This window comes from Schistocerca cancellata, chromosome 1 (genome assembly GCF_023864275.1).
Source record: "Schistocerca cancellata isolate TAMUIC-IGC-003103 chromosome 1, iqSchCanc2.1, whole genome shotgun sequence".
In the NCBI taxonomy this organism is placed as follows: Eukaryota; Metazoa; Arthropoda; class Insecta; order Orthoptera; family Acrididae; genus Schistocerca; species Schistocerca cancellata.
The window spans coordinates 196,565,353-196,709,531 of NC_064626.1; the positions used below are offsets into that span (position 1 = coordinate 196,565,353).

The window sequence follows — 144,179 nt, forward strand, 5'->3', positions numbered from 1 at the left end:
CAGGCATTGTCATCTGAGTGAACATTTATTGCTGCATTTGTATCTGCTATGATTTTTGGCACTTTTGTGAAAAGTCCTGAATGAAATCCTTTACTTTCATTAACATTAATTCACAGTTAAACTGTTCCTTTTAAAGTCCCTCCAGAATAACTGTCTTAAAATGAAATGTCTCCTGTTTCTTTAACAGCTTGTGGACGAGCACTCATCAATAATTTCTTATGGTATTAAACTCATGTTCTGTTTATTGATTTGAACAAGATGAAGTGCAGATTAGTAAAAACTGAGTTTTAGAAGGTGGTTCATTTGACGAACTCTGTTCCCAAAGATGTAAAAATGGGCATCCGGTAAACGCTTAACCCACTAAATAAAATACTATCAGCTATCGCATATGTACATGTTTGACTATTAAATGCACATTCACCTGAAACCCATTACAGATTATTGATCTGATTTAATTTAATGGACTCTGCAGATAGTTCGTCCTTTACTGCAAATCTGACACTTCAATAAGACAAATTCACTAATACAATCATAACGCTAGTCTCAACGTCTATGATGTCCACATTGTTTGGCCCACTGAGACCTGCCAATAGGTCTTCGATCTTTGACAGCTGCTCTGTTGAGCACGTTGGGTACATTTATTATGCAGCCTCGCTGCTGCTTGCTGCTCGCCATGATCCTTGCTACATTTAAGCTGCAACTTCACTGCTGGTAGATAGCTGATAGCGCCGGTGTCTCACTTCTCGCCAGCAACAATTATTGTACAATTGTTCATATTGCTATTTGAACAGGTTACTTGCAATGTGCCAAGGAGAAACTATCTTCTATGTAATGTTTGAAGATAATAATAGTAAAACGTTCACAAAAAATACGGTTATTTACAATGAGACAAAAGAGCTATGGTTGCGTACACTGAATGTAGACCGCCCATTCCGTGGATAGTTTTACCTGTTCTAGCAACAACTGAAAAATTATCCAGAACACTTTTACAAACAGTTACGAATGTCGAAACAAGTATTCCAATTTTTTTCATATATAATTCAACCACAATTGTGTAAGATAAGAAGATTCAAACCAAAGCTGTTTACATAATGACTTTTAAAGGGCAATTCGTAGACCTACTCGCTTTGAGGTAATATATCGTCAGTTTTGTCTTCTTCTATTTCATGTACTACACCTGCCATTTGTAGATTTTCGTACGGATTTTCTAAAGGAGTAAATGAAAACGATAAAATATATAAAGCAGAGAAACGGATTTTCAAAAACTTTTACGCCTAATGTTATTCATCATGAAGCAATTATGATGATCTGGATGCTCCTGGTCTCAGAGGGGTATGCGTCCAAAATTGGATGAAATAAGTGCTTGTTTAAAATCTTCAGTTTCAGTTCTCACAACTTTACTGTTTGAGTATGGTGGGGTCATTGGTCGGATATTTGAAACAATCATTAATCATAGAGAGGAAATTGCTCACAAAACATTCACATGACCCATCCTACAATATAGGTCAAGAGAGTTGGGATCGTACCAAGTAACAGTATAGCAGACATTGAAAGTATACAAAGAGAGGCAGCACCATAGCTCATGTGTTTGTTTGATCATAACAGGGCATCACAGAATTGCAGGAAACCCGAGCTGGAAGGTTCTTGAAGTTCGACGTAAACCATTCCTCGAAAGAGGATTCACAACATTTCAAGTACCAGTTTTAAATGAGGGATCTAGGACTATACTTCAGTTCCGTATGCATCTGTTATTGCAGTGATCCTGACCATAAAATTAATCAAAATACAGCTTGCACAATGCTATTTAAGGAGTTATTTTTCCCACGCCTTTATATATGTTGGTATGGGAAATACCTTCTGCCATCCATTTTATAATAGTTTGGCGGGAGACTGAGATTTAGAAGTAGATGTACACTGCGCAAGAAACTGTGCAACGAGGAACATTCAAAGATGGGACTGCTAAAGTGACCTTGAAAGAGCCATTTTTTTACGGTACTGGGCAAATGACTATATTTACTTGTGGTCGTTGTAGAGATGGTGAAGATGAAGGTGTCTCTGTTTGGTGTAAGGGTCATGGTGTGTGTGAACAGGTGACCTTCATTAGTGAACGTACTGTGTATTATCACAAATAAATTAGGCAGTGACAGTATCTGTGAACAGGTGACCTTGACTGCTGATTACAATGTATGGTACTACAAAGTATGATTTAAGCCACAAATAACACAATTATTATTTTTAAAACAGTCTGCTATACTCGGTCCCTTCGGTCCAACATTCTATCTATGTGAGGTACAGTTAGAGTTCTCAAATTTCAGAACATGCGGAGACGGTCAAGGCGAGAAACACAACCTAGCTTGATATCACCTGGTGATGATCTTAGCGAACCGTCGGGGCGAGTAAAGTTTGTGCAAGTTAAATAGACCCTAACACTCAATGGGATTGTTTCACCATTTCCAGGGCATGCTGGTCAGCAGCAACGTTGCAAAATAAATGCACACTTACACAGACACTGAATTATTTCTAAGTTACACCACTGCAGATACTCGAAAATGATTTAGAAAAAAATCTGATTTACAACACGTAACAGTAACTGAATTTTGGAAGTCATTGTAGTCATATTCATAGGTACAAAAAAGAAACTTACGACATTTAAGAAGGGAAGAGATATGGCAAGGTCTGAATTAGTTAACTGCCAAAAGGATTGCAATTCAGAGCTAGACACATATTTAACAAATTTCTGCACTGTTTGTAACAGACAGCAAAAACTAAAGTGGTTTAGAACACATAGAACAGGTTTGAGAAGGAAGTGTCCTCTCACCAGAGCGGACTATAGTGTAAGGAAAGTTCACCAAGGTTTAACAGCAAATAACATAAAGAAACAGCATATGGTGACAATGTGATGATATAGGAAGACAGTGAGAAGAAATAGGCATAATTGCTAAATAACTGGCAGAGTGCATCTGAAGAAGCAGTCATGGAAATAAACTTAGTAAGACGATAGGTAATGAAAATTTGCAGTCAATATAAAAAAAATGAAGGAAGTAAGTTGTAATGGAAAATTATGATAAAAGTAGATGCTTTCTAATATCTAGGAAGTAAGCCAAACAGCAAAGTAAAAGTAAAGGAAGAAATTTTGAAGGGGATAGAAAATAACTCAAAATATATAGTTAAGAATTGCCAAGGGAATTGGTATCACGTATGGATATCACCCGGTAACCATCAAAGTTGCCAACGGAATTGCAAGTGCTGTCACGTGACGACAGCAGTCGCGCGGGACCCGGCGGACCGAATGGAGCACACCTGCTAAGCCACGCCTCCAGCGGCTCTGAACTATGAGCGGCCCCTGCCGCAGTACAGGGCGGCCGGCGGCAGCCGGACAGCCCACTCACACCTGGAGCCTCTTCGCTACATGATGCTACACAGACGCCACCTCGTCGAGGCTCCGACACCATCGTTTGTGCTTTACTTCAGAGAGCCTCTCCCTTGTTGACTCTAAGAACTGGACTGTAGCATTATTTGTAATGAGTCTTTTTGTGCTTGCAGAAGTACAAGTTTACTATCTTAACTTATTTATTCATTATCTATGTTGCTGTCCAGCTTTCCTACAACGACAGTAGCCACACCACCTCGTAACCCACCTCTTCTTAAGGTTGTGTATGAAGTCATACACAACAGACATATAATTCATTTTATCTCCAAGTTTGCACATTTCGACCAGAATGTTGGACAAGGAGAAGGAAAGGTCTGTCTTGTGGGAGAAAAGAGACTTTGAGAATGATCTGCATAAACAGAAACATCTGGAAAATAAGAATCAGTTGGTGACATGGGCAAGATCGTTAACAGTTATACATGCCAGACTAACACATTTTGAGATGGTTGTCGTGTGGCCAGAGCTTCAATTTTGGTCAGAACTGAATATAATTTGGCAGGAGATAACAGCAACGGCTCTCTCCCTCACCCTCCTTCCCCCCTCTCCCTCTCTCTCCCCAGTTGCTTGCAGATTCTACAAGACTGAATGTGGAAAAAGCATGACTGAGCTACTGCAAGTCATCAGTAGGTTTAAGAGAAGAGATTGTACGTATGTGTTTTGTGTGTGTGTGTGTGTGTGTGTGTGTGTGTGTGTGTGGTGTAGCAAGTGTGAATCTGTGTAGTGTGGGCAGTGACCAGTGATGAGACACAAATGAATAGCTTAAAAATGTTTTACTAGAGCAATTGAACCTTATTTGCAAATACGTGCAAGAAAACAGTGTAACATATCAGAATCAAGAACACAATATATTAATATAGATCTATACAAGATAATACTGCTGCAAGTGTGTGGTAGTTACTTTTTTTTAAAACTGTTTCTTTCTGCAATTATTATGACTATTGTCATTTTTAAATGATCTGTGAATGAGTAATCAACAAACTAACTATTCAAAGAAGTTCTGGGCTTATTGTCGGTCGATGTTAACTGCAACTAACTAGTGTGGTCAGTGCTTTAACACATGCGCATTATATAGGCACTATGCTAAATAAATTGTGAAATGAGGGAGTCTTCCTCAGTCTTTGATAGCTCACGCAAAGATGACTTGCAGTGACAAGTCGATATATTTTAAATAATAGTTATCAATCAGCAGCAGCCAACCAGGAACTTCATTAAACGTTCAGTTCATTGGGAAAATTTGAAAGTTCACAGTTAAATAGTGAAATAGCTTAACCATACTATGATGCCTCACATGTCATTTATTTTGCGGGAGTGAATTAGTACTTGTACAACTCAGATATCAATTAAATCTCACGAGGAAACAAAGATACATCTTTTCTTGTAAGCGAATATAATTCATGTACGTTGACTTTTACCGAACAAAAATTCATATTTGATGAAAGTTGCTTTCATAGTGCATATAATGCTGTGACCTTCAATCTGGTTTGGTACAGTTCTCCATGCTAGTGTACTGTGTGCAATATTCTTCATATCTTCAAAGTTACTGTAGTCTGCATTCGTTTGACTCAGCTTATTGCAGTGAAGCATAGGTTTCCATCTCAAATTTCATCCCTCTGTCCCTCCCTCCGTCCCCCCCCCAACCCCCACCCAAACACACAGACCCGCAAACAGACGTCCTTCCATTACCGAAGTGATAATTGCTTGATGCCTGTGGATGTGCCCAATCAACCAATCTGTATTTTTAGTTAAATTGAGCCCGATATTTCTTTTCTTCCTAATCTGATTCAGTACCTCTTACCCATCTAGTTGCCAATATTCTTCTGTAACATGACATTTCAAAAGCATCTAATCTTGTTTCTCTTCGCTACAGCGGTATAGTCAAAACGGATGCCTTCAGAACACCCAATACAGTTTTTAAATATGTATTTTATGTTAATACGTTTATCTTTTCCAGAACTGCGTTTCTCGATACTGGAAATCACTTTATATCCACTGTTTTTTGGGCATCGTCTGTTCTTTTTCTGACCAAATAACAAAAGAAATCTACTACACTTAGCATCTCGTTTCTAAGTCTTATCCCCTCAGCAGTAGCTCATTTGGGTCGATTATAATCCATTATCCTGTTTGGTTGTGTTGATGTTTATCTTAGTACCTCTTTTCAAGACCCTGCCCATTCCGTTCAACTGATCTTCCAAGCCCATTGTCGTCTCTGACTGAATTAAAATGACACCCCAAAAATAAAAGATTGTCTTCCATCTCCATGGACTTCGATGTCCAAAGTAGAATATATATAGTTGTCATAGTAACGATGGATACCATCGAGTGGGGAGATCTATTATTGAAGTTCTGTCCAAATGTCCGTGTAAAGTGGGTCTGAATTTTCCAACTGGCAAGGACAGCGCGAGGTTTCCTCGGTTTCACGAAATAGCTTCAGACGAATGCTACTGAGTTCACTTTGAGAAGGTCATTGTCGATATTGTTCCGCACCCTTATGAGTTTAATTTTCGCTGTCTGCCCGTAATGACTTCGCCGTCGATTGGTCGTCAACCCTTAATTTTCATCATATGACGTCATTGAACTTGTGCGTTGTTAAGAATATCATTAAAATGGCAGGAGGGACGTCATTTGGCTGGATTTTAAATCGAAATCGCTATCTGATGTTGAGCTTACTGCTAAGGTACAGGCGTCAGGTATCAGATAAAGCACAGCGCACGCGCGCGCGCACACACACACACACACACACACACACACACACACATATATATATATATATATATATATATATATGTATATATATATATAACTGCAAATTCCATCACTGCCACAATGAACGTACCATTGTATTTTATCTTACAAAATTTGATAAAACTGATGGCCATCAATCTCAATGCAACTATGACATCACGAAGAAGGTTCTTATGTATCCTGACAAATATCCCTGGTGTGTTTCGAGTCACATCACCGGTAGCTATAATTCTGGCAACAAATTTCATCTCTGTATCCGCTGGGCGCCCATACACAAGCGGCTTTAGATATCGCCATAGGAAATAATCAAGAGGATCCAGGTCAGGTGACTTCGCAGGCCATGGAATAGGACCTCTCTTTCCAATCCAGTGACCAGTGTGTGGTATCAGGTACCATAAGTCAGTGATTTATCTGATACGTGACACTCTTAACAGTCAGCTTATATATACAACAGAGGGTGTTTCTGTAAGAGCGTGCAAAAATGTAACAGGAAATAAAGAATGTTCCACTGAACAATCTGAGGTGGGGAACATGGAGTCGGAGATGCCTGCTTAAGGAGATATAGAAGTAAATTTGTCTACCGCTTTGTCTAGCATTAGTTTTCCAGATCATTTACTACTAACATGCATATAATTTTACTCATACTGTGCTCTTTGTTTACATTTACATTCATTATTTCCTGCAAGGAAACGAGCCTGATTACCAGGAAGTATTTCGTGGTCACTGAATTGGAAAGGGAGGCCCTATTCCATTGCCTGTGAGGTCACTTGACCTGGATTATCTTGATTATTTCCTATGGGGATCTCTAAAGCCACTTGTGTATGTGAGCCCAGCTGATACAGAGATGAAATTACTTGCCAGAATTGTAGCTACCTGTAATGTGACTCGAAACACGCCAGGAATATTTGTCAGGATACATCAGAATCTTGTTCGTGATGTCATACTTGCACTGAGATTGATGGCCATCAGTTTCATCACATTTTGGAAGATAAAATACAATGGTACGTTCATTGTGGTAGTGATGGAATTTGCAGTTAGCTGTAACTGATCTGGTGGAGGGCAGCTCGTAGAATGAAGATAGCGGTCCGTAGTCGTGGGGTTTATAGGATGAACCATGTCCCAAGGTACCAGTTTCTTTTTTGTGTACTAGAACATCCAAAACAAGGTAATTTTCCCTCTTTTTCAATTTCCATTGAAAATTTAATGTGTATATGAAGACAGCTAAAAAATCTAAAAACCGATTAAGAGCTTCCATTCCACGTGGCCGAACAATGAAAATATCATCCACGCATATCCAAAAACCTGTAGATTGAAGAGAAGTAGTCCTCACTGCGATATCTTCAAAAGCTTCCATAAAAAATTGAACCATCGAGAAACCCTAGTCGAACACTAGTAAATCAGTTGCTTTTCTACCCTTTGCTGTAAGTATTTCTTCAAAAGTTTCTAGAATTCTCAGGAAATATAATATTAAAGGTTTATTTTTGCCGTTGGCCAAGACTAGAGTCGTGTTTGGATCTGTTAGAGATGATTTGGGATTGAGAAGGCCTGGAGTTTGTAAAATTCTCGGCCATTGTGGAAAGGCCTATATTGGACAGACAGTTCGCACTGTTCCTGACCGATGTGTGGAACATCAGCGTCACATACGTTTGTTCCACCCTGAAAAATCTGCCGTCACCGAACATTGTCTCAATGAAGGGCATAACATGTCGTTTAAACAGACGCAAATCATTGTTCCGTCTTCTCGTTACTGGGACTGTGTGCTCAAGGAATGCATCGAAATGCGATTATCTAATGACATTATTAACAGAGATGAAGGTTTTCCTTTAAGCAGGATATGGAACTATTTTATCGACTATTAAACAAGAATGGTGTGGTTTTCGACCCGCTACATCTTAATATGCGATTTATCACTTTCGCCAGTTTCTACTACTGACGGCGCTGCTCTTCCGCTTCTCGCGCAGACGCAGTGGTTTGGACCCGGGGTATTAACAAGCCGCCGTTCCTAACATTCATTCACTTCCGGCATGATTATGTACTAAGCGATCGCACCTGAAAATGGCGGCCAGATGGATCGCCGAAATACCGTGTAGTGAAGACGATCATATCTGGCAGCTAGAGTTGGGCAACACGATTCTTTTTCCCGATTCGATTCCTACGATTCAATCTCACATTGCGAATCGATTCCTACGATTCGTTCACGATTCTTCCAAGATTCATTGTAGTCTGCGATGGCACGATTCTTATGGAATGCAAAAAGTTCTACATCTTACTCACAGATGGCAGGACATGTCTGAAATTGTCAATGGGTTTAGAATGGAACTGTGTCATGATAAGATATGCCAGAAATAGTTTATTTATGAGTAAACAAACATATCACTTTACAAGTGTGATTCTCGATTTATACGTGTAATGCCTTAATTGACGAAAGGTAACGTTTGATTTGATTGCATCTATTGTTTTATTTCAGTTAGGGCCATGTTCGAGATACGCGAAATATAATACATAATCTAAGTGCTATTGCTCATGTGCAAAGAAAGTGTGTGTGTGTTTTGCATTGCATCTGCAACAAATAAGAGGTACGATTTATTCGTCGTATTTGGATTTCTCGATTTTAATCGTGGGTGTTGGGAGCTGTCTACTCGCTGTATATCGTTTCTGTCATCACTAGTTCGTGTATTACTCGCGCAAACTAAGCTGACGTCGGCGCGGTGGCTGATGGTAGCGATAGTAAATGGGAAGTGCCTTTACGCTCGTTCCCGTCAGCCACCGCCAAGTGTCAGCTTGGTTTTCACGAGTAATATTACGGCCCACGAACTTCGTTTGTTCGTTCCGAGCTTCCTTTGTTCACACGCATTCCACTTGACTGCCATCTGGCGGTCGTAATCATTCGGCACGACTCGGCATGATTCGGAAGTTGCCTTCGAAGCATAGCGTACTAAGAATAGATGAATCGTTGGAACTTCGAATCGTCACGACTCGGAAACACGCAATCGTTCTTACGATTCTTTTGAACGACGATTCGTCCGCGTCACGATTCGATTCTTACCATTCTTTATTTAGAGTCGTTCAAATGAACGACTCATTCACGAATCGCCACAAATCTACTGGCAGCATACCTCCGAAGAGCTTAAAAGAAGCACTCCCGTTTATTGATAATTGCAATAGTTCCACTTCAGCAATTGCAGTAAAGCAATTCGTACCACTTTATACCACAGCTCAAAGTCAGTTACGTCACAAAGGAATCATTGACAGACAAATATGGCTTAGGACAGTTCCGGCAAATAATAAAATGTTGATAAACGGAAACAGTACACTACTATAACTTCCTTTACAACTTACTGAATAAGTTGTGTGAATCGTGAACTGTCAGTCTACTATTGACTGTCGGGTAAAATCAACGAGAATCTAAACGCCTCGTTGGAGTTGGGTAGAGTTCAGTTTGAAGGAATCGTTTAGTTTTTGGACAACCTTCTTGCGCCTGTAAGTTTTCTCTGTGAAACGAAAGAGAAACTGTACTTACTTGTGAGACGAGTTTCCTCTTCTTAACCGCTCCTGTGTCAACGGTGACGCTGCTACTCTACCTCAACTGAGGCTTCTGACATTACGTGCAACATGTGGGAAGTAGTGAAGTCAGAGTCCAAGATATCCTGATGGGAGGAAAATGGAGATCATTGCCGTCTCTCGGAATTAGAGAGTGTCAGTCTTAATTTACAGTTACTTTTATTTCGTAAGAACGTTCAACATTACGAGCTCCTCAGGTCAAAACGTACAAAGCCAGAATCAGGGACTGGCATCGAAATGCAGCGTAGTCTCAAGAAGGAGCTGAAGCCTCTAGCTAATTAGTATCGTGATAAATGAAAATCATACCAATAGCAACGTTTAATTGTGATATAGTGTGAGAACATAAAGGTTACAATTTTTGTACGAGGGTGCATCACACATTCACAGTTAATCCCTCCTACATAACCATGCGAGACACGATCTAGAAGCACAAAAGTTTTAGAATGGTAAATTCTACTAAACTTTAAGAGATTCTGTTCCCTACATGGGCCACATGTGGTAAAGTAATTTCAAGGTTGATAAAGAAAATTTGAACTCCTAACATTCTGAAGTATACAGTTACATCTCGTATAATAAATGTTATACAAGTATTCAATGGAATATTTATCAGGAAGGCTGCAGGGTTATTCATAAGTAACTCCAGGGTTCCAGAAGATGACTGCGTGGAAACAACAAGGCATAGAGAAAACAAAATAATATCAGCGTAGCACCTCTACAACTTCTTAACTCATATTGCATGTACTGAATACGAACAATATTTGTGACATAATATAGCCGAGCGGTCTAAGGCACTGCAGTCATAGGCTGTGCGGCTGGTCCCGGCGGAGGTTCGAGTCCTCCCTCGGGCATGAGTGTGTGTGTTTGTCTTTAGGATAATTCAGGTTAAGAAGTGTGTAAGCTTAGGGACCTTAGCAGTTAAGTCCCATAAGATTTCACACACATTTGGACATTTTATGTGACATAGTAAACATAAATGCTATAGCCAAACTCATGAAATACAAGACCCCACACGACATTGTCGACGAGAAACCCACATAACAATCCTTCCTTGCAGCTCTTCCAGATTAAGTGGCAATGGAGGCAGGAACATTCGATTTCTGACATAACCCCATAAGAAGAAACCGCTTGAAGTCAGCTGACCGTGGGAGACACAAAACTTGATACAAGGGTCACGGTAGGAAGCTTGTTCAGTCCAGTGCTGAGGCAGATCGTTATTAATGTAGTCACAAACGTCTGAAACTGTGTGTGCTGAATCACTGTCTTGCTGCAAAATGAAATATCCACTGTCTTCCTGTAACTGTGACATAACCCATTACCACAGCAAGTTCTGGTACATGAAAACATTTAGTTTCTCCAGAAAGAAAAATGGCTCATAAACTTTGAAAAGGACATGGTACAGAAGATGTGGACTTTACACGAATCACGTATGTGCTACAGAAACTCGTCTGGATCTTCTGTGACTCAAACACGTTCATTATTATGATTCGCCTTTTCAGGCAAATGAAATACGGCTTCTTCATTGAAAAGGAACTTGCCTGAAAAACCGTCTTCCTCCAGTACTCGCTATAAGTTATTGCATAAGTCAGAACGAAACTCGTTTACCCGAGCAGTCAGCACACGTAGCAACTGTAACCAACATGGTCTTAGATCTACACATTTGTGTAGAATGTAACTCAGGGATCCTTGATTTCTACACACTCGTGACCAGTTTGTTACCCCATATGCTCCAGTTTCTCCGCTGATGATCCCAGCAGACCAGATTTCTTAACAGCGAGTAGGCAAGCAGTTATAAGAAATGTGTTCTAGCATCTGTGGACCGGGTGTTGGAGCTTTTATCTGGTATCTGGTACAAAATCGTTGCTAAAGTATCACAACTGATTCATATTTTTAGCGAATTTATGGATGTAAAACACATACATCACTTTATTATACGCCATGCCGTGGCGCGGTCTGCAACACCGCCAACAATCTTAACTCGGAGAGACGCCCTATACAGGCTGTAATGGGTATAAGCGCTGATATGTGTTACCTGGTAAGTAAAACAGCAGTGTACTGGTCGTTTTCCCTCTGCATCGAATAGTCTTCCCACAGATATGGCACAGCCCTTAAGACATGATTTTTTCTGCATGTCCATAATGGCTTCACTATGTGGACTAGCCTGTTGGTATACATTACCCATTTTGCATCCATGCGTCTAAACATCAACACCTGACCTGTTGCTGAGGGGAAAATAAGAATTAGTGGCTTTCTCTTGCCAAATGTAGTTGAAAGTGCTAATCAACTCAAAAATATACTACTTCTAATAGCCATAATTATTATTCTGCCAATGAAGTAAATACTGATGTGATGTTTTCAGTACACTGTCCTTAGCCATCAATAGAAATATCTGCACGTAGACTCAAACACTCACAAGGGAACATCCCCATCGCACCCCCCTCAGATTTAGTTATAAGTTGGCACAATGGATAGGCCTTGAAAAACTGAACACAGATCAATCGAGAAAACAGGAAGAAGTTGTGTGGAACTATGAAAAAATAAGCAAAATATACAAACTGGGTCGTCCATGCGTAAGATAGGTAATATTAAGGGCAATACGAGCCGCGGAGCGCCGTGGTCCCGTGGTTAGCGTAAACAGCTGCGGAATGAGAGGTCCTTGGTTCAAATCTGCCCTCCACTGAAAATTTTGCTTTCTTTATTTTCGCAAAGTTATGAACTGTCCGTTCGTTCATTGACGTCTCTGTTCACTGTAATAAGTTTAGTGTCTGTGTTTTGCGACCGCACCGCAAAACCGTGTGATTAGTTGACGAAAGGACGTGCCTCTCCAATGGGAACCGAAAACATTTGATCGCAAGGTCATAGGTCAACCGATTCCTCCACAGGAAAACACGTCTGATATTTTGTATACGACACTGGTGACAGCATGTGCGCCACATGACAGGAATATGTTGTCGACCCACCTAACTAGTACACTTGTTTCTTCTACCTTGCCCGATTTAGGTTTTCTTGTGGATGTAATAATCACTCCAAAAAAAGTGATGAAAACATAAGAGTTTTTCACATAAACTGAAAATAAAAAGATAAAATTTTCGGTCGAGGGAAGATTTGAACCAAAGACATCTAATTCCGCAACTGTTCACGCTAACCACGGGACCACGGAGCTCCTAGCCTCACATTCCCCTTAATATAGCATATCTTACGCATGGACGACCCAGTTTGTATATTTTGCTTATTTTTTCATAGTTCCACACAACTTCTTCCTGTTTTCTAGATCGATCTGTGTTCAGTTTTTCAAGGCCTATCCACTGTGCCAACTTATAACTAAATCTGAGGGGGGTGCGATGGAGATGTTCCCTTGTCAGTAAAATGATATGCATCATCATCTCGTATCTCTTTTAGTATTCACGCAGTGATCTTCTGCAACCCCAGGGGTACTTATAAATAGACCAGTATACCCTTACATTCTCTCAAGCAGAACTCACATCATATATCCTGTAATAAGATTCATTGCTTTGACGTATGTCCCAGAAAATGTTTGGAATGAGTTGTCACTCAATAAATTTGCGACTATTGTTGTATCAAGTGAAATGTGTGTGTACATAACTGCCACACCGTTCATACACATATTAAAAATAAGCTTCTGTAAATCAACACCTGGCCCCAAGTGTATATATGAATTAGTTCTCTGGTTGAAAGACCAAATGATTATACTGTCATCCTCTGAAAAAGACTTGTAAAAGTGATAACCTTTTAGCTGACAAATTCTCTATTTTACTGAACTGATATGAGACGCAACTATCTATCAAAGTGTTGGACGTTAAACATTCCATATCAAGTCTGAAATTACGTTATTGTAGTTACATTCATAAAACACTAAACACATTATTTACCCAAGAATTGAAAGACTAGTAGAAGCCGAGCTTAGGGTACATCTGTTGGTACACATGAATTTGGGAACGTGTGAGACTTTAGTGACTTTCGTATTTGATCTAGAAGATAGCATGAAGAAAGGCTGTTGCACATCTGTAGCAAAGGTAGCTGTAGAGAGAGCGTTTGATAGAGATAAATTCTGAAACTAACATAAGATCTGCAACTTTGTATAGACATGACTACAGTCAGAAGAGTTGAAGCACATGGTAGAGAGACAGTAGTTAAGAAGAATATGGACAAAATTGTGGTTTCTCTCTCAAGCTATTCAATCTACAAATTTAGCAGATCGTAAAGAAAATAGAAGATAAATTGGAAAAAAGGATTAAATTACTAGGAGAAGAGTTTTCAAGTTTGCTTCAGAAGCAAGCCGATGGTTAGCCAGGTGATTAGTGATCAAGTGTTGAATTGAGTAAGATATTGAAAGAAATTTGTGGCATACTTTGATAACTTGAAGAGACAGGTTAATAGGACACATAATGACACAAAAAACTATTATTTAGGAAATGGAGAACAGTGTGCGTGGGTCTAGGGGTTTGTGGGAAGTACTGTAGTGGGATAACAAGGCTTAACTAAATTAAGCAGAAACAGGTGCATGTGGGTTGCATTGCACAAGTCATGCAAAGATTAAAAGACCTGTACAGGATAGACCATAGCGCGGAAATGGATCAAACTAGAATAAATGCTATAGTAGTCCCACGGACGACATGTTTGAAATCATAGTGTATAATTTCCAGAAATACAACTCGTTATAGTGATTCATAATTTTCAGAAATACGTTTTGTTAAGCGAGTGTGTTACTGAAGACGAAAAAGACTTAGCGTTTAGGATAAGTATCCATTTTAGCAGTTCCTTCATTGCAAACCCGCTAAGTACAGTGTGAAAAAATTTATTTTAGGTGATGCTGATACAACGAACAGTAAATTCAGGAACCTGTGTTGGTTCACTGCCCAACGGACCTTATATAACAAAACAATAGTCAGAGTGATTACGTAACAAGAATAGTAGAGCCACTTGAGTGCACTGATGTACTCTTTCTAGGGGCTCAATTGATAAGCTATTAGCCGGCCGGTGTGGCCGTGCGGTTAAAGGCGCTTCAGTCTGGAACCGCGTGACCGCTACGGTCGCAGGTTAGAATCCTGCCTCGGGCATGGATGTGTGTGATGTCCTTAGGTTAGATAGGTTTAATTAGTTCTAAGTTCTAGGCGACTGATGACCTCAGAAGTTAAGTCGCATAGTGCTCAGAGCCATTTGAACCATTTTTTGATAAGCTATTCTCCAAACCTACATATGAGAATCCGGCAGAACTACCGCCGTAGTATCAATACGGGACCTCGGAGCTGAGGAGAGCAAGTCAGCAACGGTCTCTACCCAATAGGCCCAACATTTCAGACAGACCGAGCTACCGACATCAGTCGTGGCTAGGCGGATTACCAAATAGAAGCTCTAGCACTACCTTAAATATAATTAAATAGAGCACTTAAATGCCACGGGGACTAAACTCCTTAACACAAGAATATATACACGATGATAACGACTAAAATTAAACATGCCTACGTACTAAAACACAACAGATATTGGCGCGAACATTAAAATAATCTGCATTTCAGACATCCATAAAATTAATTGACTCTATCTCTCCGCCAGACAGTACAAGGTTAACATTTTACGCCGTCCATGGGAAATGGCTTGCAGAATGTCCACAGTCAATTTTCTTTTCTTTTCTCTCTCTCTTTTTTTTTTTTTTTTTTTTTTACGACGCGCGCCTTAAGTCAGCATGGCGTTCAAATGGATATCATGCAAGGCGGCAGTAACACACACGCAAGGCAATTTCCGGTCACAAACTCAAAGCAGAGAGACGTTGCCATACAGTTATTAATAGCTCCCACAACACCGGACAATTGGCCTCGCCAGACGACGACCGTTGCACTAACTAGATGAAAAATCTTACTTTCAGTGACGACACCACATTCTGGAGGTTATTGGCAGCCGCAGACGGACTTCATAGCTTCCCTAGCCCGTGAACGGAAACCAAACGTTTTCCTCAGATTTACGGCTTCCTGTGTCCTCACGCCCCGGGTTTTCGGGCCCATCCAGAGTTAGCATAGAGGGACCGAGCGTCTCGCAGCAAAATGGTAGTCCAGGGCCAAACACTCGTCCCAACTGCCTCGTCTGCCCCCGGCACGGCATGCAGCACCTCCTTCCATCGGGCGCACTCGCACAGGCTCCGCAACGCCCTCTAGGAAAGCGCGGAAACTCCAAACAGGAGTAAACCAGGGGAGAAAAAGGAACCGTGGCAAACGACACAGTTCATGCACTAAGAGAAATGTGACCTCCGATAACAGGTTTTCGACATATTCTTTTACTTCAAGTATCAAAGGTAGGAGCCCTACTTACGTGGGGACACTTTGTCGAAATAAAAGCTAAGTATTTTCGGGGTTCCTTCCAAATAAACACGGAACCAAAAAAATCTTCAAATTTCGATCTTCCAAAGACCAAAACTCTTGTGTTATACTGTCCCAAGAAGAATAAAGTCGTCCTCGTACTTTCTACAAAGAACCTTGACGATGTTATCGACAGACACACAAAGCCTGAAATCATAACATTTTACAACATCACAAATGTTATCGAGTATCTGGTTAAGCACCAATCACAAATTACGATGTGGGTCGAAATTAAAGGGACTAGCCTATGAAATGTTCGACAGTCTACAAAGCATATAGCTGCAGTAAATGGATTTAGCATTTACAGATTCAATAAAAATGAAGATAAAGCAGAAGAAAAAACTACTTTCGTGCACAGACCTGTGTGGGAATTTATAAAGCCGCAAATAGGAAGGAGATGTCAAGCACTACACGTTCCTAAGGTGACCAGGAGGAGTGGACTTTCACTACATGGAATGGAAGAGACTGTAAACAGGCCGCAAGGGGAATGAAGGAATAAAAGAGCGTGGCGAAACAAGCACGCCCACTTGTGCCCAGCCGCCACCCCCCATCCCCACACCTCTGAAGCTAGCGCAGTAGGCGATACTCGACGCCATCCTCACCTCCACAGCAGCTGCCGCGGCCTGCATTACATCGCGACGCGTCGCATCACGTTTGCCGGTACACCGCACCGCCATCATTCGTCGAGGTCCAGCATTTGAGTTAAGAACATATAAAGGATTTCTTGGTTGCTGCTAATACGCTATTAAAAACTGAAAATATTGATGAGAGTAATGTGAAGCTGGAATCACTCTCCGACGATGAATCCTTAGAATCAGAAACTGATATTAATGAGAATAGTTCCGTAAAAAATCGAAAATCGGAGTGTGATGTTTCAAAAGTAGAATGTTGTTGTTGTTGTGGTCTTCAGTCCAGAGACTGGTTTGATGCAGCTCTCCATGCTACTCTATCCTCTGCAAGCTTCTTCATCTCCCAGTACCTACTGCAACCTACATTCTTCTGAATCTGTTTAGTGTACTCCTCTCTAGGTCTCCCTCTACGATTTTTACCCTCCACGCTGCCCTCCAATACTAAATTGGTGATACCTTGATGCCTCAGTATATGCCCTACCAACCGATCCCTTCTTCTAGTCAAGCTGTGCCACAAACTCCTCTTCTCCCCAATTCTATTCAATACCTCCTCATTAGTTATGTGATCTACCCATCTAATTTTCAGCATTTTTCTGTAGCACAACATTTCGAAAGCTTCTATTATCTTCTGGTCCAAACTATTTATCGTCCATGTTTCACTTCCATACATGGCTACACGCCATACAAATACTTTCAGAAACGACTTCCTGACACTTAAATCTATACTCGAGGGTAACAAATTTCTCTTCTTCACAAAACGCTTTACTTGCCATTGCCAGTCTACATTTTATATCCTTTCTACTTCGACCATCATCACTTATTTTGCTCCCCAAATAGCAAAACTCCTTTACTACTTTAAGCGTCTCATTTCCTAGTCTAATTCCCGCAGCATCAGCCGATTTAATTCGACTACATTCCATTATTCTCGTTTTGCTTTTGTTGATGTTCGTCTTATATCATCTTTTCGAGACACTGCCCCGTACTTTTGCCTTTCCTTAATCTATTTTCTAAGATAAGTCGTAGGGTCAGTATTGTCTCACGTGTTCCAACATTTCTACGGAATCCAAACTGATCTTCCACGAGGTCGGCTTCTACAAGTTTTTTCATTCGTCTACAAAGAATTCGTGTTAGTATTTTGCAGCCATGGCTTATTAAACTGGTAGTTCGGTAATTTTCACATCTGTCAACACCTGCTTTCTTCGCGATTGGAATTATTAAAAGTATAATATGAATTAAATTTCAATGGTACTGCAAAGTTAGAACCATTTTCTGATGACGAGGTAATTGAAGTTGAGGTCTAAAAGGAAAAGGAAGTATTAATAGTTTTCAGGACATTAAACTGACCTCAGTATGTCTGAAATTCAACCAAGTCAGGGAATGCTAGAAACTCCTTTAAAATCGGTGGAAGTGACAGTCGGTAATGTAGAGGCACCTCACTGGATGACATTACTGTTTACTAAACTTAAATCTGATCATAAAGAACAGCAAGATGGAATCCAATGGCAAATATTTAAATAATATTGAGTCTAGTAATAAAGAACTGAAGAATGGTAATAAAGCATTAAAGGATGAAATGTCTTTAAAAATGAATAGTTTAAATTATAAAACTGATGCTAACCATCATGATTTGCAAGTCAAAGTAGGGCAACAGCTAAATAAATTGCATAGTATTTTCAAAAGCGAAATTAGCGAAGTTCGGCAAGATTTCAAGGAAGGAGATGAAGTTATGGAAGGGAGTTTGTCAGAATAGGCAACGACTCCAAACTTTGCTCTTATCCATTTGAAGAAGTAAATACTTGTCAATCAGATATTAAGAAAGTGAAATATTATTGCCTGAAATTTTGTGAAGATGTCGAGAAAACATTTTCTGACAAGGTAGAAACAGTAGAATTACTAGCTGAAGTTAGTATTAATAACATAGAAAATATAGTAACCTCTGGTAATACCTGTAATACTACTATTCAGCATGTTGCTTTAATTGACGCCGCTTTCATAGGGATGTCGTCAGTTTGTACGTTTTGATTCAGACAGACAAATTCACCCATTAGAGTTCTGGAATGATTTTGAGGATGTTTTGCCTAATGCATGGTCAGAGCGAGAGAAAATCCGTTTCATAAGAAATCATTTGTCAGGAAATGCTTTGCGATGGTCAGCTGACGAAAAAACTCTTTCTATATTATGAAACTGCATTTCTTAACACAACAAACAAAACGATGTTTTAAGAGAGTTTTGGAGTGGTAAAAAGTTTTCTCCAGGTCTTAGTAAAAGAGTTCTCTAGAAAGTGAGCTTCACGGCTGTCACACCTCGCAGGAAAGAGGAATCCGGAAATGATTATCATGGGACTAGAAGATAAGCTGCCTTGGTACTGGCAGAAGAGAAACATATCCGAACCTAGAGATAATGTGGATAGGTTCACTGAATATTAAGAGCGGGTAGAAAGAGTGGCTGCCGCTGAGGAGCAGATGCAGAATAATAATAAGTCTTCTAACCATATCGTAGACAACAGAAATACTGAAAGTGGGAACGTGAATGCTAGAAGTATGGAAGTTCAGAATACAAGATCTGACTATCGTTGTCAAGTACGTGGTAGAGGATGAAGGGGTAAACAGCCATCACGCTTTCGCAACAGTTATTATGATGAAACCAAAAATGTAAATAAGGTGCCGTTGAGACAAGACGGAGAGTGAAATGTTACCCTATCCGATTCTGTATAGAATGAACGTAACAGGCCGCATGTGGGAAACTAAATCCCGACTATGATGAAACTGGTGCTCACAAGGCGGAAACAGTAACACAGCCAGCAACAGGAACACGAATCACAGTCAGTCAGCACACGCAAACAGGTAACAGGGACGATGAAATAGGAACAGACCGCACCAGTCATGTGTTAAACCACTCTCATAACATGGTTGACAGTATTTTGGACACTTTAGAAAAATACATCAATGAAGAGAAAGAAAACGATATAGGTAATAGGGATGAAGAAATTAACGGGTTCGAATCTGATAGGGACGAAGATGAAATAAAGGCTTACATATTCTACGATAATGGCAATCTGAAGACTATACTTGCGGTAGAGGAAGTAAAGCCAGTTTTGCAAGGCTTTGAAGAAGAGGAATTTATAGATGAATGGCGTAGCAATAATAATGAGCTTAAGGAACATGTTAGCTGTATTGACTTGCCACAAACTGCAAAAGCCGACGACAGTATTATAGATGGCAATGTTCCGCAGGGATGCAGTTGCTCAGAGGTAGATAATGTGCTGCAAATGGAAGTACAGGAAGTCGTCAAGTGCTTTGATCTAAAACTTGTGGAAAAGCTTTAAAAGGCAGCTAAGAATATAGAGATTGAATACCCTGTGAACCAAAGTGTGGACGTACTTGCGACTGAACAAAACTACTTTAACTGGAAACAGATTAAAAACGATTTATTATGAGGAACCTGTTGAAATTGTAATAACCCACCCTTTGATAGAAATTGACCTGTCAGAAGCAATAAAGCGTTGTCTTCTTGACAGTCCCAGTGAAGCCAGCGCCTTGTCCCAAGCAGTCTTCGATGTTATTCCTAATCAGAATGAACTAACTGGCATGAAAGACAGTGGTTTAAGAATAGTAGGTGCTAATGGAAAGTTTTCTGGACCATACAGCACAAGGCTTTGATTCCAGTTGATATAGGTAACATAGCAATCGATCAAATTTCTGATAAAGAGGGAGGCAGTAAAAATAAAGCATGTGAAATGCCTATTAGAGTAACTAGGAATAAGGGATACTCGCAGGAAGATACTAAATTCGGTAGTAAGGAGCAAGATGCTGATGCGGAAAACAACTATATACTAGGAGAGACAGAGGCAAAGGTACGGCCAATAACTCAAATTTCTGATAAAAGAGCCTTGAGCAGAAAAAGAATACATGACGGAAAGCTTCCCCAACTAGTTTTAGCATTGGTGAACTATTGTTAGTCAAAACTACAGAAAAATCTAAGAAAATATCTCCAGAAACAAATTAGTTTATGCATGGGTGTCAAAGACCATTCTGGATAATAAGTAAGCCTCATACAAACGCGTGCCGCTTCGAATACCCCAAAAGTAAGAGAGAACTAGGTCTCCGAAAGATTGTAAATCTGAAGAAATTTAAAAGCAACAGTAACTACTTTCTGTAGGGAATCTGCCACTCTTTGGCAGATACACGCTTTGATGTACAGTGCTTTCCCAGCTGGATGAAACATTATTTGCCTTTCAGGTTTCATTTCCTTCTTCTGTCCTATCATAGTAAGTAAGGATGTATTCATGTTGTATATAAGCTTTTAGTTTGTAATGTCTTTCTAGTGAATAAGAATGAGTCCCGAAAATGACTCTACCAAAATGATGACTTACAAAAAAATGTGAGAGGTAGTTTGCAATAATAAATTCTAAATGTAAAAATGACAATGGGTAACTTTAGAGCACCAACGGTAGAAAAAGGGTTAGTAACTACGAAATACAGAACACTTTGGGTTAAGAGAAGTTATTGAAGCTAGAAATTGCTAATACCTGAAATAAAAGACTCTGTAAAAATTAATCATTTTTAGTTGGGAACAAGGTGGTCTGAAGGGTAATAATATGGTGCCTCTAGAGGCAAGCCAAAGCGTTTGATATTAATGAGAGGAGATGGGTGTAAGTGGTTCAAGGATCACACCAAAGATATAGGTAAATAATGAGATCAGTAGGCTGATGAAGAGGAAGTGGAGAAAGAAGCGTCGAAATGTATGTATAACTGAAAATGGGGAGAAACAGGAGAAATGAAGTCAGTGGGCCCATGTACATGGTTAAAAGATGGGAAACTGATGAGTAATTTTCGCATGTCTCGTAAAAACGTTCGAAAAATGCATAATCTTGCTTAAGGCAGATCGTTAATCAGCAGTTAAATACAGACGAAAAGAATATAAATAAGCGAATGTGTTAAGAAATGCAGATTGTAAAGTATTGCTATGTTATACTAAAAACAGCTTTCTAATGATGTGTGTAAGAAAGCAAAGTAAGTGCGATCGAACAAATGAATTTTTTTTGCATACTAATTTTTATGATAAGTGAGGCAAATGAAAGAAAACCTTACAAATGTTACTCAATTTTCTCAGTTAAAGCAACATCTAAAGTAATAAAGTAAACTGCGAAGCAGCCCAAAAATCACTATTTAAGAACATACATTGACCTTCAGTGCATAATAGCTATAGTTTAATGTAAAAGAAAAGGGAACTACAAAGTTTGTTATCGACACTTAGTAATTAAGCGAAATGTTACGGTTTAATGATGTAATGTATTGCCAGTAGTCATTCTGAAAAAATTAATAACAATTTCCTAGATCTAAAATAAATAAAGAAAGACAAGAAATTATTTCTGGTAACTTCTCAATTACTTATTTGAACTATGGAAAGAAAATAGAATACAAAATGAGATTTGTCTTCCCTTAGATGTAAGTTGAGAACGTAAACTTAGGCCATGTTATCTGTTTCTCATAGACATGGAGGTTTCATAAAAGGCAACCTATAAGCTGTAGGGGAGAAGGAAGAGAGGACATCATGGTCTACAGTGAACCCTTTCATTTTTGTAATAAAATATAATGGAGAAGTAATTTCCCACCCCCTAGCTCTAATGATTTAGTGAAAGTATCGTACGGACGCTCACAGTGGCGCCTACGACTGTGACTAAACAAGTGAGTATCGAAAAATGACAAATTTTGATTTTCTATTCAGGAAATCACTGAAAAAAATTATACAAAAGTTTTCTTGTAATAATCGTAACTTTTATTTCGTGTTTCTATGTAATTTATGTACATGATTTGTAAGAGACCCTTATGTCAGTTTTTATCCATATATATATATATATATATATATATATATATATATATATATATATATAGACAAATATATATAGTTATTTTGCGAGTGTAGCGTTAGGGAATTCTGCTAAAATCAATTTCATTTAAAAGACATCAGCTATAGTAATATCCATTGTTCTTACTATTTAATTTCGTTCAAAAATAATTTTTTTCAGAAATGCAAGAGATACAGAGGAGAGCGAGTGAGCCGGAACTTGCCCCAGTTCACTGCTACTGGAGCCACATCATCATAATGCGCCTGTGAGTAGCTTGCAAGTATCGCATCATAATCGAAGCATGAAATTGAAATTTAAATAAGCTTTTTCAAACTTTGTCAACATATGCTTCAGCACATTAATATTTAAATTGTTAGATCTTAGAGTGGTCAGATGAATATATTTCCCTAAATACATGGTTTTAAATAAAAAACAAGTGGTGCTAAATAATTAAGCAGGAAAAGCCACAAATTGGTCAGAATGTGCAAATGTATGTCAAAATCAACTGCTACAAGTTTAAACTTGATCAGAACAATATTTTGATCAATATTGGAGATTTTACAAAAAAATAGAAGGCGCTAAATATTAGACTTATAAAAATGAAAATTCTTATGAAGCGTTAGTTTGATATAAAAACGTTAACTGTGTAACCCCATTGAGTTACCTCTAATAGTTTTTGAGTAATTCACAGAGACTAAATTTGGAACAAAAACGTCCTTATCTGTAGTATATTAAGTACCATTTATATTAATGATTAGAAGTGTTGAATACAGTACCTGATGAATCCATCAAATAATAGAGCTATAAAAAGTTTCAACACTGTCATGTAAATAACAACCAATACAAGGTTCTTTAAAGTTGTGGTTCAAAGGTTATGTTTTAATGTAAGTTCCGTTCTAAAAATTCTAGACACCAAAGTTTAAAAGGAGGTGAGCTAAACCTTTTTCTGTGATTAGAGGCAACTTCATATTAGTTATACAAAAATTACGAAGATTCTAAATCAATACACAACAGTGTTGTAAAAGGATATATGTCCGAGAAAGCGGCCATTTAGATGCTGCTGCTTGGGTATAGAACGGATGGTGGCAGGTGTGTCCTTCAGCCGCTTAGTGCGCACATATATAAATACAGCCTGAGAGACAGTGACTTCACTTCACGATGATGATGATGATGATGTTTGGTTTGTGGGGCGCTCAACTGCGTGGTTATCAGCGCCCGTACAATTACACAATCTTTGCTCAGTCCAATTTCGCCACTTTCTTGGATGATGATGAAATGATGAGGACAACACAAACACCCAGTCATCTCGAGGCAGGTGAAAATCCCTGACCCCACCGGGAATCGAACCCGGGACCCCGTGCTCGGGAAGCGAGAACGCTACCGCGAGACCATGAGCGGCGGACGACTTCACTTCACTTCGCACTCAGCTACCATATGGTCCGTGTCGGTCAAACGCCGGCATACGCGCTGGCTCGGGTGACGTCACAGCCAGGATGCGAATAAATGCATGTTTTTGGCATGGATAGGAAGTGAACTCGCGAGGACAGTAGATCTCACGGAAGTACCTGTTTGTGTGCCGCCCGTAATATTAACAAAACCATGTGGTTAGTAGTGAGATTATTTTCCGCTACTGTGGCGAGCAGTTAACTTAGATTATAATCTAAGTTAATAATTATTAAAAGTGTGGAAGAAAGACCATTTGTTGGGAACTTATCTTAAAGTTCGCATCTGTACTGCTCATAGTGCTGTTTATGATATAGACATTATTATTATTATCAGGAATATTACTATGTTGTGCGTGTGAAAATTTATCAAATGTATCAGTCAGTTAGAGCTTACAGCTTTCATTTATCATCATAGTTCCTGATCGCACTGAGCAAACGGAGAGTAGAAAAATTTCTTCTGGGGCACAAAAGAAGAATGTGAACTTGTAGACCGGAAACTATGGTCAGTATGTTCTCTGTTGCTTTCTGGTAGACCACGAAAATAGTTTTCAGGAGCTCGTAGAAGACGGCGGACATCTCTTATTTATTATTATTAACCCGCCGCCCCCAAAGTGGAAGATGTTACGAGTGTGGCAGATCACAGGGGAAAGCGACCAGGAGTTAGTGTATTAGGTGCGATAGGTGGAACTGCCCTGATCGTTTGAAGGAAGATTATTTCAATTGCTTGGACAACGCAGACTGAAATAGTACATGTGCCTGAAAGTAATTTTGGTAATATTGGATTAATTATTTATTAATTAATCTTTTATACAAATATTGCAGTGTATGGTTCACAAACTACACTTATTATTCAATTTTACGGCAATACAAGAACATCCCCTTAGCTCCGTGGTCTGACTGCCATGTACTGGGCCCAGGTTCGATTTTCAGATGGTGTGGAGATGTTCTCTGCTCAGGGAATTGGTGTTGTGGTGCTCTCATCATCATTTCATCATCATGACATGCAAGACTCTCAGTCTGGCATTAACTGAAAGGGCTTGCAACTTGGCGTGGACTCCTGGCCATCAGTGCCATATGATCATTACATCTCTTCATTTTGCAGCAGTGTAAGTTTACTTTTGTTTGTTTTTGTTAAAATGGGTTATGTGTGGATAGCGTAACACATGCAGCTCGGTCAAGTGAGGAGTTGAGTAATTAACTGAATCCTATGTTATTACAAAAGTATATATCCTTTTGTGTCTCATCATTGTTAAAATAAAATTGAAAACAATGATGGATGACAGATGTCACTGACAAAACCAGTATTGTAACATAAATTCATGCGATTACTGCAGAGATAAGAACAGCACTCTACAATAAAAACTACAGAAACAGTTGCTAATTTTACGAAATTGTTCAACACAACAGTGAACAAATATATTCGAATTTTTAATAAAAGTGGAAGGAAAATAATTCCGTATAAGTAATGAGTTAGCAAAGAAAAAGTTAATACATAAAGTAACTTCACTTGCTTATTGGTGGTTTCACATGTAATGTGAGACAACAATATACTTTTTTTAAGGTTATCACTTGATAATGAAATTCTGATTGAGATAAAACGAAGTTTAATAATATGAAGTAATGTAGCAAATCCAATGATAGAAACTACAGAAAATGGAACAGAGTATACTTTTGCATATGATACTAATCTTTTCATTTGTTTCTTTTGTTTAATATTTTTAATTTTATATCAGTGTCATTTACTGAGGTATAGATGAAAGAGTCCAAGTTACAAAAGAAACTATACAAACATAATAAACTTTACTTAACTAAATCTATCGCAAATTTCTCACAGTCATTTTTACTTAGTAATGTCTTTTGTTACATAATTAATTAGCATGAAACTACTGAAATTTTCATAGACATGTTACAGAAACACAGCTGTTACACGTATTTGTAGTATTGAAAGGTGTTAGTGACTTATATTTCAATTGAGAGAAAGATACATACAGAAAATGAAATCTTACATAGCACACATATGTGCAGATTTTTCTCCAAATCACTGAAAAATTGCCAGCAGAGGGAATGTTGGCCATACTCAGGTGTACAATGATAGGTTCCATTATATAAATTCTGGGATCACCTACAAACTTGATATCCACGAAAAAGAAATTTAAGTAGTTTTTAAATAATGAAATGCAGTTTATACACGGATGCCTATTAACAATGACAGTTAAAAATTTATCTGTAGGCTTCTAATTCGTTAACTAGGGAACAGAGCCTCTATTAATCACTTTTCATACAAATTCCTAGTTAGTAACCTACTGTCACTAATAATATCAGTTCCTGTGATGATTATTCAAACTCAGCAAGGCTAAACAAATGCAAAAAATTAGTCTGGAGAAGAAGACGGCTGATGTCAAATGAGGACCATGCTGCTAGACAAGAATCCGTAATCACAAAGCTCACTATGCGATTATTATTCTAGTAGTGCCACAAGGATTGTTAGTGATAGCTTGTTTCTCACAAGCCACAGAATTCAGAAATTTGTCGAATATTTTCCAGAAAAAAATTGGGTTACTGTATGTCTATAGGGCTGAATTATTTTGTGAACAGCTACTGGCTACCAATAGGAAAGGCCAGAAATATAAATATGATGTAATTGTCTACATTTCATTGTTCAGCAGTTAGTTGGAACTGTAGTACTCCAATGTCTCAAGCTTTGTTTCCAAAATTTATTAGAAAATACACTTTTCTTTAGCATTAATAACTTATACTACAGATTATGTTTCAGTTTCAGTCAGTCTAAAAGCAATGAGACTCCAATCTCATTATAAATGAATTTCTGAACAGAACTGAGCTGTAACTCAATCAAACAAAGTATTAACTGGGACATGGAAAGTCGAATGTTTTATTATTTCTCTGTACTAGGGATTTCTGTGTACATGTAGGTATGTTGTTAACTGATAAAGCTTCCAATTATTAGAGAATAATAGAAATGTCAACTTGCTAACGAAATGTAAACTATATCATATTGTGAACATCGATAGTACTAACTCACACAAACAGGCTGTGGAATGATGTCCATCCAATGCAGCTGACATAATTTTATTCTGCCAATGGATTATTGATCTCCTATTTTGAAGTTTATAATTTCCTTTTTGTTAAACATTCCGCAAATTTTCAAGCAGTACTGTCATATTAGTATGAGGCCTATGATGAGAAAATAAATATTTACAGTGGGAAAACAAGGTGGTTAATTTTGTATACTTTGCAGTTTTCCTAGTTATTACACAAGGCTGCATTGTCCAGCTGGACCTGCATCTTCATCGAAGAAATAAAGCACAGAAATATTAAGCAAATCCGCAAGGCAGTAAAAATTATCGATTGAAATGAATTATGAAGAGTACTGAGACAGCTGCAACAATTTTGGTTGGATGTTTCTCCAGAATAAAGGAATACTTCTGAACAATTATGTGCGCAAGTATTCTGTTTAAAACGTGCAAATATGGCTAAATAATTTACACTTCATAACAGGTGCAGCTAAATTTTGAAAGGTGATTCACACAAAATCTTAAGGTAAGCTCTGGCTTCTTGAATGTGCAATACTACCTCCCTGGATTCAAAAAAATACTTACGATGGTGAGATCTGTTTAAGGACTGCTAAGTACGCTAAGGAAGCGGCTACGACGGATCCTAAGCTATGAAAGTCTAAATCAAAACACCCAGAAGCAGAAAATCTCAGCTTTTCCAAAGGGAGATCGAATACATCCATTGCATTGCACCTTTTCAACAACAGCCGCACCCTCACCAGTGTGTGTCCTGTCTCGGCAGATCGTTCTACTGTAGAAGAACACGCCCAGCACAGCATGAGCAAATGGCCAAAGGCCAGTGCCAGAAGGAAACACAAATACGAAAGTGTCACAACCTTAGTGTCTGTTGAAGATTCAAACTTTTCGTTTACCACTGTGATCTCGTACATCAGAAAGACTATCATGACACCGTTGTACATGATGGACAACAGCAAACCAAGGCCAAAGTGGCGTGAACAGAGAAGTCCCACTCTATGCAGCAGCATCCTGGCCCGCTGTAGCTTCCGCAAGCTGTCACCAGCTGACGCTGATAGTATCGGTGGCACTGCTCGTGTCAATGTCACATCCAGGTCTGCGTCACCTGCGATCGGCGGCTCGACAACCCTCAACATCAGCGCTCTGACGGTACCCAGCCTGTGACTCACTGTCAACACTACTCCGAGGAACTGTGTGTGCCACAGCAAGGAGTAGGCTGTCAGCCCATAGAAGGCCACAGCATGTGGGGGCTCAAGCAGTCCAACTACACTGCACATTATAGGAACGACAGCAACAAGCAGAATGATTCCCAGGAACACAAGTACCAGGATCCGTGTTCGACCATGTACTCCTCTCATGCAGAGGTCATCATGCCGTAATAGTAAAAGGTCCACTGACGCCAAGTAATCAACAATTTCATTTAGGTACCTGATCCCTGTCATTATTGAAGTAAACAACATTGTAACTGGTTCCAGCCAATTGAGATACATTATTAATCTTAGCAAGTGGTAGGTTGCTGGCAGTTCACGTAACATGGGATGTACACATTTTTCTCCGTAGCTGCATAATGTGCCAAGTCCTGCAATCCCGACTAGCCACAATACCGATAAAATGAAACTAATTATCTTTCGGTGTTGTGTTTTGGAGAGACGTTGTGCAGATACTGTGCTATGAAACGTAAGTGGAGCTATGCCACATATTTGGCTCGCTACATACAGTGGCTTGATGGCATGTCTGAAGTCCCAATCTTTCTGTATAATGCAGATGTCAGACATTTTCTTCAGAGGTGCTTTCACACAACAGTTAACATCAAACGTTTCTTACTTCATCGTAGCAATGTAGCAGGAAAGCAGCAGCCCTGCCTCTACAGTTTGTTACCTATCACTAAAATCTGGTGCCGCTCTCTCTGAGTTTTCTAGTGCCACATTCTAGAACAAATAAGGCTGCAAAATGTTTAAAATACGAGTCCAACGTTATAACGGTTTAATTTAACATTACTAGGTACAGAATATCGCCTCTGAAGCTCATATCAGCGGAACTGGAGTACTGCGCAACTTTTGTAAATGGACATTCTGTTTAATGGAGTAACGATCGTTAGGACGCTATTTCAGTTAAGAGAATTAGCTGTCACTCTCCAGTGAACATTGACGTCACTCAAAGCTTCAAACGTAATTTACGGTTTGAGTTAGTGGAAGAGCTACCAATTTATCATTTACTTGTTTCTTCAGTCGACCTGTTTTATTATAATAACTCCAAGTTCAAATTCCTCTTCCTTCTTTGACAGATTATTGTACGCACAGCAGTTTCTAAAACAGCTGCATTTTAACAATAATTCATGAACACCTATACCTGACGTTCGACTGGTGTTGAATTACGATTGGGGTGGGGGGTTAGTCAACCATTAACCTCAGTTAGGAAGAAGAGTTAGACTGTCTTTAATGAGACTGCAATGGACCAGTGAGAGTAAGTTATCCAGATTATTATTTGTATTGTTTTCCTTGAAATATGTAAACAAATATTTAGTATGCTGTGCCGACTCTGGTACACTTTTCACTGAAATGCAGTATTGAACTATGCAATATCACTGATATGACAATGCAAAACGACGGTCACTTAGTAATCATAGTGAATCATGTGCTCCCAGTGATATCACAAACAAGACAGTAATGAGCGGAAATTTAAGAAATGCAAAGATGATGACTGTGTGAAAGTTTAAAAAACTGCTAGATGACACTGGTGGGATATTTAAAATTTTCTGTGAGCAGCCAATAAAATAAAAAAAGTCAATCAGAGCTCAGTGTTTTACTGTGAGCCATTAAAATGAAACAGCCTCTCAGTGTATAGCCTGCATGCTCAAACGTATCTGAATGTTTTTGCACCATGTTGAAAAGTATTCAATGTTTCCAAAAAATTCCATAACCACACACAGCATTACGTTGCATATCGATATTTTATCTTTCTCTTTCACTCCCTCTCGCACTCTGCTCTCTGTTTCTCTACTTGACTATAAAAATGTGCATGTCAAATATTGTACCACCTTGGCATTAAATAACAGCTCACATATTAAACACAGTTCTTCCACATACATTTCATTGTCAGTAAACTCATTTCTCTGTGTTTTATACTGCCTCATTAGTAAGTTTATCTCTCTCCCTCTAATGATAGCATAAATGAGGCGCCGGCCGCTGGTGGCCGAGCGCTTCTAGGCGCTTCAGTCTGGAACCACGCGATGCCTCGGGAATGGATGTGTGTGACGTCCTTAGGTTAGTTAGGTTTAAGTTGTTCTAAGTTCTAGGGGACTGATGACCTGAGATGTTAAGTCCCATAGTGCTCAGAGCCATTTGAACCATAAATGAGGCATCAGCAATATAGTATATTACAGAATGGAATGGAAAAATCAAACAATAATACTCTAGTTATAAACCCATACATACTATAAAAATGCATGTATGTATGTGTGTGTGTGTATGTGTGTACCACATCTCCTCCTAAACCACTGGACCAATTTCAACCAAACTTGGTAAACATACACCTTAATATCAGGCAACAATCGTTGTGTGGGTAAGAACCACCTACCTATCAAAGCGATTGGGGTGGTGTGGGCGTGAGAAAGATGTGCTGCCAGTGATGCGTAAATTCCCAGACTTTATTCACCCAGTATTTGATAATCAGAGCAAGCAACAAATGTAATTACAAATCTATAAGAAACATTTCTCGCTGACAAATCTAGGAATTAACGAAAGGAAAAATCAATATGGCCTACTACTTTTCTGCGGTTCTTGCAATAAAAGGACAATGTGAGGCATGACATTATAATGTATTACTTCTCTTCTAGCTGTATTCATGACACATTTTGCGGACAGTATGCACATATAGGACTGAATTTAACTGAAAAATTATATAATAGTACGACAGCTAATTCTCTGAATTTACATACAATATTATATAATTTTACAACATATAGTGCAGGAGATATGGCGTCATGAACAGTGAGATTGGTGAAAAACTGCAGCATCGTGCTTGATGTTTGAATTCATTACTTCGTTGCTACTAATTCCATTTGAAAACCTTCTTGACACGAAGCATCCACATTTTCCGCTGAAAGTTCCTACAAAATTATATCATCGTACAACCCATAGTTCAGGACATATGACATCATAAACGTTAAGCTCAAGACTAGACGCTGCGTTGTATAGGTGTGGTCTCACTATTATAAATAAATACCTGGGCAACGCTGTGTTTCTCTATTAGTTTTGTTGTAAAAAAGATTATATTCCAAAGAAAAATTAGATCGTTGACTGCTACAGTTAAAGTGAATCCTGATGTAATAGAATTACAGACACTATACGCTATAACCTACTGTGTATATTGTCGCCATGATGAAGGATATCCAATATTTAAATTGTACCAAGTGTATATATTTTCACACAAACACTAAATTCAGCTACAAATCACATTTAACGTTTTTATACACACATTAAAAAAAGTTTTCCATCACCTAGTTTCCGAGAGTTCCGGGAACTATACAGAAAATTGGAGTAGAGATCAACATAAACAACATTCCCCCCCCCTTTTTATTGCTCATGAAAACCACACATTACATGTTGTACTACCATACAGTGAGACTTTCAGAGGTGGTGGTCCCGATTGCTGTGCACACCGTTACCTCTAATACCCAGTAGCATGTCCTCTTGCATTGATGCATGCCTGTATTCGTCGTGGCATACCATCCACAAGTTCAGCAAGGCACTGTTGGTCCAGATTGTCCCACACCTCGGCGACGATTAGGCGTAGAACCATCAGACTAGTTCGTGCGTCACGTTGTCTATAAACAGGCCTCTTCAATCTACCCAGGCACGTTCGATAGGGTTTATGTCTGGAGAATATACTGACCACTCTAGTCGAGCGATGTCGTTATCCTGAAGGAAGTCATTCACAAGATGTGCACGATGGAAGCGCGAATTGTCGTCCATGAAGACGAATGCCTCGCAAACATGCTGCCAATATGGTTGCACTATCGGTCGGAGGGTGGCATTCACGTATCATACAGCAGTTACGGCGCCTTCAATAATCACCAGTGGCGTAAGTCGGCCCCACATAATGACACCCCAAAACAGCAGGGAACGACCACCTTGCTGCAGTCGCTGGACAGTGTGTCTAGGGCGTTGAGCTTGACCAGGTTGCCTCCAAACACGTTTGCGACTATTGTCTGAAGGCATATGCGACACTCATCGGTGAAGAGAATGTGATGCCACTCCTGAGCGGATAATTCGGTATGTTGTTGGGCCCATCTGTACCGCGCTGCATGGTGTTGTGGTTGCCATGGAAGTCGGAGCGAAGTTGTACATCATGCAGCCTATTGCACACAGTTTGAGTCGTAACACGACGTCCTGTGGCTGCACGAAAAACATTATTCAACATGGTGGCGTTGCTGTCAGGGTTCCTCCGAGCTATAATCCGTAGAGACCGGTCATCCACTACAATAATAGCCCTTGGGTGGCCAGAGGAGGCATGTCATCGACAGTTCCTGTCTCGAACAACATCGCTTTGTTTCACTCTGAGACGCCTGGACACTCTCCTTGTTCAGAGCCCTTGCTGGCACAAAGTAACAATGCGGACGCGATCGAACCGCGCTATTGAACGTCTAGGCATGGCTGAATTACGGACAACACGAGCCATGTACCTCCTTCCTGGTGGAATGACTCGAACTGAGCGGCTGTTGGACCCCCTCCGCCTATTAGGCGTTGCTCATGCATGGTTGTTTACATCTTTGGCCGAATTTAGTGACAGCTCTGTACAGTCAAAGGGACTGTGTCTGTGATACAATATCCACAGTAAACTTCTATCTTCAGAAGTTCTGGGAAGCGGAATGCTGCAAAACTTTTTTTGATGTGTGTATTTTTAGATCGTGATGAGTGATTCACATCAGTTACATTTTTAAAACATCTGCAGTAATATCACACTGAATGTTTTTACATTTTTCAAGCAGTGGTGACCTTAGGTTGAGGTATTCAAATTCATTATAATTCTTATCAGTTAAATATCTCACATATATATTTAAATATAGAGATTACATATTTTCACGTTTTTCAGGCAGCAGCGTCCCAAAGGTAACGTATCCACACCTGTTATAGGACACTAATATAGGATGTGTCCAGCCTTTACATTTATGATGGCTTCAGTGCTACTCAGGACACTTTGAATGATGTTTCTGAATGTTTGTGGTGGAATGGAAGCCCATTCTACCTCAGGAGAGAAGGTAGTCATGTTGGACACTGTGATCTGGAGCAAACTCGACGTTCTAACTTACCCCAACTGTGTTTCATTGAGTTCACGTCTTATATTCGGACACGCTAGCCCATTTTTTGAGTATCATTGACCACTAATCGCCAGTTACCACAAAAACTAACCGCATTCCAGAACACCACTTCCTTCACATTTCGCTAGTGACAGTGACAGGTAACGTTACACTGGAAGTCGCCAAACACAAACCCTCCCATCGGATTGCCACAAGATAAAGAGTGATTAGTCACTGCAAATCACTCACGCACTGTCCAGTGATGTCGTTCTCTACACCATTTCAAGCGTCGCTTAGCAATAAAAACAGAAAAATGTTGCTTGAGAGCAGCTGCTCGAGATTTGTTTCCCATTCTTTTTAACGCCTTACTAGCAGTCATTTTACTAGGTGGACTGCTGATAGCAAATTGAAACTCACCAGCGATTGCAACCATTGTTTTTGTAAACAATTTTGCAACCACTCTCCGCATTGTTCGACGGTTGCTATCCATCGGTACCTCTTCTTGATTTAACTATGACTGTTCTCCCACGATTCCACTTTGCAGTCAGATCACCAAGAATCGAGTTGGGCATCCTTAAAAGAATTTTGCACAGAGCATAACTTAATCATAGCTAACACTTGGTTCAAGAATCATGAAAGAAGGTTGTATACATGGAAGAATCCTGGAGATACTAAAAGGTATCAGATATATTATATAATGGTAAGACAGAGATTTAGGAACCAGGTTTTAAATTGTAAGACATTTCCGGGGGCAGATGTGGACAGTGACCACAATCTATTGGTTATGAACTGTAGATTAAAACTGAAGAAGCTGCAAAAAGGTGGGAATTTAAGGAGATGGGACCTGGATAAACTGACTAAACCAGAGGTTGTACAGAGTTTCAGGGAGAGCATAAGGGAACAATTGACAGGAATGGGGGAAAGAAATACAGTAGAAGAAGAATGGGTAGCTTTGAGGGATGAAGTAGTGAAGGGAGCAGAGGATCAAGTAGGTAAAAAGACGAAGGCTAGTAGAAATCCTTGGGTAACAGAAGAAATATTGAATTTAATTGATGAAAGGAGAAAATATAAAAATGCAGTAAATGAAACAGGCAAAAAGGAATACAAACGTCTCAAAAATGAGATCGACAGGAAGTGCAAAATGGCTAAGCAGGGATGGCTAGAGGACAAATGTGAGGATGTAGAGGCTTATCTCACTAGGGGTAAGATAGATACTGCCTACAGGAAAATTAAAGAGACCTTTGGAGATAAGAGAACTACTTGTATGAACATCAAGAGCTCAGATGGAAACCCAGTTCTAAGCAAAGAAGGGAAAGCAGAAAGGTAGAAGGAGTATATAGAGGGTCTATACAGGGGCAATGTTCTTGAGGACAGTGTTATGGAAATGGAAGTGGTGGTAGATGAAGATGACATGGGAGATATGATACTACGTGAAGAAATTGACAGAGCGCTGAAATACCTAAGTAGAAACAAGGCCTCGGGAGTAGACAACATTCCATTAGAACTACTGACAGCCTTGGGAGAGCCAGTCCTGACAAAACTCTACCATCTGGTGAGCAAGATGTATGAGACAGGCGAAATTCCCTCAGACTTCAAGAAGAATATAATAATTCCAATCCCAAAGAAAGCAGGTGTTAACAGATGTGAAAATTACCGAACTATCAGTTTAATAAGTCACAGCTGCAAAATACTAACGGGAATTCTTTACAGACAAATGGCAAGACTGGTAGAAGCTGACCTCGGGGAAGACCAGTTTGGATTCCGTAGAAATGTTGGAACACGTGAGGCAACACTGACCCTACGACATATCTTAGAAGAAAGATTAAGGAAAGGCAAGCCTACGTTTATAGCATTTGTAGACGTAGAGAAAACTTTTGACAATGTTGACTGGAATACTCTCTTTTAAATTCTGAAGGTGGCAGGGGTAAAATACAGGGAGCGAAAGGCTATTTACAATTTGTACAGAACCCAGGGGGCAGTTATAGGAGTCGAGGGACACGAAAGGGAATCAGTGGTTTGGAAGGGAGTGAGACAGGGTTGTAGCCTCTCCCCGATGTTATTCAATCTGTATATTGAGCAAGCAGTGAAGGAAACAAAAGAAAAGTTCGGAGTAGGTATTAAAATCCATGGAGAAGAAATAAAAACTTTGAGGTTCGCCGATGACATTGTAATTCTGTCAGAGACAGCAAAGGACTTGGAAGAGCAGTTGAACGGAATGGACAGTGTCTTGAAAGGAGGGTATTAGATGAACCTCAAGAAAAGCAAAAAGCAGATAATGGAATGTAGTCGAATTAAGTCGGGTGATGCTGAGGGAATTACATTAGGAAATGAGACAGTTAAAGTAGTAAAGGAGTTTTGCTATTTGGGGAGCAAAATAACTGATGATGGTCGAAGTAGAGAGGATAAAAAGTGTAGACTGGCAATGGCAAGGAAAGGGTTTCTGGAGAAGAGAAATTTGTTAACATCGAGTATTGATTTAAGTGTCAGGAAGTCGTTTCTGAAAGTATTTGTATGGAATGTACCCATGTATGGAAGTGAAACATGGACGATAAATGCTGAAGATTAGATGGGTAGATCACATAACTAATGAGGAGGTATTGAACAGAAGTGGGGAGAAGAGAAGTTTGTGGCACAACTTGACCAGAGGAAGGGATCGGATGGTAGGACTTGTTCTGAGGCATCACGGGATCACCAATTTAATACTGTAGGGCAGCGTGGAGGGTAAAACTCGTAGAGGGAGACCAAGAGATGAATACACTAAGCAGATTCAGAAGGATGTAGGCTGCAGAAGGTACTAGGAGATGAAGAAGCTTGCAGAGGATAGAGTAGCATGGAGAGCTGCATCAAACCAGTCTCAGGACTGAAGACCAGAACAACAACCCTTAAAAGGGTTCAAACGTCCCTGGTAGATTTGTTGCTCAGATGACGTCCAATGATTAGTCCGCATTCAAAGTCACTGAGCTTTCGTAATCGACGCATTCTGGTGTTACAGCTCTTTTACTGACAACGCAGTGCTATCTGCCTCCTTTCGTATTGGAGAGTCCGCCACTCATGACTTCCAGTGGTCGCTTCCGCATTTCACAGAGGTGTCTGGATTGTTTTGATTGGTTACTGTAAGTTACAACATAAAGGTAGCTAACATTCGGTTGCTGGAATTTCAAATTTTAGAGATTGGCAGGGTTTTCAACCACAGAAAAGAGTTTGGAGGAACCTTCCTATTAGAGTTAAAGAAATATACATGAATGACCTTGTTTCATCTCTCACGAATCTAAATTTAGAAAGTTCATACTTTTACTTTCACATTTATGTAAACTGCACAGATTTAATTAAAACTGTAATTCTTACCAAAGTCATAGGGCCTACCGAATGATCACACAACACCATAAAATGAGATTTTAATCATTGTTCTTCGTACCCAAACCAGTAGGCACATGTCAAAATTTTTTAAAAAAGAAAAACGTATAGATGTAGCATATGAGGAAATCATGTGATTATAATGTCCAGTCATACTAATGTGACCACCAATCAAGAGCTTCAATTACACAGTGAGATGTGCAGGAAGAGTCAGTGGGGTTCTGAAAGGTATCAGCAGGGATGGGGAGCTATGCCGATTCCAGTGCAGTGGGCAACTGCACTAGGCTTCTTGGTTGAGGATCCATGACTCGAACAGCCCATTCGAGATGGTCCCACAATTCTCGGTTGGTTTTAAACCCAGCTAGTTTAGTGCCCAGGGGAGTATGGTAAGCACACCCTGCTGCTCTTGGAACCATGCAATGTATGCCGTGAGCTGTGTGATATGTTGAAATGTCGTACTGGTAGATGAAATAGTACCAAAGAAAAACAAACAGCATATAGGGATGTACACGGTCCCCAAGGGTACATGCAAGCTTGTGTTGATCCACTGGCGACGTCAGAATGACGAGGTCATACAGGGAATGCCACAAAAAATTCGCAAGACCATATCGCTTCCTCCTCTGACCTGGATCCTTCCGAAGATTGTTGTGTGTTGACCGTCTGTCCACTGGAGCATAAAACGTGATTCATCTGAAGGGCCACCTACCGCCACCAGCAGGACGTCCAGTTGCCATACTAGCGTGAAAATTCCAGCCTTCATTACTGATGAACAACAGTCAACCCTGCGTACGTGAATCAGGTTCCACCTGTGGAGGTCCATATGCAGGAAAATTCACTGAATAGTTGTTGAGGAAACATCGTTGGCAGTCCTTTAACTCATATGGGAATTTCGTTGCTCTACAGTTGTACATCTACTGGCCAATACACATCTCTGCTGCTGCCGATCAGCCGGCCGTGGTGGCCGATCGGTTGTAGGTTTAAGTAGTTCTTAGTTCTAGGGGACTGATGACCTCAGATGTTAAGTCCCGTAGAGCTCAGAGCCATTTCCTGCTGCCGATCACCCCTGTCGTCTGTGGCCCACGGTGCACCACAGTCGCCTGGTCGCCAGTGTAGAATGGGGCCATTTTGCCGTGCACTGTTTATTTGAACTAGAATTGCACACGAACAGTCTATGGGCTTAGCCATTTTGGATATTTTAAACCCTTGGCCCGAATATAAATAATCTCGCACTTTTAGATGCCAGATAAATCACTTTATTTCTGCATTTCGATGACAACTGCAGTCTTTTCCCCATCCCTCCAAACACGCTTTATGTACCCTCCGCTGGTAGTCTTGCCGCATATCGTCTGTAAGTGGTTATGGCACGTTGACGTCGAACATAAGCGGTGGTCACATTAATGTGGATTGACCATGTATTGTGAATTAGGGCGGCAGTATGCTACACATTATAAGAGGTGGCTAACCACTGGGTGCTGGACAAAGACGATACCGTCTACTCCTTGATGTGGCTTCTTATCAAGTATTTTGATGTGCAGCTACAATTCTGAGAGGAAAAGTATGTCATGGGGACGTTGAGAAAAACTCTAATAGCTTTTATCATATTAGATGGAGCGAAGTTCCTACCTTTAGAGATACTCTGTCACGAAGTGATTTGAATTATACTGTACGTGTTGTCTGCGCCACATAAACTACAGTGTAGAATGGGGCCATTTTGCCGTGCACTGTTTATTTTAACTAGAATTGCACACGAACAGTCTATGGGCTTAGCCATTTTGGAAATTTTAAGTTCAACTCTAACCTTTCTCCGTGATTTCGCACGAAGGTTGGTTCTCTGAAGTAGTACAGCTTGTCTGTTTGTATATGCCTATATGACGAGAACCACTGCTGGGATAAATAACAGGTGTGGTATCGGTATTGATACCATTCTACAGGCGTCACAGTTGGCAATGGAATTCCAGTTTTCCGTCAGGCGCTTATAGCGACCGGGCGGGATCTGGTATATCCAGTGATGCGTGCCCGTTGAACCACTCCTCCAGCAGCTCCAGACTACGGGCGCCCTCTGTTGCTGCAATACAGGATAGCCGGCGGCAGCCGTTCAGTCCACTTGCGCTTGGAGCCTCTTCTCTAAAACGCCATTGCTCCTGCTTACTTTAGGGAGACTCATCCTTGTGCACGTCGTGATAGCTAGATTATACTTCTTGCTGCAGTGTAGTAAGTAGTAACTCACATGCACTAGTACACTTGTCCAGTCTCGGAAACTGACATCCGACCGGGAGAGCGGTGTGTTGACCACATGCTCCTCCATATCCGCATCCAGTGATGTCTGTGGACTGAGGATGACACGGCGGCCGGTCGGTACCGTTGGGCGTTCAGGGCCTTTTCGCAAAGAGTTTAGCTTTTTTTCCCTTCATACACTTGGAGAAATACAAGTTAAGAAATTTTCTGCTTGTGTTAACTTTTTTTCTAATAATTTCTGCTCTTGTCCACCTTTCCTAAAATGACAGTTTGATTCGTTTATTTTTATGTGTAAATAAATTTAAGTCCCGAAACTAAAATAATTTATGTAAACTTACGGAAGAACCGGTGTATTTATCTAATTATTCCGTGTATTGTCTTTAAATTGTCTCATAATGTAAAATTGTATTTAATAGAATTGCAGGAAACACTGTTAGAAATGTGAGAAAATAAGGTTGTAACCCCGGAGGGGTTAACACCCCTCTTTTTCCCCCATCTCCCTCCCACCCCCAACACTTGCTGACGCCTATGCCTCCCACATTTTCAGTATAATACTGGCACTTGAAAGGTTTCAGTCCTTTGGTTCTTATTCCAATTTTAAACTGCCACGTCCCGCACATAGCCATATGTCTGAATACTCCCTCTTAATTCTTTTACATCAAATTGAAAGGCTGGGCGTTCATCGTTTTTTAAAATCTACACTATTGTATTTAGTAATTCTCATTTAAAATGTTATTCTCACTATAAAAATGTTTTTGCAGTGAAGCAATCCACCATCTCCCTCAACACAGTAACCACATAATACACAAATTTCAATATAATTACAAATATATCTCTGTTCTGTGTGCTCCATACTTTGCTTTCGTCATTTATTTTAATTATAAGATGTATACTTTCTACTTTTCAGATTCACGGGATATCTTAAAATTTCTGCTTCAGCTATTATGTGATGCCATTAGTTTTTCTTATTTTGTTCCAGCCCGAATCATGGTTTTATAATTTATCTTAAAACTTTGAACTATCAAATCAAAATTAGCTTCCACATTTTTTCCTTCTTAATTTTCATCTGCGAATTAGTTGTAGTGTGTGCATAATTTATTTTCGAATTTTGGAATGAGGCATTACCTTGTACGTTCTTCAGAACGAGACACCTGTGAAATTTTCCGATTATTTTGTCACAGCAGTAATTAAAACAAGTAGTCCTATACTTCCAAACTTCTTCAAACTTCAGTGTAGCATTTATCGCAGGAAACACAATTTTCATAACTTATGTACTACCGAGAATGTCCATATCGAAGTCTGCTGTGTTTTCACTAAATTTTCATCCGCTTAGTAATGTCTTAGGTATTTAGTAAGGTGTAAGACACATTTTAGCTTAGAAGCCATATAACCTGCGACTGATGAATACTCGTTGTTTATAGCAATGTCTGGAGATAAAGTCTTTTCTTGACAACAGTTACACAGAAATTGGTTAGCACTATTTCTCACTGCAACAATACGAACGTATGAATTGTCAAAGGTGTCTAATAGCTGTTAGGTGTCTCTAAAGCGTAGAAGTGGTTCAAACCATGACAGATAATTTATACTGTAAAAGTTTATTACTATCTACACGTACCTCTATTTCTTTAGTTTCCTTGCTATTAAATATATATTAGCAGATTATTTATCGAAGAGCACTTTCTCAATTTCAATTATTCATTTTTTATTGTTTGTTGACATATCTCATTTCAGTATCATACTACGAACATAAGGTGCTTTAGTGTTACTTACACTAGGCGTCTTCGAAAACTAAGGTCCGCTGACCAGTATCTATCTGATAAAAGGCCTGACTTCAGAGCTGCCTTCCGGCCCCTTAGAAAACTACTGCAGTGTTGGTTTGATTCAGTGGTCGTTTGCCAGTCGGTGAGAAGAGCTCACGATAATCGAGGCAATAGTAAGTCCCGCCAGTTGTGAAGTGCGAGGTGCGATTACATTTTTATTGGCAAAAGGACCTTCAGCTGCTGAAATCCATCATGAGTTATGGCTAGAGTATGGACCTGAAATTCTGAGTAACAAAAAATTTCGAAAATGGTGTCCGGAGGTTCAATATGCCCGCCCATATTTGCACAATGAACAGCGGACGATAGGCCCAGCATTCAGACTGACGACATCATTGATCAAGTCAACCAGAAACTTGGAAGTGATCGGCGATTGACGATTATTTGTGTAACTAATGAATTCAAAAATGTTTCTCGAACCTCATTTTACTGGGCTGTCACTGAACAGCGTGGACATCACAGACTGTATGCAAGATAGGTTTCAAAAATGCTCACTGAAAGCAAAGAATGGATAGTGCAAGACAGTTTTGTAAGCACTATAGACAAGAGGGCGACGAATTGTTTTCCCACATTGTTACGGGCGACGAGACGTGGATGTCGTACACCAACACAGATTCAGAACAGCAGTCAACGCAGTTAACCAAACCAAAACCTTTTAAGCTAATTCCATTCTCGAATCGAAAAATGATTGCTACCTTATTTTTGCGACTAAAAGACGTCCTCCTGATTTATTTCGTGGAACTTGGGTTAACAATTACACCTGATGTACACTGTGATACGCTAACCAAACTAAGAGGGACGATCCAAAATTTACGTCGTGGGAAACTCGTCTGGCATAATCCTCCTTCATGACAATGCACGCCCACACAATGCTGTCAAAATCAAGACGAACATTCAAGATATTCGTTGAGAACTTTCGAGCACCCTCCGTACTGTCCCGACCTTGCAACAAGCGACTATTTCCGCTTTTTATAATTGAAGAAGTTGCTGGGTGGACAATCATTTCAAAACGACGATGAACTCAAGACTGGCGTTACCGGCTGGTCCAATTCCCATGCGTCAGACTTGCATGCGGATGAGTTGAATAAGCTGGTGCAGAGTGTATAGACGTGGACGGCGATTATGTGGAAAAGGAAAGTAAATATATAGTAAAATATTACTGTCAGTAGCAATCTTTTCTCATTAGCTTAATTTTTTATGACCAAACGAGCCTTGGTTTTGGTACACGCATCGTATGTAAGTTATTAATTACAGTGGTTACAGGCATGTCTGAAAGAACAGACACTATTGAGAATTCACTGCTGTATAAAATGCTTCGGAATTACTTCGCTGACTACGAATTTATTGATATTAGCAGTATTAGGAAAACATATAGTACCGAATACTAACGTATGGAAGCTTGTGCTGGACTGGGACTTGAAACCGGATTTCCCACTTATAATTAGCGGTCTCTTTAACCACTTCATCTGTCAGTGGAGGTCTTCCGGTCTGACGCTTATGTTAACCTTGTGATGCCACTGTTGACTGAATCACAGTATGACCGATTGTCAGTTACCGATACCGAGGTACACAATACTAAATAATACAAAAGTAATATCAAACTCCTAATACTCTAAGTGGAAGGAAGACTGTTAATTGAAACAGACCCCTTTCACAACCCACGCATTCGATTTTAGTTAATCCTTAGGAAGTGGCTTATGTACTCGTCACACAGTAAAACATGGAAAAGTAGCCATTTTAATGGAAAATATCCACGGGAACGATTGAATGACAAGGTAGGAATAGGGATACTTGCCAGCTAAAAGTAAACTTACCAATATACCATTCTCAACACTCAAGTATACTCAGGGAGAAGTACACTCACTGTCACTCACACTTAAAATGGTGCAAATAAATTGAAGACAGGCAGTCGCACTTCTTGTATGGGCATTTGGTCCACGGGAACATGACACTCTTCCAGAAACAATAATCATAAAAAATTAGTTGTCAGCTAGCAACACATTCACTCCTAGCACCTTATGATACAATTTGTATACGTTTTGCAAGAGGCCTAGATCTCCTGCCCTCTAACTTTACAACATTGCCAAAACTAAATTGTCTGACAATGAAACAGTTAACACTGGAACAGTACAACATTCTAACATAATAGATACAAAAATGAGTATTAATGAAGCTGTATTATTATGTGAATTATGTTACAAGTTTGCAAGTATGATCAATGTTAAAAAAAATTTATTACCATAAAAAGTGTCACATAACCACATAGAACAGAAACTGTGTGCATGTAAGTGAACAAAATAGGTAAATCATAGCACTGAAACACGATAAACACAAGCAAGTGTGTGTATATACATGGTGAGTCACCTAACATTACCGCTGGATATATTTCGTAAACCACATCAAATACTGACGAATCGATTCCACAGACCGAACATGAGGAGAGGGGCTAGTGTAATTGGTTAATACAAACCACAAAAAATTGCACTGAAGTATGTTTTTTAACACAAACCTACGTTTTTTTAAATGGAACCCCGTTAGTTTTGTTTGCACATCTGAACATATAAACAAATACGTAATCAGTGCCGTTTGTTGCATTGTACAATGTTAATTACATCCGGAGATATTGTAACCTAAAGTTGACGCTTGAGTACCACTCCTCCGCTGTTCGATCGTGTGTATCGTAGAGAGCACCGAATTACGTAAGGATCCAAAGGGAATGGTGATGGACCTTAGGTACAGAAGAGACTGGAACAGTACATTACGTCCACATGCTAACACATTTTTATTGGTCTTTTTCACTGATGCACATGTACATTACCATGAGGGGTGAGGTACACGTACACACGTGGTTTCCGTTTTCAATTACGGAGTGGAACAGAGTGTGTCCCGACATGTCAGGCCAATAGATGTTCAATGTGGTGGCCATCATTTGCTGCACACAACTGCAATCTCTGGCGTAATGAATGTCGTACACGCCGCAGTACATCTGGTGTAATGTCGCCGCAGGCTGCCACAATAGGTTGTTTCATATCCTCTGGGGTTGTAGGCACATCACGGTACACATTCTCCTTCAACGTACCCCCCAGAAAGAAGACCAGAGGTGTAAGATCAGGAGAACGGGCTGGCCAATTTATGCGTCCTCCACGTCCTATGAAACGCCCGTCGAACATCCTGTCAAGGGGCAGCCTAGTGTTAATTGCGGAATGTGCAGGTGCACCATCATGCTGATACCACATACGTCGACGCCTTTCCAGTGGGACATTTTCGAGCAACGTTAGCAGATCATTCTGTAGAAACGCGATGTATGTTGCAGCTGTTTGGGCCCCTGCAATGAAGTGAGGACCAATGAGGTGGTCGCCAATGACTCCACACCATACATTTACAGTCCACGGTCGCTGTCGCTCAACCTGTCTGAGCCGCGAGGATTGTCCACTGACCAGTAATGCATGTTCCGTAGATTCACTGCCCCGTGGTTTGTGAAACCCGCTTCATCGGTAAACAGGTAGAACTGCAACGCATTCTCTGTTAATGCCCATTGACAGAATTGCACTCGATGATTAAAGTCATCACCATGTAATTGCTGATGTAGCGACACATGAAACGGGTGACAGCGGTGACGATGCAGTATGCGCATGACACTACTTTGACTCAGTCCACCGACTCTCGCAATGTCCCGTGTACTCATGTGTGGGTTCATGGCAACAGCAGCTAACACACCAACTGCACCCGCTTCTCCTGTGACGGGCCTGTTACGGACCCGTTTGCGTGCTGCGACCATACCTGTTGCATACAGTTGGCGGTAGATGTTTTGCAATGTGCGGCAGGTTGGATGCTCTCTGTCCGGGTACCGTTCTGCATACACCCTGCAGGCTCCAGCTGCATTTCGTCGACACTCGCCATAGATGAGTATCATCTCCGCCTTTTCAGAGTTCGAATACACCATGGTCACAGTTCCTACAACACTACACTATCACAGACGTCTGGTAACACGGTGTACTACAGTTGGTCTGCGTGCGGAGACGAATGCAGAATAACAATAGCAGCAAGCGCTACATGAGGACACTGCGACAGCTAGACAAAACCACAACAGTGCACTACAGCCACACTCGTAAACACGGTCGTCATCGTCAACATGTCCCTGCAGATGCTGCTTGCCGACCGTGGCCCGTGTTTGTTACAACACGCAACTGAACGTCGGAGGTTTCAAGCGTCAACTTTAGGTTAAAATATCTCCGGATGTAATTAACATTTTACAATGCAACAAACGGCACTGATTACGTATTTGTTTATATGTTCAGATGTGCTACCAAAACTAACGTGGTTCCATTTAAAAAAACCTAGGTTTGTGTTAAAAAACATACTTTCGTGCATTTTGGTATGGTTTGTATTAAACAATTACACTAGCCCCTCTCCTCACGTTCGGTCTGTGGAATCGGTTCGTCAGTATTTGATGTGGTTTACGAAATATATCCAGCGGTAACGTTAGGTGACTCACCCGGTATATATATATATATATATATATATATATATATATATATATATATATATGCCTGTGTCTGTGTGTATGTATATACACATATGTCCTTGTTGTCAAATTAATATTGTAGGCAGATGTGTAACTGTTAAATACATTTTCATGTACACAGTAGTGTGTAGCAAATAATTGGTTGCAGTTAGATTTGTGTTGGGATACATGATCATTTAAGCAACAAATATGAAGAAAATGGTGTTAACTGTAAGAAAAAACGAACTTAAGCGATTAAATCAATTAATGTGGCCAAAATGGGATATAAAAAGATTAGAAAATAGCCCTATCCTTAGTTAACATGGTGAAAAATGTAGGATACATATTCGGAACGTCTTTACACAAACAATAAAAAACATAATAAGAAAAAAACACAACATAAAACACTTTGAGTGTCAAATGGGAGCAACAAGGTGGTGCAGATCACTGGGGTCCGGTGCTGGTGATCTGGGCCTAAGTAGCTCGAGGACCAAGTCCTGGGGATGACTGCAACATCGTTCATACAGGAATACTGGATGGCAAACCAGCCAGGCCACCATTGAATAAATGGCTCTCCACTGCCGACTGAGTGAGCTGGGCTGGTCTCGCCGATGCAAGAGATGGAGTGGCGATTTGTACAGAACACAATCTGAGTCTCCTCTAGATGGTCTCCTTGTTAATATGGCAGAGTAAGGTTTGATTGAACTCAAATTATTGGATATTGCTTTCTTCTGCAATAAACAGATGGGAAGAAGTTGTGTTCCACTGTGTTCAGAGAAAACTGAGAATTCACATTTGAATTGCAAGCTGCCATCCAATAGAAAAGTAGGAAATACTAATCTGTTTGCGACTTCTTTCTCCAGAGATCATGGACTCTGGAATTTTAGACATGTTATTTTCATGATCGACCCTAGCGATTTCAAAGGACTGTTGACATACAGCCTGCACTCAAATTATAGTTATGTGCAGCACTCAGTTGGCCTGCTGGGAAGTTTGCACAAATAATTGTTACAGGACTACCATGCGAGGGAACCCATTCTACTGAGTCATACAGTTCGGAAATACTGAGAAGAAAGATATCTCCTATGATGTTTATTAAAAACAGAAACATATCAAGGCAGAACCTACTCTCTTTTACCTGTAGTACGACTCCTCCGACACCGCTGTGTTTCTGTCAATTGGGGGGGGGGGGGGCGGGGGGGACCAGAAGGCACCACGTGTTCCTCTCCCTCTCCACAGAGTCTGGTCCCTGGGGAGGGATTCTCGTTCCACTTTCACTTGTCTACACACTTGCTGGGTTAATCCCCACGCTGGTAGGCGCCGCACTGTCAGGCGTGGTGTACCTCCACCATTGGGAGAAGAGGCCCCTCTGACACCTGGCGAAGTGACCGTGCCACTTAGCTGGACCGACCCACGTCACGCCACGCTCTGCTCCACATGCTCCCTGCTGTGTCCTACTCACTGCTAGCTGTGCTCACGACAGTGATATGCAGTGTAAACTACTTGTTAGTTGTTAGACTCAGTTACCAGAATAGCATCCTGATCCTTGTGTGTACACATACAAATTAGATGTATATTATGTACGTTTTCACTTCATAAGCCCATTAATTATAGCATATCATGGAAAGAAATTAATCATGCTCCTTTATCCATAAGAATAACATCAGCCATGCAACAAATGTCTTTCATGCAAATTACGTGCAAAGATAGCAACGAGTCGATGTGGAATGGCTTATTCATCCTTGTCATACAAACCAGCTCTGCTGATGACCCTTAAGGTTTCATCTTCCATCATCTCTCATGTAATCTCTAAATATAAAATGCAATGTCGTGACAGACTGGCTGACTGCTCATCATCGCCAAGCCAAAACAGCTGATGACAGAAACATGAAGTTTGGAGAAGGAGTGGATCTTATACTGTAAGCATCGTTTAAGAAATGATTTTTCGAAATTCCAACTTTCTGCGGGACCTGACCATCATTTTGTAGGACAATGCTCAAGCACGTACAGTGCAAGCTGTTACTGATTTGTTTGACTGATGGGGCTGCTAAGCGCTGTACCACATACTGCACTCCCCTTACTTAAGCCCCTGTGAGGTCAACTCGATTTCTAAACTGAAGGAAACACTCCACGGCATTCGCTTCAGAACTGCTACAAATTCGTCGGGCGATAGACCGAGCCGCTCGAACAGACAACACAACTGGCACTGCTAAGAGTATCCTACGACTTCCACATCGCTGGAAATGGGTTATACACAGTGCTGGTGACTACTTTGAGGGTCAATAAAACTTTGAAACACGTATCTATTTTGTACGAGCTGTAAATAAATAGTTGCCGTTAGTAAAGTTCCAACCCTCGTATATATAATCAGCCAACATACGTCTTCATAGTCCGCAGCTCGTGGTCGTGCGGTAGCGTTCTCGCTTCCCGCGCCCGGGTTCCCGGGTTCGATTCCCGGCGGGATCAGGAATTTTCTCTGCCTCGTGATGACTGGGTGTTGTGTGCTGTCCTTAGGTTAGTTAGGTTTAAGTAGTTCCAAGTTCTAGGGGACTGATGACCATAGCTGTTAAGTCCCATAGTGCTCAGAGCCATACGTCTTCATAGTCCAATAAGATAAGCTTATTCGCATCAGTCCGATCGGGCGGGCGGGCGATTTTCGAACCGTGTTTCCGCCAGTTGTACGGTCGCTGTTGCTGTTTATATTTCCGCTCTTCTGCTCTGTCGTAGGGTTCGGTCCTCGAATTTCTACTATTTCCACCTGACCGTTCTCTGGTGTGCGTTGTGTACAAATTGAGTTGAACTGCCGGCGTTCGTTGTTACGTCCGTTCATAATGTTATTTCCGAAACTATTGCATCTTTCGTACTGCTCCCCATTAAATTGAAGCCGGTAGCTCCCAAAGCCGCTGTCTCCCTTATTACGTCCGTTATTTCCACGTCTGTCGAAACTTCTATTGTTTTGCAGGGGTTATGCATTACTTGATTGCACTTGTCTCGATTTTCTACTGTGGACTCTCATAGGCGAAATCTAATTTTCTCAGCATGCTTTTAAAAGCGTCTATGTAGTTGCCTGTGTGCTCAACCAAGACGTGTTGGTAATGAAATTGGGACTTCATGTAGCCAAAATGGATAGTTTCCCATGCATTATATGTTTCGTCCAGAACTCGATCCTTTTGTGACACGAATTCAAATAGTTTCAGTGGGCTTCCGAAACCCGATGATTCTAAATCCCGACGCGTCATAATTTCCTGATTGGTCTAGTCCTGCATCTCCCGCGACTAATAGGTGCTCAAAAATGCATCCCTGATATTTTTGTAGCTACGGCAGGACGGTGCTATGACCCTCATCTTTTCCGCTGCCGAATCTTCGATGCGCCTGACTAATAAATTCAATGTAAATATAATATAATAAAGTATAAGTATTTAATCTAGTGACCACTCATCAGTTAGCAGTTCACCCTGCGGAAGGCGTCGTGTAATAGTCACCGAAACGTCGGAATTTTATTATTGATAATGCCGTCCCAAATCCAGGGGAATTTTATTGACTGAAAGAAATTCAAGTTTATACACTAGTGGCCAAACTGGAGGCAATAACCAGTCAAATTGGGCGATGAAACTTTTGGAATGTAAAGTACTGCCTGAATCTTTATATTCTGAATGTTATGAACGGAAAGCAAGTGCTTGTGATCAAAGGGCGGCGCAGGTCGAACGGCACACGCCCCTCTACATCCAAAATTGCGATTATCTTCCCTTTTCCCCGGATCTGCGCTGCACCTTTTCCTCGTGCTGCCTGTAGAACTAACCTCCTGTTCAATCGAAGATGACGCAGAGGTGTAGCAACTGTGCTCTCAATGTCGGGACCAAGCTGTTCACTCACTACTCACTCACAGGTTCTGCCGGCAAAAACATTAGCAGCAGGCACAGCGTCGGTCCTCCATACAAATGATGCAACTTCTACATTGCTCACCGAAGCCTCTGGCACACGACTGCGATTACGCTGTACGTCATAACAATCTCTTTCTTCAATAACAGTTGCCTGATGCCGCATTTCCTTGACGTCATGGGGGATGTGCTTTGTTGCCCAATAATGTCCTCAGTTAAATTATCAGTTACATGTTTCAAATCTGCTCTGTCCTGTTTCGAAGTTTCTTTGCGAATTGTTCGCTATTTTATGTTCGGCTTCCGTATCAAACTGTCTGTCCTATCCTTCCGGTATGTCCAGTACACTTTTCGCCTTGGTCACAGTTCTTCGAACGACTTTTACATGTTTTTTCTGTTAGAGAAGCACGCTTTTGTGCCTGTATCGCATATAACCCTGCTGCAAGAGCGTCTTTCTTCGTTTAGATGGAGATAGTAACGATTATCTCTCGAATATCCGTCGTAAACTTTTCGATTTGTTTCCTACCCATCTGCTTTCCTAATGCCTTTCTTATTCTTTCTCTTTTCTTCCTCTCATCAAGCCTGTTCTTTTCTCTCTGTGTATTGCTTTTTCTTTCCTTCGCCTTTTATATCTCTCTCTGCATTTCTCGTCATTGATTCTCTATTTCTTTTCCTCCTTTCGAGCCTCATCTAAGGCGCTAAACATTTTTAAAATCGTGACTGTTTTGGAGTAAGCTTACGTCGTGGGTTTAGGTGACGGCCGTCGTAAATTACCCTCATGATTAGGAGGTGGTGAGACTGATCCATCTCTTACACCACGTGAAAAATTTTTTGTGTGCACTACCGCTTTAACTTGCCTATGAAAAATGACATAATCGTGGATACTGTTATCTACAGAATCGACTTACTCATTTCTGCGTGAAACTGTTTCACTGGGGGTGTTTCCACAACTGCTGTCACTCCGGACAGAAATTAATCTGGTCCTGCAATGTATCAAGTCTACCTTCCCTCTGTGATTCCATCTTTTCCACGGGGTTCTGGACGAGCCTATCACGCTTATCCTTTGCCCTGCTTCTCGTTAACATAAAGAAAAGATACACACAAAGTTCGTCAGAAAATCATATCCCTTGAAATCTAACATGAATGAACATGCACACAAAATAATATCAATTCAACCCTCCAAAAAACACAAAGCTGTAGACAACGCAGTTGTAGCAATCGCAGAGTGGTGCAGGAATCACAAAACGTATAAAATTAGCTCAAATAAATCACATTGTTAGTATAGTTGCGCCAGTGATACACTTCTGCTATAATGAAGTCGCAATTACTTGAAATCAAAGCCTGTTTGTAATAAGAAAGACTGTAAAAAAGGATTCATGGACCATTCTCGCACTGCTGACACTGAATTTTGCGCCAAAACTGAACACGGTGTGAACTGTTTCACTGTGGAACTGAAAATACCAGTTCACAGTCCAAATTAGTGTCCGTAACTTAGTAGCTTTGGACACAATGCTTTGTGACTGTATCACAGACGAACCGACAGTTCGTGATCACTGTTAAGGGTTCCCAAAAATTAAAGACTTCGTTGTTTTGCCAAATATGTGGTTACAGCAGCAGCTAACTCACCAGTTATCCGACTCGAGATCGACATCTTCGATTATTTCTCCAAAGCAAGGTGCCATCTTGCCAAGAGCTCGTCTGGTGGAAAGTGCAGTGCAGTGTCGTAAATGGCCATGGTTTCCAGGAAAAATTAAAAAAATCCAAAAATAACTGCATAGGGGATATTTTAGAATACGCCAACCGAACGTGTAACGAATTTACATTTATTTTCCTTGAATGGTAAAAGTCACACAAAATACTGATTAAAAATAAACTTACTTGTCAAAAAGGTATATTAAGTTGGCAAGTCAGGGAAGAAGGAAAAGAAACGCCTTGTCTTACCCATAAAAAAATTACAAAGTAGCTCGAAAAATAAATTTAGATCAAATCCATCTGACACAAACGAGACGTTGCACTAAACTGATCTGCCTGAATGAAACGGAATCCTACAGAGAACCTGCAGCAAGTTAGTACTCCGGAGTTCCTAAGCGCAAAAGCGCCAAGTTATCTCAACAAAAACTGTAGTCTGTAGCTGGCAGGCAACAGTCTCACGGCTGCTTCGAAGCACTGGGTGGGCGCCGCTGGGCGAGTCTGCAAAGACGTGCCCGGCTGCCACACAGCAAGACGATCGTCGTAACGAAACCTCCAAGTGGAATTTCTCACCACGACGGTCAACATCTACATCTTCATTTATACTCCGCAAGCCACCCAACGGTGTGTGGCGGAGGGCACTTTACGTGCCACTGTCATTGCCTCCCTTTCCTGTTCCAGTCGCATGTGGTTCGTGGGAAGAACGACTGCCGGAAAGCCTCCGTGCGCGCTCGAATCTCTCTAATTTTACATTCGTGATCTCCACGGCAGCTATAAGTAGGGAGAAGCAATATATTCGATACCTCATCCAGAAGCGCACCCTCTCGAAACCTGGACAGCAAGCTACACCGCGATGCAGAGCGCCTCTGTAGCAGAGTCTGCCACTTGAGTTTGCTAAACATCTCCGTAACGCTATCACGCTTACCAAATAACCCTGTGACGAAATGCGCCGCACTTCTTTGGATCTTCTCTATCTCCTCTGTCAACCCGACCTGGTACGGATCCCACACTGATGAGCAGTACTCAAGTATAGGTCGAACGGGTGTTCTGTAAGCCACCTCCTTTGTTGATGGACTACATTCTGTAAGGACTCTTCCAATGAATCTCAACCTGGCACCCGCCTTATCAACAATTAATTTTATATGATCATTCCACTTCAAATCGTTCCGTAATACTGCCAGATATTTTACAGGAGTAACTGCTACCAGTGTTTGTTCCGCTATCATATAATCACACAATAAAGGATCCTTTTTTCTATGTATTCGCACTACATTACATTTGTCTATATTAATGGTCAGTTGCCACTCCCTGCACCAAGTGCCTATCCGCTGCAGATCTTCCTGCATTTCGATGCAATTTTCTAATGCTGCAACTTCACTGTATACTACAGCATCATCAGCGAAAAGCCGCATGGAACTTCCGACACTATCTACTAGGTCATTTATATATATTGTGAAAAGCTGTGGTGCCATAACACTCCCCTGTGGCATGCCAGAGGTTACTTTAACGTCTGTAGACGTCTCTCCATTGAGAACAACATGCTGTGTTCTGTTTGCTAAAAATTCTTCAATCCAGCCACACAACTGGTCTGATATTCCGTGGGCTCTTACTTTGTTTATCAGGCGACAGTGCGGAACTGTATCGAACGCCTTCCGGAAGTCAAGGGAAATAGCATCCACCTGGAAGTCTGTATCTAATATTTTCTGGGTCTCATGAACAAATAAAGCGAGTTGGGTCTCACACGATCGTTGTTTCCGGAATCCATGTTGATTCCTACAGAGTAGATTCTGGGTTTCCCCTTCTGACTCAAACTACTGCTGTCGCTGCCTGAATTACACTCCTCGGCACGGCGGTCGCAGCTCGAACGTCCTGCCCACTCTGCTGCCACAACACTTCTGTGTTTCGCGCCACAACCAAAAAAACTGTCCAGTGCTCAAGGAGAGAGCGAAGGCGGCACCGATGAGAAATCTTCTCCTTAAGACGCAAAATGCTGCCGACATGGCTCTAATACACTGGAGCCAATAAAACCTTTGTTCACTACAGCTGCAGGGAAACGTGCTCAGTGACGCTGATGTCTCAACGTGTCCGTCCAGTCGAAACTTACACTCCACCAAAACTAGCCCTAAACCTCATCCGATAAAAAAAAAACTAAAGAGGTGGAGATTAGGCGTTTATTCTCGGCGCCAGCCATGGGCCGATCAACATCAAAACCTTCTGGCCCCGCCGTTCCCACAGCTATCAGCGGAACTATTTAGCAAGTGAGTTCCAGATAACGGCTCGCGACCCGAGCATCCGTTTGAAACCAGCCGGCCTCTACAGCGTCGGCTGGGGGCCAGCCTTGGCGAGTCCGTACCCCGTCCATTGGCCACAGTAGCCCTAGAGTCCAGAATTGTTCGAAAGCCTCTGCGACTGCTCCCCCTCCGGGTTTTATAACAGAAGCGCAACCCGCAAACACCCGCAGTGTGGGAGCCCGGCGGCCGCCTCCCACCGCGGTTGAAAGCCACTTCTACACTCAGAACGAATCCTCTATTAGCAAATCTACATGTTTCCGAATAATCTTATCCTTGTGATACCACTGTTGATTTAAGTCACACTAATGACCAATTGTCAGTTACTGATACCAAGGTACAAAACACTAAATGATACAAAAATAATATCTAACTCTTAATAAAATAATCTGGGTGAAAGCAAGACTATTAAATAAAACAGAACCTTTTGAGACATGTGTTATAATAATTATTGGAAGAAAAATTAACATAAGACGCCAAATATATTTACGTACATGCAAGCCCTGAAATACTGCATATTGTTTTATGGTAAAACTAGTATTTTATAATTTCGTAGCACCTCTAAAAATTCTGCACTCAGGGCATTAGCTCCAATGGTCCTACCCACAGTATCCCAATGACGTCCAGTGAAAACTAATGTCATCTCAGTGACGCCCAGTGAAAACTTTGATTTTCTGCAGTTTATGAGAATATTCCTTACATTCCATGTTGCGTATCGGTGGATGATTTTAAGTTACGCAGATGAAATCTTATGTGTTAACTTTCACCTCTAGCCAACATTATGACCAACACGGTTGTACTACCATACAACTAATAGTGAGCAGAATTCCCATTATGTCTGGAGCCGACCGTTTGCATGTGGCATTACCGACTGCTTAGCCGATCAGCAGCGCCAATAGAGCTTAATGTGAAGGCCGCTGTTGTTGTGGTCTTCAGTCGAGAGGTTGGTTTGATGCAGCCCTCCATGCTACTCTATCCTGTGCAAGCTTCTTCATTTCCAAGTAACTACTGCACCCTACACCCTTCTGAAGCTGCTTAGTGTATTCATCTCTTGGTCCCCCTCTACGATTTTTACCCTCCACGCCGCCCTCCAAAACTAAATCGGTGATCCACTGATGCCTGTCCGTAGCTAGTGGTCGTGCGGTAGCGTTCTCGCTTCCCGCGCCCGGGTTCGCAGGTTCGATTCCCGACGGGATCAGGGATTTTCTCTGCCTCGTGATGACTGGGTGTTGTGTGATGTCCTTAGGTTAGTTAGGTTTAAGTAGTTCTAAGTTCTAGGGGTCCTATGACCATTGCTGTTAAGTCCCATAGTGTTCAGAGCCATTTTCCCCTTGATGACTCATAACATGTCCAACCGTTCCCTTCTTCTAGTCATGTTGTGCCACACATTTCTCTTCTCCCCAATTCTGTTCAGTACCTCCTCATTAGTTACGTGATCTACCCATCTAATCTTCAGCATTCTTCTGTAGCACCACATTTCGAAATCTATACTCGAGGGTAAGAAATTTCTCTTCTTCAGAATCGCTTTTCTTGCCATTGCCAGTCTACATTTTACATCCTCCCTACTTCGACCATTATCAGTTATTTTGCTCCCCAAATAGCAAAACTCGTCTACTACTTTGTGTCTAATTTCTTAATCCAATTCAGTCAGCATCACCTGATTTAATTTGACTACATTCCACGATCCTCGTTTTTCTTTTTTTATGTTCATCTTATATCCTCCTTTCAAGACATTGTCCATTCCGTTAAACTTCTGACAGAATAACAATGTCATCGGCAAATCTCGAAGTTTTTATTTCTTCTCTATGGATTTTAATTCCTACTCCGATTTTTTCTTTTGTTTCCTTTACTGCTTGCTCAGTTTATAGACTGAATAACATTAGGGATAGGCTACAATCCTGTTCACTCCCTTCCCAACCACTGCTTTCCTTTCATGCTTCTAGACTCTTATAACTGCCATCTAGTTTCTGTACAAACTGTAAATAGACTTTCGCTCCCTGTATTTGATGCGATGAGTATAGTGCAGAAAATGAAACACTAAATTACAATAAGAAGCTACAAGTCGATGCAACAGAAATTGAAAATGTGGTATTCGCAGAGGAAAACGATCTACGGAAAACGCAAGGTAATTTGTGAAAAGTATGATTAATAAATTTGTGAAGTGGCTCAATGAAAAGGTTGTGAAAGTGATAGAACTTGGTGCACGTTTGAAAGTTTTTAAACACATCCAGAATTTAGTGATAATGATTGCAGAGAACTGTGCTTGATGTTCTGCATTCTCTTAAATCCGTTGCTCGTAATAAATGAGAAGATTGGTCCTCTGATGTAGCTTCTTCTGTCTTCAGGGCCTACATCGGCTATGAAGCACCGAGGACATCCCCTGAACGTATGCTGTAAATTCTCATTTCCACTTCTAGTGTAGAAAGGACACTCAGCACAATGAATAAGGTGATAGAAAAGTTAAGAAATTGGATGGGTCAGGATACGCGTCAGGCTTGATTGAAGGTGTCAACAGAAGGAGCGAGGAATGCTGGGAAACCTTAACTGGTAATACCAAAACGGATACGCTGTAAAAGAAAGGCTATTTGCTGTAAATGTAAGTTATCGGATACAATGATGTTATTTTGTCTGGTCTCATATTCTTTAAGGGGATTAACAAATGCTACACATACTAAGTACTTATACAGAAATCTGTTAACAGAAATTAAGGGAAATTTTTAAACATTAATACCGTTGCTATATTTAAGTGTGGTGTGCCTAAAATTTAAACCTAAAACAATCCCTTCCCACCCCATCAAGCTAGTTGTCCGAAAGAACAGACACCACCTTCATACAGATAAGGCTTACTGGCCAATGATCTTCTTCAGTGCAGATTCGCTCACAATGCTGAAACTTTTACTGGAATCGGTTGATTGACTGCCACGACTAATGAGTATAGTGTGCAGGGGCACTACAAATGTAGTGTGTGGACAGTAAGTTGGAAAACTGGGTCTCACGGGGATCATGCCGGTGATAAGACTCTGCAGTCGCTCTATCCTCTGTGTCCTCGATACCACAGTCGGTTACAGCGTCTGCCATGTACGCAGGAAATCCCGGGTTTGAGTCCGATCAGGGCACAAATTTTCAAATGCCCCCGTTGATATTTATCAACGCCTGTAAGCAGCTAATGGTTTGGATTTCACTGTAATTTCATAATGGGCTGTGATTTCCTGTTTTTTGAGAGTTATTAATATGTGTGGTAGAAGGGGATCCCCTGAACAGAGCGAACATCGCAGCACGAAAGTAAAATTTAAATTCACATTGTACTGACCGGTTGTGTGAAAGACGTCGGTTAATAATCCCTCCAAGTACGAGCCACGTCGTGTGATCCGCTTCCTTCTTGCAGAAGTAACGACACGTACGGAAATTTTTTTACCAAATTGAAATTGCTTACAGCGAAGGTATTATGAACAGGACGAGTGTGTTTAAGTAGTCTAGGGACTTTAGTGGAGGCAGAACAAACGTCCCTGATGAACAGAGGAGTGTCAGACCTTCCACTTTTAGTGGTGAGTTGGTGCAGAAAATCGAGGACCGCCGATTTACACTTTCCAGAACTCTCACATACAGGGCACTGACAGAAACAGTTGGATACCGGAAACTTCGGGCAACATGGATTCCAAAACAGCTGACAGAGCATTACGAGAGAAACCGGGTCAATACTGCCGAGGAGTCTCTCGAGCTACTTGAAATGGAAGGTGATGATCTTCTGAGTTCTGTTGTGACTGGAGGTGAAATGTGGGTGATTCATTACATGCCTGAGAAAAAATAGATTCTTCATACTAGCACCACACCAATTCCACATGTGTAAAAAAATTGAAAAGCACAATTTCAGGCAAAAAATCATGGCTTCGGTGTCTGGGGGCTGTAAAGGCATCATTTTGGTAGAATGTCTGCCTCTGGGAGACCATCAACGCACAACGATATCGTGAGGCCCTAAAAACCTCTAAAGGAGTATTCAGTACAAAAAAATGTCGTGCATGTTGACGAGAGGAGTGTACTTGCTGCAGTACGACACAGCCTTAGCCACCAAGGCGTTCTCATTTGGTTGACATATTTCGAACCCCCCTCCCCTCTCAACCCCCACTCCCTCTTTCCCCCCCCCCCCCCCCCCCCGGCCCCGTATTCCCCTGACTTGACGCTTTTAACTCCATGGAGGCACACATGAGTGGAATTACGTTTTCAACTGACGAGCAGGTGGAGAAAGAGGTTCTCAAGTGGGGAGAGGAGCTGATGGGAGAGTTCTCAGAGGAGGACATGCAAAACCGTGTGCCACAGATCACTAGATGCACTAAACGAGATGACTATTATGTGGAAAAATAGTCAACAAGTGTATCGACTATATCCAGTAATTTTTTCAAGTATACTTTTTCTGAAATAAACATAAAAACATTACTTTCTAGACATGTCTCGTATATTGGTTATCACTTAGATTCATGTGAAATTAGCCGGTTTACGTAATATGGCTGCGCTTTTGGCGCTTTTCTCCAGTCAAGATGGATGCGAACCTTTACGGAACAGTGCCGCTATAATATCTCTACCACTTTTCGGTTGCTCTTTGTTCAACCCTTTACCGTGCTGCAGACTGGAGACGGTCTAACAGCCTGGCGCGCGGATGTTATCGCCAGATCCCTAAATGTGACAAACATGGCAGCAATATATTTGCGTCATCCGTTCCCGATTCTCCTAAGGACCCCATTACTGCACAGCGGAATAACAACAGTAATTTACCATTTGTCTGTGGACAAGGTTACCCACGGTGGCTTACTGATTCTACATTTAGTTTTACACCCCAGAGTCACATCTTGCGCTACAGTCGGAAGAAGGCAATCAGTGGATCTAAACAAATTTGCACAAAAAGACTACATTTTCTATGTTGAAAGAGAGGCAAAAAGCAGTTTAAAGGTCAGAAAATATGTTCTTCAGGATTGGGACCTCCTCGAAGTTAATGACTGCTTCATGGTACCACACCCAGTCACAGATCTATGAATTCGGCATTGCGTTTTGCATGGCAGCACAATAGCGTGACAAACTGGAGAGATGAGCCCCATGCTGCTAAGAGTTGCGTGACTATGAGGATGGTTTGGAAGGTTTCGCAAGTTCATCCGGTCGTATATTGTCCTTAGGCTATATTTTACCTAAACAACTCTACAATACACTACTGGCCATTAAAATTGCTACACCAAGAAGAAATGCAGATGATAAACGGGTATTCATTGGACAAATATATTATACTAGAACTAACATGTAATTTCATTTTCACGCAATTTGGGTGCATAGATCCTGAGAAATCAGTACCCAGAAAAGCCACCTCTGGCCGTAATAATGGCTTTGATATGACTGGGCATTGAGTCAAACAGAGCTCGGATGGCGTGTACAGGTACAGCTGCTCATGCAGCTTCAACACGATACCACAGTTCATCAAGAGTAGTGACTGGCGTATCGTGACGAGCCAGTTGCCCGCCCACCATTGACCAGACGTTTTCAATTGGTGAGAGATATGGAGAATGTGCTGGCGAGGGCAGCAGTCGAACATTTTCTGTATCCAGAAAGACCCGTGTAGGACCTGCAACATGCGGTCGTGCATTATCCTGCTGAAATGTAGGGTTTCGCAGGGATCGAATGAAGGGTAGAGCCACGGGTCGTAACACATCTGAAATGTAACGTCCACTGTTCAAAGTGCCGTCAGTGCGAACAAGAGGAGATCGAGACGTGTAACCATTGCCACCCCATACCATCACGCCGGGTGATACGCCAATATGGCGATGACGAATACACGCTTCCAATGTGCGTTCACCGTGATGTCGCCAAACACGGATGCGACAATCATGATGCTATAAACAGAACCTGGATTCATCCGAAAAAATGACGTTTTGCTATTCGATCGCAGGCGCTGCTGTCTGTGATTCAACGTCAAGGGTAACCGCAGCCGTGGTCTCCGAGCTGATAGTCCATGCTGCTGCAAACGTCGTCGAATTGTTCGTGCGGATGGTAGTTGTCTTGAAAACGTCCCCATTTGTTGGCTCAGGGACTGAGTAAGAGTAAGAAAAGAGTAAGAAATGTGGCATTCATATTTACAAAAAAAGATGTACTTTGCATGTGCCAATGAAATATGCCAGCTACCCAGGAATCAAAGTAAAGATCTGTTGACATGTCATTTAACACACAAGTTCGTAAAGTGTCTTCAGAACTGTATGTATCTATATCTCGAATAAAACTGTGCAACACACAGCAAGTTTTAATAATATCTTCAGCAAATTCTGTAGATACATTCGAATGCCGATCAAAAATCCTGCACTCTTTAGTATGGATTCTGAAAATATATTCCACATATCTTCTAGCACTACAGAGGCTGCATCTGATAACTCTTTGGAAAGGAATTGTCTCTATATAAACGCGGTAAGAAAAATTACCTACCGAAAACTTAATAACCAACAGTTACAAGAAGGAAGTAATCACAGTCTTCATACAACTGCCTGCTTCGTGGAAATTTAGTTTCATTGTCAGTTAACTTCTTACGAAGCGGTCAATTCTTAAACGCAGATCAATATGACGATCTTCTATTTGCTCTAAGGCCAATGAGTGTAAATCTGTGATGGGGAGCACACACGGCCAGCAGCAGTAACGAGAAAATCTTTTTGGTGTCGTAAAAAAGAACCCACTATCAGTTGCCTTGATGAAACGTTTACGTTTACCATTCGTAACAACCACAAAGTTGGGTAAATTGGTTACCTTTTTAGAAAACATTTAACTATTCATCCTTCAAGAAATAGTGACACAAGAACAAACTTTCAAACTGCCTATTTTTGATTTTGTTATTGAGTAAGGGAAGTAACAGAGAGGCTTGCTGCTCATCAGACTCCACGATGGAACCGAAACATGGAGCCGCGACGGCAGTGGCGGATCATTGGCGCCGTATTAACGGTGTGTGAGCCGGAGAGGAGTGCTTTCTGGTGGCTTCCTGTGAAGGCAGCTTTAGTTATGTCGGTCGACATAGAAGCAGGATGTAATTTCAGATCGTTGAGTAAGAAAATTGGCATTCATATTTATAAAAAGAGGTGTACTTTGCATGTGCCATTGAAATATGCCAACCACCCAGGAATCAAAGTAATCTGTTTTAAAAATGCAAAGCAGATTACTGTCGATCTCTTGAGATACAAAATGTTTTGTGTTGGCCTACGTCTTGTCACATTTACTTATAGTGGCACGAAACGTTTTAGAAATAATCAGTCACTTGGATAAAAAAATAACAATTTGCAATCTTGCTCCTTCTGGCAAAAATTTCCACGGACGACCAAGATCAAGGAAAAACTGACATTAGTTACCTTCCCCTCTACCTCAGTTCCTGGATAAAGTCTTGCATAGTGGAATCAGGCAGAGCAAGAGAGCCCTTTGAACATCCTACTGGACGATCACGGATATAGGCAGTCGTGACAACCGTTTAAATTACCTCATAAAGAAAATTGCGTGCCACTCCAAAACAAGCTAGAGTTGGATGTCGCCATGATGTAGTGGCGTTGCTTTGACAGGCGAATAATATTTAGCAAATCAGTGAACTGCAGGCAATTACAGATATAATTCGCACTTACGATTTTTAGTTGCAAAATGGTTCAAATGGCTCTGAGCACTATGGGACTTAACATCTGTGGTCACCAGTCTCCTAGAACTTAGAACTACTTAAGCCTAACTAACCTAAAGACATCACACACATCCATGCTCGAGGCAGGATTCGAACCTGCAACCGTAGCGGTCACGCGGTTCCAGACTGAAGCGCCTAGAACCGCACGGCCACACCGGCCGGCCTTTTAGTTATACATCAGTTCTGATTTTGTCAGACTTAAACTGCCTGTGGCTAAAACAACCTGTATGTTTCGAGCCACGTGCTTGTCGCGTAGATCGGACAGGTAGGAAAGACTGGGAAAACGCCGAGGTTTGAAAGTGAGTTCCAAACGAGAAATCTGTAGGCTCGCGGAGTTTCATAACATATTATGACACAACGGAATAGCAGGAAGAGAGAAAACTACTGGTTTAAGGATAGTAACAAAACTCACCCTGTGGGAAGGTTACAGCGTCCAGTGAAGCTGATATGCAGAGCCCGCGGCCGCGCCTGTCTTGTGCCGTGGAGGCCTCGTGGAGACTGTTGCCGGGCAACGGCCCCACTGTCGCAGTCTTGTGTCTCCAACCGAGAGCGCATTATTACTATAAGTAATGACAAAACCTCTACGGAAGAAAAACGTGGACGATAATGTGTTGAAACAATAAAAGAACAGAAGCTCCTAAAATATGGTGCTCCGGAAGGACATAGTAGATTAGACGGGAAGATCTAACGAGTAGGTACCAAATCGAAATGGAGAGAAAAGAAAGTTGTGGTATAAATTAACTGAAAGGATCGGTTCACAGGACATCTCCAAAGTCATCAATAAAGAGTCAGTCTGCTAATGGAGTAAAGTGAGGGATGTAAAAGTCTCAGAGGGAGGCCAACGGATGCATAGATCAGGCAGCTTAAAATAAACGTTAGTTGCAGCAGTTATTCAGAGATGAAGCCGCTTGCGCAGCATAGACTAGCGTGGAGAGTTGCATCAGACCCGTCTTCAGACTAAAGACCACAACAGCAACAAAAACAAAATGTCTAAAAGATCACGATTTTTAAAACAACATGCAAACGGGATTCCTAACATCATTTGTGCCAGTATTGGAAGCTGACTTAAACTACACTGCTCGTCATTAAAACTGCAACAGCAGGAAGAATAGAAAATAAAAATATTTACTTATTATGAGTGTAAGTATTTCGGAAGCCATAAGTGATTAAAGTTGTAAGTGATTTGCAAAATTTATCTTACAAAGCCACCACCTCCGACAGCAACAACAGCCCTAAGCGCCCTGTATATCGAGTCGATTAAAGCTTGGATGACAGACACTGCTACGTCATTCCATGCTACTCCACCTCTGTGTCGGATACCATGAATCGTAAAAATAACAATTAGTAGTTTTGAAGTGAAAACGATGGTGTGGTTTAGGATTAAGCACGCATGATTGTGCAGTATTCTTAAAGCGCTGGGGATACGGTTTCATGATAAATCAGTAGAATCTAAAAGCCGTAAATTCAACTAAATACCTAAGTATTACAATTACGAACAATTTAAATTGTAAGGAACACATACATAACTTTGTGGGGAAGGCTAACCAAAGACTGCGTTTTATTTGCAGGACACCTAGAAAATGTAACAGACCTACTAAGGAGATTGCCTACACTAAGCTTGTCCGTCCTCTTTTAGAATAGTGCTACGCGGTGAGGGATCCTTACCAGATAGGACTGACGGAGTACATCGAAAAAGTTCAAAGAAAGGCAGCACGTTTTGTATTATGCGAAATAGGGGAGAGAGTGTCACAGAAATGATACAGGGTTTGGGCTGGTCATCACTAAAAGAAAGGCGTTTTTCGTTGCGACGGAATCTTCTCACGAAATTCCAATCACCAACTTTCTCCTCCGAATGCGAAAATATTTTGTTGACAGCGTCCTACATAGGGAGGAACGATCACCACAATAAAATAGGGGAAATCGGAGCTCGTACGGAAAGATATAAGTGTTCATTCTTGTCTCGCGCAATACGAGATTGGAATAATACAGAATTGTGAAGGTGGTTCGATCAACCCTCTGGCAGGCACTTAAATGTGATTTTCCGAGTATCCATGCAGATGTAGATGTAGATATATCACTGATGTAAAGATATTCTGAAACGTCCCCTTAGAAAAATTATAAATTACTGTGCTTAAACTGACACACAATATTTTTAGCGCAACGCAATCTAACTTTCAAAAATCCCTACAAAAGAATGGCCCTGACTAACAATAACCTATACCTTTCATGAATGACTTACCTCACAAAAATCTTCGTTACTCAAACAACTGCAATACAGCGTGCGCCAATACTGCCAGCTGAATAAAAGATTCTAACTACTGAAGGCACTAACTACTGATAGGCATAGTTAGCAAATGAAAGATTTTGATAGAGAACAAACAATGTATTTACCTTATAATAGTGTTCAAAAGTCATATATATATATATATATATATATATATATATATCAATTCAAGACATCCATTCTTACAAATTTACTGTCTCTGATGGACACACTTCCAGATCATCCGCCTACAATTCTCCGCCATCTCTCTCCCCACATCCACCACTGCTGGCGGCTCAACTCCAAGTGCGCAACGCTACGTGCTGTTAACATCCAACTGCCCAACGCTACAACAGCACATTCCAACAATGCAAACAAGCCACAGACTGCACACAGCACAGTCAGTGATTTTCATACAGAGCGCTACGTGGCGTTACCAACATAGAAACCTAAACAGCGTACTTACAAATCTTTTCTCGAACATTTGAAGAGTGAAATCATCGTGATAAAACCACATTTTACGCATACCGCCTGGTTCAAGAGTCTTGTATACATATACACTGAGATGACAAAAGTCGTGGGATAGCGACATCCACATATACGGATGGCGCTAGTATGCGTACCCAAGGTATAAACGGGTAGTGAACTGGCGGAACTGTAGTTTGTACTCAGATAATTCATTTGAAAACGTTTCCGACGTGATTATATCTCCACTACGGGGAATTAACAACTCTGAACACGGAATGATGATCGGAGATAGACGCATGGGACACTACGTTTCGGAAATCTTTAGGGAATTCACTATTCCGTGATCGGCAGTATCAAGAGTGTGCCGAGGATACCAAATATCAGGCGTTTACTCTCACCACGGATCAAACAGTGGCCCACGGAGGTCACTTAACCACCAAGAGTAGTGGAATTTGCCAGTGCTAACAGACAAGCAACACTTCGTGAAATAACGCAGATATCAACGTTGAACGTACGACGAACCTAGCAGTTAGGACTGTGCGAGAAATTTGGCGGTAATGGGCTGTATCAGCAGACGACGGACGCGAGTGCCGTTGTTAACAGGACGACATCGCTGATGCGCCTCTCCTGGGCTCGTGACCAAAACGGTTGGACCACAAACCAGTGGAAAACCGTGGCCAGGTCGGGTAAGTCCTGATGCAGTTGGTAAGAGCTAACGGTAGGGTTCGAGAGCGGCTCAGGCTCCAAGAAGTAATAGACCCATGTTGTCAATAAGGCACTGTGCAAGCTGATGGAGGCTCCACAATGGTGTGGGCTGTGTTTACGTGTAACGGACTGGATCCTCTAGTCCAGTTGAACCGATCATCGACTGGAAGTGGTTATATTCGGCTACTTCGAGACCATTTGCAGCCGTTGATAGACTTAATGTTCCCAACAACGATGGAATTTTTATGGATGACAGTGCGCCTTGTCACCGGCCCACAGTCATTCACTTTTGCTTTGAAGAACATTCTCGACAATTCAAGCGAATGATTTGCTCTCCCAGATCGCCCGACATGATGCACGGAAAAACTATGTGACATAATCGAGAAGTCAGTGCGTACCCAAAATTCTGCACCGGCAACAGTTTAGCAATTGTGTAGGCTATAAAGGCTACATGACTCAATATTTCTTGCTTGTTTGCAATTTTATGATTTCATGCTACACTACTGGCCACTAAAATTGCTACACCAAGCTGAAATGAAGATGATAAACGGGTAATGGACAAAAATATTATACTACAACTGACATGTGATTACATTTTCACGCAATTTGGGCACATAGACCCTAAGAAATTAGTACCCAGAACAACCACCTCTGGCCGCAATAACGGCCTTGATACGCCTGGGCATTGAGTCAAACAGAGCTTGGATGGCGTGTACAGGTACAGCTGCCCATGCAGCTTCAACACGATACCACAGTTCATCAAGAGTAGTGACTGTCGTATTGTGACGAGCCAGTTGCTCGGCCACCATTGACCAGATGTTTTCAATTGGTTAGATATCTGGAGAATGTGCTGACCAGGGCAGCAGTCGAAAATTCTCTGTAACCATAAAGGCCCGTACAGGACCTGCAACATGCGGTCGTACATTATCCTGCTGAAATGTAGGGTTTCGCAGGGATCGAATGAAGGGTAGAGCCACGGGTCGTAACACATCTGAAATGTAACGTCCATTGTTCAAAGTGCCGTCAATGCGAACAAGAGGTGACCGAGACGTGTAGCCAATGGCACCCCACACCATCACGCCGCGTGATACACCAGTATGGCGGTGACGAATACACGCTTCCAATGTGCGTTGACCGCGATGTCGCCAGACACGGATGCGATCATCATGATGCTGTAAACAGAACCTGGATTCATGCGAAAAAGGACGATTTTCCGTTCGTGCACTCAGGTTCGTCGTTGAGTACACCAACGCAGGCGCTCCTGTCTGTGATGCAGCATCAAGGGTAACTGCACCCATGGTCTCCGAGCTGATAGTCCATGCTGCTGCAAATGTCGTCGAACTGTTGGTGCAAATGGTTGTTGTCTTGCAAACGTCCCCATCTGTTGACTCAGGGATCGAGACGTGGCTGAACGATCCGTTACAGCCATGCGGATATGATGCCTATCATCTCGACTGCTAGTGGGACGAGGCCGTTGCGATCCAGCACAGCGTTCCGTATTACCCTCCTGAACCCACCGATTTGATATTCTGCTAACAGTCAATGGATCTCGACCAACGCTAGCAGCAATGTCGCGATACGATAAACCGCAATCGCGATGGGCTACAATCCGACGTTTATCAACGTCAGAAACGTTATGGTACACATTTCTCGTCCATACACGAGGCATCACAACAACATTTCACCAGGCAACACCGGTCAACTGCTGTTTGTGTATGAGAAATCTGTTGGAAACTTTCCTTATGTCAGCACGTTGAAGGTGTCACCACCGGCGCCAACCATGCCTGAATGCTCTGAAAAGCTAATCATTTGCATACCACAGCATCTTCTTCCTATCGGTTAAATTTCGCGTCCGTAGCTCGTCATCTTCGTAGTGTAGCAATTTTAATGTCCAGTAGTGTACTTCGAGCGGCGCACTACGCCGGGAAATGGAGGTCCATGACTTCTGCCACGTCCGTGTATTGCTCCGATTACTTAGGATGCTATGCAATGTTAAGAACTTGCCCCACAATTTGTTCGACTGATATTATTCGTTTTGCATTGTAAACAAATTTCGCTTGGAAGTCATTTGTTGGTACACCTTGGCACCAAAAAATTTAGACCGCTAAGTGAAGCAAGACAGTATATTCCGAAAGTCTAGTAAGCTACTCATGTGAATTAACGTTAGTGTCAATATGGCCCTAATACTGCTGTTCCTACGATCCTGGTTTACATTCGTTCCAATAATGTTAAGTTCGGCCACAGTAACTATACCATTGTACAAAGCATTTCTGTGAAATTACCACCCACGTTTTAATCTTTAGCTCGTTCAGATACACCAGTGCGCTGATTCTTTCCTGCCAAAGTCACAGTATTAGGTTTCACACCTCCACCACGTACTTCAACGGAAATTAGGCTTTTCCAAGTTGTATGTCGCAGTATTTTACTGCGTTTCTTAGTCGTATGAGTGTGCTGCGAAATCTTGTTTTATCCAGAGGTATAATCATTAAATTTAAATTACGTTTAATTTAAATTTATAACTTGAGCTGTAATAATATAGAGCCACTTTCCAGACATTCTGAATTTGAAAGATTTGGAAACTGTCGGTTAAGCTTGGCAGCTATTCTAGTGATGGTTAAAACCTACAACAGTAATTGTCTTAGCCATTTAACTTGATGACAATGGTTGTAAATAACACCTAGGTCACTATTAGCGTATGCACAACATCACTAGGTAGTGGTCTAAAAATTTTACTTCTGTTTTAGGATGGAAACAAGTCTTAAAAAGGCTCATTAAATAAACTTTTTTGCACTTGTAACAGCGACAAGCCAACCGCAAATAATGTGAGAGGATTTTGTGGTTCTCTTTATCACTTACGGGAACATGATGTGTATCGTAAATGCTATGCTGAATATTTGGAATACGATTACAATGAGATCATTTAAATCTTTCGGCAGGAGTAGGAGTCGAAATAGGTTCGTTTACTTTTCAGGTGTGTCCGCTCATATTTATTCTAAAAGTCTGGAATCTTATTGACTGGTGTTGAATTGTCTTCACTCATGAGTCGCTCTTCGAACTGAGCCTCCATGACCTACGAAGATGTGTCTGGAGGCGCTCCAGGCAGCGGAAGGGTTCCTACCCGACTGCCGCCCCTACACGACCCGACAACCAGGAGTGTGGTCTGGGGTGCCTTTCTTTTCATAACAAGGCCCCTTTTGGTTGTCATCAGTGACACCCTTACACCACAGCATTACGCCGACGATATTTTACGGCTAGGTTTGTTGCCCTTCATGGCAAGCCATGCTGGGCATGTATTTCATCGAGAGCAGATGCGGAGAGTCACCATTGCTTGTCTTCGTGCTTACTGAACCCTTCATTGGCCAGGAGGGTCTTCGAATCTCTCTTCAGTTGGGACCGTTCAGTACATTATGGGCAGGGCCCTCCAACCAGTCTGGGGTTTTTACAATCTAATGCGCCAGTTGGCCAGAATATGGCACGATATCTGTCCGGAGGACATGCAACAGCTCTGACAATGAATGACATACTGAATTATTGCTTGCATAAGGGGCAGAGGTTGAGCAACGTTTTATTGACTTGCTCAATTACTGAAGCTGTTTCTCTTGAATAAATCAACTACACTTCTGGAAATTGAAATAAGAACACCGTGAATTCATTGTCCCAGGAAGGGGAAACTTTATTGACACATTCCTGGGGTCAGATACATCACATGATCACACTGACAGAACCACAGGCACATAGACACAGGCAACAGAGCATGCACAATGTCGGCACTAGTACAGTGTATATCCACCTTTCGCAGCAATGCAGGCTGCTATTCTCCCATGGGGACGATCGTAGAGATGCTGGATGTAGTCCTGTGGAACGGCTTGCCATGCCATTTCCACCTGGCGCCTCAGTTGGACCAGCGTTCGTGCTGGACGTGCAGACCGCGTGAGACGACGCTTCATCCAGTCCCAAACATGCTCAATGGGGGACAGATCCGGAGATCTTGCTGGTCAGGGTAGTTGACTTACACCTTTTAGAGCACGTTGGGTGGCACGGGATACATGCGGACGTGCATTGTCCTGTTGGAACAGCAAGTTCCCTTGCCGGTCTAGGAATGGTAGAACGATGGGTTCGATGACGGTTTGGATGTACCGTGCACTATTCAGTGTCCTCTCGACGATCACCAGTGGTGTACGGCCAGTGTAGGAGGTCGCTCCCCACACCATGATGCCGGGTGTTGGCCCTGTGTGCCTCGGTCGTATGCAGTCCTGATTGTGGCGCTCACCTGCACGGCGCCAAACACGCATACGACCATCATTGGCACCAAGGCAGAAGCGCCTCTCATCGCTGAAGACGACACGTCTCCATTCGTCCCTCCATTCACGCCTGCCGCGACACCACTGGAGGCGGGCTGCACGATGTTGGGGCGTGAGCGGAAGACGGCCTAACGGTGTGCGGGACCGTAGCCCAGCTTCATGGAGACGGTTGCGAATGGTCCTCGCCGATACCCCAGGAGCAACAGTGTCCCTAATTTGCTGGGAAGTGGCGGTGCGGTCCCCTACGGCACTGCGTAGGATCCTACGGTCTTGGCGTGCATCCGTGCGTCGCTGCGGTCCGGTCCCAGGTCGACGGGCACGTGCACCTTCCGCCGACCACTGGCGACAACATCGATGTACTGTGGAGACCACACGCCCTCGTGTTGAGCAATTCGGCGGTACGTCCACCCGGCCTCCCGCATGCCCACTATACGCCCTCGCTCAAAGTCCGTCAACTGCACATACGGTTCACGTCCACGCTGTCGCGGCATGCTACCAGTGTTAAAGACTGTGATGGAGCTCCGTATGCCACGGCAAACTGGCTGACACTGACGGCGGCGGTGCACAAATGCTGCGCAGCTAGCGCCATTCGACGGCCAACACCGCGGTTCCTGGTGTGTCCGCTGTGCCGTGCGTGTGATCATTGCTTGTACAGCCCTCTCGCAGTGTCCGGAGCAAGTATGGTGGGTCTGACACACCGGTGTCAATGTGTTCTTTTTTCCATTTCCAGGAGTGTAGTTTCTCCGAAACTCTAATTATTTGTTTGCTTGTACATGAACATAACATCTACCGATTCCCCGATTTACGTCGCGTTCGGGTAATTCTTTTCGTGGTGTGTCCTTTTCTTTTTTCTCTTTTTAGAGTGTATATCTGCGTATTATCTAATGTGAGCACGGTTTTATATATTCATCGTTTGTGTGTAAAGCGTGACAAAGGAGGAAATGTTTACCTATCCCAGCAATACCTAGACCAGTGAAAACGACACTGTGACTGGCCAGCAGAAACGAACTGGAACACCCTGACGTCGAATAGAGACAGCACTGAACTACACTTTCTGACAGTCTTGGTAAGTTAATGCAAGGGAGCCTCAGCAGGTTTAAACTCTTCTGATTAGGAAAGGACACAAAACTCAGTGGTGAGAGTTCACAACTTACTTGTCTTAACAGTTGTTTCTGCTTACCATCAAAACAGTCAACTATATCAGTCAGCTTTAGTACACGGACGAACGTTTTTTTACGTTGCCGGACAATAGTTCAAAAATCGAAGAGCGTAATGTCTGTAGCTGCACAGAGTAGTGAAATTAAATTATATGAGACAGAACATTTGCATATTATATAGAAATAATATAATAATTTATAAATAGGAATATTGCCGAAGAGGGGCTTAGAAGCTACATGCCCCGAGCGTCCTTAAAGCGAATCTGTCCATTGTCAGACTTTTTCAGTAAGTGAGAGAATTGGAAAACATACTGACCAAAGCCGCAGTACAACGCTGTCTATATCGATGTAGGTCAGAACGGTACAAGAAACACATGGTTTTGGGAAAATTGGAAATTTGTGGAAAGAACTATGGGACTAAAGTGTTGAGGTCATCGGTCCCTATGCTAACGCACCTCTTAATCTAACTTACTTAAGCTAAGTACAACACACATACCCATGGCCGAGGGAGGACTCGAACCTCCGACGAAGTGAGCCGCGCGAACCGTGACAAGGCGCCCTAGACCGCACGGCTACCCCGCGCGGCATATGGTTTTCCATTATCCTGTTAATGATAACTTCATGGGAGTATCGAACATATAGAGCACAGTAACCGACTTTAATCCGTCATAGCCGGCCGGAGTGGCCGAGCGGTTCTAGGCGCTACAGTCTGGAACAGCGCGACCGCTACAGTCGCAGGTTCGAATCCTGCCTCGTGCATGGATGTGTGTGATGTCCTTAGGTTAGTTAGGTTTAAGTAGTTCTAAGTCTATGGGACTGATGACCTCAGAAGTTAAGTCCCATAGTACTTAGAGCCATTTGAACCATTTAATCCGTCACAAAGGCAACTCCTGATGTCCGAATTACCGATTACGTGAACCAGAAGTGATCTTGATGTACACCAGTTGGCATCTCATATCACAATGCTAGATACTGGGCTACATGACTATGACGAATGCAGTCTGGCAATGTTCGTTCTACTCGGAGACTCTACAAGGGTAATGCTCACCGTGATGATGGGCCCAGAACGGGGACTCTTCTGAAAAGAAGACGTGGTGCCCCTCCTGTGTGCAGTGCTGTCTGTGGCTCAAAAATGTGGCGTTCCTCTCACAGCTGCTGCACCAAGCGAAGTCATAGTCTAATGGTAGCCGTGCTGACAGTCCGTGGCTCGCCGGACGTCGTAGTACTGACCGTGTGGATACCTGTGTTGCTGTAACGAAGCCATTTTCCTGACTCAGGCTATATTACCTTTCTTAACTGAGTGAACCACGCTTGCTCTCTCTGTTACTAGTCACTGATCATGTGGGGCGTCTGAGATCGTGCATGACACTGAGTATGGTCCTGCTGAGCCAATAGATTTCATATTCGTGTGACAGTCGTGGAATCCCCATCGACATGTGCAACGTATCGCCGAACAATGAACCGCCGTCTCGATAAGCTACTTTCTTGGTGCTGCTGAATTCTGTCAAGAGCTGGTAGACGTTTGTCCTTATACGCGACATAACCCAGTTTTCTCAAAAACTACCAAACATTCAAATGCGATTTATGAATGAGCAACCTATTGCGTAATCTTCTTTTGTGTACATAACGTATACCTGCTATGTGCCACTGCTCTGAAATACAAAGTTTTGCACCTCATGTTAATAAGGTCAGCACTGTAACAGGCACAGACCACACGAAACCTTCTTTTTAGCATCGTTTAACTGTGGTCCTACCGGATATATCTTAGAAAGTAGCAGTTGCATCCAGTCGTTTAATGCAGGCACTGAGGTGACTATGCTTGTTGTGTTTTGGGTATAACTTTTGAACTCTACACTTTTTACTGTCGTATAATTTGTAAGGTTGCGGTATTACTTTTTAAATACATTCAAAATAACTAAGCTGTCTGTGTGATATTTCTTTTGTTTGTCTTTTTTAGAGGAGAAAAATAGGCTATTCGGGGGGATGCTTCAGGAATGTAAATGCTCGAATTCAACGAAAGTTTTTAAATAATTTTATATTAACTTTGCCACACTTTTTTACACTCGAGGAAATATCAAATTCTCATGAAGCAAATGTGTCCTGTATTGTCTGAATAATTCATATTGATTAAACGGTCTTGCAATCCTAATAGAATCAATGAAGATTATTTTTGTAATAGCGAGGAGATGAATCAAACAACAGCATGTACTTAACACATTCCTCAAGGTGGAAAGGGACAAGAGAGGTGAGATAGATCTGAGAGTCAGACATTACACTGTGCTCACAACAGACAGAAATTAAGGTAACTCGGAAACTTGTTTGTGAAAGGTTTTAAAAGGTTCCATTCGCTCTACCTTAAAAGCGCCACAACCCAATGCGTATTTTGAACCCAATGAGCACTGCCAGTTTTTTGATTAAAACAGGTACCATGAACATAAGCGGTGAATGCATATTTCATCAAAGTGCAGTGTCATAAAATGTACGAAAAATGTTAGTATTACGTCACTACTATGAATTAGGAGGGATTATTAAGAGTTCCTGTGAAGATACTCTTCATGGAGTAGAATGAGTTCTCCAACAGAATAGTCTTTAATTCAGCCTTAAATTCCAGTGGATTAAAGCGAAGCAGTTGTTACACTGTGGCAGGCTGTTGAACACATGTGTACCCCTGTATGCGTTTTATTTCTGTTTCAGTGTTAATCACTTCAGGTCTTCGTAGGAATTCTTTTATCCTAGTACTATTTTTAAGTTTTGTATTACTACAGGGAACATCATTGGGTGCAAAGTTGAATGCTGCGTAACTACTTCAGCTTGGCATGTGAACTCGTTAGTTTTGAATCAGGTACTGCAGATATTGTTATCTGTCTATTCGTTGCTAACCTTAGCGACAAATAAGTGTGTTTCATTTAATCCATGTCTCTCTTCTTTCTTCATAGACGCTCGGTGTAGTGAGCAAAATGCAGCTATGGTTAGTGAACTCTATCAGAGAAGCAGCACTTTGTTCCTCCGCACTGTCTCCTTCTCCGTGGCACTCTGAATGCTCGACGGAAGCCGTTCCTCGAACCACAACCGAAATCACTGATGTGCGCACTCAGCATTTACACGGCGTGCTGCTAGTGCCTGAGAGCCGGGCCAATGATAACAGTTCTACGAAACAACGCTTTTGCGTGTGCGAAGCTGAGGATGTGGCCCATTATGCGGTGCATTTATCACTTGTGAAACGGCTTGCCTCTAGGTTTGCTTTATCGAAGCAACTGTCAGCTCTTTTCAGAGTAAGTTTAGTCAGCGAACTCGCGCAACCACGTCTTATACAGGAAAGAAGTAATCTTCCATAATTATTTCGCAGTAAGTATTTGTACACGCCAGTAGATTCCTAGAAACTTCCTCTGAAAGTGGTTACTAGAGTGTCAGTTGAGAGACGATGACATTTTCGAACAGCGCTCTACGTATCACACTATTCCTGGAAGATGAAAATCGAATTCCGGTTCCGTTTTTCGCTACCATGTATACACGTTAGTCCTGAGTCAAATTGACTAGCCCGATTAAATACTGGCTTTCCAAGCGCCATTTTTTTACATGAATGGTGTATGCAATTAACTATCGAATTTCGTTCTGCGCGAAAAAAGTGAAGTTGTAGGAAAATCTGTAACATTTTTAATAAAAAAAAAAAAAACAGAACGATTTCGTGAATTCGTAAGGAGGACGAGATCGTATAAGAAGAGATATTTAAAGACCTTATCCACGACAATTAATTTATTCGAAACCGTTTTATTAACCCTCCAAAATTACGAACGTCGCGGGAAAATGTGCGAAGTGATTACTGATGGAGATTGTTCTGCTCCAGTGTTTTGAAAACTTGGAATGGCTAGAGAACTTTTAAATGAGTAGAAAGTCATTAACATTCCTGCGCACAGAATTAACGAATGTTTTGCCACTAGACATTGTGTACGAGACCTTTTGCCTCTAAAAGAGAGAGTGGATGTAGCAGTTAGCTAATTAAGCTGTTATGCTGAAATACGGTTGGTGCCAGTCAGCTGGATTTTTCTCTTGCAGCACATGTATAATCATTTGTGTATCTCCTTCCTTGTAGTAAGGACGCGCTTTTCTTCGGTTACGTAAAAGAAGTGATTAGCTTTCTGCTCAGTCAAATACTTGCTCTTTTTCACTCAGTTCATAAGAAATCATTTCGTTCACATCCGCCAACTCTTTTAAAACCATTTATGAAGCCAACAAGCCAAGTTTAAAAAAAACCGTTACACGTTATTATTGCAACTAAAATCAGTAGCTTGAAAGGAAATTCGGCAGCTAGAATCGCAAGGACATCCTACATTACACTTGTCCGTCCTCTGCTGGAATATTGCTGCGCGGTATGGGATCCTTACCAGGTAGGGCTGACGGAGGACAACGAAAAAGTGCAAAGAAGAGTAGCTCGTTTCGTGTTATCGCACAATAGGTGTGAGAGTGTCACTGATACGACACGCGAGTTGGGGTGGCATTTTTCTTTGCGGCGAGATCTATTTACGAAATTTCAATCACCAACTTTCTCTTCCGAATGTGAAAATGTTTTGTTGACACCCATCTCCGCTGGGAGAAACGATTATCATAATAAAATAAGAGAAATCAGAGCTTGAACGGAAATGTGTAGGTGTTCCTTTTTCCCACGCGCCATTCAAGAGTGGAATGGTAGAGAAGTAGTAGGAAAATAGTTCGATGAACCCTCTGCCAGGCACTTAAGTGCGAATTGCAGAGTAACCATTTAGATATAGATGTAGATGTAGATCTCCAGAATCAGTATTGGAAGGTTTACATGCCCGAATCGGTATTAAGAAATAGGTTACAGAAACTGTATTTGGGAGTACGTAGCAATGGACAGTTCAGAAAACAGTCCGAACCACGAGAAACGTACTTCATCAAGAACTTTTAATTTTTTTACAGAACAAAAAATGGCATCGTATCAGTGGGCAACTCACCGTTGATTTTATGATAATCTTACTCTATAGAAATACATATAATTTTGAGATTGTGATGGTTGAATGAAAAGTGTATTTCGTTGGAAATGTGTCTGAAGCATCATGATACCGAGGTCCTAATATGGAACGTGCAGTTTAGAGGCCTCCTTTTGCCTGCACTGTTTATTGCAGTTACCTTGGTCAGTAGAGGAAGCATGTGTGGGAAGTACAACATTTGCCTTCCCGACCGAGGTGGCCTATCGGTTCTAGGCGCTACAGTCTGGAACCGCGCGACCGCTCCGGTCGCAGGTTCGAATCCTGCCTCGGGCATGGATGTGTGTGATGTCCTTAGTTAGGTTTAAGCAGTTCTAAGTTCTAGGGGACTGATGACCACAGCAGGTAAGTCCCATAGTGTTCAGAGCCATTTTCTTTTTTGCCTTCCTTATGCAATACATACAGTATGTCCTTCATAAGCAGTTATCCCGGAATTAAAAATAACACATCCGCAATGGATTCTTGAGTGCGTTGGGACGAATGTAGCGCCTGAGAAGCATCAAGAATTACTTCACCACTCTTTTCCAGACAAACAAACCGATAACACAAAAAGTCATTCCATACACTGGCTGACAGGGTGGGGAACAATATGCAGTTCTTTTGTGATGATGCCGTGGTTTACCGTAAGGTGTCGAAATTGAGTGAAAGTAGGAAGATACAAGACGACTTAGAAATAAATTTCCAGTTGGTGTGATGAATGGCAGCTAGTGTGGGGAAAATGTAAGATAATGCGGATGAGTAGGAAGATCAAACCTCTAATGCGCTGATAGAGAATTACTAGTGTCCTGCTCGCAACATTTACGTCGTTTGAATATCAGGGCATAATGTAGCAAAGCGGCATGGGATAGAATGATCATGTGAGAACTGTATTAGGGAAGGCGAATGGTCGACTTCGGTTTATTGGGAGAATTTTAGGAAAGAGTGGTTCACCTGTAAAGGAGACAGCATATAAGACGCTGGTGCGACCTGTTCTTGAAGACTGCTCGAGTTCTTGGGTTCCATGCCAGTTCGGACTGAAGTAAGACATCGAAACAAATCAGAGGCGGGCTGCTGGAACCTCATAAAACATTGTTGTTGTTGTGGTCTTCAGTCCTGAGACTGGTTTGATGGAGCTCTCCATGCTACTCTATCCTCTGCAAGCTTCTTCATCTCCCAGTAACTACTGCAGCCTACATCCTTCTGAATCTGCTTAGTGTATTCATCTCTTGGTCTCCCTCTATGATTTTTACCCTCCACACTGCCCTCCAGTACTAAATTGGTGATCCCTTGACGCCTCAGAACACGTCCTACCAACCGATCCCTTCTTCTAGTCAAGTTGCGCCACAAAGTCCTCTTCTCCCCAATTCTGTTTAATACCTCCTCATTAGTTATGTGATCTACCCATCTAATCTTCAGCATTCTTCTGTAGCACCACATTTCGAAAGCTTCTATTCTCTTCTTGTCTAAACTAGTTATCGTCCATGTTTCACTTCCATACATGGCTATACTCCATACAAAAACTTTCAGAAACGACTTCCTGGCACTTAAATCAATAATCGATGTTAACAAATTTCTCTTCTTCAGAAACGCTTTCCTTGCCATTGGCAGTCTACATTTTATATCCTCTCTACTTCGACCATCGTCAGTTATTTTTCTCCCCAAATAGCAAAACTCCTTTACTACTTTAAGTGTCTCATTTCCCAATCTAATTCCCTCAGCATCACCCGACTTAATTCGACTATAACCCATTATCCTCGTTTTGCTTTTGTTGATGTTCATCTTATATCCTCCTTTCAAGACACTATCCATTCCGTTCAACTGCTCTTCCAAGTCCTTTATTGTCTCTAACAGAATTACAATGTCATCGGCGAACCTCAAAGTTTTTATTTCTTCTCCATGGATTTTAATACCTACTCCGAACTTTTCTTTTGTTTCCTTTACTGCTTGCTCAATATACAGATTGAATAACATCGGGAAGAGGCTACAACCCTGTCTCACTCCCTTCCTATCCACTGATTCCCTTTCGTCCCCTCGACTCCTATAACTGCCCTCTGGTTTCTGTACAAATTGTAAATAGCCTTTCGTTCCCTGTACTTTACCCCTGCCATCTTCAGAATTTGAAAGAGAGTATTCCAGTCAACATTGTCAAAAGCTTTCTCTACGTCTACAAATGCTATAAACGTAGGTTTGCCTTTCCTTAATCTTTCTTCTAAGATAAGTCGTAGGGTCAGTATTGCCTCACGTGTTCCAGCATTTCTACAGAATCCAAACTTATCTTCCCCGAGGTAGGCTTCTACCATTTTTTCCACTCGTCTGTAAAGAATTCACATTAGTATTTTGCAGCTGTGACTTATTAAACTGATAGGAGTTTTCACATCTGCAACACCTGCTTTCTTTGGGATTGGAATTATTATATTCTTCTTGAAGTCTGAGGGAATGTCACCTGTCTCATACATCTTGCTCACCAGATGGTAGAGTTTTGTCAGGACTGGCTCTCCCAAGGCTGTCAGTAGTTCTAATGGAATGTTGTCTACTCCCGGGGCCTTGTTTCGACTTAGGCCTTTCAGTGCTCTGACAAACTCTTCACGCAGTATAATATGTCCCATTTCATCTACGTAGTGCTGGGAATACGATTGTCAATTATTAACATACTGTGCGTGAGGCTGTTACATCAATTGATGAATAAAAAAAATTATAATAATGATCTTTACATGTCTCTGTTGTTTTTAATGCCATTATACACTTAAGAAAGAGAGAACACTGTGTCTAAAACTCACTGCAAACTGATCAATTGCATTTGTACGTAATTTGTTAACCAATTGAATAACAATGTAGTTGGCCTAACAGCTACGCAGCTGGAGGCTAAATAAACACATTTAGAAAAAAATAAAATAAAAGTGACTTATGGCCTGTCTGCAGACTTGGCGAATGATTAACTAAAGGTAGTCTCACCTGCCACATTTGCAAAAATTAGTACATTCATTCGTTAAACATTCTGTTTGATCAACACTGAAATGGTAAGCTTGTTACGTATGATGTGGAAGTTGTTGGTGTTCTTAACACGGTAAGTCCTTTTCTGTAATGCAGGCCCATACCAGAATGATTTGGGGAAATAGCGATGAATGTGAGCAGAGTGGTCACTTCCATGTCTTGACGTCTCAAACAGTCTGTCGGATAAATTACTGCAACATGTGGTACACAGCCTAGTACCTCTCACTTCAGTAGCCTTTACGTCTACATCTACATCTAAAAACAGAAACTCCTCAAGCCACCGTACGGTGCTTGGCGGAGGGTACCCTGTACAACTACTTGTCATTTCCTTTCCTGTTCCACTCGCTAACAAAGCGAGGGAAAAACGGCTGTGTGTATGCCTCAGTGTGACCCCTAATTTCTATTATCTTATCATCTTGATCCTCACGTGCAATATATATCGGCGGTAGTAAAATCACTCGGCAGATTAATGGCCAATAGAGGTTTGGATTAAATCTATGAACAAATAACCATTTATGAGAATAACTGCACACGATTTCTTGTTGTATCATCCGTTGGTTGCTGCACACCTGTGTACTAGGGGAAGTAATGCAACTCTTATGGCACGGTATCTTCACGTCTTGTAATTTTAAGTGGGACAGAGGTCAGTAAGATGCTACCACATTGTTCAATATTCTAATTGGATCGTGTTTTGCACTACTGTAATCACGGCTCAGCCTTCACTTTCCTGTTCTTGTTTTATGCACAACAGCGTATGTTGGAATGCAGACGCAAACGGACCTGGACATTTTGCACGAGTACAGTAGTGAGATAAAAGATGAAATTATGTGGCCACGGCTACTGGATGGTTCGACATCAAAAACACGTCAAGGACATGGACAGACCTTGGATAGCATTACGACTAACAGAGTTTTCATTTACATAATTATATGCAGTTTTAATTGCAGTTTGTATCCCAAATTTGCTATAAATATCACAGATGAATTAATAAATTCAATGGACATTGTACAACGGTTCCTCACTTATCTCTCATCAAACATCTATTTCGATTACTGCAACTAACGAACATTTCTTACGAATGTGTTGGGGCTCACAACGCGCTTCAGTGAAAAGTATGTTGTTTGTAGCTAATGGTAGTTCTTCTGCCAGTCATCTTGGAAAGCTGAAGTTTGATTTTCAGATAATCTGTAGGAAAAGTTTTTGAGATTGCAAGTGGGGCTAATGGTGTGAAACCTGTGGTGAGTGTGAGACTGTAGATTGCTATTATTGTAAAGATTCGCCTAATGAACATATCCTTCATTGAAAACTGTTGTACGGCGTACAGTTTTTAATCATTGGTACAGCTATATGGCACACTTTTCCCAGAACTTAGCTGTTACGAAGCACCTACCTCTTTCTTAAAATAGTTATCGGTGCGGCCGTAATTTTGTTAGAAAAGTTTGCTTATGTAGTGACTGAAAATACTATAGTTATTATAAAGAGAGGTACAAAAGGCCAATAGTAATATTCTGTGTGCGATTACTGTCCCTTACTCTCCCTTACCGATATCCTAGATTAGTTAGTAGTTATCAATGCTTTTATAATACATCATGGTTATAATTATACTTTCGCTAATTGATATGGCCCCCATGAAAAACGATTGTCTTAAGACGATGAAACTAGGTGTAGACAGTTTTAAGATATGCGGAAGAGATATAACGAATAAACCATATAAAGAAACACATTTTAAGTTCCATAAGAGAATGTGACATTTGTTAACCACGTACCACGTTTACGTTTCAAGCTTCAAACGTTGCACAGTAAGACGACCATTTGCATCGACGACAACATGGATACCATTTCAATTTGTTCGCAACACTTTTCGATTGGAATGTTCACCTTTCGTGACACAACTCGTGCAGTGCTCGAAGATCGCACACTGCGTCCAGAACTCTCAGCCGTGGTAACAGTAATTTTTTCAACAATTTATTTGCAGTTGGCAATCGGCCTCCCCCAGGAGCAGTTCCCAAATCGCCAGTAAATTCTAACTTCGGAATAATGTTTTCCAGCCCAGGTACAGAAAGAGTACCTCTTCGAATTTCTTTAATGCATCGATAGTCGCGAAGAGCTGCAGCACTACTGCTGTTTTGATAAAACAGTTTTACGAGTAAGGTCCTTTGGTAAGACAGTTTTACGAGTAACGCCTTTCGATAAAGCAGTTTTACGAGTAAGACCCTCCCCACCTTGTCTAGGCCAATATTAGCTGCCTGCATCTGTAATGCACACCCATGCTCTCGTTTCAGCCCTACTTCGATGTACCAGTACTGGCGCATAAAAACAAGTCATGATACTAACAGTAATAATAGCGCAAATACCGCTGCGCATAATCCTAACTTCATTCATATTATGTGGGGTATGCATACGGTAAATCGTTTTCCTTCTATACTGGCTCAAGTAGGGAAAGCTTAGTTATAAATAATCTGTAAATCTGTGAATCCTACACCTCACAGAAACTTACCACTTAGCAACCTAGTGTCTTGACCTGCAGCTACCCCTCCCCCTGTTCATCTCAATACATTCCGCATCCGTCTTACTCATTTAGTTCTAGTATACAGCCCATAACATCTGTTATATTCCATGTTCCTTAACTTTCGTCAAGCCCTATCCCAGAAGCAATAATTGTGAAGAACGCTGTTCATTCATTGATGTGAGTGATGGTGGCAACATACCAGAGGGCGCGTTCTGGCTCAGCGAAGCAGAACAGGCCTCACTCTGTTGACCCTGCTTAATACTGACGTGTGGATGACAGCTTCCACCCTAGTGAGAGAACGCTGTATACTTGTAGACTCTTTTCATTGCTGAGAGCAGACCTGTGGATGGACAGTGGCCTCTGTAGACGACGGCTGTGACGTTATCAGCTCAGTACTTCTCCGTTGGCGATGGTGCCTGGAGAAGACTCTCCACACCATATGTTAACCGTGGCGGCACGTGAAGAGTGCTGTGCACGGGACTCGGCCCACTGCGCCCTGGCAGAAGTCAAAGGGTAGCTGCCGCTGATTCACTAAGACCTGTGGGGAAGTCAGTGCAGCAAACAGCACGAACGGACGGCAGATTAACGGTGCTGTGGCACAAACTCCCTTGAGGAACTCAATATCAGAGGCGACAGGCACAACCCAGTCCTAAACCAATGGCTGCTGCTGAATGCCCAATCATCCTGTTGTCCAGCTTAATGGTGGTGCTGCTGGTCTCCAGCTAAAGCAATGCCTCTGCTTCAAAATTCAGACACATTTATATCGCTCCGAGCCACATTTGTTTCCCTTAAACCTGATACCTAGTCACGTCCCCCATATCGAGAGATTTCCCCTGTTTGTGGTGACACCAAAGTGTTACCACTGCATGGTGGTGTTTTCTGGTAGTTAACCGCAGTGTCTTGCAATCTCCTTACGTGCATGTTTTTCTGACCCCCACGTTACCATAATGTGGTTACCAGCCAGTAGCTGATACTGCAATAATTCACAGTGGCTTTCTCACCACTTCTTATTACTTTTGCTAAACCTGTCGACAGTGGAAATACAATTGAATCCAGCCTCTGTAACACATCTTAGATTCTAAATATCTACAAGACCCTCATATCACACATCCTGTCACCTTCTACCACACACTGTCGTTCATGCAGTACAATCACGTAGAGAATGACTGGAAACTTTAGCCAACGTGTCCTAACGTAGCCTCGGAAATGCAATAACTAAGTGCAATATCGGACTGAGCTACGAAATTTACAAGACCACAAACATTCCTGGATTTAAATGGTCACTGCATTCGTCCTGTTCCGCAGAATGTAAGACAATTGTCAATTATAGTAAAATGTAACGATTGTTTGCGAATCAGATAATGACATCTTTCAATTGACTGTCTATACACGATATCCTGTTGTTATTTCTGTTTAGAAATGTAATTTCTTTTGTTGACATTACTGATTTAAGTTACAGAATATTGTGGACACTAATTAATGTTGTAACTTGCTACTTATATGGCGTATGGGGCGGAATGATTGTGGAAATCGGTTTTGTGACTCAAATAAACTACGATCCTGAATTATCCATCACAGGTGGAGATAAATGAGCGAATTTAAATTTAAAATCTTTGTGCGCGCAAGAATATCTTCAAACACGAAAATTTTAGTGGCAGTTCATGGATCATCTGCGCCGCAGATGTTCTGAAATCTTTTATAGGCAGTAATTGAAGCAACATCTGCATTTTAAAATTTGTGGTTAAAAATCCTGCACCAGAATCACAAGAATTCCTTTACTGGTAAATAAACAGTAGACTAATGAGCCATCTTCAGATCTAAAATAAAGAAAGTCGCAAATGAGAGGTGAACAATAACAAAATACAATTGATATTTAATCTTGCATTGTACGATACATACCGTTAAAATTTATTATTTAATCCAGTGTGTCGGCCACCACGTGTTACACACCGTCATAATCTGTTAAGCTGAATCCCTAATGTTGTCATACACACATTGAAAAGTATAAGAGACTGTGACAAAAATAAATATACACGAAAGTATATTTGGTAACAGGATCAGAGCTACACTCCTGGAAATGGAAAAAAGAACACATTGACACCGGTGTGTCAGACCCACCATACTTGCTCCGGACACTGCGAGAGGGCTGTACAAGCAATGATCACACGCACGGCACAGCGGACACACCAGGAACCGCGGTGTTGGCCGTCGAATGGCGCTAGCTGCGCAGCATTTGTGCACCGCCGCCGTCAGTGTCAGCCAGTTTGCCGTGGCATACGGAGCTCCATCGCAGTCTTTAACACTGGTAGCATGCCGCGACAGCGTGGACGTGAACCGTATGTGCAGTTGACGGACTTTGAGCGAGGGCGTATAGTGGGCATGCGGGAGGCCGGGTGGACGTACCGCCGAATTGCTCAACACGTGGGGTGTGAGGTCTCCACAGTACATCGATGTTGTCGCCAGTGGTCGGCGGAAGGTGCACGTGCCCGTCGACCTGGGACCGGACCGCAGCGACGCACGGATGCACGCCAAGACCGTAGGATCCTACGCAATGCCGTAGGGGACCGCACCGCCACTTCCCAGCAAATTAGGGACACTGTTGCTCCTGGGGTATCGGCGAGGACCATTCGCAACCGTCTCCATGAAGCTGGGCTACGGTCCCGCACACCGTTAGGCCGTCTTCCGCTCACGCCCCAACATCGTGCAGCCCGCCTCCAGTGGTGTCGCGACAGGCGTGAATGGAGGGACGAATGGAGACGTGTCGTCTTCAGCGATGATAGTCGCTTCTGCCTTGGTGCCAATGATGGTCGTATGCGTGTTTGGCGCCGTGCAGGTGAGCGCCACAATCAGGACTGCATACGACCGAGGCACACAGGGCCAACACCCGGCATCATGTTGTGGGGAGCGATCTCCTACACTGGCCGTACACCACTGGTGATCGTCGAGGGAACACTGAATAGTGCACGGTACATCCAAACCGTCATCGAACCCATCGTTCTACCATTCCTAGACCGGCAAGGGAACTTGCTGTTCCAACAGGACAATGCACGTCCGCATGTATCCCGTGCCACCCAACGTGCTCTAAAAGGTGTAAGTCAACTACCCTGGCCAGCAAGATCTCCGGATCTGTCCCCCATTGAGCATGTTTGGGACTGGATGAAGCGTCGTCTCACGCGGTCTGCACGTCCAGCACGAACGCTGGTCCAACTGAGGCGCCAGGTGGAAATGGCGTGGCAAGCCGTTCCACAGGACTACATCCAGCATCTCTACGATCGTCTCCATGGGAGAATAGCAGCCTGCATTGCTGCGAAAGGTGGATATACACTGTACTAGTGCCGACATTGTGCATGCTCTGTTGCCTGTGTCTATGTGCCTGTGGTTCTGTCAGTGTGCTCATGTGATGTATCTGACCCCAGGAATGTGTCAATAAAGTTTCCCCTTCCTGGGACAATGAATTCACGGTGTTCTTATTTCAATTTCCAGGAGTGTATAATCTTACATAGTAGAAGGTCGTCATGCTTTTTATAATTTACGATGTCTGTTTATCATATGTATCCAGTGGTCATATTATCACATTTGTGTTTTAGTATAGTAGTGGAAGTCATTATAAAGGCTAGGTTCCACGAAAGTAACAGTACAATATCTGAAGCGTACATGTACCGTATTTACTCTGGAAGTAGTAGATGCATATAAAGTATAAACAATCATGACGGAAGTACAAAGTTTCTTTCATAACACACCTAACAAAACAAGGCATTTGCATTTCCTAGATGGAAACTGGTATAAAGGCTCTCTCTGTCCTGTTTTGCTATTGCATTGTTAATAATTTGTACAACCTCAGATCTTCCTAATTACTTCAGAAATTAGTTAGGGTTTTGTAGTTCTTGCAATGAAATTGCCGCCCATTTTTCCCGCATTGCTCTTTTCATCTCACGTACGGCTTCAATTTGCCGTCCATTGTGATAAACACGCCTCCAAATATCCCATAAAAATTTTCCACGCGCTTCAGATCCGGGTATTATCGATATCTTCATCTTTAAACCACTTTAGGTTCTGGAAGAATTATACACAAATACAACATCTTATTGAAGCATTAAACTTTCTTCACCTATGTCCTCATACACTCTAATCAATTCTGTTTTCAGCATATCAGTGTACTTGTTAGAGTTCATTGTAGTGCTCAGCCAAGCAGTGCGTGATTTACCTGTAGCACTGAAGGCTGCCCAAATCATAACACTTCCACCACCAAAATTTCTCCTCATTCTTACCTGCTACTCTCTCCTCATATTATGTCAATAATACTGAAATCGATTCTGTCCATCTAAGGTAAACTCATCACTGAAGATCACTGTATCCCATTCTGAAAACGTCGACACATATTTTTCGGTGTGTTCCAATCTAGCATCTTTATGATTGGGTGTTAATGCTGGTTTCTACAATGAAAGAGGTTTGTCATGTCACAAAATTTGCGTACACGTCTGGAAATTATGGTAACTGTAAATCAGCTACAGCTTCAGACGAATTGTGGCCCTTGCTTTGCACAAAAGTAACTCCTTCTGTTCCTCAGATAATTTTCCATTATGTCCATATTTTCAGTTCTGTCCACTTCTAACCAAATTATCAATCACTGTACTTCGATAGTTCATCTTCTTGGCAATTCGACGATTATAAAGTCTCATATCCTTGTGGGTACCGATTTTTCGTTTTTCATTACATGGTAACTGTTTTCCGCGTGGTATACTCGCAATCGCGATTTACTTACACAATATCCGCTGTCACTAATAGTGTCTGCTTATTATAAAACCAAATTATTCTAAAAGAGAAGAAAATTAATGTGGTCACAGTCGAAAGTAGTACAGTAATTTAAGATATAGGGAAGTATGTACAGCGCCAAAGGTAGAAAAATTAGAAATCCGAATCCTACATGCATTTGTACCCAATTTCCATCTTTTCTACATTATGTATAATTATGTAACCACTTTCTTTCGAAAATCATCGAACACGCAGATTTTGAAAAATGACTCAACGACTCCACCGTGTATTTGTGCAGTCTCATCAACACTGATATGGTCCATAACAAATTGACTTCCAAAATGAAAGAAGAATAGCACTGGCGTATCGTACCAAATAGTTAAAATGGCTCTGAGCACTATGGGACTTGACTGCTGAGGTCATCAGTCCCCTAGAACCTGTAACTACTTAAACCTAACTAACCTAAGGACATCACACACATCCATGCCCGAGACAGGATTCGAACCTGCGAGCGTAGCGGTCACGCGGTTCCAGACTATAGCGCCTAGAACCGCTCGTCCGCTCCGGCTGGCGCGTATCGTACCAAAATGACACTGGATTTATGGTAAAAGACCTAATGACAATATTTGCTATCGGTACATTATTTTAAATTTTGGTGGATGGAGTGCCTTCCACGACAAGTAATAACAACGGCTAAAATTTTCTTAAGCACCTGTCATTATACAACGCGCGCCGCTGACAAACAATTTCAATTGTTTGAATTTTAACAGTTCTCGGGACGTTGTACTGACATATTCAACAAATTGATTCATCCAGTGCTTGTCATATTTCCTAGTTAGTACAGTTATATTTAATGCTGATGACATTTAGGGTCCACTAAAACTTACAGATAAAGATGATAGACTGCAGCATATTCTTCATTATCCAGACTGTATCTCAGAGAAATAAACGACGTGTCACATCACTGGTCAAGAAGGGAGGGGCGGATTTTTTTTTTTGTTTTCATCTGATTAGATAAATCCAACTAGAAAGCTTATCCTCAAGGAATAACAGTTTAGGTGTTGTAGTTTCAGTCAGCTGGCATCTTACTGTGGTAAGGTTCTTTGTACACCTGATATACACTTCTTCCCATCTCTGTTCTCACAATGCTTTCATATGTGTTATGTGTTGCTACTAGCACCTCGAAATTTTACAGAATCCTTGGTCCAGCTGTGTCACCAGTTGGTTCACCCGCGTGAGTTCACGGCGTGCCTTCTGCCGCCTTCAGAGGGAGCCGCCGAGAAGCGCTTCCCTGCGGCGCACCGAGCCTCAACACGGCGCTGCTGGAAACAGAAGCGGCTCCTTTGTCGCCGCTTTGGTCTGCCGCTGCTGCCGAGCCGCCGTGTTTCCGTCCCGCCACGGAGTCTGATGGGCAGGATGCCTCACTTTTACCACTTTTACTGGCTAAAAAAATCAAACAGAGGTAATTCAAAAGTTAATCCTGGGTGCCAATATTTTTCAAAGGAAGAGTAGAGAAAGATTCACTAAATTGGTAGGCAATTACAAATTGTAAACATACGCGTGTCATTAAGGCCCCTTTATTACGACTGCAAAAACATTTTCTCGATACTGTTGCTGCCCATGTGTGATTCCCACCACAGACTCATGTTCATTGACATTAGTGCAAGCAAAAGGTCGCCAGATTGATCTGCGTTTCAGAACTGATTGCTTCATAAGAATTAATTGAATGAAACTAACTTTACTCGAAGCAGCCAGTTGTATGAAGACTGTGATTACTTTCATCTTGGAACTGTTGGTGATTAAGGTTTCAGTATGTCATCTCACTAACTATCTTACTATGCAGGAAATATCTTTTCGAAGACTTTCTAGATACAGTCTGTGTAGTGCTATAATATGTGTTGAATGTATTTTTAGCGTTCTTGCTAGATAATGTTTGATCGGGCTTCGATAGTATCTCTAGAATTAGTGGAAAATATTATAAAAACTTCGTGATCGAGACAGATATATATTTGAAGGCACTTTGAGTACATGTGTCTTACATGACGTGTTAACAGACTCATCACAAGCGGGAAGAACTCAAGACGATCACCAATCGTCATCTTTCCTGAAGAACGTTTACCTCCAAAGTTCATTAAAAACTTTCATCTTATACGGTGTATCTGAATATTCCTCAGCCTGTCAATGGATGTTCTTCAGCCTCACAGATGAAATCTTCTGTATTGACTTCCGAGTCTAGCCAACAGTATGACCTACAGCACGGTGCTGCCAAAGTGAGCAGTGGTCGAATCAAGGCTTGTTATGCGCATCTGCGTCACGCATTGTCCGACAGCCAATGAGCATCCTGAGGGCTCTGTTGTGATGTCGTAGCCAATGATATCGTTGAACGTTATTGTACCGTGTTATTTAGTGAGCTTTATTCCATTTGTCGTGAGTTTTCACCGCTGATGGTGGTGTTAATCGACAAATTCTACACAAGCAAAAGAGAGATAATTTCCAGGATACACGCTTTCTTCGAGCGAAAAGCATGCCGCGACTGCGGCTTGGAATCGGCAACAGTGCAATCGCAGCCTGTGCCTCGACACGCGCGAACCCCCATCTTTCGTGAATCGGACTACAGCCGAAAAAAAATGGCTCTGAGCACTATGGGACTTAACATCTATGGTCATCAGTCCCCTAGAACTTAGAACTACTTAAACCTAACCAACCTAAGGACATCACACAACACCCAGTCATCACGAGGCAGAGAAAATACCTGACCCCGCCGGGAATCGAACCCGGGAACCCGGACGCGGGAAGCGCTACCGCACGATCACGAGCTGCGGACACTACAGCCGACTGTTAACGTGCGGTGTTATAGTGCGCGCAGAATAAGGTGGCCGGTAGATGCACAATTAGCAGGGAATGTGTGGGTTGAGCAGTAATGGTGAGGGTTATGGGGAGGCGCTGTAGAGGAAATGCCAAACGCTGAAGGGGCAGTGCTGTTCTAAACTGAAGCCAACGCTCATATATTTTGTAAATATTAATTAGAGCCCCTCCAGACCCACACTTGCGTGATGATAATTCAAAACGACCTACCGTCACCTCTTCGGTTAGTCTCTAAAAAAAAATTCCGCTGAAAATACAAAAAAGCTTCGGCTCATTTTCGTCTTCCTGGTAACCATTTACGACTCTCAGAGAAGCGTCATAAGTGGCGAATTTAGAATAAAACCTACATTTCTCTTGTCGCCTTGTTAAAATTTTCTTCTTTTGCCAAAACACAGCAGAGCTTACACGATGTCACCACTCTAACATATTTTGCATGTGCAAATACGAGAAAATTTGGAAACAGTGGTTTATTAAGCCTACTAAGTGAGGAACTGAGGAAAAGTAAGGTCAAAAATAGCTTATGAAAAAGTTCTTCTTCAGTGCAAAAACGAACGCGTAATGTCTTTACTTTTGTTATTCCGAAACCCACAGCATTTCTCGTTTCGTCGCTATCGATGTCACTTAAAAATTACATTCTTTCATTGAAAAAGAGTGTACTTGGTAGTATAACACGGTAGACAACGAAGTATTGCATAATAACGATGAGGAAAAATACTCTCTTCTTTGTATGTTATCATTTGCCAAAATCTCATTTCGACATCTCAAACTATTTATGAAATATTGGGAATGTTGTGGGTATTTCATTATGACTTTATCGCTAGCCCGCGTGATCACAAATGAGAGTGCTGCTCCAGATCAATTTCTCCGTGATGCGACAGATAGAGACATCCACACAGCTTCAAAACAACTTCAACATTTTAGCTAAATTTCACAGGCAGCAACATCCTATGTAACATTCAACAAACGCGAAATCATAGTAACCTCTCTTTTTCATTGCGAACTCTTTCGACTTTAGCGCAGTGTCTTACTTTAATGCAGATATCACAATAAATGTGGCCATTAAGGAAATGATGGGCTTGTCATTATGAAGCTTACATATACAGCTATAAGGAACAGAAAAACGACCTTTTTTTACCGAAGAGTTTCTGTAAAATCGTGTTAGAAGTATTGTTGGCCTGCTCATCGATTGCGCCATCGCAGCGCATCGCTTTCAGGCCGAAAACGGGCAAACAACATCTGCCTTCTCTTCCGAACAGACGAATTAACTCGACCAGCGCTCTGGGCAAAAAATAGTCACTGCGCATCGGCCACCACATCCTGTGAGTTCCCTGCCTGCTGCTTGGCCGGTAAGCATCGTTACAGAGTGGCGTCGTGTGAAGGTCGCTGTTGTAAAAGATGTTCTGCCGACAGCAGTCCGTCACTGAGCGACAAAGAAGCGCGGCGCGGTGGCACTGCACGTCTGAAGGTGGCAACGCTTTGTCAGCGGACGCGTCACTGGAAAGCGCTCCTCAGTCACTCTGCGCGAAGGCGGTCTTTTGCTGCTACCTCTTGCACTGCGGGATTTCAGTGGATTCTCTTCCCTACATTTATATCGCAGCTGGATGCTGAAAGGAGCTGGTTGTGATTTGTAATAAGGATTTGTTCTATTCATCTGCATCCTTGAGCTGTGTTGCATATGTACTCGTATAAGAGTTTTCTTGCTTACACGTTAAGGTTAAAATATCTTTTGTCAGCTATTCTGAATGTGCTTTGCGGGCACAAATATAAATTGTTTTAATTCGTATGAATTACATGCATTTTCTCATATTTTCAACTGGAACTACCTCTGTTGTTCGTTACCATATTTCTATTACAATACTTCATCTCTCAGAGTACTATTCGATTATACAGAAATTGAAACACATCATACTTAATGAGTGACAATACCCAAACTACGCAGTCAACCCTCGGTAAATGTTAATTGCACAGCGCGCGATAGATATGTGCCATCCTTTATGTATTTTCTCTACAATGATATTGCTGCGAGTACCAACTATTTACCTCACGCATTCTGGAGTATTATTGTAGAAGACAAGTTTTCCACTTTTATTTCAGGAATTTGTTGTATTCTCATTTACTGATCTGGTACGCCAAGTACAGTTGTGTATCTGTCAAAAAACAAACTTATCATTAATCTGAAAAAAATATATCTTTCTTTCAAGAAAAGGAGGCGCATGTGCGTACTTCTCGTTGAAGCAAGATTCGAACAGGTACCTCGGTTTAATGTTTAGGTTCTATCATAGACAGTTAGTTTAAATAGAGGAAAACATTAACTTTATGGTTAGTTACGTCAAGCTCATTAATATTTTTGATGAAAAGCTGGCTTAGTATTACATCAATATATCTTGTGCACAGTGCATTACCATATTACCGTCTTTTTCACTGTAGAATGTAATATTGAGCTACAGTGTGGTGAAATTCTAATAATACACTAATGAAAGCAATGTTAATGCCACAACAAAATCAATCCGTTTGGATCATAATGGAAAAGAGATAGTAAGAAATTTGCAAAACTTGCTTTAAGTATGTTAATATGTCAACTTTTGTATCATTATATATATTAAAGAGCATCTTAACTGTATTACACGATCCTGCAAAGCTAGATACCTATGAGACAACTCATATTCACAAAGCAAAACAGAAAACAACTGATGTGCTCTCGACACAGGTCGCAAAAAGTATGCTGATATTCCGGTATTAAATTATACAGGAAGTGCCAAGAAACGTGTAGAGTCTCAAAACTGATACTTCCATGCAACTCTGAAAAAAATATTTCGTAAGGAAAGAATTCTAAACAGTGGCATACTATACAGACAAACAGTAAGCATCTTGTGACCATTGACTCTATAGACGTCACATTAACAGAAATTCGAATATTGTTCTTGTGTTATATCATTCATGTAAGGTTAAGAGTATTAATGTACGTTGTAGCACCATATTTTTAACCTTTTTGGTAATTCTCTTACCGGAGTGTACACTGTCTACATAGGTCACATAATGTAAATCACTGTGTGCTGTAAGACTTCGTATGTTACATCTAAAATAATATGCATACTTTGTGAACTACTGTTTGTATATGTTGTCTACCCTACAGGCATAATGACTTGCCATTTTTCTGATTGCATGAATGTACACAGTGTAATTTATGGGACGAATAAAGTCTCAGTCATAGAAAAAGATACATAACAGCGTCTAAACATTTTTTTTTGCTTTGCTTATCGAGTAATAGCCATTACTACAATTGGTTAATGAGCTTCAGCTTATAGTAATAGAGTTTGAAAATTGTCTTGTGATCATCTCTAGAACATTATATATGAAAATATCACATTTACTTCACTGAGAAAATTTTCGTTCATGGTCTTTTAAGGAAGTATGTTCCATGTTCTTATTATGCATTTATGCAGAGAAAAAACTGATTTTCCTGCCTACATATTTTCTAATTTAGAAAACAATGTATAATCTCAGCTCTAACACATGGATAGTTTCTGTATTTATGTGTTGTCATCCATAGAGTTACAGTGGGAGAAGTTTTTATGTTGTATTCTAAAGCCACATCTCATTTATTATATAATAGCTGCTTTACGAGTGTTAAAGTATAATTGTTGACTTATGTTCCTTTTTGGTTGATGACTAGCATTGGCTGTCACACTTTGCTAAGGTGCCAGCAAATAGAACAAGTTTATAAATTAGTTTTACAAGGTTTTCAGCTTAGGATTACACATAATCCTCCTCAATGAACTTGCAGATACATATTATGTCAAATGACTAATTCAGCAGTGTTTGTGTTAGAAGGATTCAGTTATAATACGAACTGTCACACTGGTACCTTGGGAACATTAATAAGTGCCGATTTATGTAAGCACCAATAGTCACATGTTTCTCATTCACTGTATTACCTGAAGAATAAACAGTTATTCAGTAATTAAAACAATAAAACGATACCATAATGAAGGTGAGACAGAGAGACAAGTTTAGTGAGGTAAATAAAGAGGCAAGATACAAATTATGTGGGTAAGAATTTTAATGAAAGCAAAAATAGAGTACAAATAGTAAAAAGTAACTAATAGTCATATAGATTAAATGAAATTTAAGAAATTGCAACAATGCCGTCTTGTCAATAACTACCCTAAAGTCTACATATATTTGCAGCTTCATGTACAACGTTGTTTGTTTTGTAACGTCCCCATAGCACAATACTGTCAGTCGTCTTGTCGACCCACTGCAAATTTTATAACTTCGACCTGCAAGAAAGCAGAGATTTCTCGGCGAACTACAATCCATATTGGAACACTGCTCCTACAATAGGAAAATTAACTGGAGGAAGGCACTTCAAGAGGGATGCTTTAACAACACTCATGTTTAATTAGCACTCGTTAACTGAACTTGTAACTATAGACAGAAAGTGAATCAGAAATATTTAAATGTTTTTCTGTTTATAATTCCGATACCAAGTAACGGATAGAATGGACCTGTATATTTACATAAAACATACATAGTTACCCATTCAGCACAAGAAGGTAATTTTATAGGCAATTTTATACTTGAATGAGAATGTACCAGGTGTTACTATCAGGCTTAACAAGCTATAAGTCCAATTAATGACATTTGTACCACATGAAAAAAGTAAATATACTATTGATAGAGATAAAATGATTATTCGACTAGCTCTGCTATAAAAGCAAAAGTACACAGCTGCGCGTTCTGGCCCTGGTGTGCTAGTCGGGACAGACCGACAACTATCTCATCCTCGCTCAGTGGTCAGTGGTATCACTGGATGCCATACGGAAGAGTGTGGGGTCAACACACTGCTCTCCCGATCGTTGTCGGTTTTCTTGATCTCGTAACAACTATTTCTCACGTAAATAGCTCCTCAGTTACCATCCCAAGATTTAATGAATCGAGCCTTGACCCTCCACACAGCAGCCAGAAAGCTGAACACCGAGCTGTGAAGGCGGACAGCTGTAGTAAAGCAAAACAAATACTCTGTCATGAAATTCATATTGGTGTGTCAGAAATAAAACAAATTGTGGCTTTCCTTCGCCAGAGATACACAGGAGAAACATGTAGGTAAGATTGCACTGAGTCTAAACATAATATTCCGTACGTTCAATTATATATAAACTCATCGGACAAAAATTAGACACCGTTAGAACAATCACAACATTCATCATTTAACACTGCAGAATTCCGCCCCGTGTCTTCACAACCTCCTGGATTCGGCTAGGGAGTGAATCCGCAAGGTTGTGCAGGAACTTCGCAGCCAGGTTAAGCCACTCGCTAAGGATTTGAGCTCGTATTTACACCGAATTTCGAGGAAGCTGAAGTCAGTGTTTTATCCGCTGCTCCAAAACGTGCCACAGATTTTCTACTGGGTTCAAGCCAGGTGAATTTGCAGGCCAGTCGAGATGCAGTAGTGTGTGGGATGTTCAGAAAACCAATCATCCCGATGAAGTTCGCTGTTTTTACGTGCCTGTGTGAGCAACGGCCTCTTAAGAGGTTACCGCAATTTTCTCTCGTTAACAGATGAGGGTGGACCTCCATTCACAGCCTGCGAAACTGTAGTCGGGTTTGGAAACATTTTGATTCACAAGCCGTGAAACGTGTCTCCAGTCCCTCTCAGTCAGGATATTTTTGCGACCACAATCCTCACGTGGCCACAAGTCTTACACCATTGCTTGCAGCCATGTTGAACGTTCTGCCTCTAAACGCCGAGAAATCCAGCAAATTCACACATCATATGGCTATGGGCATGGTCACACACGCCTGCCTCACTTTATCGCGTCCTTATATTTACCCATGTTTCCATACAATGTCTCCTCGAAACATAAATATCTGAATTACTGCGGCTGGCTTATGCTTGCGAAGAAGCAGTGCGCCTGCTGTTGAACATGTGGCTCGATCGCTGTTCCAACTCTAAAGGCGTAACGATTCGTCTGTCAGTGTGTACTCGGGTGGCTAGTTCTTTTGTCTGGTGAGCTTACGTATCTAACTGAGCTTGCATAATTTCGATCGACGACTGTAAAATGAGTACAATTATAAGCAAGTGAATGAACTCAGTGTATAGACAACGTTTCTGAAATTAATGTTTCGAACGAATAGTTTAGTGTCTGCAAATACAGATCTACTGATGCCTGATTAATGACAAGTATTTAACTTACATGTGTACGGCACGGCCGTTCACTGTGTGGATCCGTCCCTTGGCTCGTCGCCACTGGAAGACCCGTCCCCTGCCGAGCAGCTGCAGTCCATCCACTCGCCTGACGTCTGTCTGTCTGGAGAGAGACTTGGAGAATCTTCTGATGGTTTCCCTTCTAAATCATGGTCGTCCCCTAACAATGTTATGGAGCTGTACCGAGTCTCATCATCTGTTACGAGTTGCTCTAGAGGTGAACAAAGCGAACCGCCCGAGAGCTCTCCCTCATCGGAACCATCTTCTCCTGAGCTTCCCATCGGAGAAAGGCCTCCTGTCCACTCATCTGACAAGCCGTCCAACGCAATCTCGGCCTCCCAGTCGCTGTCGCTGCAGTCCCCGTCTTCGTCGCCAGTGTCGCTCTCCTGACGGAGCCTCTGGGCTTCCAGGTCTCCCACCGGGACGAACTCGTCTGCGCTGTCGCAGCCAGAGTCGCTGGCGCCGTCGTGGCCGTCCAGTAGCTGGTGCTCCCCCGCCCTCCGTGTCTCCCTGCGGTGGGCGGCCATCTCCAGCAATCCCAGGCGCTCTCCCTCCAACTGAGCGCTGCGGGGCTGCGTCTGCTTAAGGATCTGCTCCCTCGTCCACTGCTCCATTACTTCCTATGAAAAGTGACAGACTTACCAATTGACCAAAAGAAGGTTATCTACATATGGACGGGTGCACTTTGGTTAGAAGTACCTTAACTGAGTGAAACTGATACGATGTTTCAGTGGAATGCTTCTGATACAAAAACACGCAGTACTAAATGCAGCCAACTACAAAATACGAATTATAAAATGGCTCTGAGCACTATGGGACTTAAGTTCTGAGGTCATCAGTCCCCTAGAACTTATAACAACTTAAACCTAACTAACCTAAAGACATCACATACATCCATGCCCGAGGCAGGATTCGAACCTGCGACCGTAGCGGTCGCGCGGTTTCAGACTGTAGTGCCTAGAACCGCTCGGCCACCACGGCCGGCAACGAATTATAAGCGAAACCACACACTCAGATAATCAGTACAAACTACCTATGTGCACTCGAGCGAATAGTAGCGGCTTTGGTCAAGAATACCATCATAACGACCGGGAGAGCGGTGTGCTGACCCCACGCCCCTCCTATCCGCATCCTCCTCTGCGAGTGACACGGCGGTCGGATGGTCCCGGTAGGCCACTCGTGGCCTGACGACGGAGTGCTAACTACCTACGTGCGCAACTTGACAGAGCGGGAGATACACTGCCGGAAAAGCAATTAGTACACTTGGAATGAAGACGTCGATTTTGATCCGATGCATATGCAACATGGGGGGTAATAGACGTGGTGATTATGGTTTCAAGGTCATCTGCCAATAGATAGCGTCCTGTCACAGTTACCAGAGCGTCATCTCTCTCTACCAGAATGCTCGCAACGAGAAGGCTCAGTATGGAGCAAACGTGTGAAGCAAGGGCGCAACTGTACCGCAGAGACGCACTCGTGACTTCAATTGTCCACTGAGCGAGTTTGAAACGGTCAAATTATGGCCTGCTGAGCGGGGGGATAGTCCTTTCGCAGAATTGCTACACAATCCTGAAGTTCTGCTCCAGTCGTTGATCGACGCTGGTATCAGTGATCACGTGAACGTTCTCTCACCTGTAGACTAGGTTCTGACCGTCCACGCAGCACAGGCGCCCGCCAGGTTCGTCGTGAGAGCAGTGGCAGATCGGTCAGATACCACAGCACAGCCGGCCCGGGTGGCCGAGCGGTTCTAGCCGCTAGAGTCTGGAACCGCGAGACCGCTACAGTCGCAGGTTCGAATCCTGCCACGAGCATGGATGTGTGTGATGTCCTTAGGTTAGCTACGTATAAGTAGTTCTGAGTTCTAGGGGACTGATGACCTCAGAAGTTGAGTCCCACAGTGCTCAGAGCCATTTGAACCATTTTTTTTACCACAGCGCAGATAAGAGGGCTTGTGATCCCAGACGTGTCAACACGAACAGTTGCGAGCCGATTTTCAATAGTGAGAGTGCTGGCACGCACACTTCTAGTCCGTCTTCAAATGGTTCAAATGGCTCTGAGAACTATGGGACTTAACATCTGAAATCATCACAACTACTTAAACCTAACTAACCGAAGGACATCACAAACATTCATGCCCGAGGCAGGATTCGAACCTGCGTCCGTAGCAGCAGCGTGGTTCCGGACTGAAGTAGCCCGTCTTCCACTCAGTGCACATCATTGGCATGTATGGCTTGAATGGTGCCCTCAGAGGATCGCTTGGATGATGGAACGACACGCCGTGATCTTCAGTGAGGAAAACAGGTTCTGCCTGCACGCAAGTGATGTTCGTTAGTGTGCTCGACGTAGACCCGATTAGCGCTGTCTCGTAGAGTGCAATCATCCAAAACACACTGACCCCACTCCATACCTCATGGTTTGGGGAGTGAAAAGCTACAACCGACGTTCATGTTTGTTGTTTCTGAAAGGGACGCTAACCAGCGCTCGGTACACGCATAATGTTGTTACATATTTTTTTCCGTTTAGAAGGTAATGTGTTGTTACAACAGAATAATGTTCACCCAAATACTGCCCGTGAAACTCAACGTCCTCTGCAAGATGGACAGCAATATGCATGGCCAGCACGTTCTCCAGATATGTCTCCAATCACGAAAGTGTGGGATATGATGGGATAAGAACTCATTCGTGCGACTTGTCGACCAACTACTCCCACAGAACTACGTGAACAGGTCGAGCACGTGTGGAATAACGTAGCCCAGGACAGTATTCGCCGTCTGTACGATCGACTGAATGCCAGACTCAGTGCCTTCACTGCCGCCCGGAGAGGCAACACCACGTACTAATGTGAGTGTTTCAGCATGGTGCGATACCTAGTACCTTGCAGCCGCTTGTGCTATTGATCTGCGAATGTAATCATTTCGTGTACTCGATATGCACTGTTGCAACAATAAATCTTGAGTGAACTGGAAGCCTCTAAAGATGCGTAACAATTTTTTCCGGCAGTGAATAACACTAATGAAGATACGAAAAACACAGAAAGAACCTCAAAACATACAATTTAGGTGTAATAACCGACAGAGATACACTATCTCCTCGCCAGAAACGTCGCGTTTACACTGCGATCTTACTCGGCAATACCCCTGGGAAGATTTTATTGCACTGGCACGCCTCGGGAATTTACATAGAGACAATTTAGATGGAACATATGGTGTGAAACGCAGCAGGAGCGCAATTAAAAGCGTCACAGCAACCTCTAATCACAGTATGTAAGTAATTATCGTATTGACCTTTTTCCTGTACACAATTCAAAAAAAATGTAGAGATAATAGACGATGAACTAACTACAAAAAAATGGTTCAAATGGATCTGAGCACTATGGGACTTAACTGCTGAGGTCATCAGTCTCCTAGAACTTAGAACTACTTAAACCTAATTAACCTAAGAACATCACACACATCCATGCCTGAGGCAGGATTCGAACCTGCGACCGTAGCGGTCGTGCGGTTCCAGACTGTAGCGCCTAACTAACTACACCGACAGGCATCTTCTACAACACTGACGTTAATGAACGACAGAGCATCGTGCAACTGCAAAAGTTTGAATGAAGGGAGACAGATATAGATGCAAAATATTCCAAAAAATTGTGAAGTGTCATTGGCCAAGTCATTTCGTGATAAGATGAATACATAAAAAGAACTTTACAAAAAATATCTAGGACACCGACAGTCATCAGAACGTTGGTGAGGTTACCTTAAAATTGTATGAAAGTAACGAACAAAATCCTAGTAAATTGTTTGGGAGTACTGTTAGTGATGAGAACGTACAACACAATACGTTACGGTAGTATAAACTTACAGGGCAACACGATACGTACGAGATTACGGCTTGGAGATCGTACGAAGCCATTCTGCCCACGTTATTAACAGACATTTAGTCAATGGCTATCCATAACTGTAACTTTTAAAAAAGCACTCCGTCTTTAGGCCACGAGTGGCCTACCGGGATCATCCGACTACCGTGTCATCCTCAGTGGAGGATGCGGATAGGAGGGGTGTGGGGTCAGCACAGTGCTCTCCTGGTCGTTATGATGGTATTCTTGACCGAAGCCGCTACTATTCGGTCGAGTAGGTCCTCAATTGGCATCACGAGGCTGAGTGCACCCCGAAAAATGGCAACAGCGCATGGCGGCCTGAATGGTCACCCATCCAAGAGCCGACCACGCCCGACAGCGCTTAACATCGCTGATCTCACAGGGACCGGTGTATCCACTGCGGCAAGGCCATTGCCCACTGTAAGTTTTAGGTTGGGAAAAATTATTTTAGTTGTAATACCCGCCTTCTCCTCTCCACCTACGACTTATCCTCTTGCAACACACAGTCACTTCTTCACAATAAACTGTTACACCTCATTTCATTTCTTTACACAAACTGAAACTGACAGGATAATATTGCTACATAATGTGTTCAAATGTGTAAATTACATACGTATCAACAGAAGTAGAATGTCACGACAGATTTGTGTCTAACAATTACGAGTAATCATCTCAAATCATATGCAATACATGCAAGAATGAATTCACAATATTTAAGAGCCAGTACACTGAATAATTATATTGCATTTTATCTGGTGTGTAAACGATGCCAACATGACCCTTTTGCTGCTTTATTACATCCTAGAACGACAAACTACAATGTGTAGTTAGAGCACTGAAGTACAGTCATTTGTGAGACGTTAAATGCGAATGTGGAAGTTTTTCACTGACGCAGAAGACAAACACTTCGTGGCAGAATAAGTGAGGTAGTCATTATTAATAGTTTTTAATAGGTTTTTCTCTAGATAAATTAAGTAAAATGTAATGCCCATAAAAGGTAGTCCTTAATAGTTCGCAAATTAGTTACTTGCTCCAAAGATGAAGTTCACGTTAAAAGTTGTGATGTGGATTGTGTCAACAGAACAAACACAGAACACTTATATGTAACTTACTACTAAAAAATAAATGAAAGTTCATATTTACATGTTGGCCATTTACATAATTTTTAATGATTAACTATTTCTACTCAAGGATTCCCTTGCGCAACGGAAGGATGTCAAGGAGAAACATCTTTAATGGTTCAAATGGCTCTGAGCACTATGGCACTTCACTTCTGAGGTCATCAGTCCCCTTGAACTTAGAACTACTTAAACCTAACTAACCTAAGGACAGCACACACTTCCATGCCCGAGGCAGGATTCGAACCTGCGACTGTAGCGCCAAGAACCGCTCAGAAACATATTTAATTCACATTTTAAAACAGCGTGGGTAGAAAGGAGTTGCAGCTCCAAAATCAGTTAGCGGGAGAAAAAAAGAATATTGCAACTGAACACACTGTATAACCGATATAAAAATGGCGAGTACACAATACTGAGTGGAGGAGGAAGGGTTCCACTTATAAGAATGAGAATACATTGGCTTGCCCCTAAGCAAGGCACTTCAGTTTTTCATTCCATGAACGAACAGTAGTTCGTTCATGGAAAGAAAAACTGATGCGACAATAGCTAAAACACGATTATATTTGGGAAATTCGGTACGAAAGTATAAACAGTGGTACTAGAAATCACCATCGTAGTGTGCTGTTTGGGAGCAAAAGCCGGCCGTTGTGGCCGTGCGGTTCCAGGTGCTTCAGTCCGGAACCGCGCGACTGCTATGGTCGCAGGTTCGAATCCTGCCTCGGGCATGGATGTGTGTGATGTCCTTAGGTTAGTTAGGTTTAGGTAGTTCTAAGTTCTAGGGGACTGATGACCTCAGATGTTGAGTCCCATAGTGCTCAGGGCCATTTGAACCATTTGGTAGCAAAAAATATTTCTAAAAATTCTGCTTCTCAACAAAAAGTATTACACTATCAGTAGAATATTTGAGTGAGTCAGACTGTATGAGAGACAAGAAGCACCTGCTTACCTCAACTGCCTGTCACCTCGCTGCGGTCTGAGCTGCTGCTGTCGTGCGACGTCCGCCGTGCCCACAGCCTGAGTGAGGCAAGACTCGACGCGAGTGAAGGACGGGGGCAGGGGTGGGGGTAGCACCTTCCACCCCTCCCGCTCATTCCCCTCCTATACTAACATTCTTATCTTCGGATACTCAACGTAGTTGCCGAACTGCTTCATTTGTATGGTGCTTTATCATGAAAGCAAGAAAACAATTAAACCTCGACTTTTCAGTAAGAGAGCTACGATAACATTTGATTCTCTTTTGATAAACTTTCAATACTTTTCGTCGTGAATGGTTATTATCAAATTTACGTATGTTTTTGGACATTTCAGGCACCCATTCTGGCCATCCTTCTGGTCGGTGCACTGTACACCCCTTCTGCTATGTCTTGGGAAACTAATATTTTAATTATTTTCACAGCAGGCTGCAACTTGGCAGAAACGTTACCGTTGATCAATCGAAATGTTTCCCAAATACAGCCCAACTAGTCTGTTTGCTTTATTAGTTTTGTTATCATTTCGAACATTACATTTAGCACTACCGACTACCAGCGTAATACCAAGTAGTCACTGAAACTGATACAGCGATGTGGACTATGGTATTTCCAATATCGACGCTCTAGTCTACATCATCTGTTGCACTCAACGCTGTTGAAACACAAAGTGTACTCATGATCCAGGGTGTATCGGAAAGAACAATTAGATTTAAAAAAATGGTTCAAACGGCTCTAAGCATTATGGGACTTAACATCTGAGGTCATCAGTACCCTAGACATAGAACTACCTAAACATAACTAACCTAAGGACATCACACACATCCATGTCCGAGGCGGGGTTCGAACCTGCGACGGCAGCAGCAGCGCGGTTCCGGACTGAAGCGCCTAGAACCGCTCAGCCACAGCGGCCGGCAATCCGATTAAAAAAAAAAAACTGTTATGTTATTTGTGATAAGTGCGTGAACAACGTACTGTTGGAAAGAGCAAACTCTCGAGTTTTACATGGTTCCCGCTAGGTAGCAGCTGTGTGCGCTCACTTCAGTTAAAGTAAACATGGTTTCGGGACGACAGAAAGCGTTTTGTGTTCTACGTTTTGCGCATTGTGAAGTAAAGGATCTATCTTTCAAAAGCAAGGTCAGATTTATGACAGGGCTCTTTCGAAGAATAGTGAGGCCTTGACTAACATTAGCTGTAACATGGATACAGTGGTTGAGTAAATAGTAAATCTTGCCAGTCATATTCATGTACAGAAGGCCATACTAGACTCACTGAGAAAACAGGCTGGAGAAATGAACCCTAATTTCTGGTCTCACTGAGCTGCTGTGCGCTATCGAAACCAGAGTTAACTCAATTGACTGACATTTAGAAGAGTTCAAAGCAGGTGAAGATAGTAAGAATACTGCACAGTACTTAGAATTAGAGAAAGGACTAGCCCGTGCCTAAACCAAATCGGTGCAGTCATATCGCTATCGGTGGAGGCATGGACAGGGTCCCTTGCCTGAGAAGTCCCTGCAAGTGGCCCTCTCGAGGCCAGGGCGGCATGTCTGAAGAGGTGGCGCCACATTTACTTCCTGTGGAGTTCGCTGCGTCGTGCGCTAAGCGCTGCGACCTTTGATAATAGAGGCGCGTTTGAATTTGGGTTTGCATCTGCTTGTAGCCCTTGAGGTAGAAAGTGAACCAAATATTAGATGCATAAGTCATCATCATCATTTAAGACTCATTATGCGTTTCAGAGTTCAGTCTGGAGCGTAGACCCCCTTATAAAATTCCTCCATGATCCAATATTCAGCGCTAACATTGGTGCCTCTTCTGATGTTAAGCCTGTTACTTCAAAATCATTCTTAACCGAATCCAGGTACTTTCTCCTTGGTCTACCCAGACTCCTCCTATCCTCTACTGCTGAACCCATGAGTCTCTTGGGTAACCTTGCTTCTCCCATGCGTGTAACATGACCCCACCATCTAAGCCTGTTCGCCCTGACTGCTACATCTATAGAGTTCATTCCCAGTTTTTCTTTGATTTCCTCATTGTGGGCACCCTCCTGCCATTGTTCCCATCTACTAGTACCTGCAATCATCCTAACTACTTTCATATCCGTAACCTCAACCTTATTGATAAGGTTACCTGAATCCACCCAGCTTTCGCTCCCATACAACAAAGTTGGTCGAAAGATTGAACGGTGCACAGATAACTTAGTCTTGGTACTGACTTCCTTCTTGCAGAAGAGAGTAGATCGTAGCTGAGCGCTCATTGCATTAGCTTTGCTACACCTCGCTTCCAGTCCTTTCATTATGTTGCCATCCTGTGAGAATATGCATCCTAAGTACTTGAAACCGTCCACCTGTTCTAACTTTTTTCCTCCTATTTGGCACTCAATCCGTTTATATCTCTTTCCCACTGACATTAATTTCGTTTTGGAGATGCTAATCTTCGTACCATAGTCCTTACATTTCTGATCTGGCTGTGAAATAATACTTTGCAAACTTTCAATCGAATATGTCATCACAACTAAATCATCCTCGTATGCGAGACTGCTTATTTTGTGTTCACATATCTCAATCTCACCCAGCCAGTCTGTTGTTTTCAACATATGATCCATAAATAATCTGAATATAAGTTTGTAGCGTTTTTCTATAAGTTTAAGAAACACAACAGACACACATAATAGAGACATTAGCCATAAGTAATATATTTTCCATCACTATTTACAACGAGCCAACGGCCTTGCCGCAGTGGTAACACCGGTACCCGTCAGATCACTGAAGTTAAGCGCTGTCTGGCTGGGCTAGCAATGGGATGGGTGACCATCCGGTCTGCCGAGCGCTGTTGGCAAGCGGTGTGCAGTCATCCCTTGTAAGGCAAAATGAGGAGCGACTCCGGTTTCGGAAACTGACATACGGCCAAGAGAGCGTTGTGCTGACCACATGTCACTCCATATCCGCAGCCATTGATGGCTATGGGCTGGGGCTGGCAAGGTGGCCGGTCGGTACCATTGGGCCTTCAAGGCCTGTTCGGGAGGAGTTTAGTTTTTATAATGATCTGCCAAGGCTGGGGTAACTTTTAGATTCCGTAACTGTAGAAGTCACGTGGTTTTGAGCCGAAAAACTCGTCGAACCATGTTCGGAGAGCATTTTCATCCGGAAAGGAAGTTCCTTGAAGATTGTTCGATTGACAGCAGAAAAGGTGAAAATTTGAGGGCGTAAGATCAGGCGAATGAGGTGGATATGAATGACTTTCCAACTCAACTCCTGTATAGCGCTTTTTCTCGGTCTGGCAGAAGGCGTGCGTATGTTATCGTGGAATAACAACACATCACGTAGTTTCCTGACCGTTGTTCAGGACGTCTCAGTTGTCGATAATAAATGTCAGCAGTGCTGGTTACACCTCGTAGAAGCAATTCGTATTACATCCAACCGACTCTGTTCCATGATATGTACAAACTATCTCTTGTAGACGCGCACAGGTCTTTTTACTGGGAGATGCTACTTTTTTGGGCTTGGAGATTTCTTACGTTAGTGCAAAGACACCATTTCTCGTCCCCAGTAACGATACAGGATAGGAATGGTCGGCGCTGTTGACGAGCCAATTCATGATGACCAAGCAGAGATGCACATTTGCCAACCCGCTGATATTTGTGATTTTAGCTTAGAGCTTATAGTTGCCATACACCCAATTTTTTAACGTTCCTAATTGCAAGAAAATGTCGCACGATGGTGCAATGATCACAGTTCATCACATTTGCCAGTTCTCGAGTACACTGACATGAATCATTGTGGATTAATGCGTTTAAACGACATTCATCAAACCCCACAGGTCGCTATGAACTTGGAGAGACACTAACGTCAAAACAATCGTCCTTAAAACGAGAAGACAATTCTACTGCCGTATTTAACTGTACAATGACATTATCTCCATACATGGTGCAAATGTTTCTGGAGGAGTCGGCGGTTGTTACCCCTCCATTGACGTCAAACAGAAGAACATGTTAGAAATGTTCCCATTGCTCAATTTGGAATTTCATTTTCTAAAAATTGTTCAAATGGCTCTATCACTATGATACTTAAAATATGAGGTCATGGGTCCACAAGACTTAGAACTACTTAAACCTAAATAACCTAAGGACACATACATCCATGCCCGAGACAGGATTCGAACTTGCGACCGTAGCAGCAGCGTGGTTCCGGACTTAAGCGCCTAGAACCTCTCGGTCACAGCGGCCGGCCTCATTTTCTACCGTACATAGCTCCACCCACTATCTCCAAATGACGAAATGACAGTATCTAAACTCAAATAGCAACACTGGACTACAAAATAAATATGAAAATCGGTGAATAAACACATAGCAACCGGAATAACAAAATGTAAACCGGAAACACTACGAACTTATGCACCAACTTAATATCTTTCACATCGACGGAGGCGGCAACGATGGCTCCAGCAGGTTAGAACACCCAAAATTCGTCCCATAAGGTTATGTCACGATCCAGCTAAATAACTGACTTCCGTTTTTGTCACTTGACTGTTCCGTTTGCCCCTCCAAACTGGGAACAGTTTAGTGGGGTGTCCTCAAAAATACGCCAGATTGATTTAGTATGGAATTTCAGCTACTAATTCGATACATTCTGCAATAGTCCCAGTTCCTCCTGAGTTTGTTTGGTCAGCGCCCAAGTTGGGAAGCAAGTGTTTGATGACAGATTACTGTGTGGCTATGTTCTGACTTGCGCAGTTGAGCAGAGAGTTTGTACCCCAATACTGGTGCTGGGCGAGTCAGAAGAGAGACAGATGATATTTAATAACAGGCCCAGTGTCCAATCCGAGTATCGGAACTCTCAGAGAGTTTTGCTTAGTGAATTTGCGACTATGTGTTCCCATGTGAAATTCACCCCGAATTTAACTGCCACTTTCTAAAAAGTCTACATAATACCAAAACTATGTACCCAAAAGCTCCTATCCAATTTATAGTCGTGTGCTACAATTTGACTAAGCAGAACTTAATTTGAACTGAACTGTAACTGGTCTGATAGAAAAATTTCTTTACATTTAAACGCGCAATTGAAGTGAAAAATGTATCTGCCACCAATCAAAATTTCCACTTACCTCGGATCTTGACAACATTTCACTAATTTCTCGAAAGCACAACGGTAAACAACAAACAGGCAGTGGCTAAGCTAGATTTGTCTTCTGAAATTCAATTTCCAAACAATATCAGAACTGTTGCATACGATAAGGTACAATGTGGTAATGAATGAAGTTAAACCTTCCTTAAACAGTGGCCGCGTGGGGTAGCCGTGCGGTCTAGGGCGCCTTGTCACGGCTACCCCGTCGGAAATTCGAGTCCTCCGTCGGGCATGGGCGTGTGTGTGTTGTCCTTAGCGTACGTTAGTTTAAGTTGGATTAAGTAGTATGTAAGCTTAGGTACCGATGACCTCAGCAGTTTGGTCCCATAAGACCTTACCACAGATTTCCAAATTTTTTTCCCTTAAACATTAGGATGGGAGAATAACTGGCCTTATTGCTGTGGCCACCCACTTCATACATCGTAGCGCCTAGTGCACCGGTATCCCTCTTTACATCTAACCAACACGGGATGCCTGCATCACAGGGCGTATATTCAGCAGGAAAACCTATGTCGTCTGTGTTGTCAAAATAAATACATACCGGCGGCCACAACACAACATAACATCAGGTCTCCACCAGCGGCCGCCACGGACCGCTACCCGTTCGCAGAGCCTGCAGAACAACTTCAAAAGAGGTCGCAGTTATCTCAGGAACTATTTTCATACGTCAGGCACGTGATCGCAAATAGTTCCGGCAGATACCTTCGCCAACTGGCTTTATAAGGCGGCGCACTGCCGAGAAAAGCCGTCGCTCCGCAATCTTCCTCTCCCTGGACCTCGAACGAGCTTATGACCGTGTATGGCATTCCGGTCTCTTCTTCAAGCTCCAAACCTTCGCCCTTCCCATCAACTACGTCCGTCTGATCGGCTCCTTTCTCTCCCGCCGTGCTTCCTATATCACCATCCATAACACAGATTCCTACACCTTTTTCCCCTCTGCCGGTGTGCCCCAAGGCTCCGTCCTCTCCCCCCTTCTGTATCTTTTGTACATGGCGGACATGCCGCAACCGTCACCCCCCATCCACCTTCTCCAGTTTGCCGATGACACCGCCTTCCTTGCCCTTGCCCCCACCCTGCAGCGCTCCCAACACCTTCTCCAATACCATCTTGACCGGTTCACCGCTTGGTGCAACCAGTGGTTGCTCAAGGTCAATCCCTCCAAAACCCAGGCGATCATTGTAGGCAAAACCACCCCTTCCTTCCACCTCCTTGAATACTATCTCACCATCTATGGCCGTCCTATTGCCCTCACTCCCACCCTTAAGTACATTGGCGTCACCCTCGACCGTCGCCTCTCCTGGACTCCCCACCTCCGGACAATCCAAGCCAAGGCACGCTCCTGCCTCAGTCTCCTCAAGTTCCTCTCCGGCCATACGTGGGGTCTGGACCCCTCCACCGTCCTCCACACCTATAAATCCCTCATCCGCCCTATCCTTTGTTATGCCCATCCGGCTTGAATCACCGCCCCCCGTACCTTTTACAAATCCCTCCAAATCCTTGAACGCCATGCTCTCCGCCTCGCCTATCGCATCCGTCTCCCCTCCCCCACGCGGATCCTCTACGATCTCATCCCCTTCTCCCACCTTCTCCTTTTCCTTGAAAGGATACGGATCCTGTACACCTCCCGTAAACTCGATTCTCCTCACCCGCTCGTCTCCCCGATCCTCTCCCACCACCGCCTGCTGCCGCGCCTGTATTCCCACATCCCACCCGGTCTCCATCTCTCCACCCTCCTTACCCTCTCCCAAGGTGGCTCCTCCTCCCCTCCATCTACCCCTCCTATCAACTTTGACCCTGCCCCACCCCCCACTTCCGGTGTCCTTTCCTTTCGGCACCCTCCCTTCTCTTTCCTTCCCTTCTCTTTCCTTTTCCCCCGTCCCCTCCCTCCACCCCTCTTCCCCCGGGCTTCTCCTCCCCCTTCCTCCCTTCCCCCTATCTCCCCTGCCCGTGGCATCTCTGCTCTCCCCTCTCGCTCTCCCACTCCCCTTCCTCCTCCACCTCTCTTGGCAGATCCCCGGACTCGCACACGCATGGTGAACATTCGCGCGCCGGAGATCATCGCCATCAGTGTCTCGTGTGTGTGCTTCGTTTTGTGTTTCGCGTTCTTTCGCAGTTACTACTCCACTGTTCGCATGTGCCGTCGCCGTCCTCCGTGTTCTGTGCGCCGTGTCAACAAGTGTTAGTGTTTTTATCGTCCAGCGTGAACGGCTTCATGTTTATTGTTTTTTGTCTCTACTTTTTTTGCCCGCCATTTTAATTGTATTGTCTATGTCGCCTCTTTGTCGCATGATTGTACCACTTAAGGCTGAAGAGCGGCGTACTATGCTGCTGACAGCCCGCCTGTATGAGGTGCTAAAATTACAATAAAGAAAAAAAAAAGCCGAGAAAAGGCAATTCGACGCGCAGCTTGGAAGGATACTGAACTGCCGCCCCGGCAGCCACGGCCAGACGCCTCTTCTAGCTGGCCGATCTCTTGTAGATGGACTTGGTATAGCCGACGAACCTCTTGTTACTGTATAATTGCTTGCTGTGTTCGCTCCCTGTGAAGAGTCGGTCTTTCCTATTGTTATTTGTTATCTTATATTTGTGTCGATCCGCAGTTGGGATCCAGTCTGTTATTATTTTGGAGACTTTATTATTGATTCGATTTGGCGAGTCCAATAAATTGTTTTCCACATTTCTATTCTGTTAGCGCAGATACTTCACCTATGAAATGATAATCCAAGACAAAGATTTTAGAATGAACTGTGTATTCAAAAAGAGTAAAACTTCGCGTGACTTTCGCACTTAGCATTGATCTAAGCAACACTATGCTTAACAAAGTGAGTAATAATTTTAAAAATGTGTAACGTTAACAGAGAATTTGTACGAAAATCAAACAACTTAAGCAGTTGGTATGTTACTGCACGACTCAGGGAAGTGGAATGGTCTTTCTCTCAGCTTCGAGGAAGTGAACAAAGTTAACTATCTGACAACAATCACTTCGACAAAGTAGCTGCGTAGTGCTGCAGTCTTAAGGTAAATCTTCTTCTCTTTAAATGAACTAACATTACTCAAAATTTACATTGTTTACGCCACTCAGTAAGTACATTACAGTCATCTTGCCGTCCGTTACAGTACATATTTCTTCATCACACAGACACAATCACAAGCCAACACAGTACTTCTGAATACGTCCGTCATCCACTGCACTTCAACTAAGAATGCATCAGACTCCGCAGGGGCAAAGACTGTGCTACAAAGAGACCAAAGATTGTTTAACAGTAACCTGACTTGCTCTCTCTCCCACGTGCACATCGATAACTTACAAAAATCAAAATGATACCCCCACCTTACATCACTTGTGAGGTAACAGCAGTTCACCACATGGCCTTCTTACAGACACAAAGGAAATGATTCAATAGATATGCCAGAGGATGCCAGAATGGACACGGAGGCATCTTTGCCCATTGTCAGCGTACAACAGTCTTTAGAAATCCTCTTCATCTTGTATTATTGGCAAGAAGAGCGAAATCGCTGAAATTTCTTTAGTGAATGTCACGGTCGTTCCCCTAACCACTGACAAGCCTCAAATATTCAGGGCCAAAACAGGTCTGGGCAGGCATACAGTAAGTCGGGATATAACTGAAAGAGTAATTATCGCCCAAGTAACCCAAACTACAGGAACGTCACGTCATTATATTTTGTAAATTCGCGAGAACTAAAGCATAAGTAAACATCAGTAGCGTGCACCTCTACGCAAGGTGCAGCAGAGTGCCCCATCTGTGGTGATGGTTTTCATTACCAAAGTCACGTCGGAAAACCGGAAACCATAACACAGTTACTACCACTTGCTGTTTGTAGTGACCTGAGAAGGCAAATGTATTGACCGTTGAATCCTTCAGAAGATCCATGCCTTGTCAAACTATGATCCTTAGTCAATCTCTTGGGCCTGGATCACTGAGATGCAACAGCCGGAGGTTACGATAAACAGGACGAGTATCTGTCATGTGGCAGCTAATCCGATTGAAAGATGCTTCAGAGAACTAGCGACGCTGTCAGGAAATTCACTGGTGCACGATACCCTCTAAATGGGTAGAATATATTGCTCAGATCTAATAAAATAACCAGTAATCTGATCTACCACACTTTTCGTTATTCCACAGCCGAGTTGATGTTATATGGGCCCTTAATCACTCCAGTAAGAAAGATATCGAGACTATCCTCTTCCCTTGGAAACCAAATTAGCAGTAGGATTGAGGAGAAACAGAAGAAAGAAAACTTTGATAAAATAATGGCACGACCACACTTGCAATCAAAGATAGTCTCCTAGTACTGGTCCAGAACCACCTTCGATCAAGTTTGGTTGAGAGCAAAATATCCAAGTTTTATCTTTTGTACAATGGCCTTAATTCTGTAAAGAAGAACCCAAATGACCACTGATATGAATTTGTAGACTCTAATAACTGGTTTAGAGAAGGAATACAAAACACTGGAAACATTAAGCCTTTATTAGTTAAATGCTGCTTTTAATATTTGTGTTGACATACACTGAAAAGCTATAACTTTATGATCACCGACCTATCATCGATATAAACACGTTCAGGCGATAGGATCATCACCTGGCGAGGAATGGCTGCTAGTCAGACACACTCACAGTGCAGGTAGAATCAGTGAGTGTGCTGTCCGTGCGTAGAATGTGGAGAAGAATGGGGAAGGTGTGCAATGAGAGTTTGTCCAAGAGCAGATTGTGAATGCTTGGAGGCTCGGAGTGAGCATTTCGGAAACTGTACGACTTTTCGGGCGTTTGAGTAGTGCTGCGGTGAGTGTCGTTAAGACGTGGTGAAACCAAGGTGAATCCACTTCCAGACGTCGTGCGGTTGGGCAGCCACTTCTTATTACAGTTGTGGGGCATCGTGTGCTTGGCAGACTTGTAAAACACTGAAGGCTGCGAACTGTTGAGGGACTGACATCAGACTTTAATGCTGGACAGAGTACAAGTGTTGTCGGAAGAAACTGTGCTCCAAAAATCCTATTGGTGGGCCTTCGCAACCGACTACCCAGGCTTGTGTTTATGTTGACACCACAACAACGAGAATTATGACTGAAATGGGAAAATTACCATCGACGCTGGACGTTGGCGCAGTGGCGGAGCGTTTCATCGTCTGATGAATTCCGATAGCTCCTTCATCGTACCGATGGCAGGGCACAAATCCATCGCCTTACCAGGGAACAGGTCCTTGAAACCTATAAGGCGGGTTGGAGAAAAGGTGACGCCAGCTCCATTCTGCTCTCGGGAACATTAATGTGGACTTCCATGGGTATGTTGGAGCTCGTGCAAGGCTCCATGATGGCCAAGGAGCGTCTTCGACTGGTTGCAGACAACGTACACCCCTTCATGACTATCATGTTTCTCGACGGCAGTTACATTTTTCGACGAGAAAATGCGTCATGTCACAAGGCCAGGAGTGTGATGGACTGGTTCGCGGAACACAGTGACAAGTTCCAGTTGATGTACTGGCACCCCAACTCCCAAGATCGTGATCCAATCGGACATATCTCCGCGGAATTTACGGGAATTAGGCCACTTGTGTATGCAGATGTGATGACAACTCCCTTCAGCTACTTATCAAGGCCTCGCTGCTTTCATACCACGACGCGTAGCCACTGCTATCCATGCTATCCATACTGGCTATTAGGTAGGTATCTACAATCTTCTTGCTGATCAGGCATGTATATAATTATAAGTTATTGCACGCAGATGACTCTGCGCAATGATAAGGCTGCCACTGTGCGCTGTCAATCTAGTTTTCTTATGGTTTGGGTGTAGTATGCGTACTGCGTTCTGTTTGGTTAAGATTGAAGTTCTTAAATTCCTGTACAACCACTGTCAGTTTCACTAGGATGAACAAAGAGGAAGGAGAGAGCGAATGCCCCTGTGAATGACGCGTTGTCTAAATTCCTAAAAGGGCGCACGTTGGGAGAGAGAGAGAGAGAGAGAGAGTACCCGGAGTATGGGCAAATGGCCCTGCGAAGGCTGGGTAACTAGGGAGGGTGGAAACATCATGGGAACTTTTCCTCTCTCAGCAGATGACTCTCTTGAGTCGACTGCCATGAGTGACTTGGTGTAACCACTGCACTTACGAAATACTCCTCCCTCACCTCAGATACTTGAAGAATTCATACAGGATCAGATGACAGATCTGTGATTGAACTCCTCTTCATTCATTTAATCAATAGGCCGGCCGGGTGGCCGAGCGGTTCTAGATGCTACAGTCTGGAACCGCGTGACCGCTACGGTCGCAGGTTCGAATCCTGCCTTGGGCACGGATGTATGTGATGTCCTTAGGTTTGCTAGGTTTAAGTAGTTGTAAGTTCTAGTGGACTGATGACCATAGAAGTTAAGTCCCACAGTGCTCAGAGCCATTTGAACCATTTAATCAATAGACAGCAAACGTGACACCCACACAGACATCGCTGATATGCACTAAGTACAACTACGTAAAATTGTGTTTGTTCACTGCATAAAAATAGCTTCATGCACGAAAAATGGAGACTCCAAATATAAGGAATGCGAATTAAAATTTTATGGAAGGACACATAAATCAACCAGAATGTGTGAGTTATAAAAGGTACGAAGGCAGATGCTTATGGAATAACCAGGAACCAGTAAGAAAGCAGCAGGTCCAAGCAGACTTTGAAAGAAGAAGCGAAATGAATGTTGGTTATCAACATGAAGGAACGATTCACAGCAAGCTCGACGACAGATCGACAGCCCAATGGATGGCATCTGGTTTCTCTTTCATTTCAGCCAGCGACTCCCACGATTATAGGAAAGGATAGTTTGCAGAGAAAGGAAAGGCAGTTCCCTTAGTCTCTGAGAGACGTTCTATCTGAGAGCTCCTGCTTGAGTAGCACAATGTAAGAAGAGACATTTACTAATCAGTGTCAGAAAGAGAAGAAGGATGGAAACTGAAAAAACTAATTCAACAGTGTTTGTCTGATTGTCAACACGAGGGGTAAAACCCAGGAAAGCAATTAATTAAGCGTTAATGTTTGAAAAGAGGTAAAAGGAAACGATATTGTCTTTAAAATGGGTTGTACGAATGACACAAAACTGAAAGAGATCAAAATGCTCAAGAATTATGAAAGACACTGCTGAGAAAGAAAGGCAGTCTCATGAAGCGTTAGATTATCGTTCCGTATGTATTATAATGTCTAATTTAGTCAATGTACATATATACTACCTCTGGCCGTAATAACGGCCTTGATACGCCTGGGCATTGAGTCAAACACAGCTTGCAAGGCGTGTACAGGTACAGCTGCCCATGCAGCTTCAACACGATACCACAGTTCATCAAGAGTAGTGACTGGTGTATTGTGACGAGGCAGTTGCTCGGCCACCATTGACCAGACGTTTTCAATTGGTGAGAGATCCGGAGAATGTGCTGGCCAAGGCAGCAGTCTTACGAAACCCGTGGTCTAGGGGTAGCGTCTTTGACTCATAATCAAAACGTCTTCGGTCTCGGGTTCGATCCCCGCCACTGCCTAAATTTGGCGGCCGAAGACTTCCGGCATAAGAAATCAGCCTCATTCTGCCAACGGCCTTGTCAAAGAGGGCGGAGGAGCGGATAGAGGTTCAGGGCACTCTCTTGTTCTAGAGGTGGGAAATTGCCCCTAAAGGTGGAAGAATCAGCAATGATCAACGACATGAGGATGCAGAAGGCAATGGAAATCAATGCATTAAAGACACGTAACGTGTATCCACAGGACATGTGGCCTGTAATTGAAGAAGTGTCATGATGATCTCTCCATTAGCAAAATATTCCGGAATGGTCCCCCATTCGGGAGGGGACTGCCAAGGGGGAGGTTACCATGAGAAAAAGATTGAATAATCTACGAAAGGATAACGTTCTCTGAGTCGGGGCGTGGAATGTCAGAAGCTTGAACATGATAGGGAAACTAGAAAATCTGAAAATGGTAATGCAAAGGCTCAATCTAGATATAGTAGGGGTCAGTGAAGCGAAGTGGAAGGAAGACAAAGATTTCTGGTCAGATGAGTATCGGGTAATATCAACAGCAGCAGAAAATGGTATAACAGGTGTAGGATTCGTTATTAATAGGAAGGTAGGGCAGAAGGTGTGTTACTATGAACAGTTCAGTGACCGGGTTGTTCTAATCAGAATCGACAGCAGACCAACACCGACAACGATAGTTCAGGTATACATGCCGACGTCGCAAGATGAAGATGAACAGATAGAGAAAGTGTAGGAGGATATTGCAAGGGTAATGCAGTATGTAAAGGGGGACGAAAATCTAATAGTCATGGGCGACTAGAATGCAGTTGTAAGGGAAGGAGTAGAAGAAAAGGTTACAGGGGAATATGGGCTTGGGACAAGGAATGAGAGAGGAGAAAGACTAATTGAGTTCTGTAACAAGTTTCAGCTAGTAATAGCGAATACCCTGTTCAAGAATCACAAGAGGAGGTATACTTGGAAAAGGCCGGGAGATACGGGAAGATTTCAATTAGATTACATCATGGTCAGACAGAGATTCCTAAATCAGATACTGGATTGTAAGGCGTACCCAGGAGCAGATATAGACTCAGATCACAATATAGTAGTGATGAAGAGTAGGCTGAAGTTCAAGACATTAGTCAGGAAGAATCTATATGCAAGGAAGTGGGATACGGAAGTACTAAGGAATGACGAGATACGTTTGAAATTCTCTAACGCTATAGATACAGCAATAAGGAATAGCGCAGTAGCCAGTACAGTTGAAGAGGAATGGACATCTCTAAAAAGGGCCATCACAGAAGTTGGGAAGGAAAACATTGGTACAAAGAAGGTAGCTGCGAAGAAACCATGGGTAACAGAAGAAATACTTCAGTTGATTGATGAAAGGAGGAAGTACAAACATGTTCCGGGAATTTCAGGAATACAGAAATACAAGTCGCTGAGGAATGAAATAAATAGGAAGTGCAGGGAAGCTAAGACGAAATGGCTGCAGGAAAAATGTGAAGACATTGAAAAAGATATGATTGTCGGAAGGACAGACTCAGCATACAGGAAAGTCAAAACAAACTTTGGTGACATTAAAAGCAACGGTGGTAACATTAAGAGTGCAACGGGGGTTCCAATGTTAAATGCAGAGAAGAGAGCAGATAGGTGGAAAGAATACATTGAAAGCCTCTTTGAGGGTGAAGATTTGTCTGATGTGATAGAAGAAGAAACAGGAGTCAATTTAGAAGAGATAGGGGATCCAGTATTAGAATCGGAATTTAAAAGAGCTCTGGAGGACTTACGGTCAAATAAGGCAGAAGGGATAGATAACATTCCATCAGAATTTCTAAAATCATTGGGGGAAGTGGCAACAAAACGACTATTCACGTTGGTGTGTAGAATATATGAGTCTGGCGATATACCATCTGACATTCGGAAAAGCATCATCCACACAATTCCGAAGACGGCAAGAGCTGACAAGTGCGAGAATTATCGCACAATCAGCTTAACAGCTCATGCATCGAAGCTGCTTACAAGAATAATATACAGAAGAATGGAAAAGAAAATTGAGAATGCGCTAGGTGACGATCAGTTTGGCTTTAGGAAAAGTAAAGGGACGAGAGAGGCAATTCTGACGTTACAGCTAATAATGGAAGCAAGGCTAAAGAAGAATCAAGACACTTTCATAGGATTTGTCGACCTGGAAAAAGCGATCGACAATATAAAATGGTGCAAGCTGTTCGAGATTCTGCAAAAAGTAAGATAAGATATAGGGAGAGACGGGTCATATACAATATGTACAACAACCAAGAGGGAATAATAAGAGTGGACGATCAAGAACGAAGTGCTCGTATTAAGAAGGGTGTAAGACAAGGCTGTAGCCTTTCGCCCCTACTCTTCAATTTGTACATCGAGGAAGCAATGATGGAAATAAGAGAAAGGTTCAGGAGTAGAATTAAAATACAAGGTGAAAGGATATCAATGATAGGATTCGCTGATGACATTGCTATCCTGAGTGAAAGTGAAGAAGAATTAAATGGTCTGCTGAACGGAATGAACAGTCTAATGAGTACACAGTATGGTTTGAGAATAAATCGGAGAAAGACGAAGGTAATGAGAAGAGTAGAAATGAGAACAGCGAGAAACTTAGCATCAGGATTGATGGTCACGAAGTCAATGGAGTTAAGGAATTCTGCTACCTAGGCAGTAAAATAACCAATGGCGGACGGAGCAAGGAGGACATCAAAAGCAGACTCGCTATGTCAAAAAAGGCATTTCTGGCCAAGAGAAGTCTACTAATATCAAATACCGGCCTTAATTTGAGGAAGAAATTTCTGAGGATGTACGTCTGGAGTACAGCATTGTATGGTAGTGAAAGATGGACTGTGGGAAAACCGGAACAGAAGAGAATCGAAGCGTTTGAGATGTGGTGCTATAGACGAATGTTGAAAATTGGGTGGACTGATAAGGTAAGGAATGAGGAGGTTCTACGCACAATCGGAGAGGAAAGGAATATGTGGAAAACACTGATAAGGAGAAGGGACAGGATGATAGGACATCTGCTAAGACATGAGTGAATGACTTCCATGATACTAGAGAGAGCTGTAGAGGGCAAAAACTTTACAGGAAGACAGAGATTGGAATACGTCAAGCAAATAATTGAGGACGTAGGTTGCAAGTGCTACTCTGAGATGAAGAGGTTAGCACAGGAAAGGAATTTGTGGCGGACCGCATCAAACCAGTCAGTAGACTGATGACCAGTCGAACATTTTCTGCACCCAGAAAGGCCCGTAGAGGACCTGCTGAAATGTAAGGTTTCGCAGGGAGCGAATGAAGGGTAGAGCCACGGGTCGTAACATGTGACGTCCACTCTTCTAAGTGCCGTCAATGCGAACAAGAGGTGACCGAGAGGTGTAACCAATGGCACCGGATACCATCACGCCGGGTGATACGCCAGTAAAGCGATGACGAATACACGCTTCCAATGTGCGTTCACCGCGATGTCGCCAAACACGGATGCGACCATCATGATACTGTAAACAGAACCTGGATTCATCAGAGAAAATGACGTTTTGCCATTCGTGCACCCAGATTCGTGGTTGAGTACACCATTGCAGGCGCTTTTGTCTGTGATGCAGCGTCAAGGGTAACTGCAGCCATGGTCTCCGAGCTGGTTGTCCATGCTGCTGCAAATGTCGTCGAACTGTTCTTACATATGGTTGTGGTCTTGCAAACGTCCCCATCTGTTGACTCAGGGATCGAGGCGTGGCTGCACGATCCATTACAGCCATGCGGATAAGATGCCTGTCATCTCGACTGCTAGTGGTACGAGGCCGTTGGGATCCAGCACAGCGTTCCGTATTAGCCTCCTGAACCCACCGATTCCATATACTGCTAACAGTCATTGGATCTCCACCAACGCGGGCAGAAATGTCGCAATACGATAAACCGCAATCGCGATAGGCTACAATCCGACCTTTCTCAAAGTCTGAAACGTGTTGGTACGCATTTCTCCTCTTTACACGAGACATCACAACAATGTTTCGCCAGGCAACACCGGTCAACTGCTGTTAGTGTATGAGAAATCGGTTGGAAACTTTCCTCATGTGAGCACGTTGTAGTTGTCGGCACCTGCGCAACCTTGTGTGAATGCTCTGAAAAGCTAATCAGTTGCATATCACAGCATCGTCTTCCTGTCGGTTGAATTTCGCGTCTGTAGCACGTCATCTTCGTGGCGAAGCAATTTTAAAGTCCAGTAATGTATGAAAAGCATGAGTCTGAGAGAGGTCTGCTTCAAAGTGAGCCACCACAGATTTTTCGTCCCTGGCAGCTCCGACAAGAGTGCGAGAGTGGCAGTGAAACTGTTCCGGCGTAAAATCAAGCACCGGACGGCAGGCGGGAACGTTAGAGGAGAGAGGGCTGTGAAGAAGACGTCAGCCAATTGCACGCGGACCGATTCCTCTCTAGGACGACAACCCGACGGCAGCGCCCTCGATACGAAGATACTGCACCGCCTGGCCGCAGACCAGTTGAAGAGTAGTAGGTCGCCGACTTCGACAGCGCGATCACTAATAGGCACTTGTATAGCAGCGACTTAGGAACGGTATTACTTCTCTAGTGCTTGCAACACATAATTGTAAAAGTTATTAAAGTTAAGAATTGTCATTTATTTGCTGCAAGTGAAATTCATTAATACGATTTGCTTGAATTGTTGTCTAGCGATCCGAGAAAGCAGGTTTCCTAGGCACCCTATATTCGTTGAGTAGACAGGATACAAAATAAACTAGTGATAGAAGCAGAGGGCTACCACGAACTGTTCAGAGTGGAAATAGCTTGGTGTGAGGTGGATGCTTCTCAGGGCCCAAGTAGTGTATGGACAGGTGACTGAGGGACTGGGGTGGTGCTACATTTACTTTTTTTGCGGACAAGGCTCAAAGAGAAGCCAGCTGCGACCAGTTGACTGCATGACGGGCCACTGCTCACCCTCAACCCCATCCCCGCCATCATCTATACACACGAGCCAGCGTTCCTCAGAAGTTGTCGATTTGGTCACACATTCACTCACCAGATTTGCTGCACTCCCCCCTCCCCCTCCTCACGTGACACCACAGCGGGTTGCGCTCTACACTTTTCCATAACCAGTGAGGCCACTGAAAGTGATTGTCTTTAGGCAAATAGGAAAGGTTACTGGCAAATATTTTCCAATCACTAAGTGACCATACTGCCTACAGGAAAATTAAAGAGACATTTGGAGATAAGAGAACCACTTGTATGAACATCAAGAGCTCAGATGGAAACCCAGTTCTAAGCAAAGAAGGGAAAGCAGAAAGGTGGAAGGAGTATATAGAGGGTCTATACAAGGGCGATGTACTTGACGACAATATTATGGAAATGGAAGAGGATGTAGATGAAGATGAAATGGGAGATACGATACTGCATGAAGAGTTTGACAGAGCACTGAAAGACCTGACTCGAAACAAGGCCCCCGGAGTAGACAACATTCCATTGGAACTACTGACGGCCTTGGGAGAGCCAGTCCTGACAAAACTCTACCATCTGGTGAGCAAGATGTATGAAACAGGCGAAATACCCTCAGACTTCAAGAAGAATAGAATAATTCCAATCCCAAAGAAAGCAGGTGTTGACAGATGTGAAAATTATCGAACAATCAGTTTAATGAGCCACAGCTGCAAAATACTAACACGAATTCTTTACAGACGAATGGAAAAACTAGTAGAAGCCGACCTCGAGGAAGATCAGTTTGGATTCCACAGAAATGTTGCAACACGTGAGGCAATACTGACGTTACGACTTATCTTAGAAGAAAGATTAAGGAAAGGCAAACCTACGTTTCTAGCATTTGTAGACTTAGAGAAAGCTTTTGACAATGTTGACTGGAATACTCTCTTTCAAATTCTAAAGGTGGCAGGGGTAAAATACAGGGAGCGGAAGCCTATTTACAATTTGTACAGAAACCAGATGGCAGTTATAAGAGTCGAGGGCCATGAAAGGGAAGCAGTGGTTGGGAAGGGAGAAAGACAGGGTTGTAGCCTCTCCCCGATGTTATTCAATCTGTATATTGAGCAAGCAGTAAAGGAAACAAAGGAAAAATTCGGAGTAGGTATGAAATAAAAACTTTGAGGTTCGCCGATGACATTGTAATTCTGTCAGAGACAGCAAAGGACTTGGAAGAGCAGTTGAACGGAATGGATGGTGTCTTGAAGGGAGGATATAAGATGAACATCAACAAAAGCAAAACGGGGATAATGGAATGTAGTCGAATTAAGTCGGGTGGTGTTGAGGGTAATAGATTAGGAAATGAGACACTTAAAGTAGTAAAGGAGTTTTGCTATTTGGGGAGCAAAATGACTGATGATGGTCGAAGTAGAGAGGGTATAAAACGTAGACTGGCAATGGCAAGGAAAGCGTTTCTGAAGAAGAGAAATTTGTTAACATCGAGTATAGATTTAAGTGTCAGGAAGTCATTTCTGAAAGTATTTGTATGGAGTGTAGCCATGTATGGAAGTGAGACATGGACGGTAAATAGTTTGGACAAGAAGAAAATAGAAGCTTTCGAAATGTGGTGCTACAGAATAATGCTGAAGATTAGATGGGTAGATCACATAACTAATGAGGAGGTATTGAATAGAACTGGGGAGAAGTTTGTGGCACAACTTGACTAGAAGAAGGGATCGGTTGGCAGGGCTTGTTCTGAGGCATCACGGGATCACCAATTTAATACTGTAGGGCAGCGTGGAGGGTAAAAATCGTAGGGGGAGACCAAGAGATGAATACACTAAGCAGATTCATAGGGATGTAGGTTGCAGTAGGTACTGGGAGATGAAGAAGCTTGGACAGGCTAGAGTAGCATGGAGAGCTGCATCAAACCAGTCTCAGGACTGAAGACCACAACGACAACAACAAGTGACCATATGAGTAAATCTGTAGTGCAAGTGAAAACTCATTAGCATAACGCTAGGTGTTCGATAAGTTTGCAGGAAAATATAACGTTCTTTTTGTGTGTATTAATCCCTATGTAACATTGTTGCTCTCTTGAAGGACCTTCTTGGATGAATACCCCTAGTGTACTGACAGTAATCAGAATTTGAAATGACACTCTTTCAGTCTTAATGAAAGTGTTTAAATAACGTGTCATGACATTTTCCCTCCAAAAATTAAATTTTAGTTTTTAAACTGGAAATTCCAAAGCAGTATTTAGGCTAGTTCTTTTTCTTTCATGCTTGTATAACTGTTGTTTCTTATTTGCGTGTGTTCTGTATAAATACGCTTTTAAGATTTGGTTTCAGTTTGTGTCTGATGGATAGGGGGAAATTTCATTTCCCATAAAGGCAACTTTTCATCGAATCAGAGTCCTTGGAGACATTTGGAGCATACGGCAAAGTCTTAGCAGGCGACTAGCTCAGTCCCCTTACAAAGAGAGCGAAGTAATTAAGGAACTACATTTCCAATCACACATTTAGACAACTCATGCAGTTACGATTTCAGTTTCTTGAAGCACGGGTTGTTGAATCACTTGTTTAAAAAGTTTGTGATCTTAATCTGCTTATTTGTACATTAAAAGTAATTTTCCGCAGTCAAATGAAACCAACAATACCTTGTGTGAGTAGGGGACTATCGAACATTGAAAGTGGATAAATTTTCATGTTAACCAATGAATTAACGCTTAAAAAAATACAAGACAGCGTAAATATAAAGAAGTTTCAGGGGCCATTAATTTCAAATTCAAGCCAAGCCAATCTTGGTTCGTAGGGATACTAACCCTCCCATGGTCAGAAAACTAATGCCATTTTATTACAGTATATTGATAATTTTTACTTTTTGGACCGTTTGACTACAATCGAATGAATCACAATTTTCGTGCCATACGCGCTTCGCCTTTATTCTCTGCAAGGCATCTTCCGTGGCCTGGAACATGTACATATTTTTACTATTTACATTTTGGGCGATGTACCTATAGGTTATAAACAGTTCTGGTAGTTGGTTTTTGCTATTATGTAGTAATATTTTCAACTGTACTTATAGGTTGCGTGGACGATTTTCTACATATTAGCTTCTGTTCAATTTTTGGTGCTGTTCCTCTTCTTATAAACGCCACTTGCTGTTTTTTCCCACATTTCACAGCACTAGGACCTGAACACCTGTTTTGATGCAATGTTTTTGTTTTGTGTCGCCGAATATCTGATGTTATTGCCAAAGATCGAATGTTTTTGTCAACATTCGAGTGTAACTTTTGAAGTATTTGTGATCTGTTTGTGTATGCATTCTTTTGCGCGTGCTTGTCGCGCTCGCGCGTGCTCGCGCGTGCTCGCGCCCCCTGTGTGTGTGTGTGTGTTTGTGTCCAGAAGGTGAAGGGAGGGAGAGATATTTTTTTTTGCTTGTGTGAGAGGGGCGATTTTTATTTTATCATTTCTATTATTAGGTGTAGTAGGGAGCCCATGCTGATATGTGTTTGTTCTTTTATCATATGTTTGTTTTCAGCGATGGGTTTCTGAATGTGGAAGTTTTCTTGTATTTGTATAAAACGTTTGTCATGGTTGTTTATTCTCATTATTTTAATTTCTTGTTCCATGTTTTTAGTATGGTGGTTGTGGTGTTTTTAATTTTCTGCAAATGTGGAGTGGTTTGTTTCGTTTCTCCAACACCTGATAAGTTCTTCGTATCGTGTTTTAAAATTCCTGCATGTCATGCCTATGTATACTGCATCACAACTTTGACATTTAAGTTTATATATTACTGATCTTTCGTACTGATCACTCTTGGTAGCTCGTTGGCTTAGGTGTGATTGAAGGGTTTGCCCAGTCTTATATGCTATTCGGAAGCCCTGTCTCTTTAGGATGTTGACAACTCTGTGTGTTAATTTATGTGTGTAGATCATGGTGTAACATCTGGTTCTTTTCTGTGTGGTGTTATCATTGTGTGTCTTTGTAAGTTTGCAGTTTGTGAGTTCTCTGGTATTCTGAAAGTGTTGTGTTCGTTTCGTATTTTTATTGATTGAGCCTGCATACTCCATGTGTGTCATACCCATTGTTCCTAGCTATTTGTATGATTGTACTCATTTCTTTCTCATAGTTATTCTTGTTGAGTGGGATTCTGTTTAATCTATGTAAAATATATCTTAGTGCTGCAAGCTTCTGGTTGTGGGGGGTGGTTGGATGTGAAATGTTTAATTGTGTCGGTTTTCTAAAGATGTTAAACGTATCTTTGCCATTTTCTTTTTTTATTGTTACGTCAAGAAAATTTATTTGATTTTCTTTTTCAAGTGTTAATTTTACGTTCTGATGAGTTTTGTTGATTTCTGAGCGGAGTTTATATATTTCTTCAATTGGCTCATCTACCAGACAAATAATGTCATCCACATATCTATACCAATATATGGTTTTGAAACTTTCTTTAGTGGTTATCTTTTCAAATATCTGATTTCCTAGACAACTGATGAAAATGTTTGCTAATGTTCCTGATATTGCAGACCCCATGGACAGTCCATCATTTTGTAGATAATATTCATTCTCGAACTGAAAGTAGTTTTGTTCTGTTGTCAGTCTGAGCATATTTGTTATTTCTGTTTTTGCTTCTGTGGGTAGGTTGCTGTAGGATGAGAGTTTTGTTCTATTATTCCTATTGCTTCAGTGATGAGGATGGAGGTACATATATTTTCTATGTTGAATGAAATAAGTGATGCTGTGTGTGGTACCTGTATGATCTGGATGTTTTCTATTAGTTTTCCTGTGTTTATCACTGTTCTGTTGTTTTCTACTTCATAGTGTTTTGTAATTAACTTTTGGAGGTGTTTGGCTATGTGGTTATTGAAGTTAATAACGGCTCTCATTGGCATTCCATCTTTATGTATCTTTGGTTGGCTGCAGAGTGTTGGTGCTTATGGGTTTTTCTGTGCTATGTAGTGTTACTGTTTGCTGTGAGCGTGTGTTTATTGTTTTTCAATGTTGGCTCAAATGGCTCTATGCACAATGAGACTTAAGATCTGAGATCCTAGACTTAGAACTACTTAAACCTAACTAACCTAAGGACATCACACACATCCATGCCCCATTCGATGTTGGTTTCATGTTTGCCTGGAATCATTTAGTTGGATCCGACATCAAGTTTTGTATGGCGTTGGTAGTTATGTATCCCTTGGTTTTTGTGGTGTATTGCTCTTGACTGCCCTTTTCATTAATATGTTGTTGTTTATTAACTTTTACTGTAATCTTTCCCGGTCTAAGGCACTGTAGTAATGGACCGTGCGTCTAGTACTGGCGGAGGTTGGAGTCCTCCCTCGGGCATGGGTGTGTGTGTTTGTCCTTGGGATAATTTAGGTTAAGAAGTGTGTAAGCCTAGGGACTGATGAACTTAGCAGTTAAAAGTCCCATTTGATTTCCCATGCATTTGAACATTTTTGTAACCTTTTCAGGGTTGCTGCTTTTGTTTGGTTCTTCTTGTGGTGTGTCTGCTGTGTTTGTTTTATTATGCCTTTCATATCTTTTTTAACTAGTTCTCTTGTCAATCCTATGTATCTTTCACAATTATTTTGTTGTTCTTCACGTGTACGGATATGTTCAGTTTCTACTATGAGATTTTTTGTGTATTGGTTGTTTACTTCGCAATTGGTACAGTGTTTCAACCCTTTTTCCAAGAGCATTTCTTCTTTTTCGTGTAGTTCTGTCTCTGTTAGGTTAACTAAACGTGGATGGAGTGTGTGTTGGTGTACTTGTGGTTTCACGTTCAAAATGTAAATGAATTTTTGTGTCTTTTTTACTGTTAGTTTCATTATCTTCTGTTTATGCTTGTTTTGTAAATGTTTCACCGCTATGTATGTGTTGTGCTCAGTTTTTTCTGTTAGTGGCATGAGAACTGTGGGGTTTCGTATGTTTTTCGCCAATTATAGATGAAGCCCATAGAGCATCGTGTTAGATACTGTTTTTCCGAATATAGCATCTTAATTTTATTTACTAACCAATATCGTTCTGCAATTGATTTCGACTTTTGTGGCACTGTAGAACTGTTTTTAACCTTTACATTAATATAACTTTGAATTAAATCATTTCTTGCATGTTTTGTTGAAGTTTATAGGCTGTATCCTCTTATGGAGTCTCAGATGTTTTTCTTTTGAACCTGTTGTACATGTTGCCAGGGAATGCTTGATATGTACGCTGGGCGGACTGAACTGCCCCGCAGCATATAGCCATAGCAACCATCTGCATTGCCACCCCAGTAGAGTTAGCTAAAGCAACCTTTTTCAGTCGCACACTACTGTGGAGCGTCTGAGGACCAAAGTTTCTGAGATGCACTTTCCCAATGTCAGTCTCTTGCAGTTCTTGACAATCATCACCATCACTTCGTGACTAGTAATGGTGAAGAAGTTGCCGCCTTATTTTATTGGGAGAATTTAAGGGAAGAGTGGCTCACCTGTAAAGTGTGATAATGGAGAGGGTTGTATGGGCGCAACACGGCAAAGTCTTCAGCGACCGCTCAGTAACAGATTGAGACGGGTGTCAAGAAAAGACTCAGAACAGTAAGAGAAAACAGAACGTAAAACACAGATAACAGGCTTGGAAAAATATGTGCCTACCCACACCGAAGCGTGGGACGAAACATGCCGTCAGCAGTAAAACATGGACAACACAGGAAGAAAGTGGTAGAGGGAGCTAAAACAGTATAGCAGATGGAAGTGGCTGGATGAACGCAAGGAAAAAAGGGAGGAGCCAGCCACTTTGCAATACACTGAAACCTCCAGCCTAAAAGTTTAGGCCAGAGTCCAGACACTGTAAAGGGGCCACACATAGGCCGCTAGTGGGAATTGTTCTAGAGTACTCGGGTTGAAGACATCGAAGCAATTCAGAGGCGGGCTGCCGGATTCGTTATCGGCAGGCTCGAACGACAAGTATGTGTTACAGAGATGCTTCTGGGACTCAAATGGGAATACCTGGATGGAGGTGAAGTTCTTTTAGAAAAACACTATTGAGAAAACTTAGAGAACAAGCATTTTAAGCTGACTGGCGAACGATTCTACTGCCGCCAACATACACTGCGCGTAAGAACCGCGAAGACAAGATACGAGAAATTGGGGCTCACATATAGGAGTACAGTCACTTTCCCTCGCTCCATTAGCGAGTGGAACAGATGGGGAGATGACAAGTAGTGGTGCGGGGTACCCTCCGCCACGCAACGCACTGCTGCTTGCGGAGTATCTATGTCGAAGTAGATGTACTTGTCTCAGCAATCGAAATCCCTATTGGAAGAGAAATTATCGACGTTTCCATTGTCCATGGAGAATAATATTCACAGATGAGGTCATTTTAATCTGATGGCAGGGGAAACTATGACGGGTAGAACTCCTGGCTTCTCTCAATATGCCAACATACCACTGCATCTATCATTAGTTACTTAGAACAGCTCTGCACTCCGCAGCTTCTCACCAAATCACGTTCTGCAGGAACCAATAGCCCCTTATGAAGCAACGATCCTACTTGGTATGAATGTCATAATGATTTGTATTTGAACTTTGCAGGAGAATATTAAAAGGAAAAATTAAAAGTAAAAGATTTTTTTTAAATACCAGTCAGACTGAATAGTTGACCTGGACATTACTTTCACCTGATACCACCTTTCCAAGACAACAGTTTAGGTGGGACAAGAGGTTTTTCTTAAAAGGTGTGTTTTTTATTTCTTTTCCTCAGAAACTAATTGTCGATTAGAGACAAATCCCAGCAACGCGAAGGACACATACCGGCTATGAGGCTCTCTCGCAGTTTCATACTGAGTTGACAGACAGTTCTGATTCAAAGCTTTGAGCAGAAAAGTAGACTAATAACAACAAACTAAAAACAAATTAAAAGGAGGGTGTCACAGATATTTGTAATCTTTTTACTTTTTTCCAAAATGTTACCTACCTCTAGCTATGACGAAACAAGGACTGGGTAATGCACCTTTCTCTTCCTGCAAACTTAGTTACAGTCCAGCAAATATCACGTATGTGGTCACTCAGGGGTACTTACAAAGTTGTAGTTATCATCTAGAAAAAATAATACTGCACAATTAATTTCCTGTTTGTCTGCAGGTACATGTCTGTGACCTGGAAGAAACTGAAACCAGCGTGGCACTGTATTATTGCACACTGCTGGCGGAGCTAAAACAGATTGGCGTGGCTTATTGAGCAAACTTCCCAAACCAGTGTAGAGTGCGCACAGAATACCGTAGCCGGTACAGGCGCAGTCGGCATGGCATGTGTGTTGAGAGCGGTAGTTCAAAATGGCTCTGAGCACTATGGGACTTAACATCTGAGGTCATCAATCCCCTAGAAGGTAGAACTACTTAAACCTAACTAACCTACGAACATCACACACATACATGCTCGAGGCAGGATTCGAACCTGTGACCGTAGCAGCCGCGTGGTTCCGGACTGAAGCGCCTAGAGCCGCTGGGCCAGAGAGCGGTAGTGATAGGGTTTGTGGGCAGGTAGTCTAGGGAAAATGCAGGGCGCAGGATGGGGAAGTTCCGTTCTTAACTGAAGCCTATGCCGTGCTTTTATGTAAATGTTGAGTCCGTCCACACCCAAAGTGGCCTGGTGAGCATCCAAAAAGATCTAGTGCCACCTCTGCTTTCGTTACTATCTAAAAGGAATTCCACTGAAAATGCAACAAAAGAGGCGATTTAGTTTCGCCTGGCTTCTTAACCATTTGTAACTTTAATAAAAGCCTCACGAGTGGTGAATATTGAGTAGAACCGAGATTTCCGGTCCTGACATTCTTTTGACAGAACACGACAAGTTTGTACGATGCCATTTCGGTAAGAAGTTGTGCAAACGCAGTTGAAAGACAATTCTCAAACAGTGGTTCATTAAGTTTATTAAGTGACGAACGGAGGAAAGGTAAGGTCTGTAAATTATGAAGCAGCACATCCTCGATACAAAATTATATTGGAAACTTGTCACCGGGAAATTTATGTGTAAAAGTAACTCAGGAAAAAAGTAACAACTGTGAAATGTAAAAGTTTTATATAGAGAGGTTCAGTATACAGAATTTAAGGATGATAATGAATCTGAAAGAGGAAAAGAAACATCAATAATTAAGAGAACTTCATTCTTTCGATTAACGCCCTCGCACACGGAAAGACAAAATCAATTTTTAGCAAATTATACGATGATGTAAATTAACGCCCGCATTCCACAGAACTGTAGCACGACAGACCGAAAGGAACAAAAGCCAACGAGTTTCGATCGCTGTTACATTAACGATATTAAGTGCAGAGCAGGTCAAATACGTGGCAGTACATCAAATAACTACCAAGGGAGAAGAAACGCCTAATTGAGACAATAGTTAGAGTACAAATGCGTTGTCAAGTGAACATTACTCCGTAGTGAATAGTCAGCTGCCGCTTTCCAGCACACTGGCTGTACGCGTATTTGTATGAAACAAAAGATAGTCTACAACTACTTGTATGTAACAGTGCATCACATGATACATGCTCCTGGAGGTGCGAGAGAATCTACCGACTTTTAACCAAAAGATGATGAGTGGATATAGATTTACAATCGCCATCAGACAATTCTTTGTTTTGAGTCAAACGTGCGGTCTTGCACCAGTGACGTGCTGTGTGAAACGGCAAGGAGCTAAAGGGGCTGAAGGGTGTCTGGCATGCATCGTTGGATCCTCTTGTAGCCTCCTGTGGCTGATTGCAGTGCTTGTTGTTGGAATAGGCGGAACATACAACGTGATTAAATCAGGACAGCAACCTGACTTCACACCCTTAATCTGGTTTACGAATGTACTTTCATCTTTGCTTGCATGGCTGGAGCCAGCTGCAATACTGATCACGTGCCTGGTTACTGGACACCGATATCTACTAGAAGCAGTTGATCTCTTGGAACTAGTAGATACATTACTCGCCCGCTGCAAAAACTCTGACGGCATGACAGAATACATCAGAACCCGAAAAATAGCGACCTTGTTAACGGGTATCCTGGCAGTTCTCGCAAGTGCACCCCTCGTGTGTATCATCAGCGGCATGTTCAACTATGTACCAGGGATAAGTGAGTTTCTTACACTCCAAGTATTTTCCACCTTTTGGCACGTCCAGTTCATCAGCATCGTTCTGACGGTTCGGGACCGGCTGGGAGGTGTGAACGCGCAGCTGCTGAGGAGTGTTCGCCCTCCAGTGGACAGCGAGGCGGGCCTGGAGGCGATGGTGACGCGCGCTGGACTTGCGGGGGCGGCGGTGGCGCTGGAGGCTCAGCTGCGGCGGCTGCAGCGCGCCAGGCTGGCCCTGCACCGCAGCGCCCGCCTCTGCCGACAGCACTTCGGGCCGGCGCTCCTCCTGCACGTCCTCACCACCTTCGTCTTAGCCGTCACACTGTCGTACCAGGCAATTTTGGTGCCACGCAACGAACTCCTCTCTCCCTATGATAAATGCTTCACCTTGGCCATTATTTCCTTGTGGATACTTGTCGTACTGAGTCAGTTCCTCTTTACCTGCTGGTTATGCTCTTCGACAGCAGACCGTGCTGTCAGATCGGACCTCCTAATGACCAGGATTAAAGTACTGTTGCGAAGCTGGGAGACACGGGATGCTCTCTGCTTGCCTATGGATAGACTTCATTTTTCTGCGTTTGGTTTTTTCGATATCTCTTTGTCTCTCTTTGTTTCTTTCATCGGTGCTGTAATGTGCCATTTTATAATACTTTTACAATTTTCACCATGAAATCTCATTAGTACTAACCTGCGTGCTAGGAACAAAATAACGGCTTTGAAGAACATTACAGATCCATAAATCCCGTACTAGTCAACTGCCTTTCTGCACAGCTAGATTTAAGAAAAAAAAATGGTTCTGAGCAGTATGGGACTTAACATCTGTGGTCATCAGTCCTCTAGAACCTAGAACTACTTAAACCTAACTAACCTAAGGACATCACACACATCCATGCCCGAGGCAGGATTCGGACCTGCGACCGTAGCAGTCGCGCGGTTCCGGACTGAGCGCCTGAACCGCTAGACCACCGCGGCCGGCTAGATTTAAGAGCTACATCAACTGAAAAGGAGTGCGTTCTAGGACAACCATAGAAACCACTGTAAACGTTTTTTGATACAATTACGTCTCGTACATACTGTTGAAATAAGGTTGAGTATGATTAGAAAGATCCAAAGATTCAACATCGATTGTCATAGCCTTCATTTCAAAGTTCTGTTTGCACTGGAGTGACAAAAGTCGTAGGATACCTCCCAATATCGTGTTTCACCTCTTTTTGCCTACCATAGTGCACCAACTCGATGTGGCATGGAGCCAACACGTCGTCTGAAATCCCCTGCAGAAATACCAAGCCATACTGTCTCTATAACCGTCCATAATTGCGAATGTGTTGCTGTGCAGGATTTTTTGCTTGAACTGACCTCTAAATTTTGTCCCATAGATGTTCAGTGGGTGGTCAAATTATTTGTTCGAATTGTCCAGAATGTTCTCCAAACCAATCGCAAACAACTGTGGCCCAGTGAAATGGTGCATTGTCGTCCATAAAAATTCCATAGGTGTTTGAGAGCAAGAAGTCTGTGAATGGGTGCAAGTGGTCCCCATATAACCGAATATAACTATTTGCAGTCTAAGACGGGTTCAGCTGGACTTCAAAACCCAGTCCATTCCATGGAAAAATAGCCCATGGCTTCATGAGATCTTTGCCACGTCAGCTCTTACCGACCAAGCCACAGTTCTACCGTCGTCTAGTGTCCAACCGATATGGTCACGAGATGGGGAGAGACGTGCCCTTAGCGCTAGGATCTCACCCGGAACTAGTCCCGCCCATTCACCCCTCTCCATGCCTACCCGTCGTGTAAGGCTCTCCCCTAAACATTCAGTAATGATAAGAAATTTAAGTTTTTCTGGATAGTAATATAAGATGAATCTGCATTATCAAAGAAATAAAAATATTTATAGAGAACTGAAAGCATCACCAGCAATAGAAAACAAAAAATTACGTGATGTTATTTAAGGGCAATAAGAGCAAATTTTCAGTAACTAATTACCTTATTATAATACGTTTATTTGAGGGAAACAGCAAAGCAAACATACAAAGCGAAAACAATGGCCTTGAATCTGTTACGTCGGTAGTAAAGCCACGGATGCAGTCGAATAACTCTGTTGTCTAAAATCAAGTCTAGGGGACTGATGACCTCAGACGTTAAGTCCCATAGAGCTTAGAGCCATTTCAACCATTTTCTTACTTACATATCAATTGCGTAACTCACAAGTGGATTTCACGATCAAGTTTAATCGATGTTTATATTAAAAGTGTCAAACACAGTGACTTCAGGGGCTGGATATTAGCCTCCAGTCTTAGGAAACAAGAACTCTGTTGCAGATTTGGTTACTTATACTGCTCTATATTTAAAAGGGGTTACCTGCAGAGAAAAAGATATATTGAGAAAAAGTCGCCAGTCAATGATACTCCAGGAGGGCACCAAGTGCTATTGTATGCTTAGAAGGGGCAATGCTTTGTTGGCCCACGAGGTTAGCAATAATAGGATAGTGGAAGCGCCAGTCTAAGCGGCCAGAGGAATAGAAAATTAATGATTCAGATGGAAATAGAGTTTTACAAATATCGCTAAGCTTTACTAAGCATTTCTCAAGAAACGCAGGAAGGCCTTTAGAAGTGGACATTTTGGAAAGTGTGCGTTTCATTGAGCGTGGGAGAAAGAGTTTCTGATGGAAGAGCGACCAGTGTTGTTCACTAAAGATTTTCCTGTCATAATGAACAGTACAATGTTTTCAATCACCTGTAAGAATAAGCCTGGAGCAGATTTTACAGAATTATGTGCACTAATGCTCTCAACTATGTACACTTCCAATTTGCCAGTTTGGCTCAATGTTATAACTAACTCACAGGAAAGAAACCCTGAGACACCTATCACCTAATATGAATACTTTGTTGTCTTTGTTAATTGTAGTGAATGTTGGAAATATGTTAATTGTTTCAGAATACGTTTTGTACAAAATAACTGAAATCATTTAGCTTTAGACCAAAACATATATTTTACAGAAGTGGAACTATTTTAATGTACTCTACTTACATTCATGTAGCTGATACTCAAAATCCTTCTCTTTGATACCGACTACTGAACTGCTGTACTCAGGTGCAATGTTTATCAGTAATAAAGGTATGCAGCGAATCCCTCACCTCTTAATTCACTTCCATAGTGGGATCAACAAACGTACCTCAACTTAGACATGCTTACCAAAGCGAAAGTTGCTGTTATTAATTTTTGCAGCCTTCTCCTTGGTTGCTTTATCTATAAGACATAGCATTAAATAAAACGCGATTGTAAGTCAGCAGATACTTTGGTTCCTCTCTAAAGATACCAACCATGTAGGAATTCCTTGCTACTATTGCGGCTTTTACTCCTTGGAAAAGACTTGGTAATAGGTTAGAACTGTGTGCCATGCCTGGATTCGAGTCTTTCGCAGACAGTGCGCCACTATTTTTGCTATTTGAGTATGCTTTACTGATTGACTAAAATATTTTACCTGCCACAGGCTCATCTCCTAACAGTAGTTTCTGAGGTTTTAAGCGTGCTAATCAGGTAAGTATCTGATGTTCCATTTCACTGCAAATATATTGAATGTTGAACCAAGGTCTGCGTTTTGAGGTAATCGGTCCAGAAAATCGAGCAGATCTGTGAACCAATATCCAATGCACCTTGCTCTGTGGACAATACCATTATTAGGTTTCAGTAGAAAAGACTGGATTCCCAATTGTTGCTTCAGTATCTGTAGCACACTATCATATGGAGTGTTTTCGTTACCATCTCAGTTAATTTTATGCTCGCCAAAAATTCAGTAACGCAGCACAACACAGGTAAATCAGGTCTAGACTTACAGTGAACATCGATAAAATTTTCCTGTCATCATATCATACTCAGACATCCATATTGCGCGAGTCATTCACCGCGTTTACACTCGTCCTTGCGAAATTTTGACCATTTACTGGGATGCATTACTCCGTAAGACACACTACTATTGATTTATCGACCATCACTCTATCTCGTATCAGGCATTGGTTCCTATGATCGGAGACTACATGGTGGCAGCACAACAATGAAACCCTTCTAATCAACCGTTTATTCATTGGTCTCTACACCTTAGTGGCAACAAGAATTCTCTGCAGTTCTTGGAAAGCGTGTTGTAAGGATTCTCGCTAGCATTTCCGATCGAATTCATGCTATGGGAGCAATTTCTCATCAACAAGCTAAGACAGTAGCATAAGCTATTCAAGTTTAGTGTACCGCATACCATAATTACGGAACAAGCGATGAATTTCTGATCAGCTATAATGAAAAAAATGTGTCATTTGCTTCACATTCAGAAACCCCGAGCAAGTCCTTTGCATCCACAGGCAAATGTGCGAACAGAAATAGTACGTGTAGCCATGTATTTCTATAATAATGAGTCACTGTATAAACAGCGAAAACAACGACTGGGACACTACTTTGAATTCATTGTCTTGGCTATGACACCAAATAAAGGGCGAAAATTTTTGAAGTATATGAAATAAAATCGTCATAACTTCCGGACGATTTGTGTTAGGACGTTCAAACTGCACCGTTGGCCGCGGGGCTTGATGGAAATTAAATGCGCTGTGTGGTTTGGTTTAGCGATGAAGCAGACTTTTATTTGGGTGGGTTAGTTAGTAAGCAAAATTGGCTCATTTCGGGACTGAGAATCCGCATTTCGCGATCGAGAAGTCTCTTCCCCCTCATCGAGTGACTGTGCGGTGTGCAATATCCAATAGCGGGATAACCGGTGCGATATTCGTTGATGGCATGGTGACTACTGAACGGTATGTGAAGGTTTTGGACGGTGTTTTCATCCCCTTTACCCAGAGTGACCATGATGTTGAGCAGTTAAACAGAGAACCGACCCGTGGCGATAACATATTAGACCTTCTGGTGACAAACAGACCCGAACTATTTGAAAAAGTTAATGCAGAACAGGGAATCAGCGATCATAAAGCGGTTACGGCATCGATGATTTCAGCCGTAAATAGGAATATTAAAAAGGGTAGGAAGATTTTTCTGTTTAGAAAAAGTGACAAAAAGCAGATTTCAGAGTCTCTGACGGCTCAACACAAAAGTTTTGTCTCAAGTACAGATAGAGTTGAGGATCAGTGGACAAAGTTCAAAACCGTCGTACATAATGCGTTAGATGAGTATGTGCCAAGCAAGATCGTAAGAGATGGAAAAGAGCCACCGTGGTACAACAACCGAGTTAGAAAACTGCTGCGGAAGCAAAGGGAACTTCACAGCAATCATAAACATAGCCAAAGCCTTGCAGACAAACAAAAATTACGAGAAGCGAAATGTAGTGTGAGGAGGGCTATGCGAGAGGCGTTCAATGAATTTGAAAGTAAAGTTCTATGTACTGACTTGGCAGAAAATCCTAAGAAATTTTGGTCTTATGTCAAAGCGGTAGGTGGATCAAAACAAAATGTCCAGACACTCTGTGACCGAGATGGTACTGAAACAGAGGATGACGGACTAAAGGCCGAAATACTAAATGTCTTTTTCTAAAGTTGTTTCACAGAGGAAGATTGCACTGTAGTTCCTTCTCTAGATTGTCGCACAGATGACAAAATGGTAGATATCGAAATAGACGACAGAGGGATAGAGAAACAATTAAAATCGCTCAAAAGAGGAAAGGCCTCTGGACCTGATGGGATACCAGTTCAATTTTACACAGAGTACGCGAAGGAACTTGCCCCCCTTCTTGCAGCGGTGTACCGTAGGTCTCTAGAAGAGCGTAGCGTTCCAAAGGATTGGAAAAGGGCACAAGTCATCCCCGTTTTCAAGAAGGGACGTCGAACAGATGTACAGAACTATAGACCTATATCTCTAACGTCGATCAGTTGTAGAATTTTGGAACACGTATTGTGTTCGAGTATAATGACTTTTCTGGAGACTAGAAATCTACTCTGTAGGAATCAGCATGGGTTTCGAAAAAGACGGTCATGTGAAACCCAGCTCGCGCTATTCGTCCACGAGACTCAGAGGGCCATAGACACGGGTTCACAGGTAGATGCCGTGTTTCTTGACTTCCGCAAGGCGTTCGATACAGTTCCCCACAGTCGTTTAATGAACAAAGTAAGAGCATATGGACTATCAGACCAATTGTGTGATTGGATTGAGGAGTTCCTAGATAACAGGACGCAGCATGTCATTCTCAATGGAGAGAAGTCCTCCGAAGTAAGAGTGATTTCAGGTGTGCCGCAGGGGAGTGTCATAGGACCGTTGCTATTCACAATATACATAAATGACCTGGTGGATGACATCGGAAGTTCACTGAGGCTTTTTGCAGATGATGCTGTGGTGTATCGAGAGGTTGTAACAATGGAAAATTGTACTGAAATGCAGGAGGATTTGCAACGAATTGACGCATGGTGCAGGGAATGGCAATTGAATCTCAATGTAGACAAGTGTAATGTGCTGCGAATACACAGAAAGATAGATCCTTTATCATTTAGCTACAAAATAGCAGGTCAGCAACTGGAAGCAGTTAATACCATAAATTATCTGGGAGTACGCATTAGGAGTGATTTAAAATGGAATGATAATATAATGTTGAGCGTCGGTAAAGCAGATGCCAGACTGAGATTCATTGGAAGAATCCTAAGGAAATGCAATCCGAAAACAAAGGAAGTAGGTTACAGTACGGTTGTTCGCCCACTGCTTGAATACTGCTCACCGGTGTGGGATCTGTACCAGATAGGGTGATAGAAGAGATAGAGAAGATCCAACGGAGAGTAGCGCGCTTCGTTACAGGATCATTCAGTAATCGCGAAAGCGTTACGGAGATGATAGATAAACTCCAGTGGAAGACTCTGCAGGAGAGACGCTCAGTAGCTCGGTACGGGCTTTTGTCAAAGTTTCGAGAACATACCTTCACCGAAGAGTCAAGCAGTATATTGCTCCCTCCTACGTATATCTCGCGAAGAGACCATGAGGATAAAATCAGAGAGATTAGAGCCCACACAGAGGCATACCGACAATCCTTCTTTCCACGAACGATACGAGACTGGAATAGAAGGGAGAACCGATAGAGGTACTCAAGGTACCCTCCGCCACACACCGTCATGTGGCTTGCGGAGTATGGATGTAGATGTAGATGTAGATGTAGATGTAGATGTAGATTTCGACAACATGTGGTTCATGCAAGACGGAGACTGTTTGATGCCCGCGAGGAACACTTTGGTGACAGCATTCTGTCTCCGTGGTACCCAGAGGCCACTGGCATATGCCTCGATTGGCCGCCATATTCTCCGGGTCTCAGCACATTCGACTTCTTTTTGTGGGGCTATATTAAAGACGAGGTGTAAAGCAGTAACCCCCAAACCATAGCTGAACTGAAAACAGCCATTCAGGACGTCATCGACAGCATCGGTGTTCCGACCTTCAGCGGGTCATGCAGAATTTCGCTATTCGTCTGCGCGACATCATCGTCAATGACGGTAGGCATATGTCGTAACCTAAATCCGAATATCTGTAGTGACGCTTACATGTTGAATAAAGTGTGTGCACGCCGCAGTTTGTAACTTTGTACGTTTTTTTCATGTAGTTCAATAATTGTCACCTTGAAGATAGCAATACAGGCCTTTCGCCATACGAGATGACGCGCTGCAAGAGATGACGTCTCTTTCGGCGTAATAAAACCTAAACTTGAAGCTAAGAGAGAGTCAGTCAAGGAATTTGCGGAACGGTTGTGTGAAGTTCGGGAAAATCTGAAGCGAGGAACATGAAAATTTTAGGACATCAGGAATTGATGGGGCAATGTGGAAGGAAATTAACATAGTACAGAATGTGTCAGTGGGTATTGAAACGTCCCCTTTGAAAAATTCATGAATTACTTTGCTGGTAAACCTCTTGCGTTATTTGATTTTCAAACAGCTGAGCAAAACTGAACGTACTCAGACATTACTCTCTTTACTTATCTGATCTACAATAAACTGACACGCAATATTTGTAGCGCAACGCAATCTGACTTTCAACAATCCCTACAAAAGAATGGCCCTGACTAACAATAACCTATACCTTTCATGAATCACTTACCTCACAAAAATCTTGGTTACTCGAACTACTGAAATACAGCGAGCGCCAATACTGCCAGGTAAATAAACGATTCTAACTACTGAAGGCACTAACTACTCATAAGCATACTTAGCAAATGAAAAATTTTGATAGAGAACAAACCATGTATTTACCTTAATAATGTTCAAAAGTCATCATATATATATCAGTTCATGATATCCAATATTACAAATTTACTCTTTCTGATGGACACACGTCCAGATCGTCCGCTCTCAAAATTCTGCCATCTCTCTCCCCACAACCACCACTGCTGGCGGCTCACCTCCAACTGCCCAACACTACAATAGCGAATATTTCAAAAATGCCAACCAGCCACAGACTGCACACAGCACAGCCAGTGATTTTCATACAGAGCCTACTTACATATGGTCATGGGTCTCAGGGGTTTTTCTACCCATTTTTTGTCAATAGGTAGGATAGGAGTGGTTTCTACATTCATTTTTTTCCCTTGAGTGCAAGCATTTTTGGAAGCAGGAATGATCGGATAAACTTTCCTTTCTCTTAGGCTACAAACGTGCACATCGGGGAGGACTGGCGCAGTGCAGATGTTGCTACATTTCGTCAGGGGAGGAGATATGACTACAGTTCTGAATCAGCCTCTAAATTCTGAATTATTTTGTCGAGACAACATGATGTGTCACTGACTGGCCATTGGTGACACCGAGGTGGGCTTTCGATATATGGGAAATAGAGATTGAGGTTTGCAGGTTAGGAGACTTATTCTTGGAAGTACACAAGGAGTGCAGTACAGCACACACAGAAAGTTCTATCAGAAATACAGGATACGTACTAAGAGTTGTACAGAAAACTGCCAACACAGCTAAAACGAATGACAAACGTGGTACCACAGTCGCTACAGATGGTGTCACGAAATTTAAGACACCTAAAGGTCACACTCGCTCGCTGCAGTTCGCGGCAGCAGGCGCTGTGATAGCCCACCTCATAGACTTGTTGCTGCGTGTACACTGTTAACGGTGCAGCTCACCAGCAGCTGAATGTTTCCGTGCGATTTCGTGTGTTCACGTGTGATTTCAGTCCTGCATGGAACGGCGCACTGACGAGTGTTTGATATGCAGCAAATTGCGGGAGTAAGAGCCTAAGTGTATTGTTACTCTGGTCGGTGTGAATAAAGCGCGAGAAGACATTCGGAAACAATCCAAAACTGTCGTACTGAATGCACAGAAGTTTTACAGTGATGTGACCAACAGTGAAGAAACCAGGAAAAATATAAATAGCGTGCAAATTCATGAAATTACAACAAAGCCTGTTTGTATTTCCGAATCGACCGTATTCCATAGTAACAGTGCAATAAAATCAACAGTGCAATAACATCGCAGAATCTCTAGATGAGAGCATGTGTTTTGATTCTCCAAGAAAGACGTATAAATCACAACGGAATTTGACTAATTTGACAAAAAGTTAGTACGTGGAACTATACTTCGATGCCACGAAATGGGAGAATACCCGACGGTCAAAAAAATACAGAGAGATCTCCGCGAAAAAATTAACTATTCTGTTCCAGGGACCTCCGTTTCTTACGTACCTTTCTGCTCACCTGGATTTTGATTCAGATAGTGTACTGAAGGACAAAAATTTTTAACGGAATGCGGACACGTTGCAGCAGTAAGGACGACATTTTGTTTAAAAGCACTTACTGCACGCTGAAGACAATAGTCTTGTATTATATTTCGATAAAACTTAGGCTTCACAAAAAACGCTGGCAAAAATATATTTCACTCTACTCCAAAAGAAATATTGGCGTCAAAGTACCTACAGATACTTCTTTGTACAGCATATATTGGTTGTTCTGGTGATGGATTCTGTGAAGAAGGGACAGTAAGAGCTGTAAATAAAAGAATTTCGTGAGGTAAGGAATATTGTCAGTCGTATTAAACCGAGCAGTTGGAACTAAAACCCTGGCGTCAGTATGAAAGTACTCATGCGTTGTTTAGATTAGATTAGATTAGATTTACTTTCATTCCAATTGATCCGTAGTGAGGAGGTCCTCCAGGATGTGGAACATGTCAGAAAAACAACAATACATGACAAATATTTACAACTAAAACAAATAAGCTAATGTACCATTCCACAGGTCCCAAGTGGAATGATCGTCATATTTTAATGAACACTAAGAGTCATTTTACAAATACTAATGCACTGAATTTAAAATAAAAAAGTTTTTTATTTATTTATAAGGTAATAAACATGTAATACAACTACTGAAATACTTATTTACAATGAACACATTACTGCACTGAAATGATGCAGAAGTTAGATTATACTTACACACAACCACACACACACACACACACACAGACACACAAATTTTGAGTGAACACATTACTGCACTGAAATTGTGCAGAAGTTATGTTGTACGTATATAGAAATCAGTTGGTTTTACTAAGAAATTCATCAGTGGAGTAGAAGGAGTTGGCCACCAATAAATCCTTTAGGCTTCTCTTAAACTGTATTTCATTGGTTGTTAAGCTTTTTATGGCTGCTGGCAAGTTATTGAAAATATGTGTTCCTGAATAATGCACACCTTTTTGTACAAGACTAAGTGACTTTAAATCCTTGTGAAGATTATTCTTATTTCTAGTATTGATTCCATCAATTGAGCTGTTGGTTTGAAAAAGTGATATATTTTTAATGACAAATTTCATTAAGGAATAAATATATTGGGAAGCTGTACTTAGTATCCCTAGTTCCCTAAACAGGCTTCTGCAGGATGTTCTTGAGTTCACACCACATATAATTCTTACTGCACGTTTTTGTGCCCAGAAAACTTTAGCTTGGCTTGGTGAATTACCCCAAAAAATAATCCCATATGACATTATGGAATGAAAGTAAGCATAGTATGCCAGCTTTTTCATTTTTATATCCCCTATGTCTGACAAAATTCGCATTGCAAACAGAGATTTGTTAAGACGCTTCAGCAGTTCTGTGGTGTGCTCCTCCCAGTTGAATTTATTATCAAGCTGTAATCCCAAGAATTTAACACTGTCCACTTCTTCTATCTTCTTGTCATCATATGTTAGACATATACTCTTGGGACACCCCTTACAAGTTCTGAACTGCATGTAGTGTGTTTTCTCAAAGTTTAGTGACAAAGAATTGGCTAGGAACCAGTGATTAATGTCCACAAATATTTTATTGGCTGATCTTTCTAAGACTACACTTGATTTGCTATTTATTGCAATGTTTGTATCATCGGCAAACAAAACAAACTTGGCATCTGGTAATGTTACTGATGAAAGGTCATTGATATACACAAGGAAAAGTAAGGGCCCCAAAATGGAACCTTGTGGGACCCCACATGTAATTAACTCCCAGTTGGATGATGCCTGATAGCTTGATACATGTCTCTTTCCTAATAACACCCTTTGTTTCCTGCCAGAGATATAAGATTTGAACCATTTTGCAGCATTTCCTGTTACACTATAATATTCTAGTTTACTTAAAAGGATATTGTGATTTACACAGTCAAATGCCTTTGACAGATCACAAAATATACCAGTTGCCTGCAATTTTTTGTCTAATGAATTAAGTACATTTTCACTGTAAGTGTAGATAGCCTTCTCAATATCAGAACCTTTTAGAAATCCAAACTGTGACTTTGACAGTATGTTATTTGAGATAAGATGGTTATAAAGACGACTGTACATTACTTTTTCGAAAATTTTTGAGAATGCTGGCAACAGTGAAATTGGACGGATATTTGATGCTATTTCTTTATCTCCCTTCTTAAACAGTGGCTTAACTTCAGCATATTTCAGCCATTCAGGAAATATTCCACTGATAAACGACTGGTTACACAGATAGCTTAATATGTTACTTAGCTCAGAATCACATTCTTTAATTAACTTTGTTGATATTTCATCATACCCACTAGATGTTTTTGATTTTAAAGATTTTATGATGGACATTATTTCTGTTGGGGTAGTGAGGGTCAAATTCATATTATGGAAGTTACTTGAAATGTCTGGTCTAAGGTAATCCATAGCAGCATCTACCGAACCTGACAACCCCATCTTTTCAGTAACAGTTATAAAATGCTTGTTAAAAAGTTCTGCAACACTATACACATCTGTCACCAATGCATCATTTACTCTTAATGCTATTTGTTCCTCTTCATGTCTGGTTCTACCGGTCTCCTCCTTCACTATATCCCATATTGTCTTTATTTTGTTATCTGATATGACTATCTTTTCCTTGTAATATATTTGCTTTGACATCCGTATTACAGTCTTTAATATTTTGCAGTATTTCTTATAATGTGCTATAGCATCAACATTGGAAATGTTTCGGATTGACAGATACAGTTTTCTTTTGGTTTTACAAGATACCCCTATTCCTCGAGTAATCCATGGCTTCTTTGTAGACTTTGCTCTAACCTTGGTAAGTTTTGGGGGAAAGCAGTGTTCGAATAAGGTAAGCACTTTATTAGCAAAAATGTTATATTTTTCATTCATGCCATGAGCACTGTAAACATCAGTCCAGTGAATGTCTCTGAGGAGTGTCCTAAAATAATCAATTTTTGGCTTACTGATTACCCTTTTGAGCTCAGATTTAACAGATTTTATATCCTGTTCAGTATTAACATTTAACAGAAGGAACTGCATGTCATGGTCTGAGAGGCCATTGACTATTGGTTTTGTAATATAATTTTGTTCATTTGACTTTTCTATAAAGATATTATCAATGGCTGTTTGTGAGCAAGTGGCTATCCTAGTGGGGAACTTTACTGTGGGAATTAAGTTGAATGATAGTGTTACTAACTCAAATAAGTTCTTATTGGGAGAGTCTTTAAGGAAATCTCGTCGCTCACGGAGTCTCTCGTAAATAAAATGCGTTCATACATGACACGATACAGTAATTATCAGACACAACCAAAATTAATTTCACATTTTTCTTAACGATCTTCTCGCTGGAAATCTCTCTACAAGGTCCCACAGAACTCAGTTTTACAACGGACGACATTTTCCGTTACACTGGTGGAACAGTTTCACATTTCTTACTGTATTTTAGTTCTTGTCTTGGATTTCTTTTATGTTTTCACAATGCAACATGTATCACACGCATCAATAAACTTTGAGAATGTTCACATATTATTTTTAGTCCAAATATGTTAGTGGTTCTACTTTTTCCACAGGTTGAAGTAAAAAAAAATTCCTTCAAAATTTCTTTTAACGTTAGTTTTTTTCTTAGCAGTTGTGAAGAATTTTCTTTTATAAGGTACTCCATCACATTAAACACTAAAAATATAGATTAGAGTATTTTTCCGGGAAAAAATGCTGTAGGATAGTGAGATGACCACAAGATGTCAATTTTCGTGACAGCCGCTATAGTTAAAAGAAAAAGAGGATGGTTAGACATAGGAGGAAAGTTGCAAGTAGCTGAACACATTGTCTGGTACAGCGGACAGCGTAGACAAATATAACTTGAATATCATAGTGGGACACGTACAGGAAACAGCAAAATGGTTCACATGGCTCTGAGCACTATGGGACTTAACTTCTCAGGTCATCAGTCCCCTAGAACGTAGAACTACTTAAACCTAAATAACCTAAGGACATCGAACACATCCATGCCGGAGGCAGGATTCGACCTGCGACCGTAGCGGTCGCGCGGTTCCAGACTTTAGTGCCTAGAACCGCTCGGCCACCCCGGCCGGCAGGAAACAGCAGACACCACTAAAACCACAGTAGAACGTCATGTGGATAGTCTCAAGTACCCAAGAATGGTAGTACTGTTGAGTGGTACTTAAGTAAATAAATTAGTGAAATCAAAGTGAAGTAGAAATTAGAATAAAAATGAAAAACTTGGTTTAGTTTAGAGAGTCACAAACTGGCATTCAGCGGGCAGAACAGAAGAGACAATGACCGTGAAGTCGTTCACCTCCAGTGAACTGAAGTGAATAAATACGCGAGACGCAGTGGGCCCGACAGACGAGAGACGAAGAAGACGAAGGAAGTGAAGACGAGTAGCAGTAGTTTTCAGTCAGTTTCGGTGCTGAAGACCGTCATGCAAGAAGAGACTACATCATACACAGACGCACCAAGTCCGCCGCTGTAATGGAATAGCAAGCAGCAGCCTCGGCGCCAGAAGACAGAAGTTAAAAGGTATTTGAAGTCCGATTTTTACGTACCCGGGTGACTCGTGAGGACGGGAAGGAGACGGCCTCACATCAGCAGTCACCTGTGAGCTGGGATGAAGATCCGACAGCCGAAGACTGGCAAGCGGGAGTCCGTTGTTCGAGTCCGGGACACTGGCCTTCCCCCGCCGCGCCGCTCCGCTGGCCGACGCACAGCACACGCGGCCGCTTAGAGAAGAGAAACACTGGGACGCCACATTCAAGGTATCACCATCCGATGCACGACTTCGCTCGCAATAATTAAACGGGCCACCTCGCGCTGCGCGTCTCCAGTCAGCTGGGCGAGACGGCGACACGAGATACACACTGCCACGCGTAATCGGACGCCGCCGCTGCCGCAGCAGAAGGCTACGCAAACGACACAGCTGCCGCTCTCCGAACCAGAACATCCAGTAAGATACAGTTGTACGAAACTTGCAATAAAAGTTATCTTATGTAAAAATGCTGTTTCATTCTACCTGACACCCGAGCCAAGGAAGAACCCACCCTGCCCACATGTTGTTAAGAGAGAAAAATTAATTTATTTAGTATTTTCGCCCTGACATAATGCTTTAGAATCAAATGTCCTTTTTAGTAATGCTCATCCTGACAATTGACTAGCACCAAAAGAGAAAACCCAGTTACATTTAGTATCAGAAATGTTACAGTACCAATGTTGCATTAAGCAATTCTGCACTATTGTCTCCGCAACAATACTTGCAGGGTTACGCCAGGCACAAAGGGAACTCTCGCGGAACTACAACATGTGGTAGAATTAATTGAGAAGAACGTGGAGCAGTTCATGTGTAAAAATCCGTTCTCCAATAAAGTGGAGGACTAAAGGCAAATGGATACAAGTACGAACTTGGGAAGTGTTGATAATCTCGGAGCAGGAATAAAATTTCATTCTTGTGTCACTAAATGACGTGAGAATGTCTGAAAGAAAGAATTACAATTTGTGCCGCCAGAGTGATACATTTTAATGCACAAGCATGTGAAGTATAAGAGTTCTTAGAGAAAACAGAAGTAAGAGAGGGAGCACATTGGATTTTCCGTTTTCTCGGCAGTCATAGTAATTACGAATTGTTAAGATCACCTAAAACGCGAGGCATGATGAAAATAGAGTTACAGAACAGTGACATAAGGTAAAAGGTACAACTTGTGATGTAGCAGGACTACAGTTCCACGTTCCCGCTTAAGTCACTGGTACAACTACATAATCCAATTGTTACACCCTGATTTGCACTGTTAGTGCACATTAGTGTTGCTGTATTAGAATAAGTCGATGTTTAACATTGAGACCAAAATTCTTGAAGAGGTCTTGATCAATTTACTATAAATTTTTACATAATGCTCAAATATATACTCCGCTGGAGATAGAGTATTTATTTGTGTTCTATATAAGGCACCGGTTTTAAACTACGGAAACTTGGCTCCACGCGCTCCGATTGGCCGCGGAACTGCCCTGTTGCCAGATACTCTGGACAACGCGTGACCGTGAATGCTTTGAATGCCGGAGATCCAAGGCGGCCCGCACGCTCGATGGGGGCCTGGGAGCGTATTCACTGGCGTCCCGACACATCCATTGTAGTTTCAAGATGAGACGTCCCGACAAGAAACCCGTCAATGGCTATTAGTTCGCGTACAGGAAGTCTTCTACAAACTGTTTCGGCCCTGAAAAGGGTGTCTTTTGTAGCTAGAACATTGCTTCCTTAAAGCAGGTTCTCGAACTGGCGACCCGCTGACGCGACACAACCTGGGCAACGTCGAACGGTGTTTTACCGAACTCTTTCAAGGATACCTGGCATTGCCCTGATGTGATCTGCGGCATGTTGAATGCGATACATTCATTCCTCTTCGCTTCTTATATGAATCACTTCTTGGTGGGTGAGCTAGAACCTAGAAGAATTCTCACAGGAAAACGTCCCGTGGCGTGAGGTCTGGTAGTCGCGGGGGCCATGTCCAACGAGCACCTCTGCCAATTACCTGGCGTTGAAGAGTTCTTTTAAATATCCGAGCACAGCACGACTGTTACGTGCTGGCACCCCATCTTGCTGCTACCATATGCCTAGTCGTCTGTCCAGGAGAATATCTTCCAGCAGGCGGGGTAGAGTTTCTTGCAAAAAGTGAAGGTAATTTGCGGTGGTAAGTCGAGGTGGTACGCCGACCAGTCCAATCAGATGGTCACCCACAGTGTCTGCCCAAATGTTGAGGGAAAATGGTTCCTGGTGTCCGTGGATGTACGTGGCATGAAGATTTCCCCTTGCCCAGTAATGAACGTTTCGAGTGTTGTAAAGGCCATCCCAGTTGAAGGTGCTCTCGTCGGTAAACAACACAATGTCGGGGA

The 144,179-nt window shown here is 42.1% G+C and overlaps 1 pseudogene; it reads left to right on the forward strand.

The window, feature by feature from the left end:
* Positions 1–102,677: 102,677 nt before the first annotated feature.
* On the forward strand, positions 102,678–102,795 carry LOC126105541 (5S ribosomal RNA; annotated as a pseudogene).
* The last annotated feature ends 41,384 nt before the right edge of the window (positions 102,796–144,179 follow it).